Genomic DNA, 144,179 nt, shown 5'->3' on the forward strand with positions numbered 1-144,179 from the left:
CGAGGAAAAATAAAGAGAACTTACGTGGCATAGAGCACACATGTTATTACGACACTAAGAGGCAGCTCGGCAATACACGCACAAGGCGACCTTATGATTTTTGTTGTGATAGTGGACAGCTAAACCTGGTCATTGGTATACTTTTCAGCAGAAAAATCACGGGACATCGGTGCACAATGCGTCATGGTGCCATGACAGCCCACCGACGACGACAAGGCAGAGGCTGACCTGCAGCCAGCGCGTTCTTGGCTACGGCCTGCAGCCGTGCAGGCCGTGGGCGGGAACTGTGATTCCGTGCAGGCCGTGCAGGCCGTGGGCGGGAAAACCTCTTCGTAAGTAGATGTCTTCACTGTGAATCATGAATTGTCTCATGTGTTCTACCGCCACGTACCATCTTCGGTGAAGGTGCACATTCATCCCCTCATGTCCGCAACATTGCACCCTGTCGCCCTAGGTGCAATCTTTGGTGGTACGTGGGCCAATGTCGGGCATTTTCAACCCCGCCGCGACCAGCACTGGAACACTTCCCTGGCCCTGTGTCCGAATCCCGGGAGCAGACGACCAATATCAGCCTAGTCCGACGAAATGTGACCAGCCCATGATGACGTGTCCCTCGCCTTCTCGTCCGAAGTGCTTCCCTGTCTTCGCCGTTTCCGCGTTTCCTTGTGGTAATTGCTCCTACGAGGCCAGTGTTCAACAAGGCTATCACCGTCATTCGTTGGGGGGGGAGGGGGGGTGGAGAACTTCTCCACTTTTTGTTCTCATCAGATCTTCCATTTTTACTTCACTCTTCATGTTACGATGGCCTCGACAAGGATGGTCATTCTCTACCGGCGGCGATGTCGGGGGAGGTCGCCGCCGGTCGAGAGTGACGATGGTCTTTCTTGGGCTACCTAAACCCAGAAATTTTGGTGTGTCTGTATGTCTGTCTGTCTGTCTGTGGGCCAATTCAGCCACCTGGCCAAAGTGAAACGAAGTCTACGCAATAGTATATTAAACTAACAGCCAAATCTAAACGTCCAAGTTCGGTTTATGTGTTCATACTTGTCAACATTTTTGAACAAGAACAAGACATTACGCAAATATAAGAAAGAAAATTAATACACAATGGATATTTGAAACTGTTCTATTATAAAAAAATTCTCAGATCCTTGATTTTCGCGAAATGAAATACTACATCCACTGCTGAAAAAAATTCACACTGTCGCCTGCTGTCGCCCGCGCCACTATATCTTCTGGCGGCATTTTAAAAAATGAAGCGACAACAGTTAGGAAAGGTTCCACTAGATAGGTTCCACGTTCGGCTTGGAAAGCACGTGGACTAGGGCTCCGCAGTTCTATAAACGTTGAAGTGGGGCGCCTCGATTTATGCGCGTCTCCTCCGTACTGCACCGCTGGCATCGAAGAACCCCGCCTTTAGCCGTGGAACGCGGTAAATGTAAATAGACCTGAGTAAACCTTTACTGTGTTTACGTTGGGAGGAGCGCGACGGAAGAGGAACAGCACGAGAGGTGAGCGTGAAAGCAAAGGGAGGCATTTACTAGGGAAATGTCGGCAAGGAATATCGTCTTTTGTCGACATTTGCAAACGAAAGTCGCAGGTACGCGGAGAATTTTTTTTCCACAGCCACTGCGCGAGTCGCGGTAATCGGCGGTCGCCGCGATGGACGCGCTGACGAGTTCTAGGCATTTTCTTGTTATTCTTAACGTGTTACCCGTTACGCGCCAGCTATTACGGCTAGTTAGAACAGCTCCGCTGTTAGAAGATGCTCGCTTCCTTGCTACGATAAATTGACAGTTGCTGGTGTGTTAAAAATGGGGTTTGTCGTTAAAGAAAGGGAATTATCTGAAAGATTTAACAAATTGAAACAGCTTCTAGAGACATTCAGATGCACAGTGTCTTTATATTGTTGACGGTAAGTGCGGAAAATGAATTTAGCAACCGGAAAGTCTGTAGTTTCAGCGCGCCCGGAAAAGACAAACTCTGAGAAATTTGTTCCACTGCTCATGTTCAGACGCTCATCCCGCTGTGTGCCGGTTCAGGTAAGTATACAGTGTAAGGCTCATTTGAAAGCGAAACGTTATCGTATAAGTTCCTCCAGTTTTTTTCTGTCTGTCTGCTGTAGGAAGGATTTTTTAATACAGAGGGCGACCCACATCTTGGGGGATTCTTAGTGTGAAGTGGAGGGTCACCTCTTCATTCAACGAAACGCACACTTAAAAGTGAAAGGAAATTAATTTCATACGATATTTTTAGGTGGGCTTTTTTTACATGAATAATATTACTTGCATAGCAGTTCGTTCTCTGATCCAGGTATCTCATTTCCTGAGCTTGAGTGTTACTCCTAACAGTATTCATTGCATGGCTCCTTCAGGTAACCAAAGTTTGCTTTCTAGTCATTTAGTAAGGCGGCATGATTCAGCTTCGTATATCGTAACCGACAGTATGCACTGGTTGTAGACTTTTATTTTGAGGGACAGAGGTGGTTTACTTTTTCTTATTTAGGAGGGCTTGCCGTTTGCTCCCCAACCCATACCCCTTTTGTGGCGCATTTCTCTCCGGCAGTTCGGGTCAGTACTAACCATCTGTGGAAGGTAAGTATATTTTTTTACTTCTTCAAGCGTTTAGTTTCCTAAGCTTAAGAGGACGTTTTTGCACTTCCTATTCCTGATTAGTTTAGATATATCCATATTTATTTTTAGCCCCATGGCCGTGCTCTTTGATTGTAGTTCCTCAAGCATTGTTTGCAGGTGTTCTGGAGTGTCACTCGGCAATAATACGTCATCCGAAAACCTCAATTGGATCATGTATTCCCCGTTTATCATTATTCCTATGTTTCTCACTTCAAGGTTCTAAATACTCCCTCAATACATACTGTGAATAGTTTTGGCGAGATTGTATCTCCCTGTCTTACTTCCTTTCGGGTCGGGAATTTAGCGCTTTACTAGTGGAGGGTTATTCTGTCCGTGATTTTCATATATATGTCTTCTAGAAGTCATGTAGATCTCCTCTATTCCCTGGTCTTTTGTTGCTTCTAGCGCGGATGCGGTGAGTGCGGAATCAAAAACTTTCGCCTAGTATATAAATGTCATGTAAAGGGGCTTAGTGTCTTCTGCGGAATATGCTATCACTTGATTGACAACATGAATGTGATCCACGGTTGACTACACCTTGCTAAACCCAGCCGGTTCTCTGGGTTGTTGGAAATCCAGGACGTCTCCTATGCGGGTAACTATAACATTGTTAAAACGCTTGTATACACCAGAGAGCAGGCTGATGGGTCTGGAACTCGTAAGGTCTATGGATGTTTATTCTTATGAATCAGAATATAACGGCGTTTTTCCGGCTCTGGGCACTTTTTGAGTCTTCAAGCGTTCCGAAAATATAACAGCAAGCTTTCCAGTACAATATCTGCTCCTTCCATCAAGCGATCCACGGTCATGCCGTCGTCACCTGCAGCATATCCTATTTTCATGCCCTTGAGAGCCTTTTCTATCTCCACATTAGTTACTAGTGGGACATCGCCAGTTGAGCTAGCACTCTCAGTAACTTGCCCAAGTCTAATTTAGCTGACATACAGCCTGATGTACAATCTTTCTGCTATTTTTATTTTCTCGATCAAGCTCTACTTAATGCAACCTGGTCGTCTCTGAGTGCGTAAATCCTGTATTTGCTAATGGCTAGTTTTCTGTGAGTTGCTTTCAAGCTTCTACCTATTTGCAGCGTTTCCTCAATCATTGCAGTGTTAAGTCACGAATGCCGCTTGTTTCACTTCTGTTAATCAGTTTTGACATCTCGGGTTGTTCTATCTGGTCTGCCGTAATTAACACTTTCAAGTTCTTACGTTTGAAAATTACGTGCTTCATTTTCTTAGTTTTTCAGTTTGTTCCCTATATGTTGCTTCCCCCAGCCATTGCTGATTCATTGATTGCCGATCTAATGTTGTCATTTAGCGTGTCTGCACTGACCTCGGTATGCTGGTTCAGAAGCGCGAATTTATTTTGTAAAGTAATTTTAAACTCCTGCGATCTGGCCTTGACTGACTCCATGTGGGGTTTTTAGTTTTCATCGGATTTCTTCTTTCACTTTTGAGATTCAGCTTTAGTTTGCATGTAATCATCTTTTGATTGCCGCTCTGAATCTAGCTCAACACCCCTACGTCTTGCACAATACCTGGGTTGTCCCTTAAAATGAAGTCAATTACCTATTTGGTTGTACCACGGGGACTTGTCCATGTCCACTTCCTGGTCTTTCGTTTGTAGAAGAATGTGTTCATCAGTCTCAGTTTTTTTTCCTGAAATACAGCCAGGGTATCTCCTCGACAGTTGCGATTGTCTAAACCGAAGTGTCCCACGGACATTTCTGGTATTTGCTTCTTACTTACCTTTGCGTTAAAGACGGCCATGCAATCGTGAGCTGTGTTGTTGCCTTCTTCATTGCTCACTCGACGTCCTATTAGAAGCTGTATATGGGTTCATTTTCATAGCTGGTTGTTGAAGCATAGTCCTGTACTATTTTACCTCTATCGCTTCTTCAGCTTGATCACGATAGCTGCGACTCTCTCCCTAATGTGAAAAACACATCAACCTTTCCTGCTATTTCTCAGTGGTTTCCCCGTGTTCTCTGTTCTATTGGGTCCCACTGTGCCACGAAATATTCCCGCGAGGGAGCTCAATCAAGCCTTCTGTTGTCCTTCTAATGTCGTCGAACCCTGTAACATGCCAGTGAATGTCGGAGAACGCCTTTAGTCATACAGCTGAGCTTCCCTCACTAGACAAGGTGCGTGTTTGGAACGTTGCCAGGGTCAATTTCCAAAGACGGCCTGTGCAGATCCAGTGATTCTTAGCACCCTCTCCTGTATCGGTGTTCTCATCGCCACCGTTGACATGTGCTCTACATCTGCTGGGGACTCAGGGCCCAGAGTTGATTTGGTTAGTCAAGGGAGGTGGCACTCAGCTACTACACAAGTGTGGCCAGACCTATCTCTGGTGAGGGAGTGCTGTTTATGTCCCTGAGAGCCTTCCTAGCACGGTTGAACCTTTCTAGTGTAGTCGCTAGGGTATCCGGGATGACGGTTACTTTTGGAACAGGCAGCACCCAATACCTGGATGACAAAGTTGGGCTCAGAGAGCTAGACAAAAAAGAGAGAGATAGATACATCTTCTGCGGACGATGTTACCGTGCACGCCTGCATTGATACTGAGCCAGTCTTGGGTGCTCTTGCCTTTATAAGCACGGTTCTGTAGGAATTAGCTTAGACGCTGGCGTAGAGATAAGAAGTTCTCTGACGTCTGCACGTCAGAGAAGTAAGCCACGGCTATTCTCAAATGTCTGACTACAAAAACATGGCTTTTTTTAAGCACAGCCAGAAAAAAGGCCGCGGAAAGTGTATTAGAATCCTTCCTCACCCCTTCATCATAAGTCTATGCCGAAAAAGTGCTCGTATTCCGTTCCGCGAAAGGTTACCTTTTCGCAGGGCTCCGCAAAGTTACGCAAGCATGGCCTCCAAAGTTTGGAAAAATTGGGACCACAACAGGTGTAAAATTCTATTTCCGTATCTTCTATATAAACATCGTTTACATTCTAGAACTTCCTTGCTCCTGGGGTCACAGCAAGGGAATGTACTTTTTTTTTTCTGCCCCCAAGCGTTCTCGAGATATTCATATTTTATGGATGCTACTTTCCGCGCCCTGGGTCGGCATCGTATTCCTAGCCTTCTACGGACACGGTGTTTGTGACATAGCGTTGAACTTCTTTAGAGTTTCTCACTTTTGTAATGTAGGCTCCGATGCTGCGGAAGGTCTTTTTAGCTTTTCCTTAATCTTTACGCCTTACTAGCGAATAAGGGCCTTTTTTTATTTCAAAATGAACATCGTCGGCTAGGCTAGTTAGGCAAGTGGTTGCAGCGGATTATTTAAATTTCGTTTTTGTAAGCGCTCATACTATTCGCCCTTTCCTATTTTTTAAGTTTCGGTCCGACGCAGCGGAAGCTTTTTTAACCTGTTTCCACTCTTTAAAGTCTCCACCGAGTGGGATTACCTGTTTATAGAGTGATTTGCACTGGCAGTATTGCCGATTAGGCTTACAGCAAATTTGGTTGCTTACGTTTGGCGCTTTGACTGTACCTTTACGAGAAATGCGCTTAGAGAGCTGATTTAACTTTCTATACTATCAGAACATCCCGGTGATAACGCGAGTTTGTTCCTAAAAAACAACCTTCTCGCAAAAGTTAGGTAGTATTGTTGCACTTGCGTTTACACATGACTCTCCGCTGCCACAACCTCCCCCCCCCCCCCCCCTCCCCGCCCCGCACTGGCTAAAAAAGAACGTTTCTATCCGTAAAAATGGTGCTAGGGGGTTCAAATTCGGTATAAAGTTGCTGTAGAACGTTGCGGAAGGATGTAGATGCACATGGCAGATCTCCTGACAAGAAATTTGAAATTGCGCGCAGCTCTGTGTAAAAACGGCTGCCCTGACTAGGACTTTCTAGAAGCACCCTGCAAATTCAACCCCCTCGAAGCCCCCTCATTCCCCCCCTGTGAAGCCCCCTGAAAATTCTTGAAAAATCTAAGCGTATCCTCTTTAATGCATTCGAGTTTTTCACCCTCACGCTTCACACGACCTTCTCGATTAACGAAATTGGTAGGGTCACACCCAAAAATTGGTCATTCGTTGGAGCAACAGAGCAGCAGCATGCCAGCGATGTTTTTTTTTTTTAAAAAGCTCGTTAGCTTTAACTTGTGCCCTTTTGACGGCGTTTCAGGTGTGTATGGATTCTGTCTTGGTAAGTGTCAAAGTTCTCGCAGGGTTGGTCCTTTTAGATTGGTTGCATACTCGCTGGAAGGGGAACTATGGTGGCCTGCCATGAATTTCTTTGGGTGTTGATTGCTTGATTGATCAGAAGTGTAAGGCACTGAAGTTGCACAGGCGATGATGCGCCGTGGTGGTGGGCATAGAATTAATTTGGACCATTTGTGGATCTTTACCGCACCCAGAAATATCACACACACGGGCGTTTTTTATTTTCCCCTCAATCAGAGGAGGCCGCCGTTGCCGGGAATCGAGCCCTCGACCGTGGGCTCAGCAGCACAACGCCTTTAGTCACTGAGCTACCATGGCAGGGATTCTTTGGTAGCTGGTGGAGCAGTTTAAAAACTAACCGTATCTCCAAGACGCTTTTTTTTTCAGAAATCGGTACAATGGAACCAGCTAATATCTCCCCAGAACTTACAATGACCCGGTCCTTACGACGGATCACCATGGTCCCAGGAAACTCCCCATAGAAACAATGCAGTAATATGATACTGATGATATGATACTAGATACAGTATTATATCATCAGTATCATATGATACAGTATCATATGATATTACTGTATCATATGATATGATACAGTAATATGATACTAGAAACGCCGATGATATAACGCTCAAGAGCGCAATCCGCTTCATACGACAGACCCTGGCGTGGACAATCCGGCGCTTTTTTCATATTTTACACCCTTCGTTCCCGTGTCTTCGCTTTCATTATTCTTAACCCACATTTGACGCTGCTTGATGTGCAAAGATCCGCAGGCACGTCAGGCCACTTACTGAACAGACGCAAGCAAGCAGGCGGGTGCTCGTCAGCAGGAGTTAGCCTGGGACGGCCCCACGCGGCACCACTACGCCAACGCGCCGACCGCGAGAAGTCGAAGGTGGTAGGTGGACCATGAATTTCAAGCTACCGTTGAGCCGCTGGCGAACACAAAATAACATACGACGGACGCAACCCCACGGCGATGACCGAACAGCCGCTTTCCCTGCCCACTCGATCAAAGTTTCCTCCTTTCATGACGCTCGAAACCACTACCTATGCTGTCTGCTTATCAGTGTCTTTCAAAGCCGCGTTTTTCCTCGCTTTGTTTCTTTTCTAGAGTGCCTCAATTCACGCGCGTCCCCCGCAAGGGTGTAGAAAAATACAGGAGGTGATGGGCAAAGACATGTACCCGTTGGCACCGCCATTTTGGGTCTCTCACTGGCCGTCACAGCAAGTCACTGTAGCGAGACCGGGCTAATATGTTCGCTGCAACACGGTTTACTCGCGAATGTTGAATTTTTTTATATATTTCGTGTTGATGGGTCTTGTGTAGAACGAAAACAGCTGTGTTGAGCACTATGACCCAATAGCGACGGCACGGGACTGTTCAAAGGGTGTCTCCACCATGTACGGCAATGCCGTTTTTTGTTCACCTCCGCCTTGTACTATCGTTCGTTTCGCTTGGCATTGGACGTTTCACACTCGCTTTTTCCCTTCCCAGTTTACTCGACCACGCCGGCCTTATATCGCTTCGCGCTTGGCGCTTGGCTGGCGGGCTAGCTGGGCGCCGTAAAGGGGAGGGGGGCACACTATGGGCGTTGCATTTTTTAACTTGGGATTTCAGCTAACGGTACACTAATCACGTCAGAACATGCGAAACATAGTAGTTGAAATAAGTTCTTAGCCCACCTGTTGCGTGAGGCTGTCTACTAAACCGGCATTGACCCGCCCCCCGGTCGTACGACACCCCGGTCATACGACACTTTCGCACGGTCCCTTGAAAGTCGTAATATTGGGGTTCACTGTTATATAGGAATAAGGTGAAGCTACGCCTGTGCTATAAGGCAGGTCAGTCGCGGGTCTGCCGGTTGCACTAGGCAGCCTGTTCCCCCTTAACGTGTGCCGGAAACCACTGACACCTCAGGGCTCAAGTGGGCTCCCACTAAAAAGAACTACAAAAAATCCTGGCTGAATTGCCAATAATAGTTCAATTCTATACTGCAACCGCGAAAATAACGCAGGTCTAGCCTCCTCCATACCCGCGTACCCATTTGGGTACCACTGTTTCAAAAGCTGCAGCTCGCCATCGTTTAAAGTTCGCGCGTTAAAATTCCTCGCTCCGCAAGGGGCATACCTCCTTTCACTAAATCACGACTGCGCCGTACGTTCAGTCATCTTTGAAGAGATACTGAACAAAAACCTAACATCTCAAATGAAGTGCCGCTTCCAGTTATGTGGCGGGAAGTCAAGATTCAGATGCCTGAAGTGCGCAGTTTTTCTATGCTTGCACAACCGCAACTGTCTCGTTGCGTTTAATACAAATTGAGAGCCAGGGTACCCGAATGGGCACCATAAAATTTTTATACTCTTGTATTTTTGTAACTTTTGTGTTTGCTTCTATAGGGGCAGACCCAGAGTACCCAAATAGGTACCTTCAAATTTTGATACTTTTATTTATTTCTCGCGTTTGCAATTTTTCGGGGTTGGTTTTTATAGGCAAGAAGGGGAAATAAAACAGTGTCCGAAAATATTTTTTGATTTGGGCATTCTCGGGACTGAAGAGGCTAGACAAACCCCCTTACGCATAAATGGTCACTTTGAAAGGTTTGGCAATAAGCTGGCGCACTTTTAGTGTACCTATGTAGGACAGACGTTAATAGATGTTGTTGAAAGCAACAGCAAACATGAAATGTTAGCCTGCGGTAATAATTGTCTTTTATTGTGCGCTTGCTGTTATGCACTCACGATGTGGTAGGGATGCTTAGCGCGAATTGCGAAATAAACCGCTGAACAGTGCTGGAAGAGGCGAAGCGGCTAAAACCGCTACATTGACTGTCTGCTCCGCTCTTCTTTGCAGCGAAGATGGCTATCGCAAGGATCCTCCAGATCATCTCTCGCAACAGAGCGATGTATACAAGGATCAATCCAGAGCATTGGAGAACCCCTGATGCCCACTGAAACTCCCTGAAACTGAAACCCGGTCCCGCTACCAGCCGACCATAGTGTACCGTAGGCTAGCCGCTGCGCTAAAACTCTCTAATATTGGTGAAGTTCATCTTTGTAGCAGAAAAACGCAGAGAAGTGAGAAAACACATGACGGGACGACCCCTTTATTTCACATACAATTTTTATTGGAATAAAATAAGATATGTACTCAACTTCTAGACAAAAAATGCCCGATACAACCCAAAGAACTAATATACGCATGAGCACAGTCCTATAAGGCACATTCATCAAATTTTGCCACTTCGGCTTCAAAAAAAAGATTGCTATGGTGAGCTAACACACGATTCACCACGTTTTTGTATGTGGCTGGCACCTGCTGCCACCTGCCTCGATCTTTGATCGCCGTGTCGAAACATGATTACAATATCGGTGAAGGCCGCAGCACAGCCACATTTTACACAGTGCATCTGTAAATAACTTCGACGCACTCCTTTTACCGAACCGTAGTTTTCTCATGACCGAACATTCGCTCAACGACCCCTTCGGCCAACATAATTACGACTGCATGCGAAGGGAATGTGTAATTCCGTCTGCTGCCAACACATGCTCTTCGTTGGCCACCTGTATGGCGCACTAGGGCCTGCACCCTGACTGCCATAGCCACGCTATAATAAAACATCATCTCTCTCCACCAACGCTGTGTGTACTTTGTAACGTGAAGATCGCCTCGAGCACCGACGCGAGGAATGGCGTAAAATAAATCGGAGCTGAAGAGCGAATGCCACCGGGGATTACCGAGCAATGGAAGCCAAACAAAAGCGTGCCTAATATCACCTAGCCACCAAATCGTGAGAAAGCTTCCCGGTGCAACCTCGAATTCCGGAGAGATTTAACCCTTGGGCGCCGTGCGTGGCATGGGTGGCCGTCTCTGGTTCTGCCGGAGGCGTTTCAACTATCGGTGCCATGTGGGATGTCCAACAGCGTGAAGCGGCCGCGAGTGCGTTGCGGCAGTCCGTCTCTTACGATGTGGACGAACAGCCCGTGTGCAGAACTTATTCGTGCCGCCAATTCCTCCGTAGAGGTACGTGCCTCCGATCATACCGGGGGCACCTCCGAAAACCTTATGTTATGGAGGTGGGAGTGGTGGCGCCTAGTCTTCCGTTTATGTTCATTCAGTGATTGACGTCCTTGAATAAGACCAGGGTACAGTACGGCGTTAAGGGGAAGGAGAAAAACGTTAAAGAGACGTTACAGAGCCATACGCACAACGTCAATGAAAATATGGCCAAAAAAAGTGCACCTCACACTTAGGCTCCTCTCCAACCTCCGTAACAACGCGGTTTAACGCAGCCAATGCCCACTTTAGCCAAACCGCAACATAGCGGATCCGACAAAGGCGCCAGCTTTGCTAGACTTACCTCTTCCCAAGGTTGAAGGAATGTGGTTTTTAAGTTATCTCTTCTGCGTTACTATGATATTCTTTTGCTATACCTCTATAGAACTACCCAGTATGTTGAACTCTTTTCTCGGACCATGAAGCGATAGATTTTCTTACCAAGGAAATGTTGCATGGTGGACCGGAACTGACGCCGCATGTTTCCGCCTTCACAGCCATTGGCACAAAAGAGCCCAGGAGCAAAAGACACAATTGTGCAATCATTTCGCTCATGATGCTTGTATTCCTAACCTGGAATTTAGAGCAAGCTTCCACAATGATCTGCTGGCTTATGCATTAGCTTATATCGCCCTAGCTGCATCATCATTCCGAAAATTTCCCCAATCACAATCGTTTGCAAGTGGAGGGAAGACATTGTTTTGATGAAAGCAAAGCATTAGCTGTCCTTCAACGAGCCAATTGGAGCGTTTTGTGTTGCTTTTACGACGCAAACTGCGCAGTTGGGTTTCCCACAGGTGTGTTCACTTTTGTGAATGTGCCCCTCACTTTGCTTGCCCTTGTTTCTTCCACGAGCCCGTGGCTCCCTATACTTGCTTTTGAGCCACGTGAACACATCGCATGCACAAGGGCGAACTGCTCTAAAAAGGTTCGCGGTTTTGATGCATCTCGTACACTGCGGATATAATTTTATTCAGTGCGTTTGTATGTTTTTCTGCCAGAGTTCCTAAAAAACGTCGTTGTTCTCCACAGGTTGACCTTGAGAAAATAGACTAGAGAAACCTGGGGTAGTGGATTGCTTCTATACTTTTCAGTTTAGTAGTATTAGAAGTATTTGTTGTTTGGCGTGGCAGATTTAAATTTGAATAACATTGCCTGCAAGGTCTCCGCTTAACCTTCCCCTTCCTGGTATCGGAGACACGGAGAGTCAATACTCACCACCTGGTCCAGTAGAATGCAAAAATGCCACCATGAAATTTTACTCACGTGTTATGATTACACTTATCAACTATCACACTGAATGTTATAATTGTGTACTACATGGTAGGAACACAACAGGCACGCAAGTTCGAAAAAAAACAGAAAAACACCAATTTCAGCAGCAAAAATAAAAAAAACGCACCTCCACTTTTGTCAAATTCTCCCAAAGTGTAGGCCTTTGTATGTACTCGCATTATCACCAAAACATTATGCATCATTTCGTTCGTACAGCGCGAGAGGGGAGCCCTATTCGTCCGGCTCTCCATGACGGTCTGTCGTGATACCGACTTCCCTCAGATTTCTATACCATATATGTTTTGTATGAGACGAATGAACCCTTCACGGTTACAATAACTGAGACTGTAACAGAGAAAAAATTGCATTTTCAATGTCCACGTTTGTACAATAACGAACAATCTGCTGCCATTTTAAAGTTCACAAATGTGGGAAAAAAAACGGCAAAACTCTTAGTTCCGGCACATATTAAAAAAAACGCTGTTTTAATTTTTGCGAAACTATCCCAACATTTTGACCGCTAAATTTGCTTTGGTGAGAAGTAGAAACACCTTGCATCATATCGATACTGAGGTGTGTAGAACGCCCCACACCACTTGAATGTACTCTGGGAATGCGTGCAGTTGTTAAGAAAAAGGAACGATTTTCTTCAGATTCAATTTTTAAAGCTTCCTCTAGACTTTTAAAGCGGTGACACTGTTCCTTTAGAAAAGGCATTTTGCCTTATGGAGCAAAATCATATCGCGAACACATTGGATCCGTACACACTGCAATCCAAAATCCGCACTATTCGCTCTGAAAAATCAAATATTTCCTATAACAGAAGTTGCAAAAATTTTTGCTTTTTATTTTGCGGGAATAGCGTGTGCCTGACTCTACTTAGCGATCCCTATTTTTGTAACTCGCACGCCCGCACACTCGTGAGGCGCTCAGAGTGATTGGGTACTACCAATCGGGCCGGGCGGGACTACTTCACAAATGATAAACTGAAGTTCTCAACGCAACGTCAGACAAAACATAATCTGGCTTGTACGCGATGGCGAGGAAACTTGTAAAAAACACTTCGAGACCAAGTAAATTCTGGAAGAATTCCGCATGTGCAGTCAAAGTGTATGGGCAGCGACTGCTACAATTCATTGGGGCCAAAATATGGAACGATATACCCCAAGAAATAAAAGAATCAAAAAGGTTTAGTTACACCATGAAAAAACACTTGCATAAAGAAACCTAGCAAAAATGAGTTGTAATACGAGTGTGGAGCCTTTGCTACTTAACTGCTCATTCCGTCTTATTCCCACACACTATGTATCATATACAAGCCTCCTTAACCCACATTCATTTTATTTTGAGGCCCGTGCGAGGTTTCAGTTGGCTGTAAATATAGTGCGAATATATTTTGTATATGTACCAACATCTTTTGTTTTGTATATGTAAAATGTATATTCTTTAAAAGCTCATGTTCTTCTTGTATAGTCCGTGTATAAGCCTTCCTCGCCTGTATATATGTGTGCGTTAATATTTATGTTTGTGCAGACGTATGTATATATGTATATATATGTATATATATGCACATATATATATATATATATATATATATATATATATATTGTGAGGCCGTAGGTAGGAGGCGACCAGACCGTGGCTTCGTACCTCCTTTATTCGAAGGCGAGTCGAAGAGAACCCAAGATGGCGATCAAGCCCAAGAGCTGATGATGATCTCCGAAGAAGCAGGATCGTCGATGATGATGAGTATGTACAACGAATGAAGAAGTGATCACCTCAAGCCGGTGGTGATGATAGTGAGCAATTGCTGCCTACGGTGGCAGACAAGCTGTAGCCTCAAACAAAGCTCACACTAATGCCTCCTCTGGGAAAAGCGGCCGCCTGGCCGCGGGTTATGCAGGATCACGACGATTGAAGGCCTTAAGTCGGGACACGTGTAGAATCTCTGTACCACGACGACGGCGGTCCGAAGTTCCACAGACAGGGGTGACGCGATAATTTACGGGTGAGGTCGCCTCAAGAATCTTGTAAGGACCAAGGAAGCGGTGTAAAAATTTCTCGCAGAGGCCGGGAACGCGAACCGGTGTCCAGATCAAGACTTCGTCACCAGGGGAGAAGTAAACAGATCGATGAGCAGTGTCATAGCGCTGTTCGCGGTCCTGTTGACTAGCTTGAGTGCGCGTGCGAGCAAGCTGGCGGCAATGTGCGATGCGAGAAACGAATTGTTCGGGGGACGATGCAGAAGGGGAAACCGGAGCGGTAAAGAAGCAGGTATCCAAAGTGTGTGGAGGGTGCCGACCGTACACAAGGTAGAATGTGGTGTATCCTGTGGTGCGTTGAACTGCGGTGTTGAAGGCAAACGTAACAAAAGGTAGGATAGTGTCCCAATTCCTGTGATCAGGCTGTATGTACATTGAGAGCATGTCGGAAAGAGTGCGGTGAAAGCGTTCCGTAAGGCCGTTAGTTTGAGGATGATAACTCGATGTCATTCTGTGAGAGGTGTTAGCAGCTTGAAGTACATCGGAGAGGACCTGCGACAGGAAACTCTTGCCCCGGTCACTTAGGAGGACGCGAGGTGCGCCGTGGCGAAGTAAAATATTGTGCAAGAAAAAGTGAGCGACGTCAGCAGCGCTGGCCGAACGAAGTGGAGCCGTCTCCGCGTAGCGAGTTAGGTGGTCAACGGCCGTGACGATCTAGCGGTGACCAGTGGCCGTCATAGGCAATGGACCGTAAAGGTCAATACCGACCACTTCAAACGGTGTAGCTGGGCATGAAACCGGCTGCAATAGACCGGCGGGTCGAGACGTAGATCTCTTTCGATGTTGACAGGGCGCGCAGGAGGCGCCGTATTTGGCGACACTAGTAGACAGTCCCGGCCAAAAGAAGCGACCTCGAATGTGTTCGTAGGTTTTGTGAAATCCAAGGTGGCCAGCGGTTGCGTCATCATGGAAAGCTTGCAAGATGCTTGAACGAAGGGAACGAGGCACAACTGGAACCCATCCGGCACCATCGGTGTGGTGATTGATACGGTGCAGCGCGCCATCAACCAACCGGAAATTTCGTAGTTGCCGACGTAGGCGGCTATTAGGTGGTTGCGTTGAACCGGTGAGCCGATCGATTATGTTTCGGCAGTAGGTGTCGGCGCGTTGACAGGCGACCAAGTCGCGAAAGTCGGCAGACGTAACATCTATGGGTGCAACGGGCAGGTGGGGCGCATGGGTGGGTGACACCAAGTCGTCCGACAACTGCGTGAGAGGGCACCGTGAAAGCGCGTCTGCGTCGAGGTGCTTGACTCCGGACTTGTACGTAACCGTAAAGTCGTATTCTTGCAAGCGCAGCACCCACCGTCCAAGTCGTCCAGACAGGTTCTTTAAGGAAGACAGCCAACACAATGCGTGATGGTCTGTAACGACCGTGAAATGTCGGCCGTAGAGATATGGCCGGAATTTTTGTACAGCCCATACAACCGCCAGACACTCTTGCTCAGTGATTGTATAGTTCTGTTCCGTGTGTTCCGTGTTCCGTAGCAAAACGGCGCCGAGTCCTTGCCTACAAGCATCGGTATGGAGTATGGCTGGTTTCGTGTCATCGAAATGACATAGTACTGGTCCGGAAGTAAGTGCCTGCTTGAGATTTTGAAAAACTTTTTCGCAGTCATCAGTCCAGACGAATGAGGTTCCGGAATGCAGTAGCTGGTTGAGGGGAGAAGCCAGGGTGGAAAAATTCCGGACGAAACGACGAAAATATGATGCTAGTCCGAGGAAACTGCGAAGGGCTTTTTGGTGTTGGGGGCGAGGAAAATTGGCGACTGCGGAAATTTTGTCTGGGTCGGGCCGGATACCGTCCTTGCTGACTACGTGACCGAGAACCTTAATAGATTTTCGGGCGAAGTGACATTTCTTGGTGTTCAAAGTCAGGTTGGCGTTAGCCAGACTAGTCAATACTTCATCAAGTCGTCGGAGATGTTCAGAAAAACTCGACGAAAAAATTACGATATCGTCAAGGTAACATAGGCATGTCTTCCATTTAAGGCCGCGAAGGACTGTGTCTATCATGCGCTCAAATGTAGCAGGGGCATTGCACAAGCCAAAAGGCATTACGTTGAATTCGTATAAGCCATCTGGAGTTGCAAACGCCGTCTTCTGTTCGTCAGACTCGTTCATGGGGATCTGCCAATAGCCAGATCGCAAGTCCAAGCTCGAGAAATATTCAGCGCCTTGCAAACAGTCGAGCGCATCATCTATGCGCGGCATTGGGTCGACATCCTTTTTTGTGATCTTATTCAAAGCCCGATAATCTACACAAAAACGTACTGAACCATCCTTCTTCTTCACCAGGACGACGGGGGAAGACCACGGGCTGGAGGACGGACGAATAATGTTGCGTTGAAGCATGTCCCCAACGTTTTCTTCAATCACTTTTCGTTCCGATGAAGACACGCGGTACGGGCGACGACGAACGATTTGTGTCCCTTCCGTCTCAATACGATGCGCTGCCACGGATGTTTGTCCGAGTTTGCTGGAAAAGCAGTCAAAGGAGTCCTTGTGTTTTTCCAGGAGCTGAAGAAGGAGTTGTGTTTCCCTTTCTGTGAGGTCTGTGCTGATAGTGGCCGCCAGTGTGGAAAGTGATCGTCCAGAATCTGAAGGCCGTGAAACAGGGAATACCGAGCAGAGGGGAAGAAGGGACACGGCTTCGCCATTCACAACAGAAGCAACGTTGGTGCCTTCGGGTAGCCTAATCGGCTCGGAAGTGGCATTGGTAGCTAACAGCGTCGCCGAGCCTTCTGTGAATCGGACGAGACACGTTGCGATGACGACTCCTTTGGACATAAAACGCGGTGATGGAACTATCATCACGTCACCGTCCCTGATGTGCGCAGAACGAACAGAAAGTAATGTCTCTTGGTCTGGATATAAAATGCAGTCGGCACTGGCTGTTAGTTGCATAGTACGTTGCCCCTCCGAAATGCTGGGATGCTCAGTATCTGTCATTGCAATTTCGGGTTGGTGACAGGAAATGACGGCGGAGGCGGAAGACAGGAAATCCCAACCCAAAATCAAATGATAAGCACAGGGCGACAACACTGCACACTGAATATGATGGCGAAGGCTACCGATGAAAACTCGCACTGTGCATTGTCCGGAGGGCCTAATCACAGTGCTGTTGGCTCCTTGTAAAGAAGGTCCGTTGTAGGGTGTTCGTACCTTGCGTAAGCGTGCACACAATTCCGCACTTATGACTGAAACACTAGCACCAGTTTCAATTAAAGCATCGATGTGAACACCTTCCACTAAAACAGACAGCAAGTTCGACGGACGCTCTGGAGGACTTGTAAGCTTTGCAGGAGATGCAGTTTTCCCTCCCAAAACTGCATTAACTAGTTTTCCGGGCGGTGGTCGGTGATGTAAGACGCAGGGCGAAGAGGCGATACCGAGCGGCGACCTGGTGAAGGCGAGCGGGGTCGTAGTCCACGGGAGCTGCGGGGAACGTCGTTAGACTGCGGAGGAGACGGGGAGCGGCGGGGAGGTGACTGGTACGCACGCCGCCGGTAGCCGTAGTAATTCGGGGCCACGTTCTCGCGTTCATAGGCGGCGTAGCCACGTCGTTCATCCCGTTGGCGACGTCGACAAAACCGGGAGACGTGACCTCGAATGCCACAATAGTAGCATACGGGGCGGTTGATGGTGGTATCCTGGCGGGCTGGAAAGTAGGGCGGCGAGCTCGGCACACGAGGCATGGCCGCCACATAGCCAGACGACGGGTGAGCCGTGAGTGGGGACAGCGGCAGGGGTGTCCGTCCAACGACCTCCGAGTAAGACGGTGTTGAAGGAGCCACAGGATGAACGGGAGGCCGTAGTACCGGCATGGCGGCAAGCTCCTCTTTAACCATCTCGCGAAGGCCAGTTGCAGGAGATGTTGAGGGGACACCATGTGTGCAGTGAGAGACGTCGCCATACATTTCCTCGCGAATTATAGCGCGAATCACCGCACGAAGGTGTTCATCTCCAAGATGAGTAGAAGCCATGTCCCGTGGAAGGCGGGTCGACTGACGTTCGTCGAGACGCTGACAAATAGAGATTACGTCTGATACGGTGTCCAGGTTCTGAAGGACAAGTGCGTTGAACGCGAACTCGCTGATGCCTTTCAGAATGTGACGGACACGGTCGGACTCCTGCATATCTTTGTCGACGCGGCGGCATAGCGCTAGAACATCCTCGATGTACGAGGTATAGGTCTCGTTAGCTTGCTGCACACGGAGATCCAGTAACCTCTTTGCGTTGTCGCTCTGAGCTTTAGTGGAGCCAAAAATCTTTCGCAGCTCCGTAGTGAAGCCAGCCCAGTCAGTAAAGTCGTGCCGGTGGTTTAAATACCACGTCTCAGCGACCTGTTTGAGAGAGAAGCCGACGTTCAACAATTTGTGGAGATCATCCCACCTATTGAACTGGCTGACGCGGGTGTAACTGTCCAGCCACTCCTCGACGTCTTCTCCCCGAAGACCATAGAAGTGGGGCGGGTCGCGCTGGGGACTGGTCACGATGCATTGCAGGGGCGCGGAGACAGCGCCACTCGGAGTATCTTGCGACATGGGCATTGGTCCCGAAGGCAAGCGGCGACCGGAACGGAGCTCAAGGGGTGTCGAAGGAGAGGTAAAGCTCAAGATCGAGTTGCAGCTCCACCACTTGTAAGGCCGTAGGTAGGAGGCGACCAGACCGTGGCTTCGTAGCTCCTTTATTCGAAGGCGAGTCGAAGAGAACCCAAGATGGCGATCAAGCCCAAGCGCTGATGATGATCTCCGAAGAAGCAGGATCGTCGATGATGATGAATATGTACAAGGAATGAAGAAGTGATCACCTCAAGCCGGTGGTGATGATAGTGGGCAATTGCTGCCTACGGTGGCAAACAAGCTGTAGCCTCAAACAAAGCTCACACTAAATATATATATATATATATATATATATATATATATATATATATATATATATATATATATATATATATATATATTTATATATATATATATATATATATATATATATATATATATATATATATATATATATATATATATATATATATATATATATACTTGAAGTTTGTTGAACACTTTAATTAGGAAGGTACGATTTGATGCGACCGAAGTGCCATTGTATTCTGTTTGTGGACCCTAAAACTAGCCTCTGGCTATTGGGTCCAACACTGTTTTTGCGTATGCTGTTCTGTACAAAAATGAATAAAGCTTCAATCAATAAAAAAAAGCTGTCTTTAATAGAGGAGAGGACTAACCAAGTTTATTGTCTTACATCTTGCAACCTGGATGAGTCAAATGTATTCAACAGCCAGAAATATGCTTCTGCGCGTACTCTGCCAACTAGCACGTTTATGCTGCTTACACGGTAAGTACCACGAAGCTAACTATACATGCCACTGAACTGAACTCGCATTCATTGTCAGAGCCCATCATATCAATGTGATTGGGGGGGGGGGGGTTCAGAAGTACACAAAAGGCGACTCTTTCATGCTCGAAAGACTGAATATTCCTGTAGAAGATAGGGTCGGGGTGGGGACGGCGGGAGGGGGGAATTCACGTTGTCACGGGGGAGCCAGGCCACATTGGTAAGGAGGCACTTGACCCTAAGAGGAATCTGGATTGTATTTGCAAGGAATTCATGCGACGTAGTTGTAGGTACATTTGAACACCAGGCTACATTTCACAAGATAAGGAAGGTCTCAAGTATTGGAATTCCTACTTTCGGAAACACAGCAACTGCTGTCTAAGAAATTGAACTGCGGCTACATCACGCGAAAGGAAGTTTTTAGCTACAATTGAAGAAAAATGTAATAGTTATGACGAGTGGGTAGCCTCCCGCGGCATTCAGCACTGACGCATGCGGCCCAAAATTTAAGAGATAAGCAGCAAGTACATGGGATTTGCAAGCAGAATATCTTGTGTGTACCCTTTATGGAAACTCTAAATACCTATATGGCTAGAAACTTTAGTTAGACAGGTGTTACGCTGTAGTATGCAATTTCAATGGGGTGACGATTGTTTATGGGGTCAAACGCGGACTTAGAAACAACCATCTACTGTAGCCTGTCTAATTTCATGTCAGCTGTAAACATGTGCCTTTTGTACAAGACCACGTGATACATATCAAGGACGTAGGTACAATACTACGTACTTTCTCAGCACACCACCAGGAGCATGGCGGACAGGGCTCCCTTCTCGCGCTGTACACACTCCTGTATCAATATGACACAATGTTTTTCTACTTCGAACCAAAGTATATTTAGCGAAAAACATGGGCGAGTTTCAGAATTGAAAGCGCGCTTTTTTTAAATATGGGGCTAAACCGAAGAGCACTGTCGTTTTTCCTCCAGTTCATATACTTTAAATATAGCGGAGATCGGTTGCTATGGTGTCATCGGGGTCAATAAAAATTACATTTTTTTCTGTTTCCTTCTCACTTTCGTATCCTGGAATGGTTCATTTACTTCTATACAATATATATATATATATATATATATATTTCGGTATTTAGGTATTTTAGGTATTTAGGTATTTCCTAGATAAATGTTTTCGAAGCTAGATGTCGCTAAAGTCGGGCGACGCGCACGGGCATGTAGCAGTGGGGGTCCACGTAGTCGGGCTCCATACTTTTTACAGTTGAACAAAATTTTATACCGGGAAAAAAGTCTTGGATCTCAATATTGGAATATCCAGAAAATGAAAAAAAAATCAGGTGACGTGATCAGGTCGACTCGCCACACTTCGTTTGGTCTTATCTGCAATCACCCTCTAGAGCCACGTCGAGTATTCGTACGTGGTGGCTCTCTAGGGGTCGGGATAGCTTCTTAGGGGTATTTTATACCTTCTTAGGGGTATTTTAAACACAGCTAAGTGCGCTATTCCTCGTTTACCAAACGCAGCTTGCGGTGGAATCAGAACCACGCAATACAGAAAAGTCTTTCAAAAATTTATCTAAGTAGGCGCTATATATAATGTTTAATTTCGATTCGTTTATGCTCAAAATACAAGCCTTCTTTGATTTTTGAAAGACCAGCGGTAATCATTTTCCACTGTTGTAATTTTGCGAACTTATGCAGGTGCCAGATTCAGTTCCGATGGAAAACACGTCGGGGTGGTTCATTGGCTAGGTCGTTGTCCTGCTGAGCCCAAGAACGTAGCCGATTCCCGGCCGCGACGGAATTGTTCTGATATAAATAGAAAATTTGCTGTTGGTTTGCTTTCGTTAACCCTAGTTGATAGGGATGGCTTCCATGCCCTGGCTAGGCCCATTGTCGACGTGTGGTTTCGCAATAATATACAGACGTGTTTGCAATTAATAAACTGTTTATTCACCATCTTTTTTTGGCTCAAGCCGTTGTTTAAGCCTCACCGCTGTACCAGGGACCACAGCTGGGTGTTCACCTTCCCCCATAGTACACTGCTCTGCACCGCACGTGACCTTATGGCCTTGGTTCGTGGCGCGCGCTTATCGCTGCGGCGGTGGCCTCCTAGCCTTCCTGGTGGGGGTAGACACGAAGGTCCCGCACAGGTCTCCGTTCTCTCGACGACTATCTCTCCCCTCCGGTCTATATCTCTCCTCCATCGGCCACTGCTCCGTGCCGGGCGCTTACGGTAGGGGGTGTTCTTTGACGTCTAGCTTTCATGGGAAAAACTGCTCGGGACCACGAACTGGTCCCGAGATACCGTAGTGTAGCTTTCGCTACAAAAAAGCAACGCCTGTGTGTCGAGATTTGCGCGCTCATAAAATATCACCACGTTTCTCAATCCATTCTGGTCCTACCGTGCTCTGCGCAGAATAGCGCTCGTGCAGCGTCGGCACAGGAGTTACCGAAAATTTAAATTATTTGCCTGCAGGTGGAGAGGTGCGTTGATGAGGTGGCGTCAGTTGCGGGCATGGATGGCTACCGTATCTGCCGCCCGTACCATTAGTGAAAGGGCGTACGACGAACTTGTTTAGGCAGGCGTGGCACACGTTGAAAATGCTTGCCGTTTCTTTTACATCCGCTGAAGTGTCGTTGTCCTCCTTTCCAGAGTTCCGTTGCCACTGTGCCGTATTCCATCTGATTTTAGCAAGAAGGAAGGGGCGAGCCCTCGCAACGCGCTGTGTCAGTTCTGTCTTCCCAGTGCCAGCGATGACGTAATCGGCGGACGCTTGATGCGAACAGCTGATAGCGGATGGCTAGTAGCCAAGGGGAAATCGAAAAATGAGCCTAGTAACGGTGGTGGCGTTAGCAAGATGACCAACACCTCTGTCTCCCATTTGGTACGGGTTGGGCTTTTATTTTACTTTATAGCCCTTTATTTTGTCTGTCTCCGGCGAGGGAAGAGCAGCCAACAGCTCCACTCTTTCCCCACTATTGCACGCTGCGCGAATATTTAAAGCGAAACTTTAGCGTTCTCACTGGTGTTGTTGTACGCCAATACTCTCTGCTGGAAAGCCAACTTTCTCTGGTGATGATGATGAACCACCATGATTGAAGTGAAATAAAAAAGCACTTCCTTCGGCTGATATTGAACGTGGTTTCCTCGCATTATAAAGCCAACGACTATCTGGTGGCTCCATTTCGAGATGGTCGTAGGAAATCCCAGGCAGCACGTAACGATTCGCGCCGTACACGCCAAACCTAAACGTCAGGCCTACGAAGTGCACACTCGATACTTTTGGTGGGTATTATAAAAAAGTGGTGCGTACCTTCAGAGTAGCCCATACTCGCAGTGGTGAATCGGACAAACATAAAAAATCATCACTACAAAGCTTCGCGTTCAACCTTTGTCGTCATTAGACGGAGGGGTGCATGATTTTTTAATGCATAGACTTGCTGAAATAAAGACTTTTCCGGGTTTATCTGGTAGATAAAGCAGTATTTATTGATAAAGCCTTGTAGAAGAAAAACTACCACGCGCCATCTGCTAAAAGGAGTGAAGCTTATTCGAGGTGCAATATGATTGGACGATGTTCAAGATTCGAACTTAAACTAGTTTAGGGCTCGGCTGCACCCAATTCCCCTTACCGTCACCAGCGAGGAGCGCTGGGAGGCCGCCCTGCCTGACCCAAACCCCCAAGTCCAAGAAGACCTGGCCCGCTTGACCGACGGCACCGGACCCCTGCCCAGAAGGCGCCCCGCTGCCCGACGGCCGACGGAGAAGACGTCGCCGGCCTAATTTAGCTGTGGCTAAATAACATTGTTTTCTCTGTTTGTCTGTGCAGAAACGTGCCTGGGAATCGAAGATATTGTTGATTGGACATATATGATTTATCAGAAATTGGCATAACGCGCTCCTGCCAAGTTGCTGCCTGTAGAATACGTCAGATAAGCCTGCCAGCACCGCTTAGAATAGCGACGTTCACTATCCGAGGCATACGCAGGGGCTGAACGCCCGTCGCGTCATCGTAGCTGCAGAACTGCGCGGTATTTCGCCCACACCTTTTCAGCTTTTCTGTCTCCTCGCTGTGTCGTAAAAGAGATGTTCGGCTCACACAGACAGTCGGCGGATCCGGTACTGTGCCCACAATCAGTGTGTGGTTATGTCAACGGCATGCCAAGAACAACTCAGCAGTGCGTGAGTGTTGGTCTGCACGCAGTCTACTAACGCTCTCGTACAGCAATGAAGGTTGCAGCGCAAACTGGTGAGTTCAGTATAGCATCTTCAGTGGCGGTGTGTACAATTTTACACATCGATTTTGGCGCCACAAGGCGCGTGCCTCTTTTCTTCGAATAGAATGGTACTTTGCGTGCGCGCGGCCGCATGATTTGTAAGTGGACGATTAGATCCATTTATTGTTTTCGTACCGAAGGTGCAGCCAAAGCAAACATTCAAGGTGGACGCCTCCAGGTTTTATTGGACTGCACTCCAGTTATTTACGACTCTTGTTTTCGGAATGGTGTTTCGGAATGGTGGCTTTTCAAAATTGGTGTTTATATCAGGCTAATAAATATCTAATGTTTTGGCTTGTCGCAAATGAGAATTCTTTGTGTTTTCTGTGGAATATGGCAGAAGGCCGCACAGAAAAAACGTGTATACAATTGCACACAGGGTGCCTCAACACCGCATGGTCGGATCACCTTCCCTTTCCATTTTATTGTTTTCTAACTTGCATTATTGAATTTATTCGAGTACTATAACCTTGATAGATATATGAGCCTGCTGAGTCAGCAAAAGGCATTGACGACGTGGCCTCAAGCTCGTTTGGCCACAACTGTCGATGGAACATCTTGCTGTAATACGAAGCAGGCGCGAACTCTGAGCGACTCCGCCAAAAAAGGAAGTGAATGATGTCATGGTATCTAAGCCAGACATTTCACGTAGCTTGACGTGCACTCCGGGAGGCAAGTGTAATTTATGTGTGCCGGTTCAGGGTACTTGCCCCCTAGGGAGCAGAGAATATGCCGACCCGTCTAACTCTAGGAAATCCGCTAACGTTGAGCCAGCCTTTGAACCAGATTAGTTCACTGAGGGTTTTGTGAAGCCCCAGTGCCATGAAACGCTCGGTCGGAGCATGACCAGGATACCGGCGACGTATTCCCTGCGCTCGTCCACCTTAATGGAGATTCCTAGGTTACTCGGCTCAGGACAATTTATTAAACAAGCTGGATTAGGGTGTCCTTAATTTCTTTGTGCGGTTTGGCTATACTCGAAGTGAGACAGGTTGTTTGACGCACACTTTTCTCGAGTTCCCAGACGTTCTAAAGGTTGTGGCGGTTCTCCTGAATTTTCCGGCCAATGAACATAATGTATTTTACTAAAGGGATGAGACGCAGCCCACTATTGTGCAGCTGTATTCGCGGGTTTCTGCGGGTTCTCCTTTTTCCCGCCATTTCCGAGTCGCCGATAGAGCAGCACAACCGATTTTTGTGGGGAAACTTCTAAGCCTTTCGCATTGCCTGCTGCAGTGTATTATACACGTGACCGTCACTACGGCCAACCATTCATGGGGTAACGTCGTCAGCGTACAGGCTGCTATTTAGGCTGCGTGTTTTCTGTAACAATTTTTTGTATGCCGATCATAGCGATGCTGAAGGCAAAAGGTGAGTTGACTGCGGCTTGCGGCGTGGCTCATCTTCCCAGCTCCAACACGTAAGATACAACCCCGTACTCTCAGGGTGACCATGCGGTCTCAAAAAATGTCTGATGTAGCGTACGTCTTTTGGCCTTTTTCTGATTTTTGAAATTTTCCAGAATTGCATTGTACTTTACGATATCGAATTTTTGTGAGGCAAACATGCATGTTCAGGGGGTTCGCCTGAGCCTGAGGGATGGGGTTGGGCGACGGGGCTTGGCTCACGGAGAAGCGCACGCGAGTTCGCGAGGTGTACCCAGGTGAGATGTATTCAATCATGTCCTAAATGTCTGCTTCGACTACATTGTTTTCCAGGTTTGCCTGATTTTGGCGATCGAGTTTGTGCAGCCTCACCTAGGTTGCTGTTGCAGAAGGCCCGAGATTGAGCAGAACTCGTGCGACACGAGCTCTAGCGACGCCCAAGTAACGTGCTGATAAGATTTTGAGGCGGAGGTAAAGCGCTTTAAGAATGCGATTCATGCTATTTGGTATTATTAAGGGTCCGTAACCGTTCCAGGGTAGCGCGCTCTAGGCAGGCGCGACTACGGCGTGGAGCATGTTTCAGTGCGTTCTGTCGGCCGACCGCTGCACAGGTAGTTATTGGGGACAAGCAAATCTGGATTCTTCTTTGTCGCGCTTTCATTTCATAATCTGCTTTTCACTACAAAGTTCATTCATTTTTATTGCAGGCGTTCATATGAACTTTTTGTTTGAAATTTGTCGTCGTAAGAAGCAGTTTCTGCCCATTTCTGGCATTGGTGGCTGACAGTGCACTCACGGGACTAAGGCCGACTGGTAAAAAAAGAAAGCGAGCGATAGAAACGATCCACATTCAAAGCAATTGCTCCTCGGTGTTATCGTAACCCCCCGTCCGGTTTTGCATCCACTATTTCCTAGGAACACTAAAGTCTGCTTACGTGATTTGAAGGCAAAAGCTTGGCGATACTTATTACAACGAATGCATTGTACTTGCGATAATTATTAGCTACTGATACATTGCCTTTCCGTATTTCTCCTTGCACTCATTGTAATGTCTTCCGGTGTGAATTTTGGCATTACTTCGGCCGGCTTCTTTTCTGCTATACCGTGTATGCGTCAGTGTCTTCTGTATTTTGTAGTAAACTACGTCAGCAAAAAGACGACTGGCACCCCACACAGCATCCTTATAATCGCATTTATGCGCGGCTAATGTGCACCTGTCCTTCTCACGTGCCATCACATTCATGTGTCACGCGTCACCCACTATTCTACAGTGTTACTTTCCAATTCACAATTTGTGAATTTTCTGGACCGGGCCCATTAGCTTCTCAAAGCTCCCAATTGCGGGAAAAGCGCCCAATGATTTCTTATGATGAAAGGATAAGATCAACCACAGCTATTTAAATTTGTTTCCTTTATTTATCTTTGCTCTTCGCAGCTCTTGTTCAACGAAGCTCACTATGGTCGTTAATTTTATTATTGAATCCAATCCCCTCACTCCCGTCGCTTCCTTCACCATCTTTCTGCTCTCGTTCACGCCGTTCTGGCACTACGCCTTCATTTCTTGTCTAAACTGTCCTTTTCACAAGCGTTGCACGCGCTGATTCGTGCTACACGGCGAAGACGCTGGAGAAAACCTGTTGAAATGTGTATAAGGCGCCTCGGAGAATAGATACATGCCGTTCATTATATACTATTCTGCCATTAACGGTTTCGCAAGAGTGGTAAGACACGCAGCGCTTCAAGAAAATTTTCTTCCGTGCTGACGATAAATGAAACGCATAGTCATAAAACGCCACGTTCGAAAGTTTGGTAGCCGACGATAACTGAAACGTACGCTCCGGCTGCCCACCGATTTCATTTCATTTCATTTATGTTTATTTTCTTAAAAACCGCACTGAAAGGGTATTACATAAGCGGTGGGTACATGCATGAAAACGTGAAAGCCATATTTTATTACAATGCAAGGTAAGTTGTGATGGTGTTCAAAAATGTGGAAGGACAAGTGATGGCGCAGATCTCATTACAAAGGTCGTTCCGGTCCGTTGCTGCACGAAAACAGAATGAAGACGAAAAAGTGACGGTGCGCGTACGCGGACGCGCAACTTGTTGCGGGTGACCGGTGCGATGGGAGATGCGTGCCTCAGGGAGAATGTATGGTGGCCTTCCGAGTGAGCTGTAAAAAAACTTGTGAAAAAGGCAAAGACTAGAAATGCGGTGACGAGGTTGAAGCAATGATAGGCCAGATTCTGTTTTCAGTGCCGATGTGCTGACGTGGTAAAAGTACTTTGAATGAATAAACCGTACGGCTTGATTTTGAAGTGACTGCAGTTGATTGATGAGATATACTTGATGTGGGTTCCAAATGGCTGATGCGTATTCTAACTTCGTCCTTACGAGAGATTGATAAGCTAGTAATTTGACATTGTTAGGGGCGCGACGCAAGTGGCGTTTGAAGAACCTAAGTGTTTTGCTAGCAGGTGCAATGATGTGCGTAGTGTGCGTTGCCCAAGTTAAATCGCTACAAAGGGTCACCTCGAGATATTTATAAGAAGGAACTAGTTCGACGTTTGTGCTAGCAATTTGGTATGGGAATACAATCGGATTTCGACGGCAGTGGAAGGACACAGTTTTACATTTTTTAGGGTTTGGTTCCATTAGCCAAAAGTTAGACCATTTTGCAAGGTTCGTAAGTCAGTTTGAAGAGACGTGTTATCTGAAACGGTGTTTATTTTACGGTAAAGAACGAAGTCGTCTGCAAACATGCGTATGTTAGAAGATATATGCATTGGTAGGTCATTAATGTAAATCAAAAATGGAAGTGGGCCCAGGACGGGCCCTTGAAGGCAGCCTGAGGTTACCGGGGTAGAGTTAAAGATTAGATTGTTGACGGAGACTGATTGCGAACGGTTCGTTAATAATTCTTTGTTCTATGCTAATATGTCAGCATTTAAATGTAACGCGGCAAGTTTTAGTAGTAGACGCTCATGAGAAACTTTGTCAAATGCTTTTGCGAAAGCGAGGAAGATGGTGTTAGTCTCAACGTTAGAGTCGAGGTTAACATGCCGGCCGTAAAAAAATAGCTAGCTGCGTTTCACAGGAAAACCCTTTCCTGAAGCCATGCTGCACGGCATGAAATAAATGGTTGGAATCAAGGAAGTCCATGATGAGCATGTAGATGATATGCTCGAGGATTTTGCAGGGTACGCTGGTTGATGAAATGGGACGATAATGTAACGGGGAGCGTTTGTGACCTGATTTATGGGGTGGAACAACCTTTCCGTGTTTCCAATCTGGAGACAGCATTCCTGTTGAAACTGATTGTGAAAACAGTAGAAACATATACGCTGCACAGATATGTTTAGTATTTTTCAGGAGTTTGGACGTAATATTGTCTACACCAGCTGAAGAAGAAAATTTGATTTTGTCTATCAGTGATGAAATGCCGCTGGGAAAAAATGCAATTGCTTGCATGGTACATTCGAAGTTTGCATGAGGAATGGTAAATGACAACTCAGTTTCTTGGGAGAAAACTGCCGCGAAGGCGGCGTTAAAAACGTGTGCACAATCCGCGTCACTTAGGGCATCATCCGACGCATTAGATAGGGTAATAATGCGCGTGTCCTGTGGGTTTAAGACTTTGCAGAATTTCTGGGGGTTGTTCTTAAGCATGTTCGGTACGTCAGAATGGAATAATGAGTGTTTCGCCCGACGTAGTGCTTGCAGATAAGCAGATTCGGCGGTTTTGTACTTGTTCCTTCAGGGGTGTTACAGGACTTTACTGCATGGAGCAGCCTTTTTTCTGGTTTTATAATCGTTTTAGTGGTTATTGAACCATGTTTGGGCGGAAATAAAATTAATGTTAATTTTGGTAATGTATTTATCAAACATTTCGTTTAAGTTGTCTTTGAAAATCAACGAGTTTTCTGCTACATTATGGCAAGAAAGGGCAGTTTCAAAAGTGGACTAAAAATTTGTTTGTAATTTCCTTTATCATACGAACGGATAGTTTTTAAAGGTCGGGACGAAAACGGGCCTAATAACGAAGTTAACATGAATGATTTTGTGATCACTGATTTGAGGAAGGTACGCAATGGAGGACACGCACTCTGGATGGCTTGTTAATATAAAATCTAGAATGTTTTGGCAGTTACCGGTAACGCGGGTTGGTTCTGTAAGAACTTGAGATAGATTAAAGTTGAGCTATACATCAAGAACTCGTTCGATTCCCTTGACGCAGCCGCTGGTGTAGGCTGGCTTGACCAATCGATATTAGTAAAATTAAAATCACCAAACAGAATACATGCATATTAGAGTGTTTGGTCGATATTTCACTTAGGATATTAGTGATCTTAGAAGAGAAGTCTGGAATACTGTGAGGAGGCCTATAGCAAACGCCTAGTAAAACTGAGTGCGGTGCGGCATGGCATATGAGCCACAGGATTTCAAGGTCGGACACAATATTTATAGACGAACAGGATATGTTGAGACTGACAGCGACAAGTACTCCTCCCCCTCTCGCGGCCCTGCGATCATTTCCAAACGGTCGAAAATTTTCTAGCTCAGCGAGTACCTTGCCGTCAGTCACGGCACTAGTAAGCCATGTTTCCGTTAATATCAGAAGGTTGCCACCAGATGACTAAACCAGGTTTGAAATAATGTCACGGTTTGGAATAAAGCTGCGTATGTTAGTAAACATAGCAGAGAGCGATAAGTTTGATCGAGGGGTGGATCGAAAGCGGTGAGGCGCATTTTGATGATGGGGCAATTGCTACGTTTCCTTAACAGAGTTTGTGGAGTGGTCATACACGTAGCGTTTGGTACCAATGGGAAATGTTTTAAAGCGCAGATAGTAGGACGCGGATTTTGATTTAGCGTAGACGATAAGGTTTTTACGAGCAACTCTAACGGGCTGAGAGAAATCTTGACCCACACTGAAAGTGCTTGCCTTAAATTTGGCGACATTATAAACGAGAGATTCTTTAGTTTTGAGTTGACTGAATTTTACACGTGGTAGAACCTGCCGAAGAAAAGTCCGGGGAAACACCTAAAACAAGACGAAAAACACGGCTGCAGTAATCTTACTGCGCACTGTTGTGCCAGAGCGCCTGGCCCAAAGGCGTTGCACGAGGCGACGCGCCGACAGCGAGGCTGAGTCACGCCTCTCCCTTTGTCGCTGCGGCGCGGCCGACTCCTGCATCTCGAAACGATGCGGCGCGGCTGAATCCCTCAGCGGAGAACGACCCAAACAAGGGCATGTCGCTACGCCCGGAGGCGAGGTCACGGAGACGGCGGCGGCATCGCTCTCCCTTTCCCCATTGGCGGCGCAGCTGACTCACCGCTTCGCTACCATTCGTCGGAATTCAAACTTCAGGCAGCGAGAGCCCTGATTGGAGCATTTCGAACTTCTTGGGGCCACAACGAACTCCCGGGCTATAAAAGAAGCCCGGAGGCCCTCATCGTCGGCTTTCCTCGGCGGCTTCTCTCCGGCACCAGTCTCTTCGGAAGCACCGAGTGAAAGGGTGCTGTCGCCTTTGTGCGAATGATGTAACTTTTGCTTACCCTGTATATACTGTATATAAATGTTACTTCAACTCTTCGTCGGCTCGAGGACTTCGTCGCTCTGCTCTGCGCCGCGTCGATAGCGGACGGAGCAAAGCAACATCGCAACAGCGGAGACAGCGTCGGGATGGCTGATTCCCAACCTCGGTGACGAGCAGGAAGGCGAGTCACAACCTTGGCGACCGCCCTGGGATAGTCTTTCCCAACAGTGGTGCGAGCGGTGGGATAGCAACTTCCCAACAGCACGCAAACGGCCGACTCTCGATTAGTGGCGGTCGCTGGTGTGGTCGCTAATAACGCTTCCGTGGAAGGTGCCAGTCTCACAAAAAACGCAGCGCACACACCACGTGCTCCCCGGCAGTCATGGAGTGTAACTTCCTCAAAGTCGTCGCAAAGAGTGTCGGGCGCCAGATGGCTGCACAGTCAACGCATAGTATTTTCGTCGTCCACTTCGCCGGTGGGGTATACCGTCACAGCCACGAAGTCACTTACATTTAATGCTCCAGTAGCAAAGCTTAGCAGCAAACAATGAACGAAGGGCCCAGGCCACCGTCACTCAAATGCTGCTACGGCCGCGGGGGTTTTCGTACCGAACGAAGAGTTCGCTCTAGTCCGAACGATAGAAGCGGCCAAGACGACAAGATTTTTCAACGGCAGCCGTCTTCATACACAATAACAATCCCATCTACGGCAGTTGAAGTGACTTCAGCGTCTAAAACGCACTCGTCAATGTGCAAACAGGCTGATCACAGGTTAAATTGGGCCTATTTCTTGGTACGACGCCCACTTTTCCCAAGTAAACAAAGCCGAAGTTTGACAGAGTAGGGAAAATGGCCCGTTCCCTTCGCTACAGTGAACTCCTTCGTTTACTTGGTTTGGGCTTCCCTTGAACTGCACTGAAATACCCCTCAAACCCCGTAGCAAACACCATCCAGTGGCAGAACCGAACACCGAGAATATCGGGGCCGCTCCGCGCAGCTTCTCGAGACCGGAGCTTTAAAAGAACGCTGAGATCAGGCATGGGTTGTAGATGAAATAGCGGGGTCAACTACTTTACAAAACGGAGTGCATATTGCAACTCGATTCTAGACGGCGATGCACGCGTCTGTTCGCACAAGCTGTGCCTTTCAACGTGAACGGCCTCAACTGGGCACGCTGATAATGCCAAGAGTGCTCCGCGCGATTGCGCCGGTCGCGCTCGAGGTCTGTCGGATGATTCTCCCTCACTACTTTGTTAACTCGAGCAGGAGGAAACTCCGGAGCGAGCTATTTCGGGCCTTCTGGGATATCGCTCCTGATCATGTAAGATGGGGTCGAGAAGATTGGGTCCATTTATGGCCCCTGCTACGTGCCCCCGCTGCAAGGCGTTGAGCATTGTCGTGTTCTCAGAGATGGCGGCTCCTCATTGGACATCTCGGGGAATGCGAATATTGTTCATGGTACTAGTCAGCGAAGACAGAGACTAGGGACTTCAGCTCTAATGACAGTAATGGATTGTGCAAGGCAGTCAGTAGGCACAGCCAATTTTTTTCTCATTCACTTCTTACCGAAGTCCCTGCCTGCGCACCTCTGCATTTCGTAACATACTCAAAAATTAAGGAGGGTTTTCGTTCTCCGTTGTGGGACTGTCGGGAAATCCCCAACTCTCTTTCTTGACGTCCGACAAGTGCTACTCTCCTAAGAGGTGACAGCATCTACGAACCCAATTCATGCCATGGAGGCGTTATTGTCGCTGAGAAAGTTTGCTAAAGGGTCGGTCGCAGCCTAACATAAAATCTGAAATACATCGATTAGTGGTGCTCGAGGATCATAAACGGTTAAGACGTATCTTTATAGGACGGCTCTGCGTGCTTTTAGGTTGAACCCTTCTGCATATGAATAATATACTTTCGCGGCACTCGTTTAGACTTGGGCAACGTTCTACCCAAAATTCCCAGGGCACCAAGCAATAAGCTTTGTTAGCATCTAGGTGTTGCATGGCCGACCGGAACTACCGCCGCATACTTCAGCATTCACAGGTATAGGAGTGAGAATGCAAGAAATGAAGGTTGGAAAAACTGCAATCATTGCGCTCGGGATGCTGGAGTCATTAACTTATAATTCCGCCCAAGCGTGCGAAATGGCCTTCTAGTTAAAGCAGTACCTTATGTTGTAGTTGACATATCAACGTTTCTTAAAATCGGCCCAATCAGAAGAGTTATTCAGTACAGGGCCGATGCTATTATTGGTAACAACAAAAACATTCACCGTCCGCCAACCACCCTACCAACAAGTTTTGGGTTATTTTGTGTGTGTTTCCACTGTTTCCAGCTGTGTGGATATGAACCTCATGCAGCTTGGTCTTGTTTCTTGCATGAGTCGTTCGCTGCATGTTCTTTTTTTAGAGCCACGTGGTAGATCCCATGCGCAAGGGCACAGAGTTCTAAAAGAGGTTCACGGGGAAGAGCACAGTTCCTATACGCCCGCTCCTGTGGCTTAGCCTCGCCTTTGGCCTCGTGTTTGTGCAGTTTTTATTGAGTTCTTTTTGTTTTATTTGGTTGGTAGGAATGTTTTTATTCCGCCGTTCCTAGAAAACCTCGATATTTTCGTCCTGTTGGAAAATTTTGATCTCTTGGAAACAAACACATGGAGAACGTGCGGTCCTCATGGCGGTGGCATGCGGAAGTAGGAACGAAAAAAGACAGAATAGCATTGCCGCAAATGCCAGTTCGTTTAAAATAGATTGAAGTAGGCTTCTTCAAATGGTTATATTTTTCTCCACTGATTTCGTTTCGTGGAAAGATTAAAAGGGGCGCTAAGCAAACGAAGACGAAGTACGCATGCACACTATATACTTCGTGTCTGCTTCGTCTTCGTTTGCTTAGCGCCAATTTTATTCTTTCCAATAAGCATGAACCAACTAGGTCAACAAGTTTTGTTGTCATTTCGTTTCGTTTGCTTAATGCATACGCCTTGTGCGCACCTCCATCCATGTCAACCAATTCCGTCTTCATCTAAACTTGCGCAGATCAGCACGCATTGTAATTGAAAAACGAGAACGTTGGCACAGAAAGAAACGTACCTTGGAAATGTCGCTCTATGTCGTATCGTGCAAGAGGTCTATAAGTCTGCTAGTTTAGATTGACATTTTGTTTACAAATGGCATTTAAGAGCGCAGCGTTTTGTACTGATGCATAAAGTAGTAAAATTTACAACTATTGCTGTATCGAATTAGGACAACGCGTGAAGGGTTTTATTGTTAGCTGGCCTGGCCCGCGCAGTCGCTTTGTGTCAATCGCGATTATCACGGAACATTTTTCTCGTTGGTATTCCTCGTTTGGCGCATGGCCAGCAGTAGAAAACGAATTTAAAATGCTTGGCATGTGCGGTACGCTCCTGTTTCTTTCCTGGCATTGCAACGTGCAAGACTGATAAGCACCAACAACGGCAATACGATGTTGTTGGTGCCGGCAGCTCTCGAGAAGAACATTGTACTCCAGACAGTACACGAGCCTCCAGTTTATCATCTTCTGGAAAAGCTGGCACAGGAGTGGTCACGGCAATGGGTCGATAGCTAGCGGGAGAGGAAGGGTCCTTCCCCTCTTTTAGAAAAGCTACAACTATAGCCAAGCTTCAAGTTCAATATAGGATGGGAGGATTCACCAGTGTGCCCCATGTGCGCTGTGCGCGAGACTACCGAGCACTTGTTGTGTATATTCCCGCGATTTTCCGCTGCGCGAGTTTCAGCGGCGAGCTGCCAGCCTCGTGTTCGACGTGGAGCAAGCCTTCAGTTGTGTCACTTTCTTGTACCCTGGGACAACAAGAATAACTCATATTTAGGGGCAAAAATTCTTCTGAGTTTTTTGCGAGATTCAAAACTGGACAAAACTTTGTAATTCTTCCATTGTGCGCATGGCTGTGTCTGTACGCGTTTGCGTCGTCGTGTACACTTTGACTCCTTTTTCTTGTTAGGCGCTCTGCGCTTCCTGGGCTCCATTCGCTCACTTTTTTTTCTTTTACTTAACTTTATTTCGAGTTTTTTTCTTGCACTTCATTGTGTGCCGTTTTTATTTCCCTTTTGCTTTCTCTCTATTGCTGCTTTCCCGATCTCTCACATTCATTTCACTGCATTGTAATCATCCCCATCTGGCGTAGCAAGCACTACCGCTAGCAGAGCTGACCTCTCCAGCCCACAATAAAGAGTTCTCTCTCGCTCTCTCCCCCTCCAAGAGTTCATAACGTGCCCATAAAGCAATATCTTATTATATAGATGGAGGAGTGTTAGAAGAGTGTCTTAGTGTAGGTTCTCTATCATTTTATATGCGATGTTGTGGGGGCCTAGAGCTGAGGATTTACAAGTGCTCGGAGCGGCCCTTAGATCATGAAGTGAAAATTCTGAGTTAAAAGAGGAGGTTGACCTGTCGCTATCTACTTTAGACTAATTTTCGGCCGTCTGTTTGTGTCTTGTGAAATTGTTTGTGTAGTTTGCTGAACTGGACACGTGTTGGAAGTGTTGTGCGAGTGTGTTAGCCTGGTATTCCAGTGTGTCCCCTGTTGTACTACCCAGGGGCAGGCTGCGTGTCTGACGTCCTTTTAGTTTTCGTGCACGTGTCCAGACCTTGTCTGTTTCGCTTTCTCAGTTTATGAATGTCAGGAAGGAACACCAACTGTCTCGTTTTGCCTCACGGCACAGACGTTTTCCCGTCGCCCGTGCCCTTTTTAACAAAAAGGGGTGATCCGACGTGGGCTACCGACGGACACCCCACGGCTTGTTCTCGGCCTATCACGCCCGCCTACAGTCCTCATACCACGACGGCCTCCGTTGATTGCCCAGGGCTCCAGAGGCGTGGGGAATGAACTTTTCGGCGGCGTCGAGGATGTGCGCCGTAAGTAATTGGGTTGCCTATTCAACGTGTAGGTGTCCTATGGACGTGTAGTGCAATTTGGTTGTCTCAGTAAATGTTTGCTCAGTTTGCTCTTGCTTCATTGAACCTGTTCTGGGACGATGGACTGCGCGGGCCTTTACCTATATATGTAAGTGAGGCAGGGCAATGGCCACAACCGTATGGGTTCGTGCCCCCTCCCAACTCAAGACAAGAAAACAGAACTGCGGAACCAATACTTAGGAAAGATATGAGTATATGTTGTGTCTTAAATTATGGTTTGGAAGCTGTTTTTTTTTAAAAAGGCATGGTCCAGAGGATGTTGGAAAGTTCTTTATCAGGCGACCTCGGGCATCCCTGCGAGAAGAGCCCCAAAGATAATTGTGCGCATTCAGGCCACCTGTGAGGATGTGTGGTTCGGGCAGCTGGTCAACCAGTGCCTCGAAATCAGGGCTCGAAAGTGCAAAGTCTGGAGGAATGTAAATGGAGAATACCGTTATCAACCTAAAAAATATTATTGTTCCAATTGCTACAGCCCCAAAGAAAGTGTTCAAGGTGATAGGGTGACCTGCTAAGAATTTCCCGGCGATTACTGCCACACCGCCAGAAGAGTGTGTGCAGCCATCCCTGTCCTTTCTGTATGCCATATAAATATTCAGGAAATTTGTGTTTTTGAAATTAAAAAGTTTCCTGAGAACACATTACACTTGGCTGACTGGAATGTAGTATTTGGTACACATCGTCAAGATTTTTAAGAAGGCCTCTGCGGTTCTATTGAAGAATAATTTCTCTTTCCATAATTAAGAGTTCAGAGCTAATGGAGTGTGATTATCTATGTAAGGCCTTTCTGGGCTTGGACTCTTTCTGGGAAAGGTTTTTTATCTTCTCCAGAGGTTTGGATGAAGGGACCCACTCCTTCATCAGCGAAGCAGACAGGAAAGGTCCCACATCTATCTCCCCATCAGATGTCAGGGGGTTGCCGCCCGACAGGACCCCTGGACTCGGCACCCCTTATGGTGCCCTTTATTGGAGCCGCGACCACCGAGGGTGTCAGGAGATGCCCCGCCTGGAACAGGTGGTTGGGCAGTGGTGGGAACTGCTGCGGAATACTAAGTCACCACCGCCCCGTGCCCTCGCACGTGCTTTGGGCCTGTGGAGAGAAAACATTTGATGCAATGGCATCCCCAACAGACGTGGTTGCCACCACAGTTGCTGCTAGCTCAGCAAGCGGTGTGGGGACGGGGCGGGGTGGGCCACCAGGCGCAACCCGAGGGGGGCTAGGGTGGGACCAGGTCTGACTCGCTGTACTGGGTCCCCGCCAAAACCAGACGCCGCTCCGACCCCCGGCAGGCTTCGTAGGAGTTGCTTCCTAGTGGAAGAGAGGTAACCTCTTTCGCGCTTCTGGGAAAGTGATGCTTTCAGTGACCTTAACATTGATAATTTCATTTTCCTGATTGAACTTTTCGCATTTTCGAGAGTAGGCCGCGTGGGGTCCCTGGCAGTTGGCGAGGGTGAGGGTTTGCGATGGACAGTTTTGAAATGGGTAGTCATGTTGTGTGCACTTCACGGTGGCAGGAGTGGAACCCATAGTGGAATATCAAGCGATAATGCTTAGACGAATACAACTAGAGTTTTATTTACAAAAACAGAAGCTCGAATTGGAGTAGCGGGTCGCAGTGTACAAACTTAAGCTCGAAGAGCGCGAGCGTTTGCACAGATTGGAGTTGGAGCGGGAGTGCAACGCACGAAACCTATCAGGGTGGGGAACAAGCAGGCGGAGGAGCTCTATCATGGGCCCAACTAGCTCTTTGCTGACAGCCAAGATGAATGGTGGCAGCACGTGTTTTGAAGGAGAACTTCAGGTGGGCAAAGTAGGCGTCTGTGAGTCCGCACACGAAGCCTGCGATTCAGCCGTCGTCATTTGCGTGGAAATGTTGATTGTTGTTGTTGATTGTAAGGTTTAACGCGCCGACGCAACGCAGGCGATGAGGCGTGCCGTAGTGGAGGGCTCCGGATTAATTTTGACCACCTGGGGATCTTTACCAGGCGCTGAAATCTCGTACACACGGGCGTTTTTGCTTTTCGCCTACATCAGAAAATCGGCCACCGCGGCCGGGAATCGAGCCCGCGACCTCGTGCTCAGCAGCGCAACGCCTTAGCCCCTGAGCCACCGCGGCGGGTATTTGAGTGGAATAGGAAGGGGGAATCAGGGGCCTTGAATTCAGCGCGTCCGGTGGAACCGGAGAGTCAAACGGTACCCTTGTTGCTACAAGTGTAGGGCCGCAAGTTTCATATGCACCACCAACTGAGCTAATATATGCCGACCTTGCTAGCCCGGCCAGAACCCCAATTCTAATCGGTGGACCGGAGAAGACTGGCGTCGCGCAGGAAAGTCTTCAGGCCCGCCGCGTTCCCAATGCCGCTCAAAAGTTGCACGAGAAAGTGCGCTCCGTGCCGGGCGTTCAGGATCTCGCCCAAAAGAGAAAGGAGAGAGAAGAAGACGAGAAAGAATGTGACCAGACGGAGCGAACAAGATACGGAGTTCACGATCAGGCAGAGGAAAATCAGGACTTAAGGGTGGATAAGGGAGTTGAGGAGGTAGACTGTGGAGAACTTGCAGAAAAGGAAAGAGAAAGTGTAAGGGAATGCGAGAATGCGGAGGAAAAGGAGCTCAGAGCATGTGAAGAGGGTAGGAAAGGTAGGGAGAGAGAGGATGTCGGTCAGGTAATCTTGAAGGTGAGAGCGTACCCGAAGAGGCTGATGGCGAAAAACAAAACGCATGCCTGGAGACTGCTAAAAAAAAATAAGAGCTTCCGAGAAAATTGCGACGGAGAGAGAAAAACCACGTGAGGAGGCAAATACTGACGACACAAAGGAACGAGACGCAATCAGAGATCTCGAAAAACCGCTGTCTGAGATGAAGCTTCGTAGCTTTAGTGTCCGTTGTGGTGATTACCGAGATTTGGTCGGGAGCTGCACCGGAAGGGTTTACGCACTAAGTTCTGCGACCAGGCAGGGTTTCAGAGACCCTAGTCCTGACTTACGCCAGTATGGGTGCGTGTGGGGAAAGCTAGAAAACGGCCTCTGTGAGGCCGCTGCATGAAATTCCCGTAGCGTGCACGAGCGGCTTTTGCTGGTCACAGGCGCTTCTGAGGTTGTTGCTCCGGGGCACCCGGTACGTAAGGGAAAGATGACCCCGAGAAGGTCGTCGCATTCGCGGGCCGCCATTCCACTCCAACACCAACCCTTCGCTCACGCTGCTATTGCCTTATATAGGGGAATTGGGGATTCAGGGTCACTTGGCCTAAGGGACAGAAATCGAAGTCGCAATTGGCGATACCAGCCCGTCTTTTCCGAAGTCGTTTTCGCCTAATGGGGCTAAATTGTTGATACTTGCGTTGACATTGTAACGCTACACGGGCCGGGCCATCTGCAGGGGGGCTGGGAATACGCGAACGCACGGCCCGGTTTCCAGAATATCGCTACGGGCGGCTAGCATGGAATCTCCTCCCAGCCTTAACACCGCCACGGCGGATGTGAATGTTCCCGTTCACCCGTGCTTTTTCTACGGTGGTGTGTGTTGCGGTGTTTGTGCGTGACGTGATGCCTTGGTTGCTCGATCATCGCGCTGAACTAGACTTTCTGTGCATCGCAAGTGAGCAGAAGCCAGGCTAAACTTTGTCGAACGAACGATATCGTGCTACGCCATCCGGGAGAACAGTTGCGCGCGTGCGCATAGTGACAATTAAAACTTTCGTAACGTTCATTTTGTTGGCCAGAACATTGGCTGGGTTGTTATCCAGTGTGTGTTTTTTTGTTCTGGTTAAGTTCCAGAATGATTATGTGTGTTTGTTTACCGTTATAGTGTTATAGGTTGAGTTGTATTTTTGTTCTTTGCGGCGTTGAATTACCACGCAGACACGACCCAACTTCTTTTTCACTTGCCTTTACTGTTTCTAGCATTTTTGGGTTTTCTGGTTTCTAAAGTCTTCGATTTCTTTTGATTGGGATAGTGAATAGGTCATGTTTTGTAACGTAGGTGAGACAGATTCCAGATTCACCGAAGTGCAGAAATTCTAGGGGGCTGATTTGTGGTGATGCCTAGCTCCTTGCAGGTGTTCTTTTTTTTGCCGTTATTGAAGGGTAGATGAACCTAGTAGCCCGTTTAAATTGTTTTCGGATTGACTGAACCAAGAGTTCCAGTAACCTTCTTGAAGGTGGGAGTCGTAAGGTCCACTCACTAGGTCAGTGGCCAGGCGCCTCAGCTTTCCGCGTTAGAGGATAGGTGCCCGCCGCTCGGTCTGGCGGCGCAGAACGAACTGCCGCACTACGCCGTAGCGTCTTCAATTCGCTGCGGCCCGCTCGGTAGGCGGCTTGTCTGGATGCAGAGAATGCCGCGGGAGTAATCTTTTTCACCATGGCAGACGGCTCCGCCAAGTTATGAGAATTGTGCGCGTAGCTGACAGTGAAGGGGTAATTGTCTTCGCCTGACCGCCCTCCAGGGACAGCTTTTACGCGCATCCCTTTGTCGCGCACCACATTATGACCAGCTGCCATCCTGTAGCCGCCGCTTTTCGCCCCAAGCCCTCGGAGTCACGTGTACGCCCCGCCGCGTGCTTGGTAGCCCGCGTGCAGGCTCTTGACCTGAATGTGGCGGCGCCTTAGTGAATATTCGGCAAATGGCTGAGTGACAGCTATTGGCGTGAATTTGGACCCTCCCTTACACGTGTACCAAAGGTACAGGGGCGTTCGGGAGAGAGAGAAATACCGAGGTGTTATAAGGCCGAACTTGGCCGTTAGAAAGCGTTCTTGTCTGAGCTTTCAGCTAGGCAGTTCGAGGCGAGACAAGGAGTCTCGACCTCTATAGCTCGGTTGGGATTTGTGAGCCCCCAAAGTGAGAGGTAGACTGGAGGATCGCGTCGGAAGGTTAGGGTACAACTGTGTACTGGGCAAATAGATGGGTCCTGCGGCGGGAACAGAGTCCCCACCGTCGCTCGAGTGGTTTGCGCAGGCTAGGAGCATAGGAGAGTTCGACGAAGTTGGAAGGCTCGAGTGACTTGAACATAGCTGAAGCTAGCGTCTAGCTGAAGTTTGAAGTATTTCCTTTTTTATAACTAATGTGCCCAGTTATCCTAATGTACATAGTTGTATAAAACTCTTCGTTTCCTTTCATCAACTACAAACGCCTCTACTTCGTCAATTCGGTCACCATCTCCGTCAACTTCAACACCATCGAGCCTACTGCAAAATTAACCGGAGCCCGGGCAATAGGTTCCTGATCGACACCGGACTTCGCGAAAATGAACCTCAAGAATACTGATGGGTGTCATTGCTGTCTTGCGAAGAATGGAAATTGTAGCCGAATCTTGCTGTTTAAATGTGGTGCGTCAAGCTAGATGTGGAAAGCTGGTGTTGTACTACAGATTTCCGTAAAAGTTGGCGAAGCAGTTTATAGACTCACCACCACTAAACGAGCCTAATTTTTTTCAGAACTTTTGACCACAGGAGCTGAGTGATGCGACGCATGGGCTATAAGGCACGACGGTCGCAGGGCTGCTGATTAGGCTGCCCCCTAATGTATCCCGGAAACTATCTACCCTTAACTACACCATTAGGAGATGAACTTTGTCCCGGAAATTAAACTATATGTCATAGGGTTCTGCCCCTTGCTGCGCACGCCGCTATAACGGTTTCCTGGACGTTGCAGGCTGAAGAGCTATCAACAGTGCTCTTCTTTTAGTCCGCCCGAGAAAGGAACGCATGTCCTGAAAAACTGCATCATGCATCAATGACTTCTGTGAAAGGTTTTCCACTAAGTTCGCGTCTTTTTTGTGTAGCTATGAAGGACACACGTTTCAGTTGGACGTTAGAAAAGGCAATAAGTCACCAGAAAACGTAGGCCTGCACAAATAACCTGATTTTATTGTGCTCTTGATCGTGCTCACTCCGGATTCTGTAAAAATGTTTAACACGGAAGGTGAAATACATGGCTAAGCACTGATAGAAAAGCCGAACTGGCTAAATCCGGCATGTTGATAGACTGCTCTGCTTGTGTTTGAGCTCACTCTTCTTTGTTTTTATGACGTTCTTTCACTAAACCTCTCTAAACCGCCCAGTATTTTCTCTTCCTTTGACTGAGCAGGAAGTGCCAGGATTTCGTAGCAAGGAAGTGATGCATGGTGGTCGCGAACTACCGACTAATGTTTCAGTCTTCACAGCCATTGGCATTAAGATGCCAAGGAGCAAACTCGACAAAAGTGCAATCACTCCGCTCGTGGTGTGGGATCCCTAACGTAGAATTCAGCGCAAGGCTCCGCAATGATCTGCTCGCTTAAGCAGTAGCTTATATTTATATCGCTATTTACCTTGCTTTCTATTGCTTTAAAACAGCAACCGACGGAGTTTTGTTTCACAAAGGTGTTTTTAGCTTTGTTGATATGAAACGCATGTGGCTTTCTCTTGTTTCTTGCAAGAGGCATCAGCTAGCTGTGTTTGCATTGGAGCCACGTGTATGTATCACATTCGCAAGGGCGCAGTGTTCTAAAAAGGGTCGTGGTTTTTCTGTAATTGTTTAGTAGTTTGTAGAGTTTATGCGGCACGTCGAGATAAGTTTATGCCGGCGTTCCAACAAAACTTCGTTGTTTTTGTCTTGTGACATAGAGAGCAGATTCGGCACGTGTGGGTCCCTATTAGTTCTATGAAATTGAGCTTAGTAGTAGTGGTAGTCTTGTTTGATAAGGTTGATTTAGCCTGGCATAAAAGGGACCGCAATTGTTCCGCCTTATCTTCTGTAGCGTATCCAAGAAACCTAAATATCCGAGGAACCTTAAAATATCTACATCCGCCGGTATCGATAACATTATTTCGAAGATATTGAAAAACACCCTCGCTATATCAAGCCAGATCTTATGCCATATATTTCAGCAATCCCTATCATCTGGAATGTTACCTGACGAATGGTTAGTAGGAAAAATAATACCAATTCACAAAACTGGAGATATTCACTCGCCTGACAACTATCGACCCATATCATTAACCTGCATATGCTGCAAAATGCTGGAGCACAGTATCAGTTCTAACATGTACAATTACCTCGAGGCACACAATTTGTTTTTTACTAATCAACACGGATTTAGGAAGGGATTTTCCTGTGACACACAATTGTTCGAACTAACGACTGACTTGCACTCTAACATGAACCGCAACCTTCAAACTGACTGTATCATTCTTGACTTTTCCAAAGCATTTGACCGCGTGCCCCACTGTCGCCTAATCTCTAAATTATCTGCTCTACGACTTGACTCTTTAACATTATCCTGGATTCGAAACTTCCTTTCTTTTCGGCAACAGTTCACAGTTGTTAACAATTTTTCTTCCCCACTTTCTTCTGTCAGTTCCGGTGTGCCGCAAGGCAGCGTACTTGGGCCCTTACTATTCTTAATCTACATTAACGACTTACCGACCCAAATAACTTCCTGCATGCGACTTTTTGTAGGTGACTGTATTATTTACCGTCCCATATACACTACTGATGATCACTTAGCACTGCAAGCAGATCTTAACCTTCTTTGTAATTGGCGCTCCAAATGGCTCATCACATTAAACTTTACCAAGTGCGTAGTAATGTGCTTCAGCCGTAAACATGTAAATTCGGAATTTTCTTATCACTTAAACAACACTGTGCTTACCCATACCTCTTCGTACAAGTACCTTGGTGTCCTTCTTTCAGCAGATCTTTCATGGGTCCCTCATAGCACGTCTTTATGCACCAAAGCATCACGTTCGCTGGGTTATCTACGTCGCAACTTGCGAAATTCACCTACTAACATTCGTAAACTCGCCTTTCAAACATTCATCCTGCCACAATTAGAATTCGCCTCGCCAATCTGGTCGCCTCCCAGAAATACATAATAAATATGATAGAAATGGTACAGAATAGAGCAGCCCGGTTCATATCACGTAACTACACTATCTATTCCAGCGTGACACAAATAAATCTAGACCTGCAACTTCCTTCATTAGACAGTCGCTGCAATATTGCTGCTTTGTGCCTTTTCCACAAATATATTTTCACCCATAAACGAACCCGGCTACCACTTCAAATACCTCATTCTTTTTCACGCAGATTGCATAATCAGTCCAGTTTCAGGCGCATATACGGTAAAACCAATGCATTTATTTCATCCGCACTGCCTCGTGTCATCCGCCTTTGGAATGTTCTGCCTGATAACATTGCCACCATATCTAACCCCGAAACATTTCGCCGTCAGCTACTCCTGCATTACACAATTTAATGCTGTTAAAATATTTTTGTGTTACACCGATTACCAGGATTTTTGTGTATGTTGTGTATGTGTGTGTGTTTTTTCTCTCACAAATTGTAGGCCACAAGTGTTCATGTACGGTGAAAAAGTGATCGCCTTGTTCTTGCAAAAATATGTATAATGCATCTACATTTTGTTGTTACGATGTTCCTGTCTTCAATTTATGCTTTGTATTGTTATTACGTTTTCACACGCCCCCCTTACTCCATGCCCTCCAGTAGGGCCTGTAAGGTTTCTATGAATAAATAAATGAATAAATAAACGCAGATTCCGCACATATCACTTTGTCCAATCGAATGCTGAAATCCCGTTCGAAACCAAGACACTTTTCTCCGCACAATCCCGTGGCACCTAGCAACAATGATGACATCCGAATATGCAACAAGCACTCCTAGCGTTAGGAGATCAGGAAAAAAAGTTCGTGCAGTCAGTGTTCTTTTTGAAGCAGTTCTTAATTTATTGATCAATATCACCAGGCACACTGCACGAAGGACAGCAATGGCATGATACAATGGTGATTTGGTGTAGCCTGGCTGGTGTACGCGCTGAAGCTGTTCTTACTCGGTGGAGCGGAGGAGCTCCGGCTCGCCTCACGCTCTTCGTCACCGCAGGTTGGTGTACTGGTCAGCAAAGCTCACTAATGTTCTCGCGAGTGGTCTGTGTCTCTATACGGTCCAATTCGCGCCGCTCTGGCACCATCCTTGTAGATAATAAGGCGTACCTCGTAAGAGTGTAAACAGGTTTGTGTGCCTCTGCACCGACGTACGACAGGATTCACCGGAATTCTCTGGTTAAACGGTCACGCTTGCGTCGCTTCTGTAGAGAATTCAGTTTAGTTACAGATGAAGCTCCTAGTTCAGTAGTTATGGCCACTTGCCGCATACTGCGCAGTCGTTACTAATTGTACCCCTGATTCGCTCTTTTTTAACATTACGCTTTTAGTTCCGGCGTGCAGCGTTACCAGAAAATTTAGCCCAGGCGAGCGCACGTGAGATTTCGCCTCGTGAGGGGCGCCCGGCGTCGCCCAGGCTTGCGCGTGCGCTTGCGTCACGTGAGGGGCTCACCAAAAATACTCAGAAAAATCACCGGCGCGATCTTATCGAACACTCTGCCCAGCATTGGTGGCGTGATTTCTCGCATGCTATCTTCCTCACCAGTTCGCGTGCGTTTGTGTCGGAAGTGGGGAGTACAGACGCTGACTTCGCGCTACAGACGCCGTGCTCGCGAAACCGCTAGTCGGGGATTCTAGCACGCGCTAAGGCGGTCCTGTTTAGGAGAAATGCAAGAACCTGCGGACAAAACTATTCCGACCTACTAGTCATGAAGAACTTTCAGCGGCAAGTTCGGAAATCCATGTGAGATGTAATAACCAGGTTCTCGACGAAGGAAGAGGACCGCCAGATCTTCTTTTCACTAGGCTTGCCCCACTAGTGCAAGCCGAGCCAGTTTTTTTAAAGCGATAGCTTTCTCAATGGGACAGATGACGTTCTGTCAAAAAAAACAAATGTTCTTCCCCATAGATCGTTTAGTCGGTAGAATGGTTGTAATAAGATATCTAGACACACGGCGCGCGCTTGAAACCGGGCATTTATTGTGCCACAAGTTTAAATAAAAATTCCAAAAAAAGAAGAGGTTGTGCATTGAGGCAATTGAGATCATTGGTAGATGCATGTACTTAGTGCGCGAAAAACCATCGTGTGGTTTCCTTTGTTGTTTGCAATTCACAACTTTGAATGTTTGGAAATGAATTGGACGCACTTAGAGTGAAGTTCGCGCGCATTTTGGCTTCCGCGCTTAAATGTTTGCTAATAATAGAGACTTTAACTGACCGTTTTTGACAGTAGGCTCTACTCTGATAGGCATCGTTGACATTATTACGCATGCGTGATACGCTGGTCCGCGTGCTGCATTACTAGACTGGTGTTCACGTTACGGTCCGCTTCACTCGCCGGGCCCTCTGAGAGGACTGTTACGGCAGCTGACGCTGCAATGCAGAATTCTAAAATGACGGCCCCATGGAGGTGAGCACTTAACTATTCACTTTGTTTCTTCAGTTGAAACATTTGCGACAAAATTTCGAAAGCGATTCTGAATGGGACAAGATGTCACACAGCACAACAAGGTTCAGAATGGGACCGAAAAACGTCGTGAACAGCGTGCGCTATTTCTATGTCCTTCCCTCACACACAGCCTTGCCTTAGCCCTTTTGCAAGGGGAAAGCTTTCTTTAACTTTAACTATGACCATTATAACATATGGGCCACTAAATGTCATTAAAGGGACACTTAAGTGATTTGTACACATTGTGGGATTACATGCGCAAATTGTCGTCCGGAGTCCATAGGCCATGTTTCGACCATTCTGAGCACGTTTACGCGAATTTATTTAATAGAAAAATCAATTCGAATATGCTGTCCTCCCCTCTGCATCCTCGCCCATTTTCTGTGGCGATATTGTGTGACGTCAGAAGCAGATGACTTGGCTTGACTCGAGCTACTGCACGGCTCACCGACCTTCCGGCATAGTCTGCCGGCCCAGCGCTTAGTCTGCCGACCGCCGACGGGTCATCGCAATTCGTTCGCTCAGTTGAAACGAAGCCACGACACGTTTGTTAAGGAAAGAATGTGCCCTTCGTTACTTTGTCAGTTTGTACACTGTATCTAGCTCCATGTCAAGGTCGCTCCACACAAGCGCTGCACTAGCGCATATGCGACGCTTCGCTGACTGCTACGCTAGTAGGAAAATCCAAGGCCACTTGAAGGCGGGAGAAGAGTCAGCGAAGTCAATATAGGTACTGCAGAAATAAAAACAACTTACAAGTTTGCCGTACAGCATAAATCTAGGGACCACGAAGCACTTTTTTGCGCTGGGAGAGCAAGCACAGTGGTCACCAGCATGACCACACGACTGCGAACACTTTTCCGTCTCAGAAATGCAATTGCTAGACGCGATATATTGTGGAAATTTTGGGGACGCTTACTGCACGAGCGCTATACAAAAATATAGTCACCCAAGCTGCTTGAAATGTTAAAACTAAATAAAAGTGCAAACTGCTTATATATGCTAAACTGCTAAACTGCTTTAACTGCTTAGACAGCGCTCGCCCGTGGCCGACTGGCAAACACTGCATTGCTCAAGGGTTAATGCACAGAAATTGCAAAGGGTCTCTGCCGTTTTTGTGTGGTCCTCAACGTGGGAAAGATGCAGTCGTACCAAATTGTTCAGGCGGGTCCGCGAGGGTGGCTTGGGGCTTGCACACCTGTACGTAAGACAGCTAGTTAATCACTTCCTGTTTTTACGAGATAATAGAGATCCTTTTCTGCGGATGGTTATTCAAGTTCGGCTAGCGCGTGCATTAGCTGCATCTGACGTATCCTTAGGAAGCATGACGGGTGACATCCACGGTTATTTGAAAGAGGTTATGTCATTTCAGTTTCTAACTGCCCGTTTTTCCCTTGAATATTTGAGTTCGATTGCACGTAGAAAACTGTATAAGGATGTCTGCGATACTGTGTTTCCAATACCGTTGTACAGAGCTCTGTACTGTGGAGGCCCAGGACAAGAAGTTTTGAAACGTGTAAGACGAATGGAAGTTAGTCCGGGAGTCAAGTCATTTTTCTTTAAACTGCATGCGGGCACACTTTCAGTGAAAACCTGGATGAAAGAAAGAAAGACTGTTTGTGACCTGCGGAAGCAACTGCTCTATTTGCAAGCAACCGGAGAATATCGAGCACGTTTTTCTGCATTGTTGGGCAGCCGTCTTTTTGTGGGATATCCTTCAGAGGACCATCCACAAGGACTGCCACTGCATCCCCACGGCATCCGGTTTTTGAGTGTGGACAACGAAGAGGGGGTTCCCTACGATCTGGTCATGTTGTTGGGCCTCCACAGCATTTGGCGTTCGCGCATGGCGTGGCTCCACTGAGACGTGGACGCGAGGCCGACAAGACAGTATTTCATAGAGAGTGTCACGCAATTCGTGGAGGTGCAACACTCTAATGGCGAATTCCATTGGGAGAACAGGAGCAAGTGGAGCGAGCAACCAGAGCAGCACACGGGAGTAACGGGGACGTGTGCTTTCGTTCCGCGAATGAAACATTCGCGCTGCTCCGGGAGCCGTGAAAAGAGGGGGAGGACGTGATGTCAAGAGTCATGTGACCAAACTTTTAACGCTCTCGCTTCCCGGAGCATTTCGCGCGCTCGTGTTGTCCGCACGCTGTTCCTCGCCAGTTTTGCCAGATACGTGCCGGTGGTTTTGTGTCTGCCTTCCGCATGGCGACGAATGAAGAAGCCGAGCGGATGTTCATGTCCATGATAGGGTCACCATCGTATCTCCCAAAAATTAGCTGCGAACGATAACAGCATCCGCCGTCTTTTCCAGATAAGACTCTACCTTGGGTCGCTCCTCCGGCGGGGTGAACTGGTGCTCGAACATAAACTCATGCAATGTCAAATCGTCGTCGTCGTCGCTGCTGCTCCTGCTGTCCGATGATGAGTTTGCGCTTGAATCTGTGGCGAATTCATCATCTAAAAGTAGCAGCATCGTCCAGACGGCCGCGCTTAGCTGCTGCCGTACGCACTGTGCGACTATCGCGGCTGCTGGATTCCGCCGTTTTTCTTCCGCCACCCGGGAATAAAACCAGAAATGGCGTAAAAGAGGTCATGTGACTTCCTCGGCGTTCCCTGTTACTCCGCCGCTGACGACGGAGCACCGAGAACTGCTCTCGGCTGCTCTAGGCGCCAAAAAAGTGCTCCTCCTCGACCAATGAAACACAACACCACTGCTCCTTCCCGACCACTGGAAGACGCCAGAACGCGCGAGAGCACTTTGGGTGCAGTTAGAAGTGCTCCTGTTCGCCCAATGGAAAGCGTTATAAGGAGTGCCTTCCTGAGTGGCTGTCAAGGATAGAACCCCTGATGGCACTGAAGGAATTTTAAGCGAAAATTCCAGGTAGTTTACGCTGGTTCACGCTGGTAGCTGAACGTGGTACACCTTTTGTGTTCCCTTTGTTATGCAATGTCGAAGACCGGCAATAAAGAAAAAAAAAGCCCGCGGCCGACTGGTGTGGAGTGCTAGGTATGTTATTTTACAAGTCGCAAGTTCGAACCTCCGCGGGTACATTGTAAATTTTTTGTTTTTTTTGTCAGTTCACTTTTTCGTTTTCGGCCGATGTTTTCTATACTGAGTTCCCCATTTTTGGCTCGTAACGTTCACGGTTCCACGAACTAGTTCACAGAACGTGCGTACGCTGACACTGACGCGCTAGCGAGTTCTCGTTGGCGTGCTGTTGCCATAAGCACCGACTGCTTGCGGGCAGTGGGCCCCGGGCAGAATCAACAGACCCTTAGCCTGTTGCGAACACGCTTTTTACGATACAGGCATGAGTGAGGCAAGCTCCAAATATGGGGGAAAAACGCACGGCATTTGAGTGTCTGCGGTGACGCGGAGGGCGTTCATCCACTGCGTAGGTCTCGGCTAGTGATTTCTACGATTCCAAGCCCTCCTGGGAGGCTTATCTTAGGCCTTTTATACGCCTCGAGCGCGGCCTGTAGGGGCGCCACTGAAATCCCCCTAGCGGCCCGTTTCAAAAGCAGGCGCGGGAGTCCCCGGCCCGCTCCCCCCTGTCGCCGTTGCTTTTGGGGCTCGTTCAAGACTGCGATTTACCGTTTTTCCGCGGTCGAAATACCGAATAACATGGAGCAGGCACTCTGTTTGCAAGCGTGGTGTGTTCACGAGAGTTTAAACGTTTATGACGCGATCTTAGTGAGATCTATTGAGCGCCGGGCGTGTGTCACAGGCCGGCGTCCAGAAGCCAGCATTTGCATGCAGCTGATTGCAATTACGCTGCCCTGAAATTTGGTGGCAGTGTCTCCGTAAGCAGTGTTTCCTCCGATGGTCATGTTGCGGCCATACACACTATGATGTAAATCGACTTTGTGCACTTACAAAATTCAGCGGAGGACTAGTACTCATACCTGACAGCACGCAAGTTACGCCTGCCAATATCACATATCAGATATTGATCAGTACCATGAACAGGCCAATGCGGCATAAATTTCACAAACATTGTACCAAAGAAGTACGATGGATAATGCAAAATTACACTCCGGAGTCAGTACACGACGACAAATTTAATGCTGGGTCGTCTTGTCCCGAGGTGAGCGCTCGCAAAGGTTCATCTGTTCTATTTATCCTTTACGAGAAGCGCGCAGATGGCCTTATAGAGTAATCCGCGTCCGTGACCAAGCTCTTCTTCGAAACATAGCCATATGACACAGGGAGACTGCAGAATCTAGCATAAACCGAAATCAGAGACCCTTATCAGATACGACACTTTTCCAACGAGCCCGTGTGTACGAGATTTCGGCGCTCGTTAAGGATCTCCAGGTGGTCAAAATTAATCCGGAGCCCTCCACTACGGCCTGCCTCATCGTCTCCGTTGCGTCGGCGCGTTAAACCCTGCAATCAATCAACCAACTCTTCCAACGACACCTCGTATCGCTTGTGAACTGCCTACCCTGTATTCTTCAAAAAATGCGTCCGCCGAGTGATCAGCCGTTTGTTGAAGGCGAAAAACAAACGAAAGGTGAACACGCAGCTTGTGTGTGTGATTACTGAAACGTTCATTCGTTTATTTCGCTCCGCATTTGTAAACAACGATAATTGAGCGTCCTGCTCCTCCTCAGAACCCCCCCCCCTTTTTCTAGCGAAATTTCAGTGCATTTCGCATCTAGTTGGTCTGGTGAATACTACCTTTCTCAAACAAACGTATTTAGCATTTCAGAAGCTGCACTCAGTTTTTTTTTTCATTCCCGTACGACTATTCTATTTATTCCTGACTTGCAGACCATTCATTTTCCCGTGGTTTCATTAACTTATACCCTGGTTCTTACTATAAGGCATGAGTGGGCACATATCTGACAATGCACAGCCTTTGAGTGTACTTAACATTTTCGCATGGCTTATATTCCCATAAAAGGCACAAGTTTTTGTCAGCTATTGGGTTATCCATCCCCGAAACATATTTTTCTACGACGTACATATTCGAAGCAAAGCCGCATTTGTTGTCTGCGCTGCAAAACGAGCCAACCTCTTACAGTGCCTATATCAGGTCTAAACGAGGCGACAATAAATAGAATTCACTTATGCTGAAGTGTTCGAAGGTGACAGCGGTGATATGCTGCTGCCGTCGCCGACGCCCGCAAGAGCGGCCAAGAAGAGCGCAGAGCCGCCTCCCCGGGTAGCTCTTGTTGGCGTTAGAGCGCTCTACCAAGACGCAGCTGTTTTTTTTAAGAGCCCTAAACGTGCAGTTAGCTTACAGACGTCACCATAACAAGTTGTTTAGTGCGCGGAAAGGCAAAGAGAAGCGAAACAGAACCAAAACACTGCATGACCACCTATCAGCCACGCAGCGCTAATCCCGCAAACGCCGCGGAGAAGCGGCGGCAGGCGGCGCAGCGATCGCGAATCTCGAGGCGTATAGCCGACAACATGGCAGAAGCGCGGTGCGACGATTTCTGAGATATCGAGAATGCCCATCAAACAATGCCGTAGGATGTCAAGCATGTTGTTTTACAGAAAAAAAACCGAAACTTGTTTGAATGCTAACCTCCAAGGTGCATCTCCTCCCGTCGTCACAGCCCTTAGGTTGTGCGGCCGCCGCATACCGCGCAAAGTAGTTTTGTTTTCTTTCGCGCTTCATAAAATATTCACCGACTTATCAACCGGATAAACGATGAAAACTGTGGTAATTTGAGATAGTGTAAGCCGTGCAAGCAAAACCGGGAGCTTGACAAATTCACTTCAGTGTCCCTTCAAAGGGTAAAATAAGACAATGTACTTTGCTTTATAGAGGGAACCAAAGCATCAATTCGGCAGCATTTCGTCTGGCGTACCCGCAAATTTTCCTGCCATTTTTTTTTGCGGGGATACCATAGTTGCCAGACCAGGAATGCCCTCCCCGCTAAAAGAGCGGCTGCAGGTGGTCGCCAATTTATGGTCGCGGATCCGTCAGTCCACTCTGGTTACAAACCCCTGCGCACTCGCGCCGCGGGCTCTGGCTCGAGCCCGGGTTTTTTTTATTTTTTTTTTTGCTTCGTCCACAGGGGAGGTACTACAAACGTATTGGGGCCCGCAAAGGCCGCGGATCTTAAGTCCACTCTGGTGGCATACCCCTGCTCGCTCGCGCTGCGGCTCGGGCTCTGGCCCGGGCTTTCCCGCAATTTCCCCCAATTTTCCCGCAATTTCCCGCGGCCTTTACGGCCTTTTCTCACGGCCTTTACGGGCCCCATACGTTTGTAGTACCTCCCCTAGGGACGAAGCGAAAAAAAGAACGAACTCCGGCCAGAGCCCGAGCCGCGGCGCGAGCAAGCAGGGGCTCGCAGCCAGAGCGGACTGACAGATCCGCGGCCTTTACAGGCCCCAGTACGTTTGCAGTAGCATCCCTGGGAATGAAGAAAAAAAACAAACAAAAACAAAAAAAAATGGCGGGAAAATTTGCGGGTACGCCAGCCGATATGCTACACAAAATACCGTTATATGTTAGCTAAAATTGTTTGTGCTGCTGACGCTCGGGTCGTGCTGATTTTGGCGCCAGCTGTAAGCCGGACGTGTAAAAACGGTCAGCTAACACTCCCTAATATAAAGTATGCGTTCTGCACCATCAGCCAACCGCCTGGACCGAAGGCGTGTGGGCTGAAGAGCTGCCAACTACATTAGGCAAACGCTTGCCAGATATCACCGGCAATTTGATGCATCCCCGAAGCTGAACTGTCCCGAGTAAGACAACAGAGCTAAAGTCACCCTGCTCTGCCCCTTTGCGAAACCCTGAAACGTTCGTCTTGAAGTAGCCGCGGATTTGCGAACAATAAATTTCTTCTTTTTCTAAAGACGCGAAAGAAACAGTCGTTTACAAGGACTCCTCTAGGTCCGAATCGCTGCTTTGAAAATGTTCACAGTTACTTCACAGCCATTTTGTTCATGTGATAGTGTAGGCGAGACGTAAAGCTAGATTTTATAAATATATTTCCCTTCAGAAAACGTAAACTACGCAAATAATCTCCTTTGGTGTGCCCTTCCCTTACAAAAATGGATTTCGAGTTTCAATTCAGTTTCAGTTGAGTTTTTATTGAGTCAACAGAAACCTAATTCAAACTCAATTGGATATTGAGATGTGTCAGTAGAAACTCAAAAGGATTTGTATTGAGAAAACGCAATACAAAACCAATTGACACCAGTCTATTTAAACTCTTTGGAGAACCAATTGACAAAACTCATCAGGCCGAAACATACACTTTGAAGGGCTATTTTTTTCAGCGCTGCCCACTGTGTCTACATAATTAAGACTACTAGGTGACTTTTATGTATTTTTATTCTACATTGACATTTCTATTGAGTGCAGTCAATAAAAAGTCAACGAGGTTTCAATAGACAAAACTCAACAGAATATCAAATGACTTTGTTTAATTGAAACTCAATAGAGTTTCTACTGACAAAAATCAAGTAAAATTGAGAGTCGAGCTATTTGGTGAAGATACGTTGTTGAAAATTATACCAGTGTCCTTCTTTTTGTCAATGTTTTATGGTTAGAGCTTAATTTTCAAAGCTGATAATACTCCTTAGGCCAGTAGCCTTTACCAGCAGCATCTTCGCCCAAATAATAATTATACCTGCTAAGTGGAGAAATCAACTATATTGGACAATTTTTGACTGCATTTCCTCAAATACTGCCGCAACATGCTTTGCACAAAACAATGGAGGAACTAAACATTGACAAAACTCTAGTGACTCATCTCTTCTGGCACGTGACTCCCGCGGAATCGTTTCCTTGCTATAGCAGCGGATTTTCTTCTTTATACCTTAGCACGTATTGACATTTGCAATCTCCACAACTGCTAAGCTTCCGCTTTAGCGGCAGTGGACATATTCGAAGTCAGTCTTCCGGGAAAGTTGGAGCGGAATCATGAAGCATGCATATCTCGGCCGGGAAAAAACGGAAAGGAGGAGGGGGGGGGGGGGGGGGGGAAGGGAGGCTACACATCTCGGGTCCCAGTTCTGGGGACAAAAAAAAGTCGTCACTTCCCCTACCTCTTTTCACACATACAATGCTGTGATACCTTGTGTTCCGGGGAGGGGAGGTGGGGAGGAGGTACATTTAAAACGCGATTTCATCTGCTACATCTACAAAAGGCATACGTGACATCGCATCCTAGTGCGATGATTCAGTGTTTTTCTGTGGAGGCACGATACTAACAGCGCTGTTTTGCGAAAATGAATACTTAGCTCACAAAGCCAAACGCACAAGAATATTCCAGTGACGAAATTGTGCCTATAAATACTCAGAAAAAAAAAACAGCAACACTTTGGTGTAAATCCCTACATGTCGAAAAAAGAACAATTAAATTTTTGTACACAGCGAACTTTTAAAACAAGCGTTCAAATCAAGCGAACGCAGGCTTGGCCTCATCGTCGTTCACTCGTGGACTTCATTACTCCAGTTATCATTCGCGCACCCCGCCGTGGTCTGAGCCCAAGGACCCGAGTTCTATTCCCCGTCATACATAACTTTCCTTGAGGATACCGTGAACTGTCTATGATAAAAACAGTATTACAGCAATGTAGAATGTAGAGAATCCCACGAGGAGCAAACGCGCATCTACGCTCTATTAAAACAGGTGAAAACAGTTCTTTCACTGCAAAAGAACTCCGTACGCCAGTCCAAGGCGCCGCACTGAACGAACAAACGAAGAAAAAAAATGAAGAAAGACAAACTGAAGCGCTGATTAACAACTCATCTTTACTGCACAGGGTCACAAAAAGAAAGAACGAGCCTGACACTGCTTCACGCCACTACAAAAAAAAAAGAGAGAGAGAGAGAGAGAAACCGAACAAATTAGTGGGCTGGCGTGCCGCTTGTTACACTCCGAACCGCTCTCGCGCTAACGAAAGCATGTCTTTTAAAGATGTCAACACGTCGGCGGACTACGTTTCTCAAACACAAGCGCCTCGCAAATATCCTGCGCCCGCAAGCAGATCAAGAACTTTGAAGCTGTTTTCAAAGATTGGACTTTCCAGAATTCTTCCGTCCTCTCTCCTGCTGCAGTTCGCCGAAGCGGGCGCCCGGACACAAAAGACGTGCCATCCACCTCCACACCCGGCGATAACCAGTTCTTTTGGTTCCTCTGGCACCCTCCCACGCTAAGCTAAAGTGACCGCGCTGTCACGACACGGCCGGACTGGAGGAGCGGCGAGCGCGCACACTTCATTTGAAAGTGCGCGCCCGCCGCTCCTCCCGCCCGGCCGTGGGCACGAATGTCTAGTACGCGGCGTTGCCACTGCCGCCAGTGGCGCTGACAGCAAACATCGAGTCCTCGGCGGAGTTCGGTTATCTGCAATATAATATTACTGCTGCTAGAGGGGTTGGTAATAATTCTATAAAAAAATTATTGTAAATATTAACATAGGACTCACAAGCCGCCGTAGGTTTTTTTGATATCTCGTGTCAATGTTTTCACGCTCAGTTTTCACCAGAGTTACTGGCTATACACCATTTTCCCAGAGTTACTGGATATAGACAGTTGCGAAACTCTCCATAGGCCCCATGTATCGAAAGCCGGTCTTCGGGTGCCCCCCTGCGCCGGGGCAAGCACGGGGCAAGTTGACTAGCCTGTCGTCTGTCGGCAGGACGTTGAAGCAGTACTCGAGTGCTTGCGGCTGCTGCCGTAAGTCATAAAAAGAAAAGCCGCAAACACACAAGTAAATTTTACGTAATTATTGTGTTTTAATTTAAAAAGCAATCTTTATTTTACAGAAGAAATTTGAATAATAATAGTTTAGCGAAGTTCCGTTTTCATCTCCTAGGTGCCGCGCGCGTCGACTTGCCCCTCAGCTTCCACGGAGCGGGGGGGCTAGCGCCGCCCGGATTCTGAAGCGGAGTTTCGCAACTGTCTATACACCATTTTCCATACGCAGCCGGGAAAGGAGGAAAATACTCTCAAACCAGTTCTCTCGGTGGCCGACCAGTGTTGCCTTTGCGCGCTGGGCTGTTAACATCGCTCGGCGCGGTATGCTCCGCTGCGTATACAGGGGGTATTTCGCACCGCGTGCTTAGTTTTTGCGGAACTTTCAACTGTTTTAGCCAATGCTGCGATGCCGTTCAAGGCGCAAACGTCACTTGGTCAGCACTGCGCGGTGGTGGGTTACTGAACAACCAGAGAAATCGAGAAACAGTCGCTGACAGCACGCATGTGCACGACACTGCCTGGAGGAAATGCAGTGCGGTTGCGGCGTGTTTTTGCTGCATCGCTTCCCAACACACACCGAGTTGAGATATTGGTGGATGCCGCTGATAAATCGCAACGACTTTGTACCAACGACCAACTCCAGGGTTTGTTGGGTGCACTTGGACGGCAAGCAGACGGATCAAAATCAATTTATCACACGCAAAGCTGCGACAGGGAACGGAACCCCCTGAAATGTTAGAAGCAACTTTATCCTTTACCATACAGCATTGATTGATTGGTTGATTTATTAATTGATTCATTATGGTGTTTAACGCCCCGACACTTCTGGGTGATGAGGCGCGCCGTAGTGGAGGGCTCCGGGTTAATTTTGACACCTGGGGATCTTTCACGAGCGCCGATACAATACAACATTGCACTAACTTCTGGTTCCTTGTAGTCAATTTAAAATACCATATATTGTTTGGTCATTACAGCCGATTGGCATTAAACAATACCTTTTCATCTACTCTAACCTTTAAAACCACGGCGTTTTGTTTACTTTTTTTCAGGCCAATGCATTACACTGCCAAATGATATGAAAGGATAACTTTCTCCTTCGCACACTGCTGGTCGATAGCAGGATAAGCCGGCAGCCCAATGTGGAAACGAAGATCGAGATACGCGTGAACGCTGCATTTGGAAAATAGCTCAACCTGTTCCCAACGCGGTCAAAGGAAAAGCTTCTAATCCTTTTGCGTTAGTCACGGAATCTAATTACAATTACAAAACAGTTACTGCTGGTCGCGTAAAGCATTTGTGGTGCAAGCAGCGGTTTCACAAAGGTGGGCTCCGAGCGACAGGCCACATGCGCTGCGCAGAGTTAGGTCAATCATAATCACGATCATGATCAACCAGAATTAACTCGCCCGAACGTCGACCCTTCTGCTCAACCTTCGAATAGTAATTTGACTGGTTGTGCGGTGGCGTTATTTTTCCGCCCAGGTGATTTCGTTTCGTCAGTAACCGTCATAAGTCTAGTTAAGAAAGATTATATTACATTGCAATGTCAACAGCGTAGCAATCGCCTCGTCGAAAGTCCATCGCGAGCACGGATCACCGTGACTTACATATGCTGTGCGCGCTTCGCATTCGACGTCCGCGCTTCCGTAAACATGACTAATCGGTGAACATAACGAGCACGGTGGCATTGAAAGCCCGTATTTACTCCCCGATATCGATTTCTATGTAAGTCGGTGCCATACCGGTACGTTTGCATCGCGGAACTGCGGAGCACCACCGGCACCACCACCACACTGCTACTGCTGCTCGCAACAGCCGGGATCGGCATTTTCCGCTCTGGCAGCATATGAAGACCTAAAATCCGTCCGCAGATGATGAAAACAAAACAGAACACACACACACAAGCACTGCAACCGCTAACTTAACGCCAAACCACTACGGTTCACTTGGTAAAGCACGGGTACCGAGCAGACGCACGGAAAGAACGGAGCACTTAACAGCCCAGCGCGAAAGTTTCGGCGGTCGCTTCATAGACGGCGCTAGCGTCCGGTCAGAAAAAGCAAATGGCGGCGCCCATCTCTAGCAAGGAAAATGGTGTATATTGAGTAACTCTGGTTTTCACAAGAATGCGTAGCTGTGGCATAGCCAGCATAGCCATCGCAAACCGACTTGAAACCAAGCCAATGTCGCTTGTTCGCCATCCCGGATGTGCGGGCGACAACGTGGTGCGGTCTTTCTCACTGTTCTGTGGAAATTTACAGCTTTGCTCGTGTTGTTGGCGATTTATGTGCCGTGTGCGAATCTTTTCAACCAGCATCGAAGGTCAGACATTGCAGTGCAGCTGGCGATACATCGAATTTATTGAAGGAAAAGCCATCGTATGCGCTCTTCTACCGCCGGTGAACATCCTTTGTGTGTCGTGTTGTGTTTGTGCGCTATGATCGTACGGTGAAGAAGCTTGCGAAGTGAGGTGTTACCATGCCTGTTAGCCACGCTTTGGAATCCGTCAAATTCACCACGCTGGGAGCCCCGCTGGGAGCGACGTTGTTATAAGGTAAGTTCATTCTTTCCGAGCGCTCCTGTACATTTCATCATGACTAACGTTGTGCAGACCTACTTGAATGGCTATACTCACGACTTGGTTATTTGTCGCTATATAAACAGTGTTTTTACGCATGCCGTCTCGAGATCGACCTAAAGGGTACGATTTCGCTTCAGCTTTTCAAAAATACTGTACGTAAGTGTAACAAATTGAAGGGGGTATTGTACCGGCACACATTTTGACATCAATCGGTAGTTTTACTGTCTTCCGCGCTGCTGTATTGCTTTCGCGTGTAATATATTTGTATGTATCTTAAGCTAAAGGTCTAACAAAACCTTTGAAGGCAAGTGACGAATAAATAAAATTCTAGACGCAGTGCTGCTACAGAACGGAGCAGCAGCCCTGTATTGCCTGGTACGAAGTGTGCTAAAAAAAGAAAGAACACCATGATTAAGGTAAATAAAATGTTTTACGAACGAAGTTAACGAAAATGAAAAAAAAAATGGAGGTCGAATCGAACAAGTGCCTTGCGGATCAATAACAGACGCACGAATACTGCGCTATGCAAACACACCTGACAGCGCTAGGCTGAGAGGCAGATCTACCAGTAACAAACAGTATAGTGTGTTCAACCAGTTAAGAGAGATGGCGGTAAAATATACTTACAAGCTAAAGTGCTGGCTGCCGGCAATATATTTGCTTCCTAATTTGAACGATTGTTTGGAGAAAGAGCGTTCCCTGAGTGCAGAGCAGTGACTCAGGTGACAAGCGTGGCCTAAAACGTACTTCATTCCAGCTCAAGAAATAATGCCCAAGAATATAACAAATTCATTTATTACTTTTGGAAAATAGAGACTGTGTATCCGCAGAAGCTAGGTTTTGAACCCAAAGCATCTTTACACAAGTCTTATGCGTTACCTTGACACCCTAAAGGCAAGCAGACACTTTGGTTTTAAAACCAATGAAGAAAAAAATATGCTGCGTAAGGAGTAGTTGGAAACAGACTGCACACTGTTATATATTAATCTTTTACCACAAAGTGCCAATTCTCTCCACGTATCTTTCAGGGAATTTCTCATTTTCCAATTTTTGTCTCAGGTGCTAGGCAGCTTGCGCTAGAACATGTACAGGCGTCAAACTTTCAAACTGATGAATACCGGTTTTGACTAAGCACTTGCTCGACTTGCTAGCATAAATTGAAATTTGCCATTGCTTATAATCACAACCTGCTGATTGCCTTTCTGGGAGCAGTTTTGAATAAGTTGGGCTGAATGTGGTGTGAGTAATAGCAAAATCACTGAATAACATTTTAGCTGAACGTGGCATCAGACGTGCCACTGACTGATGCTACACCGGCATTGCGCGAGGGCTTAGTCGATCTGTTGTGACAAATGTTCTGCCTCTAGGAATTACCCAAATGATTGGTCGGCACGGTGTCACTGTACTGTTTTAGTGCTGCTACTGTATAGAAAATCTCGCCAAGCAAAGGAAAAAAAAAAGCTTTTACATTTTTTCTCATTTACAGCAACTCTGCTGTTTTTTCCTCTCACCAAACAAAATTGTTTCGTGTTCTCGTTGTGTGTAAACTGGCATCACGACCTTGTTATACTGGGACACTCCTCTGGCATTGTTACGATTAAGGCAAAAATGTCGATATACCAATATCTCATATGATTCCTTCAAGCTGCTGCTTAGTGCTACTTGTTTGTTATACGTATTGCAAGGCACACACCATACTTCAGCGTTACAAGAGTGTGAAAGACTGCGAAATTCAACTTACATATTTTTTTCTGTCACGTTCTTTCTGGCAAGTTTTTTTTTCTTTCACTGGTCATGTAATTTTTTTCCACTAGTCGGTAAGCACAAAGTATTATGCGCTCATTCATTCATAAAGCCATTTGCAATGATTGCCTGTTGTAGTAACTTTAGTTTACAGTACCATCTGACACTAGTTTTTTTTTAATCAAGGCTACAATTTTGTAAACCAGCTCATGCAAGTTGACAGTTATGTAATTTTGTTTTGACATTTCCAGCATTGAAATTTCACAAAACCAAATCCACAGGTTGACAGGTATGCTTTTGGACAGGTTTGGTAGTGGCTCACCCAGTCTTGATAGGCCTAAGCGGATTTCTTTCGGGCCTCAAAGATGTGGAAGACACGATAACTAACCCATGCGAGTGATTTTGTGGCTCCCTGCGGGCATAGTCGTTCCTCTAGATTTCAGGTGCTTTAATGCGGAAGGCATTCAAGTAAAGGCGTTCCACTCCCTACCCATTGTAGAATTAATTGATGTGGTTAGTTTGCAGTCGATGGTTGGACGGCATACCGTCTGGTCAGGTAGCATACTTCAAAACAAGAAACACAGGTCACTGACCAAGTCAAAAACAAATTGACGTTTCGGGAGCGCTACGGCTCCCTTGTTCACAATGAAAACGGCCACTGGAAGACGCCGAATTATATAGCCCCCAGTAATCTTTTAAGAGATTTGGCGTAGTCAGGATTCATGCAGCCGTCCGTCCTGTTGATTGTGTGCGGAGTTGTCTGAATAATCAAGGACTCCAGATTCAGGCGTGCAGATATGTTGCGTTCCGTTGTCAGTATCTTGGAATGTTCCCAGTTTATCGCATGTTGAGTATTCGCCACGTGTTCCGCAATGGCGTTGGAGACCACGTTTTTCTTTCGCACGTCGTACTGGTGCTGCTTTATGCGCTTGCAAAAATTACCGGATTCGCCTATGTATACCGCTGGGCATTCGGCGCAAGCGATCCGATAAACAACACCAGGAAATTTGCAACGCGGAAGGCTGTCTTTCACATTCAACAGCTCATTGCGCAACTTGCTCGTAGGTGCGTGCGCCAGTTGCAAATTGTGCTTTCGGAAAACACGTGCCAGGGCCTCACTGATTCCAGGTACATATGGCACCACGGCGCGTTTTGGCTTCTCTGTGTTCTGGCTTGTTACATTTTCCTCGAGTAGAGGGCGCTCCGGAACCATTCTTCTCTGCGTGTTTTTCACGAACGAAAGCGGGTAGCCGTTCTTCTTTAGGTCCTTTTCAATTGTTGCCAATTCCTTCTGGAGCAAAACTTCGTCGGAGCAGGTTCGTCTGGCCCGATTTGTTAATGCCATGACAACTGACCGCTTGTGACTGGTAGGGTGTGCAGACTTGAAGTCCAGGTACCTTCCAGAATGGGTCGGTTTCCGGTAAACACCGAAAGTAAGGCCTTCACCGCTACGAGAAACGATGGCGTCTAAAAAAGGAAGTGAGCCACTGGCCTCCTCTTCAACAGTAAATTGAATTGAAGGCTCCACGCCGTTAAGGTGCTCCAGGAAACGTTGAACGTGCCTCCGGTCCAGGACGCAGAAGCAGTCATCCACATACCTGAGAAACAGTTTTGGTCGTGGCTGGAAATTATCCAATGCCTTGGATTCTATGGCCTCCATTGCGAGGTTTGCCGTCGTCACGGATATGGAGGCCCCCATCGCTGTCCCGAACGTCTGCTGGTAGAATTCACCGTTGTAGCTAAAGTAAGTGTTTCCCAGGCAGAAACGAAGCAGCTGGCATAGTTCCGTCACGTCAAAAGGGGTCCGTTTTTCTAGCGAAGGATCCTCGCTTAGACGTTGCCTGCAAGTTTCAATGGCCAGTTCAACAGGAACGCTTGTGAAAAGTGAGCGAACGTCAAACGACACGATAATATCATTGTCCTCCAGCGTGACAGCCTTCGCTTTCGTAATAAAGTCCGATGTGTTCTTGATGTAGGTCCCCGTCTTCCCGACCAGTGGCGCTACGATTTCGTGCAGGTACTTCGACAGAGAGCAAAGAGGAGACCTCGTAAAATCGACTATTGGGCGGAGCGGCACGTCTGGTTTGTGCACTTTCGGCAACCCGTAAATGGCTGGAGCTGATCCGTTGGTACAAAGCAGCCTGAAGTACAGGCGCTTGTACGACGGCGGTAATCCCTTGAAAACTTCCGCCAGCAATTTTTGCAAGTGCGTCTGCACTCTAGACGTGGGGTCCTTCGCAAGCCGGCTATAAGTGTCTTCATCGTGCAAGAGGCTCACCATTTTCTTGTGGTACGTTGACCGGTCAAGGATGACGGTCACGTTGCCTTTGTCGGCGGGCAGGACAGCAATGTCGTCGTTGGAACGTAGGCTACGGATGGCTTTGCGCTCATCTTCTGAGAGGGGGTTGCGAAAGGTGCTCCTTTTTATGTGAGAGAGCACACCTATGGCTTTCGTCCTAACCTCATCTTGAACGTCCTGATCCAGCAAACGTACGGCCCCTTCCACAGCGCACGCGACCTTGCGTATGTCAGGTGGCTTCCCCTGGTTAAAATTCAGACCACGGCTGAGCAGTTTCTCTTCGGCTGAAGACAGGACGTAGGAAGAAAGGTTTCGGGTTTCGAACAATGGAGTTGCCCGGTCATTCTCCTTCGTGGCTAGTAGCGCCTGCAGCTTCCTTTCTTGGGTCTTCGTATGCTGATCTTCTCTCAGACGCATTTCGTGGTTCGCAACCAATTGAACGCTTGCGAAGGCGTCGGGGGCGATGAATTCCATCTGTCGCTTTGCGAAGAATAAATCCGTCTCCAGGCGCTTTTTGGTTAGCTTGCACTCTTCGATGCGTGCTTGGAGAAGGTGACGTTCCGCTTTCGCAACAACGTGATGCCCAAAACGTGTTTTGACGGGTCTTTTGAGCCGCAAGGATCGAGGAATTACTTGGTTGCTCTTGCAGGCCAAGTTGAAACGCAGGTGCGTCGAAAATGCCGCCAGTCGTCTGGAGGTGCTTATGAATCGGCGGATTCCAGTGACGGCACTTTGACCGTATTGGTGGCGTAAGCTGATGAAGTCGATGGTTGGACGGCATACCGTCTGGTCAGGTAGCATACTTCAAAACAAATTGTTTTGAAGTGTCAATTTGTTTTTGACTTGGTCAGTGACCTGTGTTTCTTGTTTTGGTTAGTTTGCCTTGATGCATTAAAACCTGAAACAAGCTTATACATTTGTTGAACTGCTGTCTCCTTGCCTTGCTTTCCAAAAATACAAACTATCTAACATATAAAATAGGAAGCTACTTAGACCAGCATGCTTAATAAGAAGGGACGCAATCATTTCGTACTATACTGGTGGAAACAAACAAGTCTGTTTCTTGTATTTTGCAGGCTACACAGTCAAGTAGCCAAGTGGACCCTGCAAGGCTCCAGTTCTCCCGTGCTGCTTTCGTGAGCAATAAAGCAAGCGTTGCCATGAAACACCTCACTATTTCACCTGCTCAATGCACACCTTGATTTTTTGCATTATTGAAGCAGACTCACTATATATTTAGTACAGTCAACTGAACTTTACGAAGCATTGTTGAAATAACTTGATAAAAGACTAAAATGAAATCAAACGGGCTGTCTTGAATATGCTCAATAGGTTTTCATTTGACATTTCTCAACAGGAACTCAACGGGAGAATCAATAGATAGTCAACACAGACTCAACTGGAACTCCACTGACTTTTCTCAATAGACTTTCAATTGATACATCACAACAGGAACTCAACAGAAAAAGTGTATTGAGAGTCAACAGAAACTCAATTGGAAATCAACAGACATGTTGAATATTGTCAATAGACTTTCAATTGAAACACAGCGTTGAGTTTGAATTGAAACACGGCAGCCAATTTTCAACGAGAACTCAATACAAAATTTCTATTCAAAGTCAATTGACTGTCAACACATTGTACTGAGTAAAGTCAATTGACTTTCAATTCAATCTCAATCACCATTTTTGTAAGGGTTATTCATGTGCACTCAGAATTCGAAAGGTAAAAACTTCACATAATGCAGGAAATACATCTGTAAGCAGGTTTGTCAGATCAGAACCGGATAAGACAGCGATTATGATATACCTGATCTGCATGTTTTAAACTTTCACCCTTTTTCACTTCCATGGATTTCTTTCACTGTACTTATATAGATTCGCCCATCATTTTACCGAATCTAACTTGGCCATCACGCGGCAGATTTCATTACCAACGAAGCATACCCTGGTGGACGAGGACTGCTACCAGATAATTCTGCTTCCACAGCCCCTGACGTGAACATGCAAAGAAGGAAGTTAGAGAAAATTGCAGTCGTTTTGCTTGTGATGCGTGAGACAGTAAAACAGAATTCAGACCAAGAATCTTAAACAAGGGGCTGGTTTCAGCAGTAGCCTATATTGCCATCGCCGACCCAGCCTTTCGGAAAGTCTGCTCAATCAGAAGCTCTATGCAGTGCAGGGCTGCGAGAGATATTGACAAAAACGAAAACATTTGCGGTCCTTCAACAACCGTATCACCGATATTTATAGGTTTCTTTCACTGTGCTTTCACCTGTGTGGAGGGAAACTTCATATGCCTCGACCTTGTTTCTTGCATGAGCCGTTCGCCTGCTGTACTTGCTTTTGAAACAAGTGGCGACATCGTATGCTCAAGGGCATACTGCTATAAAAAATTTGCTTTTCTTGAGTTTTTATTCAGTTGCTTTACCGGTTTAGCTAGTTGGTAGGAATGTTTTCGCAGGCCGTTCCTAAAAAAAGCGGGGGTGTTTTCCTCCTGTTGGAAAAAAATTGGCGTAGCTTGCGCTAGTGGTGCAAAGTTAGTAAAATAGCAGTGCCGGCAGCACCTCTCCATTCGCCGGAGAACCATCTGTTGCACCTACAATATATTCCAAAACTTGCCATTGAAAGTTCTCTAAGCCTGGCAGACCCGGGTCATTTTGTCAACAGGCTTTCACATCTCTGCCAGAGAGGACCGTAGTAGCACGCGCTAAAACACGTCGCAACCGGCTTCGCGAATTCAGTGTCTGTGTCGCGAACTCGGCGTCAGTGAACCCTACTTCAGGCGCGGGCGCACGTGAATTCATAGGGAGAACAGCATGTCAGAGATCACGCCACGAACGCAGTCGCGTAGAATACCGATTTCATAAAGCGAGGAACCCAGGTTAGATTTAGACCAGAGGAACCTTTTTTCCCCTGGTTCGTCTATGTTGGTTTTATGCGGCGTCGGTCCTTTAATTGTTTCTTGTTGGGCTTGCTTTCGGGAGGATAGGTTAGACCATTTGGTTTTTTTATCATATATTTCCATTCTTGAAAATCCATGTGTGCATGTGCCTTCCCACCCACCGCGATGGCTCAGTGGCTAAGGCATTGTGCTGCTGAGTCCAAGGCCGCCGAATTGATTCCCCACTGCGGCGACCGCTTTCCTGATGGCGGCATATAGTTTAAACTCCCCTGTGTTCGAGATTTCGGCGCACGTTAGAAATCCCCGGGGGGTGAAAAGTAACCTGGAGCCCTCCACTACTGCGTGCCTCACCCCCTGTGTAGCGTCTCCGCTTTAAACCTCATAATTATTCAATTTGCCTTCACGTCTCGTAATGAGGCGGTCCGGGAAAGCGAGTTGGAAGGCTTTTTGCACGCTATGGGCGTCTGAATTTGTTGTCAGGTTTATTTTTGCCTGCTTCGATTTGGGCCCGTTTGGCTCTAACAGTTGCGAAAACTCCTATCTCGCCTTCTTCCTCAGCCGTTTTTGTTTTTCTTTCCAATGCGCTGCAGACGTTATTCTTCCCGCCGCTGCTAATTCTGCACACAAGGGCCTTTGGCGTGGCCCGAGTCGCTAGAGTTCGGTTTCACGGCGTAAAGCAGCCGAGTTTAATTCCATGGACCTCGCTAACCACGTTTTTACGGAGCTGCGCCGCCAACACGTGCTCATGCGCTGCTTGGCTCATTGCCACCTCCCCTGACACTTCTTGGTTTGCATTTTGACCCTTTCCGCTTGGCGGTTAAATTTTACTGGTAACGCTACATGGCGGAGCTAAACGATTGAGCTGTTTCGCAGTTAAAAATGTAAATACTTGCGAACAAAGACAAGCATCACTTGGGGTCCTCACGACGGAGGAATGCGGAACCTGGAACTAAAAATGATATCATAGCATTCCAGCCGAAGCGAGTGCGTTTAAAATAAGTTTGACTAGGCCTATTGAAATGGTTATATTTTTTCCAACTATCTTCTTCTGGTTTGCTTACGTTTCAAGATATTTGCGAATTTTCATCCCTGTCAACCCATTTCCTTCGCATTTTCCCCTGCGTAGTACAGTACGTATTCCACTTTAAAGCGGGAAAGGTGAGCACTCCAATAAACTAATCGCTACAATGTTACTGGTTGATGTCGGAGCCTAAATGCGAGAAGTGAAATCTACTACTTTAGATTTATATTTTGTTTATAAACGGCCTTCAAGGGCGCAGGGATTTGTGCCCGGATATATAGTAGCAAAATTTGCCGCTGTAGCTCTGTGGCATTATTATAACATAAGAACGGTTCCGTGGTTAGTTGGCCTGGCCCAAGGATTCGCTTCCTGTACATCGAGATTAGCACTGAGCATTTTGCTTGTTGACGTTCCTCAGTAGCATCAGTACCACATAAATTTAAAAGTACTTGACATATGCGGTACAGTGCTATTTCTCTGCTAATACTCAAGCGGGCGAGGCGGTTAAGTATTAGCAACGGCAACACGACGAGGCATCGCAATAGCAGCGTAAATATCACGGCGGAATCTTGAGTTAATAAATATCTAGTTTAATGCGGCGACACAACACAGGCGATGATGCGCGCAGAAGTGGAAGGCTTCAGATAAATTTCGGGCGACTGTGGATATTGAACGTGTGCCGAAATGTCCAACGCAGTCGGGTTTGGCTTTTCGCCTCCATCAGAAAAGCGGATGCGACGGCCGGGAATCAAACCCGCGTCCTTTGGTTCAGCCGCACAACGCCTTAGCCACTGAGCCACCGCGCCGGGTTCGGGGCTAAATCTGGCGTTCAGACTATGTGAAAGGGGACACCACATAGGAAGTAACATGCAATAGGAGCAACATAAAAAGAGTTAAATTTTTGCAGGAGTGTTGAAAAAATGCTTAAGGACATGAGTTGGAATAACACCTCTTTTTTGTTCAGAGAATGACTTCAAAAACACTTCAAGGCCACGTTTTAGTCATCACTGCCCCACGAATTGTTCGACTTCATTTGAAAGCTAAGCAAAGTAAGAATTGGATACTTATCGGCCGTCCTGGGAATTAGCCGGAAACATCTACAACAATTTCTGAAATAAACTGGCGTCATAGATGTGGAGACTTGGAATCTGCTAGGTTGGTTCAACAGTGAGGTCCTTTATTTCTAAAATGGCAGCCTCAGAGGAGGCGCCAACGTATGGCCCAGTGTTCATTCCCCGTTGAGAAAAGCAACAAGTCTCCAACAGGAAATGAAAGAAAACTAAGGAAATAATGCTGAGCAAACATACTGGAGGAGCCAATGCTTCGCTTGAGTAAAAACAGCCCCAATCATTCAATCAATCAATCACTCACTCACTCACTCACTCACTCACTCACTCACTCACTCACTCACTCACTCACTCACTCACTCACTCACTCACTCACTCACTCACTCACTCACTCACTCACTCACTCACTCACTCATTAACTCTTTCAATCAATCAATCAATCAATCAATCAATCAATCAATCAATCAATCAATCAATCAATCAATCAATCAATCAATCAATCAATCAATTATTAATCAATCAAAAATGAAGTTTATTTGTTCCTTGTGCACCCAGTACATGGAGATACGGGATAATATTACAATGGGCTAGAACGTGTTTGCCCTACACCTCCTCAAACCGAAATGCGTGCCATTCTAATCAAAAGTGAAACACTGTTCCAAGGATTAAGCTCCATCCAGAATACTAATGCATGATTCTTCGTCCCAGGTGTCGTCGACAGTTCCTTGGCAGGCCTGGGCGTGGCCCTCCTTGCATGCTGTGATCTGTGTGCTCGTCGCGTTCTCGAACATCCAAAGGCGGCAACCTGAATGGCCGAAGAACGTTTTTCGAGACGATTTATAACAAGGTCTTGAGCGTGTGCTACGCAGTACGAAGCTCATGCACGCAGACAAAAGCTCTGGAGAATATTCTCCATAAAAGTCAGTGGTTTGTTTTCCCACGCATTGTGGGGTGTATGTGATTTACCTACTAAATTATAGTACAGAAACTCTGCAAATTCCTCAGAGCAGTTGTGTGTGATCACGTTCCTTGAACGATAAAGATTGGAGATAGCTATTAACAACTTTTTACATCCTATTTGCGTGTATCTTTTCGCCTTCGTTCCTTTGTGTTTGGCGCGATATCATTTCGCCAACTTCTTTTCTTCTACCCAATGTTTATGCCTATTGCATCGCTTTTGTGGTTTAGTCTGACTGCGACAATTGCATGATCTAACCGGTGGCACACTTCCCAGCTATGCTAGAACCAGGGTTCTTTGCGGCGGCTGTGTACCAGTTCTACCGAAGTGCCATCACGTGGAGGTATCACGCGGCACGCGCTGTTCTACAACTTCTGTTTTCAGTTCACAGTTTCAAAGTTTTGTGAATTCTGTGCGCCGGACCAATTGTCACCTGAAAGCTCCCTATTCTCGGACAATCCTCCAACTAGGCAGAGATGTCCGCACGCATTATGACAATAACGACGCTATAGCGCCATATCTTCCCTTGCTGAGCCTGGGAAACATTAGAGCGTCGTTATTTTCGTAGCAATGCCGCCGCCATATTGGCCTCGCGTTATTGCCGTCCATTTTGATGCGCCGAAATATCCAAATAGGCACACACACGATAACTGTCACCACATGACTAGCGCGCGTTGGCCTCGCCATGGAGCCGCTGAAACAGGGTGATTCTAAAAGGGAACGAATATGCGTGCGCACTGGAATTTTTTTGTTTTATCCAATATTTGCACGAGTTACGCGCAATCCGGGAAATTGGTTAAAATGGCAATTTGTTCTCTTGTAGCACGCGTACTTCGCGAGAAAAGTTTCCAGAGGTTGCGCAGGTGACACGCGATTTAATTCGGCTGCAGCTCCTTCCGTCTTTGGGGATTTTCGAATGGCCAGGTTTGACGTTGCTGAATAAAATTGTTCGAAAACCAAAACTACGGAAAAAATTGAAACAGTGAAAACAAGGTTTCCCTTCTGGGTGAAAAAACACACCAGAAGAAAAATTGTGAAATCCCTTCAGACGCTAGAGTGCCCCCACCTTTCATGTCCCCTATCTCCGTATCAATAGGTGGACTAACTTGTAAGTGATAGTCAATGTCGAACGAATATTTGGAAACATACCTGTAACATATCTGTTGTTAAGCAAAAAGATAAACCCAGGCAAAAAAGTGTGCTTTTCTCAAAAATGTGTAACTTTAGAAATCAAAATAAAAAACCCGGTGTCGATTTTGCTTCAAAGTTGGGAAGGGAGACACCTAAATAGGGTGACCAATACTGTTGAAACAACATGCTGCATAATTTTGTTTGTACCGAAATTGTAACAGCTGAAATCACGCGTTCGAGACGCGTCTCCGAGTCGTGTGCTCCACTACTGCCGCGGCTTTTCTAGATTCGCGTTTTGATAAAATGTGTCTGTTCGAATTCTGTGGCCACACCAGGCACTTTCTAACCTCTGAAGACCTTTTAACAAGAAATCCCCATTTTCTATCTTTTACCCTTGTGAGGTTTCACTGAATAAGCCCTAGAGTAGCTACGCCTGTGGCAAAGACGCCAAACAACGCGATTTTGTGGGCGGAACGTTTCTTTTAGCAAAATCAAAAAGCGCGGAAATATAAAAAAAGTTTTCTTGGTGTCTCGAGTGTCGTAACTGACGTTGTGCCGGCCACTTGTTAAAAAGGCAGGAATTTTTGTTTAATGGAGTGCCTATTTAAATAACAAAAAAAACTGCAATTGATTTCGATGTTGGAGAAACACCAACATTACCAGGACACGCCTACACCGTGCAAAAGCCTGCCGAGCAGTCTAGTTATAACATGATTTCGGTCAGACCACGAGAGAACTGACAGGAAAAGTTGTAGCAGTGATCATTTTGCCATGATTCAAATAAAATATTGCGAACGCATGGTAATTTGCCGCATGTCGTGGACGAAATGCAAAACCATTTCTTTTTTACAGAGTTTCTCAGCAGACATGATCATAACCGTTTAATTAAAGTAAAATGCTTATAACATTTTTGTTGCAACTTGAACGTCCGCACATTCAAACAAAGCACACTAAATTTTGTTTAAGGTGTATTTGGAAGGTGCCTCTCTTTGCTGTGCTTTGTAACCGAATTATACCCAGGGATGAATTCTAACGAGTGCAAAAGAAACTTTAGACTGCTGTACATGCTGGCTCTTTATTACAAGCGATTCTTCACGTAGCATCACGATAAGTTCACGCGCTAACGGCACCTCCGCGGATGGGCGCGTCACAGCTGTTTCTGGCACCACGGTTGTCCACGCGCAGAAGGTAGCAACCTTATTGGTTATTTCAATGCCGGTATACCTGTGCCCTCGGTAAAGACGTTTCTGAATTATTTGTTGGAGCCTGTACAACTTGCGTCGCCTGCGGAAATGCGCCCTTCGAACAGAGTCGGACAGTTTCTCACTCTAGTTACCATTGGGAGATCAATGCATACTCTCTGTTGCACGCACCCCGTGCTGGGCCAGTTACAGCAGTCGTAACACCAAGAAAACGGTTGTGTTTCCGTGCTCTTTGTTTTTTGCTAAATAAAACGTTACGGCCACAAAGGCGCGCTTTTTGGGGGGCCTACGCCAGATGCGTAGCTATGCGAGCGCTTATTCAGTAAAACATCGCAAATATAGAAGATTAAAAAAGTGTATTTCCTTTTAGCAGGACGTAAAAGGTTTAAAGGTACCTGGTGCGGCCGCAGAAGCGCGAAGCCACAAAAGCCGCGGAAGTGGCGCCGTACACGGGACGGACACGCGTCTCGAACGCCTGCATTGAGCTGCTTATTATTTCTGTACAAACGAGACGATGAAACATGTTTTCAGCGGCATTGTTGACCCTCGTGAGGAGTCTCTTTCCCCCAAATGTGAACAAAATATACACCAGGTTTTTTGTTGTTATTTTAAGTTTACGCATTTATAGAAAAGGCACAGCAGTCAATCTTTCTCTGCCTACATTTATATGTCTCCAAGACAAGGGATATTCTACAGATATGCTTGAAAATATTTGTTCGAAATGCCTGTTATTTAGAAGTTGGTCCCATTTGCAGATACGGAGATAGGGGGCGTCACAATTAGCGACAATTTAGCGTGTGACGCGATTTCAATAGTTTTCAAAAGTGTTTTTGTTCACTGCAGAACGCGAAATTTGTTTTCAGCTGCAGGTCATTTTGGTGTAGTTTTTGTTTTCAAACTAACTTAGTCGAAACGATCAAACCTCGCTGTGCGCAACCCCCCAATTTAAAAGAAACGCCGCAATCCACCCTGTGAAGGTGGTTGGAATGTGAAGCTGCAAACGACACCCACCACGATTCCCATGCGACATCACGTGAATTTACGCACGTGACTCTACAACGAGTGAAACCACAAATAAGTGAAATGTACGGAACGACACCCTTTATTACTTCAAATAGATATTCTTTCCCAGGGTTAAATCAATGCATGATTCATCAACTGGGATTGCTTGACTTGTATTTGTGAAGCCCGTGAGTGGAAACTTTCCTTATAAAAGAAAACGGAGCTCAAACCCGGTGTTATACGATTTCACTTATCTTCCGTCGCTGCCACCACCAACGAAGGCGATGAGATTGGCGGCAGAGAGGGAGAGGTGAGATGCCATGAGTTGGTGTGAGCTTCGTTTAGTTTTTGTACTCCTAGATTATGCGCAAAGACCGCAAACGGCTGCACACGTGCCGTGGGCGGCGCATACAGCGGCGTGAGAGGTAGCGTGACGCGATAACGTGGTATTCAGTGAGAACGCAGGGGGTAAACACGCATATGTGGTAGGGGAGTTCACCGTCTGTATCCCCGGTGTGCGGTTGGGTTTGTAGCTCAATCGGCAAGGCAACGGGCTCTCGCTGAGTTTCTCTATTCGCTCCGGGCTCGATTACTCGCGGTGCCAGTAACTTTTATTTGTTCGCGAGAGCTTTCTGTTGACACCAACAGTGGCGACGAAACCATTGGGGGCGAGGGGAGAAGAGGTAAAAAGCTTTCCGTTAAAAAACCGCTGTCGAACAAAATCGTGCGCCACATTTGCACATTTTTTTCTCGCGAAGTGGCACTCCAGACGAGAACAAATTACAGATTTAGGCTATTCTCTCGTTCGCACATAACGCATAAAATGTTAAAAAAATGCTCGTGTCCATGCATGTTTGTTCTCTCATGAAATCACCCAGCAGCAATGAGTGTTTTCGCGCATGCGCGCCGCAGGTCGCTTTGTTCCCTCTTTTTTTACCGAATGACTACTACTACTGCAATAATGGTGCTTTTATCTAGAAACTTGGAGCCTAATGAATTCCTTTGAGGAGGTTCCAACTGAATACTTGCAACCAACGCGAGCGGGAAAAAGTGGAATCAAATTGTGCAAACTTGAATTTGGTTTCATACTACGAAAGGGGAGAGTGGCGACTGAGATGGATGGAGGGGAAGGGATTGTGCAAGGAGGCAATTTGACCGAGGACGACACTTGCAGAAATGCAAGCAGATATGTAGCGCATTTATCTCAGCTGTGGAGAGGTAACGCTAAATCCACTTTGGATAGCTTTATTTATTATATTAGCGCTTGTGAGGTGAATAAGTCGATAATGCATAAAGTTACTCGACTTATTCATGCTCCTTATTTTCAACTATCACAAGGGGTGATTGTTTCAGAAATATCTGATTGCGTGAACATTGCAGGCAGTGAATTTGTCGGCAGGTTGGGGTCGAATTTTGAGCCCTTTTATCGCCCTTTCTACTGCCAGGATTCCTTTGCGCAGTTCGAATGGCTGCCTAGGAGAACTCCAACGCCGCACACGAAACATTGTACCACCGTGTTCGGTCATCCTGACTTGGCACCTCGTAATGGCAGAGGGAGTTTTGGTTCCGCGCATGCGCTTAAATGTGGCCTGTACACATTTCCGAACACACGGTTGCAGCGGGTATTGTTGCGGTCTAGTTAAATCACGAACCTGCTCTCACGGCATAACTCTTGACTTTTCGCTAATGCTATGGAAGTTTGAATCACCCAGGATCTGCGCTGAAGTAATCTCACGCGGCAGTACTGCATTACCATCCGGAGGTGTGCGGTCATCGGTGCCACCAACTATTCTTTTCGGCGGGTCAGTGGACAATATTTCTGCGCTAACCTGTGGTCGTTCTTATTACTCCAACTTTCATCCCGGAATTTACACTGTGAAGCCATGAATGAAATGCACTCACATCAATAGCGCGTGGCTAACCATGTCTATTAATCCGTTCTTTCTGATGGGCGTTTTTGTTGTGAAGGCGTGCTTGTCCGGTTGTCTGTCTCTGCGTGCCATTTCAAATTGTGATGGAAATAAGTGCTTTTAAGGTGACGCAATTTTAGAACACACTGCGCAACACAGCAGCAGAAAACACCGCTGTATGGCTTGCATTTATCCAAACGTCCTGTTTTTAGACGCGATCTTTACAGCGCTTTGAAACTTTACAAAAACATCATCAACATAAACCACAGGAAAGCTACGAAAATGTGCGCTTTCGAGCTATCCATTTCTTACCAACGGATTCAGTGTCGAAATTTGCTACGAAACAGGCTCCGTAGTCAGCATACAGCATCTGGTATTCGTAAGTCTTGCTGGTGTCTGCAAATGAAATGCAAAGAGAAAATGACTGCGAGAGCCGCTCCTTTTAGTGCCATCATTAGCAACCCGGAGCAAAAATCAAGCATTGAAATACGGGACCACTGATTACACATTTTCTCTGCTGGTGTTTCGGACTGCGCTCTTCATTTCGTCCCAAATTGTGGCAATCGTATATCTCAGAAACAACATTGGTTATCTGGAGTAATTGTGAGTGGTGTTCAATAATATGAAGACCACCACAAAAAAGCAGCCAATGATCCGCCTCCATCTTTTACGGCCTATGTTCACAGCAGGCCCAAGGCCTTTCTTTATTGTTTCCAACCACTGCTGTCCTCTGCAGCCTCAATCGTTCTTAGCCTGTAACTTTTTGCTCAGTTGAGCACGAGCAAGGTTTCGGGTTGAATCCCGGCCGTGGAGGCTGTTTTTCTGATGGAGGCGAACAGCGAAAACTCCTGAGTGTCTATATCAAGGCCTACGTTAACAATCCCCAGTTGTTCATAAATAATCTGGAGCCCTCCACTACGGCGCACCTTGTAGCCAACGTGTAGCTTCGGTCCGTCATACCCCACAGTCCGTCACTCAATCAATCAACAAACAAATCAATCAGTCAATCAATCAATCAATCAATCAATCAATCAATCAATCAATCAATCAATCAATCAATCAATCAATCAATCAATCAATCAATCAATCAATCAATCAATCAATCAATCCTCCAAATCTTTTTGAATCCCACAATAAGGTAACCGGTCTTCGTTACTTCAAGTAACATTTTTCGGCATCCATTTCCTAATGTGGCGGCAGAGAGGTTGTGATGTTGATGCTTTAGCTACTCAACACAACGTCACTTGTATCAGCTTTTTGGACCTGATGTCATCCAGTGTTGCTAGTGGAATTCTCCCGTCATCATTCCTTGTTTGTTAGGGTAACCTGAACTCTTATTTCCATGTGCTTCCTAGGTCCTCATATTTTCGCTTATAAATCATCACTTAAATGGCGGATTGGTGTGTATCTTGCGGGTTAGTGACAGATATAACGCGCTTTTCAACACATTTCAGTTATTCCTGATTCGCATTTCCCAGTTCGATCAGCGCTGACGATTTTTTCCATTCATCCTTTCAAGCAATGCTTTACGGATATTGCCGATGATATCTTCCGCGTGTATTTTTAATATGCCTTTGACTTATTCATGCTGTCCGCCAACTCTCTCAGTGAGCTTTCTGAGTACAGTTATTGATGTGTTCGTTGCAGGTCTCCCCCGATCACACAGGAATGCAACCTGTTCGGCAAACCTTAACTACTCCCTATACACTGATATCGCTAAAAAATGGATAGCAGAAAGAGTAAAAGCAACCTGAGGAGGATGGTGAAGCCAGTGTATCACTCGCGTACTTCCGCAGCGAAAGTGTCTCATCGATGGTTTGTTTCATTTTGAGGGATGAGTTGAAAAGGATTTGGCGGAAACGTAATAATGGCGCGAGCCATCATAATTAATTTTCTGCTACCTTTTAACTAAATGGTGCGTCACCTCAATATCGTCTGCTTAAATTCTTCTCTGGGCATCCACGTTAGCTCATTAGAATGGCGTACCGCTTTTTGTCAAAAACGCTTAGCAAGAACCGGTCAGTTACTTTATTTAGCGTTTGTTAGTAATCACTTTCATAGTAAGTGCTTTTTCCGTGTCTTATAGTATATGTTTAATATTTTGTCTTTAAAATATCAAGGTAATATCACAAAGCCCCGTCAGGAGGTGGGGCCTGTGTGGCGCCAGGCGCGGCCTATATAATAAACAATTTTGCACACGTCGCCGAAACAACTTTTAGGCGACGATTTACTCCATGGCCCTTTTCAAGAACTCGTCAAAAGGCAGCTTTACTTACTATGGTCCAAAGTGATATTAACCACATCGGGTGCATCGGTAAACCTATAGGTCTCTGTGTACTTGAAGCTGAAAGCAGCAGCACAATTTTGCAGTAAGAAGCATTGCTACCCAACTACAGGCTTTTGATCAAATGTGCCATGGTAAAAAATACAAAATGAATATCTTATTACCTATACTCGCATTTTAGGTGTTTTTTAAGAAAAAGCTTGCGGTGAAAGAGCACGATAGCTGCATATTAAAGCAGCTCAGTTTTAATGTAAACAACATTTAGTAGTATCACATTATGAAGCCTGGAACCAGCGTTCAAGATTACGAACGCGCGTATAATGAGGGTGGTAGGTTTCCGCTGGAGCCTGGGAAATTGCATCTTTTTAAATCCCGAAAATTGATCTGAAAGTTGGCTTGCAAATTCACAGCTACAAAAACGTCCTGTCGCAAGAGCAGGAGTTAAGAAATTTTTAATAAAATGTGAATGACATGCAAAGAACTCTCGGGCGACTGAATGACCAAATTTGTTTACAGACGACATTGTTGTTCTTGTAGGAAGCAGATAATGAAGGGATTCGTCGTTAGCGTTATCGGGACCGGACAGGGGTCCACATGTTCGAGTATTAAGGGCAATGCACTGAAAAACATATAAAGGACAAAATGGTCTACATGCTCACTCTGCTGTGCCGTTTTTAAGGTAGAGAGTGATGTTATCCTTGTTGTTCTCCAGGCGAACCATGACAACACAAAGCTCCTCGGTCAAATTTGGCGTAATGGCTGCAAGGTAGGCCGTTTGTAACGCAGCGTACACCTGAAAGCACGTGGAACATTAAAATATTTTATATCTTGGTCGCCATACCATCACGATGCCGAACGGCTGATGTTACCTCAGCTGACCGGAGCTTTGGTGTCTCAAACAAGATATCACACAAAATCGTGCGGCTTCACATCCGCCTTATCTAACCATTTGTACATCGCGACTAAGGCATTATGAGCAGGGTTAAACGCCTATATTATTACTAGCTTTTGAGTGGTGTTGGGGAAGTGGATAGTGTCTTCTCTTCTCACCAGCCCCTGCAAATAACCGCATTCCATTAAAATTTTAGATAAGAAAATAGCGACAATGCTATTTCAGTTCATATATCTAACTACTAGGGCGCCGCTATAATGAACAAATACGAAATAAAGGAGCCAGTTACAGACGAACGTGGTGTTACACAGCACATGTGTTGCTAACGACACTGGAATAGAGCTCTGTGACATACACACACGGCTACACACGATTTTTTTGTGTGCGAGCGGACAGCTAAACCTTGTTGATTGTCTACTTTTCATTAATAGTGTCATGGGGCGTAGGGTGCAATGCCTCACAGTGCAATGACGCATCAGCGACCACGAAATGGGAGTGGCCGGCATGCAGTCTGTGCTGCTCGGTCTCGACAGCCATGTACGTACTATGCATACATCGATGGCATCTATTTGTAAGTAGATGACATCGCCATGAACCATGCATTGTATCATCTATTTTGCTGCCACGTAATGATACGCTGGTTCTAAATTGCAGAAAAATAAATATACAGGTTTTATACGCTGCGCCTAAACACACCAGTGCTGACTCGGTGTTCATTTACGGATGGGCTAAAACTAGTGAACTCGCTGCCGGGCTACCGGTGTCACGTAAGAAGGTGTTGGCCTATAGGAGTACATACATCGGAGGCTCAACAATAAGCGTTTTGGCAAGAAAATAATTACTTTTTGATTATGTTAGAAAATTACAATGAGTAACCTCATCATTAAATTACAGAAATTTTGATAGTTTTATTTCTCGCAAGAGAACACTAACACTTCTTACTTGCCACACAACAATAAAAGTGTTACAGAAAATACCACTACAAATGATAACACGATAATGCGCTACAACTCACACAGTTCTCTCCTGCTAAGAAAATTGAGAATATTGCGTCGTTGGTCGTTAAAACACAGGGCAACTATTCTCAATGGCAATAACGGTAAGCCTTAACACCCTGCGCTCCGATATGTACACAGGAACAGCAATTCTACGAAGCGCAGTTGGTACACCCTATCACCAAAACTTTATAGGACTTAAGAAATGCGACACGAGCTGGAAGGTCTATTTGCAGAGTTGTATCAACGGGTATGAAGTAATGTGAAAACAGAAAGCTCTTAAATACATTAGGGTACTGCCACGATGTAGTTTTTCTCCGTGGCTGAGTGCCGCAGTGAGCATCATTTTTATAAGAGAAGCGTACACATATTTTAGCGGATTCTAAGTATCAATGCAAGGTCACCCCCGCGTTCTTCTGATAGCTGGGTCAGAAATTAAAGGAAATTAATTTCAGGCAGGGTTTTGTGGGTTGGGCTTTTTTTCCTACTTCTTATCGTTTACAGAGCAAAGGGATACCTAAACTCCTCGCAGGTTATTTCTCTCCTCAAATTCAAAGATGCCTCCGTAGCGTTTTGGACGGTTGTCTGCACGCTATTCGGACTGTTTCGCAGATTGGATCTGTGCATTACGTCCCCATTACAATCGAGTAATCAAGGAAAGCCTCGCATATTGCTTCATCACCATAGTCGGTCGAGCTGCCAATGGCATATGGTACTATCTTGCCGTTGGCGCGCAGGCTTCTACTAATTTAAAATCTTATATCTTCGCCACAACCCAATCGTCGGTCAATCAGGGCCCACAATATAATTTACCTGTATACTGTGGGCTGTTTATCATGCAGCAGTTTAAGGACTCCGCAGAAACAGTATTTCTCATGTCTGCACGAGGTTTTATAGACTCCGAATAATCTGAACGATCTGGGTGCAGTTGCTTTCTACAGGTTGGGCGAAACTTAAAATGTACAATTTTTTTTCGCAAAGGCCCTGCCATCGCGGACTCCTTAAAATGCTACCTGCACCTTATTGATGCGTTGGAGTCGTTCGTTCGCACACTTCACCCGAGCATTCTTCCGGTTAGCTGAGTTGCCATGGTGACAAAGCGAAAACGCAGTTGGTCATTGTTTTGAGCCACAGAGTAACAGCTTACAAGCAATGTTTTTGAAAAGCTCGTTCGTTTGAACTCGCAAATTGTTTACTGCGTTTCAGCTAGGTATCGAGTCTGTCTGGGGAAGTATGAAGACTATCACGGATGCGGTCTGTTTAAAGTTGTTGCACCGACACTTGAAAAGGGAAGATGATGGGCTACCGCGCATTGATGCGTACATTGGTGGAGCAGTATAAGACTAACCACCACTCATAGCGTGTAATCTTCTTCAAGAATTTGGACCATGGGAGTCACCTGAAGTTACGCATTGGCTATAAGCTATGTCGGTCGCAGAGCTGCCGAATGCATTCGGTAACTAATTGTCGTTGATCGTGTGCCATAAATCACTGACCCGTTGTTGTACCGCCGGCAGCCAAACGGGTCCCGGTAAAGTAACTACAATTTATGCAGCTCTGGCTCTTCGTGCGCGCTCCGTTCCCACACCTAACTGGACCTTTCAGGTTGAACTGCTAACAATGATTTTCTTATTTTACTCCGTCCAGAATAGAAACACAAGTGAGAGCAAAGTTCCCTACGCATCAATGACCTCTTTGAAAGGTTTTTCAATAGGTTGGCGACCTTTTTGTGTGACTATGTAGGTGACACTTTCCAATCAGATGTGATTGAAAGCCTTATCCCAACAGGAATCGAAGGCCTACGACAATCGATTTTTTGCGCGCTTTCTGGCATGCACCCAGTATACGGTAAGAGCACTTAACACAACACCCACGACACATAGCTGAGCAGCGCTGGAAGAGCCGAACCGGTTGAAACCGGCGTATTGATGAAGTGCTCTGTTTGTTTTCAAGTTTACTCTTCTGCGTTTTAATGATGTCCTTTTACTAGACCGCCCTGAATCCTTCCAGAATTTTATTCTCTTCGTTTTCGAGCAGCAAGCGGAAGTTGTCCTTACCAACGAGGCGTTGCATGGTGGTCCGGACCTGCCGCCGCATGTTTCCGCTTTCACAGCCCGGAGCATGAAGATGCAAATGAGCAGATGTAACAAACGTGCAATCATTTCGTTCGTATTGCCGCAATCCGTAACTCAGAAATCACGATAAGGTGCCGCAACGATCTGCAAGCATACGCAGTATCTTATATTGCCGTCGCCACGCCCGTAATTCCGAAAGCCTGTTGAACCTGTACCGTTTTACAGTGCGTGTTAGATACTTTTTTTGATTCACAAGAAAACATTAGCGGTCCTTCAACCAGCTTTGTTTCGCTGCCAAGCTGCAAGGTTTACAGTTCGGTTTTCACACAGGTGTTTCGAATTGGGTCAATACGCACCTCATACCGCTTTCCCGCGTTTTTTGCATGAGCCTTGGCCACGTGGATACATCGCGTACGCACGAGCGCAGGTTTTTGTACCGTTCTTTTTGAGTGTATATGATTTGATTTAGTACGTCTGTACGTTTTTATTCCGGTTTTCCTACGAAACGTCGTTTTTTTGTCACTGTATATTCATAAACGAGACTAGTGACACGTGTCGTCCTGGATTGGTTGTATACAATTCTGTTTAGTAATAGGAGTGGTGTGCGTTGCTTGATGAGGCGGATTTAGCCTTGATCAAAATTGCCAGCAATGTATCCGTCCTATTTTACCCATTATCGTATCAGAGAAAGGGCGGGTCACTACTCGTCACTCAGTCGTGTAGACTGGGAAAATCCGAAAAGGAGACGAGACACCACTATTTGCAGAATCCAGTGGCACCTAGAAAAAATATTCTTCCGAAGCAGCATGGGCATTCCTATCATCTTGAGATCACAAGAACAGTTCGTTCACTCAGAGGTAATTTTTGGAGCAGTTCATATATTACAAATCAATGTCACCAGGTGCACTGCAAGAGTAACAGGAACGGTAGCCGAAAATGCTGTTTCTGTGAAGGCAACTGGCGTTCGGCCCGAGGCTGTTTTTACTGTGTGGGCTAGGCTGACTTCGGTTCTTTTCGGGCCTTCATCACGACAGTTTTGATTCATGGAACGCTGCACAGCAACATTGCGCAAGTACAGTGTTGGACCCAATAGCTCAAGCTTGTTTAGGTTCCAGAAACCATACACAATATCACTTCGATCGCAGTAAATCTTAGCTCCTGACTTTAAATGTAGAGTCATAAACAAATGAAACGCTAACGCGAGAATAGTAATCAGAATACGCAAAATTAAATAAAACACTGTTCATTGATGTCCACTAACGGCGCGCCATTGGGTATTTGGAGAGCCACGATTCCCAACTTTTTTTTGCAGCTAAGGTACGGGTGATTTCGACTTGCATGGAAAGAAATCGCGCCGTTTTCGCGCTCTGGTTCATACTTTCGTGTTCGCGTTTCACTTTTGCATGAGCGTATAGCAAAAATGCAGTAAAAATGTTAGTCAGGAAAGCTTTTACACTGAGTATACAAAAAACATGGACATATATAATAGACATTTGTATGTATCCAAAATACATTAGCACTGCAGTCAGAGCAAACTGAAATCTCGTATGAGCTGTAAAAAGTTAATCAATGTGTGTTACGCACGCTTGCACAAAAAAGTGTAAGATAAGAAAAAAGAAAAATAAGTGTAATATCAATGGCTGGACGCTCACGGGCTCGTTCTCTTTTTTGAAGTGTTCCTTTAGGCAGGTGTATGTTCCTGATGTAACTAAACTTTTTCCATGTGGTATATCGTTCCACGTTTTGCCCCCAGCGAATTGTAGCCGTCGCTGTCCACATACGTTATTAACTGGTTGCGGGTTAATGTTGCCTTCAGTAGAACGTCTTGTTTGGTACCATGAAAGACAAAACATCTTCATGTGGGAAGGATGACAATGATGCAATATACGGTATACCACGTGGGCTGTGTTTTCTACACGTAATTGATATATTGGGAAATCACGGACACCATTATAATGTGTGTCTACTAGGTTCGTCTCGTCTTAAGTAGTTGAATATTCTCGAATCCCTCTTTTGCGCCACAAATAAGATTCATTTAAGTATTGTACGTGTAGTCGCAAGAAAGCAAGAAACCGTAGGAGACTATTGAATAAATTACTAATCCACCTTCCCATAAATTCGCCTCTTGCAGGGTACGATGTGAAAGGTATGGTGGCGTTGCGAATGGAGAACTTGTTTTTTATTGGTGAAAAAAATTGCATTACAGCCATCATACACGCAACCCTAGGGCCAGTGTAAGTGTCTAGTTTTGCAATTCCAATGCACCATTTCCTGCGTATCAAAGCGAGTCTAAAGCGTTTTCTTAATCAAAAAAATTTTTAGAACAGGTTTATCATGCTTTGATGGTTTCCTGTACACACCGTAGATGACTTTATTGTTGTTTAAATTCTCCAGGTCACTACTAAGTTTTACTATGACCTTGGAGAATCTCTCCCTTTCAGTTGGATTCTCCGTATCTTCTGAAGCGCCTTTTAATATATTCCTGCATTTCCACAGTTAGCGTCCGTGCATAAATCAGCCTATAACAGTCGTTTTTTGCACTGAAGAGCTAGTCTTTGGTGAATTCCTCCTCAAGGACTCCTGGTATTCTTTTTTGTGGTTTATTCTCTTCTTTAATTAGTGGCTTCACGTTAATTTTCCTGTCAATAAGTAGATACAGTAGTCCGCCTACTTTATTTGTCCTACCTGTGATGTTACACGGCCTAGCTTTCACATCCTAGAGGTGCGCGTTAAATATTTTTGTTATTAACTGCGGATCTGTTGACGGTCGACACTTTTCAGAAGTATGTGTAATTTCTTGCGTAATGCATGGGAAGGTTCCCAAACATGCCTGCGACCACGCAAATGCTGTTTTCGATGACCACCGACAGATGGAGCAGTAGTCTCAAAAGGGTGGGTTCCCCTTTCTCTCGCTAGGGCAGCGAGCCTCTCACCGGCTGCGTTTAGCTGCCGATCTCTTTGCACGAATCGTAGAATTTGCGAGGGGACGGCGCTGCTCTTCTCGGGCAAGCGTTTGTTCCCGTTTTAAACTACAAAAACGAACCACAGCTCTCGTGTTACAGCTTATTTCACACTTCGTAGAAGTGGGTTTGATTTTTCGCTGTTGTTCTCTACGTTGCAGTTCTGTTTCTGATTGGACTTTATAGGTTTTCATCAAGAGCCACCTTCTGTGTGACTGCTATTCCTGCGCTGCTGTGAACTTTTCTGTGTTTGGATGAATTTGCGGTTAAACTTTTACTACCTATGAGTCCGTTGTTCTAGTTGAACAGCCTTGAGACTTCATTTTGCGTCCTTTTTGTGACCACATTATATTTCTTGCGTATATAAATAAATTCATTCACCATTTCAAATGCCAAACTGTGCCGTCTCTTGTCTATCAGCACTTCAAATACAACTTTTCAGATGCTGTAGATACTTCGTCATTTGGTAACTCATTGGAACTAACCTCATTTTTACTTGCTAATGTTGCGATTCTGTTATATAAGTTTGGCGGCAACTTCTGCACTTTTTGTGACCACACAGTTTTTTTACAACTTTTAGTATCATGGACACTTTTAGGCGCCGAAACGATATAAATAGATACCCAAAAAAGCCCATTTCGTTGACTTCTGTAGCATGTACATTGCCATATGTTAAAGAAAGCAGCATTTAGGCAATGCGCGAAAGTTAGGCGTGCCATTTCGGCAGATTCTGACCCGGCACTCTTCGCAACACTAATCGCCGTATTCTGATTTCGTCCTCCATGCGTTTCCTCCATTCGGCCGAGTGGAGGCTCCGGCCATTCTTTCACATGCAAAAATTGCTTTAGAGGATATTCGGGACTGGAGACTTGAGTGAGAACGAATTCGATCACGGTAATTAGTCCTTGTTTAGTCCTCTCCTTCCTTCACCTAGTCATCCTTGATAGTTGTAAAGTATATATTGCCCTCTTCGCATAAATATCCCAGTTCATTGTCAGCGCTCGTGTTGTTTGGTCTTCGTGTCCCCCTTGCCTCCGCTGTTTTTTTAGGAAAGGTACAAAATGGAGTTACGTCTGGGCTGTAAGGCATGAGTTTTCGAGGGTTGCCATTTATCCAAGGCAAACGTGTGAAAGAAATAACGCACCCCCGGAGCTGAACCTCCCGGCAAAAAAAGAAAGCTAAGGTGGTACTGCTATGCCTCTTTCTATACGAACCATTCTAACGCTTACCTTGACGTCACACGCTCAATCGGCAACCATGGTTCTCTTTTTCCGGCAGGCAAGAAAGGATCACAGTACTATACAGACTGGTCTTCTCTTGAATCGCCGCTTTGAAATCGTTGTGAGTTAGTTGGTGGCCATTTTTTTCACGTGAACATGTTTATCAGACGTTGAAGTTAGATTTCAATAAAACAAATAGGCCTACAAAATACAAAAGAGCGCGCGAATAATCTGGTTTTCCTGCGACCTTAGCGATGCGAAAAAAACTTATAAACCATGAAATACATCGGTGAGCACTTCTGGAAGGACTGAACCGGCTACAAGAGGCACATTGATGGGGCGCCTCTTTATGTATTTAATTTTCATCCTTCAGTTCTGTGTCTTTCTTTCACTATAATTTTTTAGGATCACCTAGCATTTTGTCAAATTTCGTCTGAGCACCGTGCGGCAGTTTTTTTACCAACGAGGCATTTCATGGGGCGACCAGAACTGCCTCTCGTACTTCAACGTTCAGAGGCGTAGGCAGGGACATGCAAAAGAGCAAGCCAGAGAACAGTGAAATGATCTCGCTGGTGATGCTTTGGGAAGGTACTCAGAATTCAGCCGAAAGATCGGAAACGACCTGTTCGCTTGAACAGTAGCTTATATTGCCGTGGCTGCATCAGCCATTCCGAACGCCCGCCCACTCCCAATGGTTATTCATTGCACGGCCGACACTATATTCGCCGAAGGATAGACGAAAACATTCGCTGCCCTTCAACCATCCTACTACCGAGCTCTTTGTTCCTATTAATATGTTTCTACATGCGTAGATATGAACTCTATGTGGCTTTGCTTTTGGTTTACGTGGGTCGTTCCCTCCCTGTACTTGCATTTGTGCCTCGTGGCTAAATCGTATGCGCACATGTGTAAAAAGGGGGCTCACGTTTTTTAACACTCTTATGTAGTTTCTTTACAGTTTTATTTCGCTCGCGGAATGTTTTCATTCCGCCGTTCTTTCAAAGCTTCCCCAAAATCGTCCTGTTGACAAAGCCGGAACACTTGCGAGTGTTCTACACTTAAAACAAAGAGAAAGGACATTTTCGGTCCTCAAGGGGGATGTATGCAGAAGTACGAATAAAAAATATAGGACTAGCGTTCTTGCGAACCACAGTTCATTTAAACTAGTTTAAAATAGGCTTGTTGAACTGGTTTTATCTTTTTTGAGATCCTTCGTTCAGTTTGTTTCAGGCTTACTCTTTTTGTGCCCGTGCCTCCGTTGGAACCGATGTTGTTCGCGTCTTACCTTGTGCAGAAGAGTAAGCAATTGCAATAAAAACAAACATTGCAGCCAGGAAGTGATATCGTTTTTGGAGGAAGAAAGAAATCGTTTCCGAATGGCGGGCGCATTGCTCTTTGACATCGAGCGCACCTATGACAAGCAGTCCTTAATACTATGCTGAATTTTCTAGACACCGCAGGTTGCGTGGGTGGTTGTAAGCGCGGATATAGAATTACATCACTGGTGGCAAAATCTTCATGTTCATGTCCTCTGGCAAGACTGGGTGCCACCGGTGTAATCGCCGAATTTTGAAACCCTACTAATGGAGGTGAAGCGCTTGCGTCAGCCGAGCCGACCCGACGGGGAAAGAGAAGGCGACACCGTCGCCGTCTATGCGAAGCCGTCTTCAAGCATGTAGCGGCATGTTGGTTGCCGGTCGTTCGCCCGATGCATGATTCGGCCGAGCCTGCACAACGGGGAACGGGGAGGCGACTCCGCTGCGATGCCCGTTTGGGCCTGTGGGCAGCGGGCGGTTTGGTCTGATTTGGCCAAAACGTGAATCACCCTGCTGTCGGTACGTCGCCCCGTGCAACACATTCAGGCCGGGCGCTGTGGCACAACTCCGTAGAACACGGCATGTCGTGCGCAACGCACATCACCACGCTGAAGACTATTGGTTGACACGCATTTTACACGTGCTTCGCTTTGTTGCGGTGAGTAGATTGCGCCGAAATGACCGGACTCTTCTCAAGTCGTACTAGACAATTTTTTGGTATATCGTCTTTAGATTGCGCAGGTCATTTAGAATTTGCGAACCTCTTCCAGATGTACTATGGGTAGTTTTCAAGCACATTTCCTCAGAATACTTATACCTGGGCTTAGGACACTGTACATCTACTGTGGCAACGACGGGAGGCACTTTCGAGTCCACAGCACAAACACCACCCATTATGGGCTCTTCCGTGTACGCGCCCAAGTAGCTTTGCGGAAGCTGTTTTGCCAATCAACGTATACTTCCACCGGGTTTCCCCCAACAGGGATTTCACAGAATCCTGTGTGCTATCAAAATCATTTATTTGCCTTTACATGCGAGAAATTATAAAGTATTATTTGCCATCAATCGCTCTCAAACAATTAACGCTAGCTTTCTTGACCGATAGATACACCTCAACTGAAGATGCAGATATTGATAGCTCTATGACTGAGTCCAGGTCAACCGCGGAAGTGGTAATTCGCAGCTTGGGCGTTGCTCGCGGCTTTACACTAGACCGCAAGAGAACCTTCGCTGCCGTAAGAGTTTTTCCATACCGAAGTCTAATCGTTTATTTCCTTTCAACGACGGGACAAATGGACTTTGCGCGGTGACCCGAAACCAGCTCTCCAGGTTATTACTTATTACCAGCTCTCCAGGTTATTACTTCCTGTGCAAGTAAAACAAGTATGGTTCTTTGGGATACAAGGACTTATCCTTACGATTGAGTGGGAACCGTACCATGGCGGGATGCCGGTTAATGATCGTTCTTTGTCCTTCTTTTTTAATTTGTTCGTTCTTCTGTATTATTCCCGATTGGGCTATGCGTGTTTCACCGACTGTTTTTGCTACCTCTAGGGCTCGATGATGACGCAGGGGATGCATGTCAGACTGAAATCTTGCATGACATCGGTTGGAATTTTTTAACCAGTGCGTTTTTTTTTTGCATGTTGTCTAATTTTGCTTTCGACTATTTCTCAAACCACATTTAGGCCACCACGATTGCGCATGCTAGATGTTTTGTAACCGGTTTTTATTCCTTTTGCATTAAAAGCCTTCGAAGGGTTTAAGACTTCGTGACTGCTGTTCATAAAAGGGAAGCGTTTTCGCCTGCGATTGGTTTCATGTAGAATGAATTTGTGAACACATTCCTGATCTTTCGTACTTCCTTGAAGTTTTCACTATTTGTAGCTACGATATAAAACGGTGCAAGTAACTTACGACGGGCTGAAAATCACTCCAGAGCCCCAGAAAACCAATAATAAGGGCTTGTGTATATTCTGCAGCGTCCACCGTCCCGTGTATAGCAGTATACTGTGCCGTTTTTACTTTTATTTTTACGTTTCATTGCGTTAAGTCAATATGTCAGCAGACAGCATATCATCATTATTAACTTCGGGAGATGCTTCTCCAACAAAGGACACATGACATTAGCTGCAGCCTTGCCGACGTTGAAAAGCCTCAAATTCTTCAGTTAATTGCATCCGGAGGCGCCAGATTTATGCTGGAGTAGCACATCCAGCTTTTAGACATTTTCTTCGGGTTCCATTGTTACATTCAGTATGATTTCACAAACAAGATTAGGTGAACAAGCCTATTAACAGTCTTCGCCTTGGGGTACACAGCAATGTCCTAATAAAAAAAGCTTGAACACCACTCCTGTCGTGCAGAAGTCAATCGCCAGCGAAGCTGTTAAGAATTCTGCCATTTAATTATCATAAGATGCGTGCAATATAGCAACGTTTAACAGGTTACAAGAGTCGTCACAACTTACGCTGGGAGAAGGGTTGAAAGTGCCTTGGACAGTTGCCAAATACGGCCTATTTCAGAAGTTGCGTCCAAGATGCTTGCAAGTTGTGAGTTGCTAACCTATCTCTAGCCGTTTCCCGTTCGTTTTTCGTGCTACATCTGTGTCTGCCTTGCCTGCCAGCTGTCCGTACGTAAGTGGAGGCTCGATTGATTGATTGTAGGGTTTAACGCGCCGACGCATTGCAGGCGATGAGGCGCGCCGTAGTGGAGGGCTCCGGATTAATTTTGACCACCTGGGGATCTTTATCGTGCGCCGAAATGTCGTACACACGGGCGTTTTTGCTTTTCGCCTCCATCAGAAAAGCGGCCGCCGCGGCCGGGAATCGAACCCGCGACCTCGTGCTCAGCAGCGCAACGCCTTAGCCACTGAGCCACCGCGGCAGGTGTAAGTGGAGGCTCGCTGTGCTCATAATTATGGCGTATGCTAAAAGCCTTCGTCTTTCTGATATTCACCCGTCATTTTCACTACGGCTCAAGGGCGAGGCGGTGTGAATTCCTTGAATTCCGTTGTCATGCCTCTCTCATTCTTTCTTAAAACCATGACGTCGAACGCTGGTAAGCTTTATTAAATCATTATAAGTGTGCTGCATTAAAGCTTGATTAACAGGTGGCTCGCCCTTTTCTCGACCAAGTTGAGAGGGAAATGTGTTGCAAATAAAACGTGAGATGGGGGCAGGCAGGGGGCGATAGCTCAGATACTGGAAGAGGAGGAACTGCGCTATTTGCCTCGCTCAGTTGTTGTAAGGCGACCTCTGAGAGCCGGATGTCTGGATCCCGCAGCCTCACTTGGTTTCGCTTCATCACATTACATACAAATTGTCCGTAGACAAACAATGGCGACAGGACCGCAACGTCACTCGGCGCACTCTGGGATTTGTAGAAACTTTCCTCCCCTGCACAACATCTACCGGTTTTATTCCGTGGCCCCGCGTTCTCCATGAGCCAAGGGATGACTTAAAGCTCGCCACTACACCTGGCGAACTCCGCGAAGGATCGAAAATGTCCCCGTTTCCACAGGAGTGCATTGGTTATGACCTTATTGGCCCCTTCTGATTTTCTGGTGTCTGTACTTGTGCCGGTTTTGGTGACACAATCTTCTTAACGCTTTCGCATTGAAGTTGAGGCCTTTCTGCAAGTTCCTGTGTGAGTTTACGCAGAGAGACCGCTATTTCAGAGAATTCCTCGAAGTATTAAAAAGTGCACATTACTTATTAGAAACTTATGTGGAACCCTCCGTCTTTCGAATGTCTGGTGCATGCAGTGGAAGACGGGATGGGCCTGAGGAGCGATCCCCAAACTTCCTGTAAGCAGCCGGAGGGAGTGCTGTCGAGCTCCGACCTCGAAGATAAGCTTTTGCCGTTGAAGAGAGCCGTCGAAGTGGGCAAGTGTGAAGTGGTCGAGGACTAAGGACCCCATCTTGTTTGTTTTATATGTAACGTTTATTTTGTCTATTATTGATGGGGGAACTGACTCAAAAATTTGCAAAAGCTATTCGCTCATTCCCCGCATTTGCTCCCCTGCGGTGACCAAACGTGACTCTCTGCAGCTATTGAAGAGATAGTGGCTTAGATGTGTGCGTTCGTTACAATTGCAGGTGGTCTGCCCTCAGCCCTTGCTTTGGGCAGTGTCCGGCTGTCTATGTCACCAGTGTGTGATTGTACAATGACCATGCAGCGACCACGCAGTGTGCGCTCTCAGAATGCACATGTTCTGAAAAGTTCACAATGTTACCCATGGTTTGTTTCTTTGTTTATTTAAGCAGGGCACAAGAACACCGCGCAAAGTTTTATAATTTCCAATTGAATGTCGAGGTAAGAGGGGCAAGAGGTGTTTGAGCCCACTTGATCCAGCCCGATTGATCGAGCCCCATCGAACAGTCTGACGGGACCCCATTCCTGAGGTAACACAACGGCAACAGTACCAGCGCCGCACATTCAACAACCCGTGAATGAATTTATAAACATGAAACAATCCAAACCGCAACATTGGCAAACGACATCAACGCAATGGCTGGCTATATAAAACAATGACAAAACACAAAAAGCAGTAGAATGATAGCACGCATATACTACGCAAAAGGTAGAGACCGTGGCATAAGTATAACAAATTTAGCAAGGAGAAGTTTTACCCGAACAATACCAAAGCAAACAGATTTTTTTTCGCACTCACGGCGGGCACGCAGCATTATTCTAACGGTACACATAAAGGAATGTTCAAGGAAACCTTCTCATGAAGGCAGAGAATATATGTACACCGGTCTCGCAGGACATTCATTGTTGTGCAATAAAAATTTTTGTATTTTTTATTAAATGTATTAAAAAAGAACCTTTTCACAATTCTCTTCCGGGGCATGGCGAAAGGCAAAACCACGCCAGACTAGACATGCCAACCTACATCTGTAGCGGCTTTCAAGGGTACATTTCTTTACCATTTTTACACACAAAAAAAGATGTAAATAAATTCGGAACCAAAATAACAAACTGTATCACATCAGGTGGATAAAAGGGTGTTTTTTGTATATGGCGTCACATAAACAATAAAATTAAAGTAGTAAATTTTTGCGTGTGTGAAATCATGTAACACAACCTCTTAAAATACAAGCGTGCTGTGGGTGAAAAAAAGCGACATAGATCATTGCAAGCTTCATGCGGTCCCGGGGCACACCTCCTCGTTCCAGGTGTCGTACACAGTTCCTGTACAGACCTGGGCGTGACCGGCTCTGCATGCTGTGATTTGGGCGCTGGTTGCGTTTTCGTATATCCATAAGCGGCAGCCTGAATGGGAAAAGAAGGAAGTGTAAAGAGATTGCAATCAAAGTGCAAACTGGACATTTTAGGTGCACGCGTAGGTGGAATTGCATAAAAGGCCAACTGCACCATACAAATGCCATTGGATTGGATTGGGAAAACTTCTTTGGGGCCTGCGAATGAAGTCCTATTGCTAGGTCTTCATGACTTGGCCAGAGTCGTCACCGCAGATGTAGCCAACCCGGCTAGGGGTCCTCCGCTCCCCGTCACCGGGTAGCCGGTGCCAAGGCAAATACATGTAGATATATATATGCATCAAGGTGTGGAACAAGAAAAATGCGGGTTCCAACCCTCGAGCTGAGTTGCATTATCTACTAAGAGAGAAAATATTTCAGTAGTTTCAAAATACAACAAAAGTACAAAAACTAAAAATGCTGCTGTTTCCGGATAGCCGTGGTGCAATATCCGATAAAACGTAACCCCATTGCCCGAAATATGAGGCAAAACGACGAAGCAGTGGCGAGTTACCAGCTGCTTTTCCTCGCAGACCATAGGTTGTCGTAGGTATATAGAAAGCCACCGCCAAAATAAATTACACTGGAATAAAATTTCTACCCCTTCCTTTTTTATTTAAATAAAAATACTCGCTATAAATTCGCCGATCACGCTAAAGGTCCAATCTTTAAGTTAGGCCTGCGCGAAGGCGCGTTTAAATACTAACGTCAAATAACAGCGTTTAATATCAGCGGTGTAGCATGTGAAAAAAACCCCAGAGCAGCCACGTAAATTGTACCAATGCGTTCCATTATTCGGTCATCTGGAAATATTTGTTAGCTGTCACCTTCTCAATGGTGTAAGCCGCACGTTTGGCCTAAGTGAGGTTTAGTTAACACGCAGTCATAGGGTTAATTCTCTGATTACTGGAATAAATTTTGAGGGAGCTGTCGCAGAAACGTGCGTCACAATTAATATATCACCTTTCTGCCTGACCTCCGGCCGTCGTTCCGTGGGTACTTTGCGGAATCTTAAACACATTATGATATTACAACCTGAAAGGGTAATTTGACACGCAAAGCCCGGGGTAGAACTTTTTTCGGGGGAGACTCTCTTTAATTCTTCGACTGCAGCACACCCCATCCCTAGAGAGTAGCAGTAAAAATAGGCTAGCGAGCCGGGCATTCAGTAAAAGTGCACCCCCGAAAACAAAACAGAGCTGTAAACTGCAGAACAAGCAGAAAGAACGAACGCTGGGCGAATGGGATCGTTTGCGACTGGCCTGCATTTCATGCGAGTGTTATCTGCTTTGGCGCTGTGCTTAGCTCCAAGACGAAATGTGTAGTGCCGGAAAGGGCGAGGGATACAGTTTCTTGAAAAAGGAAAAAGTGTGCACCGTGCGCGACCAGTCTTTTTATATCTAGTTATGTTTATATCAGTTACAAAGAGCGAACTTTTCCGCCCCACCGCACTGAGCAACTAAGGGTTATATGATGAACCATGGCACTTGTTTTCTTTGCGTTGATGGCCTCTTTGGTTGTGAAAGGCCGGAAAAACAACAAGATTTGTGTAAAACCATCTCCACCTTTCGGTGTTTCGCTTATTCGATTTCGCTTCTTTTGCAATTGTTATTCAAAACACGGTAGGTTCTTTTTTCTTTTTTGTGGTTTTTCTGGGGAAGCACACCTTTAAAACCATTGGCGTGTGTGATGCCCCGATCTTACACCTCTGCTCCAAAATGCAGCTTAAGTTGCAGGGTGGGAGTAATTGAGACCAGCTGGGGTTATTAAAGTGCGTCGAAATAATCTGCACACATGGACGTTCTGGTTTTCCGTCTACATAGAAAACCTGTAGCGTGGGATGGCGATCAAAGCCGCATCCTTGTAGTCAGCATCAAACGGCTCAGCCACTGAGCTACTCCTGGGAGTCACACTTGTCAAGTATTTATACTTCCTGACTGTGCTCTCCTTTAAAACAAACTATGAAGTGAAAAACGTTTGCCAACTTCGGGTGGGGGCCTTCGCTGTTCCGCAGTGGAGCAATTTTGCAGCCTGATTGCTCCTATAAGGGTAGTGCAACGTCGTTTACTATCGCCTCCAAACCGCCAAGAATGAAATTTTGTTTGGTTGGCCTTGCACTCTGCTTGCGATACTAGCAGCAGCGTGCCACTGCTACATCGGTGCACATTCATTTTCCTTGTTGCCAGCACAAAGCAACAATGAGTCACTGTGCACTACAAAATGCATCAATTATTTTTGTTTGAGTCCTCGCAACTGCATTTTTACGGAGGCTGGAGGCCACTACTTCACCAGTGCTTACAAGCAACCGAGTTTAGAAGACGGCAACGCAGTAATGAAGAGCGAATAGCACCACGGTTCCACAAATGAGGCGGCTGGAGCCGAGCCCCGCAACCTCGCCGTCTTGAATCGAGACGGAACGACCGGAACAAGAACTGCGATGTTGCATTCGTTGCGCTGACACGGCTGACCACTAACGAGACGAGGCTAACGCGGAGAACGACGCTAGAAAAACATGGCGGAAGAAAAAAAAACGAAAGAGTTGGAACCGTAAAACGCTGATTTTCATGCCAAAGGGTTTCAGAAGAAGTTTACTTACCGGTTCCGTTTACACAGTGACGCGGAAATTTTAGTTCCAATTACAGAGAGTTTTTTTACGTTACCTGAAGAGAAAACCAACCAACCTAAAGGCTACTGTTCCGTTTAAGCGTCAATTCCGTTGAAGCGATTTCCGTTTATCGAGATTGCACTGTATATATATATATATATTTATATATATATATGGGAAATGATGGGCTCGGTGACATAAGACAGACAATAAGGGTTGGCAGTGAAGAAAACCTTGTGGTGGGTCATAGAAACAGATGAAATTTTTGAGAAAGAAAGTGGTGAAGACATGCCCGCCGGGTGGGATCCGAACCCACGACCTCCAGAATACCGGTCTGGTGCGATAACCACTACGCTACGGGCGGGGCTGTTTCCCCACCACTTTCTCGGGTATTTATGTCAAGGTATTTTTTGATTCCTGTCCACTTTCTCGGGTATTTACGTTAAGGTATTTTTTTATTCCTGCACTTAGGGGTGGTAGCCAGCGCCACTCGGACTACTCGGGGTGAATGGGACCTTCTTTTTAACTCCCTGGCTGTGACTCGAGTGTCTACGACATGTCGAGAGTGGTCGATCAGCGTTGAACCCTCTTAAGCTACCCTTTGCACCAAGACTGCCAGAACAGAGGCCCTCGTTAAGCATGTAGCGAATCAGAAATGGGAAATGAGGGGCTCGGTGAAATAAGACAGAGAATAATGGTTGGCAGTCAAGAAAACCTCGGAAAGCAAAGGGGAGGTTGTGGTGGGGCATAGAAACAGAAGAAATTTTCGAGAAAGAAAGTGGTGAAGACATGCCCGCCGGGTGGGATCCGAACCCACGACCTCCGGAATACCGGTCTGGTGCGATAACCACTACGCTACGTGCGGGGCTGTTTCCCCACAACTTTCTCGGGTATTTATGTTAAGGTATTTTTTGATTCCTGACCACTTTCTCGGGTATTTACGTTAAGGTATTTTTTTATTCCTGCACTTGGGGGTGGTAGCCAGCGCCACTCGGACTACTCGGGGTGAATGGGACCTTCTTTTTAACTCCCGGGCTGTGACTCGAGTGTCTACGACATGTCGAGAGTGGTCGACCAGCGTTGAACCCTTTTAAGCTACCCTTGGCACCAAGACTGCCAGAACAGAGGCCCTGGCTAAGCATGTAGCGAATCAGAAATGGGAAATGAGGGGCTCGGTGAAATAAGACAGAGAATAATGGTTGGCAGTCAAGAAAACCTCGGAAAGCAAAGGGGAGGTTGTGGTGGGTCATAGAAACAGATAAAGAAATTTTTGAATCATAAACAAAGTGGTGAAAAAATGTTCACCAGTTTCTTTCTGACTAAAAAAATTGTTCATCTGTTTCTATGACCCACCACAACCTCCCCTTTGCTTTCCGAGGTTTTCTTGACTGCCAACCATTATTTTCTGTCTCCCTCTCTCTCTCTCTCTCTATATATATATATATATATATATATATATATATATATACGCCGGAAAAACGGCGGATTTTTTCTCGACTTATATTTTCGCTTATTTATCAATGAATCAAAGAAACGTGACAAGCACACGTCATTCGGCCCTATTAAATATTTCGAAAAAAGCCGAATAGCACTGGCAATGACGACTGCAACCTTGATATGTATCTTTACCGAGTCCCTCGTCCCGTATCTCTCTGTTCTGCTACATGCATTACGAGGCACTGGCTCCAGCAGTTCGGATATGCCAATTGCTAACCCCGACCTCCGACCACGTTCTACGTGGCGGCCGCTGGGAAAGAAGACGTTCTACGTCTCCCGCGGTAGTCGAGGGGCGGCGCTAGTTGACCGGCCTCAGAGCTCTTGTAAATATAAACCCCCGCTTTAAAAGTCGAGAGAGAAGCCGCTGTGGAGATAGCGTAATGGCGAACGCACCGCACCGGTTATGCGGAGATGTGGGTTCGAGTCCCGCTCCCGGAAAAACGGCGGATTTTTTCTCGACTTATATTTTCGCTTATTTATCAATGAATCAAAGAAACGTGACAAGCACACGTCATTCGGCCCTATTAAATATTTCGAAAAAAGCCGAATAGCACTGGCAATGACGACTGCAACCTTGATATGTATCTTTACCGAGTCCCTCGTCCCGTATCTCTCTGTTCTGCTACATGCATTACGAGGCACTGGCTCCAGCAGTTCGGATATGCCAATTGCTAACCCCGACCTCCGACCACGTTCTACGTGGCGGCCGCTGGGAAAGAAGACGTTCTACGTCTCCCGCGGTAGTCGAGGGGTGGCGCTAGTTGACCGGCCTCAGAGCTCTTGTAAATATAAACCCCCGCTTTAACAGTCGGGAGAGAAGCCGCTGTGGGGATAGCGTAATGGCGAACGCACCGCACCGGTTATGCGGAGATGTGGGTTCGAGTCCCGCTCCCGGAAAAACGGCGGATTTTTTCTCGACTTATATTTTCGCTTATTTATCAATGAATCAAAGAAACGTGACAAGCACACGTCATTCGGCCCTATTAAATATTTCGAAAAAAGCCGAATAGCACTGGCAATGACGACTGCAACCTTGATATGTATCTTTACCGAGTCCCTCGTCCCGTATCTCTCTGTTCTGCTACATGCATTACGAGGCACTGGCTCCAGCAGTTCGGATATGCCAATTGCTAACCCCGACCTCCGACCACGTTCTACGTGGCGGCCGCTGGGAAAGAAGACGTTCTACGTCTCCCGCGGTAGTCGAGGGGCGGCGCTAGTTGACCGGCCTCAGAGCTCTTGTAAATATAAACCCCCGCTTTAAAAGTCGGGAGAGAAGCCGCTGTGGGGATAGCGTAATGGCGAACGCACCGCACCGGTCATGCGGAGATGTGGGTTCGAGTCCCGCTCCCGGAAAAACGGCGGATTTTTTCTCGACTTATATTTTCGCTTATTTATCAATGAATCAAAGAAACTTGACAAGCACACGTCATTCGGCCCTCTTAAATATTTCGAAAAAAGCCGAATAGCACTGGCAATGACGACTGCAACCTTGATATATATATATATATATATATATATATATATATATATATATATATATATATATATTGGAACCCTGATAATAGGACTACTCACTTTGTTGCAAATGTCGAGAGACGACAGCCTTCTGCCACCTTTGCGCCAAGTGAATGGCTCGCTTCTTTTCCCCGCTAATCTCTTATGCTCTTCCACTCCCGCCTCGATCTTCCCGCGAAAAACATGGTTGAGGTTTGCTCAAGTCAATTGAAATTTCTCTGTTGCACTGCTGCACACGAGGTCCACGCGCCATCTACTGGAACTTTTCGTTATTGTGGCGGTTCTTAATGTTGGAATTCCGCCAGGAGGGCTTGTGCCGCGGACGACCGCTTTTGGCGTTTTTCAGCGCAAATTTGTTTCATCTATTAAAACAGCCACGCATTTTAATTAAAATCACTCTGCAAAATTTACTGATGTATTTAGGTTTTGCCCAAACATCCCTAAGCTTTTTTTTTGCTTAACCCTGCTCATCAGTATGAACATTGCAATCAGACTTATACGTTTAAAAAGTGTCTACATATACAAATGTCTCGTTCAAGAAATCTCTGAAGTTCGCCTGGGTGGCTGAATGGAGTGACATAAAGACATAACGACTCAATTTTTCGCGCTTACGTCAGCCAAGAATGAGTATCGTCTTTAAAACAGCCGCCTATATACGCACACACCCAGTCGCGGAGAGATGCTTATGACGAGAGGGAGCCACCAGAATCTTAAGATGAAATTATTGGCACGTGAAGGAGGCTCCACAATCAATTTAGGCAAGCAATCAGAGCAACGTGAGTTGTGAACAGGATAAGATTGGACGTCGTCTCATTTAGTCTGTCTAGTGTCACTAGACAAGGCATAAGAGTACCGCCACTCAGGCGTGCAAGTCAGCAAGGGCGGCTATTTTAGTGCTTATCAGTGTTGCGAGATTGCCGCTTGTACGGCCTCGCCGCAAGCTTCAACCGGGTGGCTTGTTAACTACACTGCCGAAGATGCAGCAAAACGGCATCGCCAGACACACTTCTGCTGTTGAAATGCTGCTACTCGTGTTATGTTTGATTCGCGTTCGGAACATGAGTCTCTCGCATCCGCAGAGTATGGAGGACTAGCTAAGTCTACCGGTGTGGACCGACTAAGACGCATAAACAGCGAGATGGCGGAGCCCGTAAAGCATCGCAGTACAAGCAAATGTCACGTAATGCGAACTGACCAATGATCATTGCGGCGGCACGGAACAATACGAAAAAAGAGTGCCGATACTCTGTAACCTTTTCTACTGATTATAACTCTATGTCTATTGCCTTATATAAGGTTCTTAAAGATCTTGGGAGCAAACGTTATCGTCATCGCACTGCGTGTTCTGTGGTCCAGACCAAAGAATAATTTTTAGCTTTATTTTATGTTCCAAACCATAGGGTTATGTTCTGTTTTGGGCTGCTGCTAAAACGGCTCCGCTGGCCGGCTTCCGTGGTGCAGCAGCAGAGTATTGGGTTTTGGCGTTTGTGCTCGGGGGTCGAGTTCCTGCAGTTATGTATATTTTTCCAAAGTTAATTTTTTACTCGAACATGTTCGCTTAACTCAATTCTACGCATTATTTATGTATATAGGCGCAAATTTGTATCTTCTAGCGTGCTTTAAACGAATAAGGATCACCTACAGGATGGTACGGTTCACAGAATGAACCCAAAAATTGCCCTATGCCATGGTCCACAGAAGAATGCTCCGCATTTCCTTGCATGCGTGATCGTCACCATCAAACTGGTCCACAGAATAGGCAAAGCGGGTCTTCGCATAAAAACTTTGCAAAGGAAAGGCAAACTAAACGTCTTTTTTCTCTCAATGAAGTAAGTGGTAGTGCTGTAGCCATTTTATTCACATTTATACCTAACGAACATGTTTGTTGTAAACGATGGCATTTTCAAACAAACCAGTCGACAGAAAGCTACGGCCATAACTGGAGGTATTACGAAAAGCTAGTTGTTTATAAATAAGTCTGATTCTACCAGGCACAGGTTATGCTGCGAGCAAGATGAGTTAGGGACAGGTTCGAAAGCAGCCTTGCGTTATCTTATGGCGTGCGGCAGGTTTTCGTAGTTTTGCTTACGAACCACGCTGGGAATTTTTAGGCGCTAAAGGTATAAAAAATAATCGCTGTATTACTCCATTTATCAGCAGTGTTGGAGAAGTGCAGATCATTACGCTGATTTTTGAAGAAAGTAAACACACGGGTCATGTCGCTTCGCTGACTGGAGAATGACAGGCTGCACCGGCACACACATTCAAATGCTACAGCGAAACCCTGGACCAGTAACGAAAAGATATGACGGCGATATAATGGATTTGGAGACACAAATTCATCAACAAACCCTTTCTACAGACCTCTCCAGCACCCCTTTATTTTTGGGCCATAAATCCTACTTACCAAAGAACGCACTGTCGTACTTTGCAACGAAGCAGATTTCGTAGTCAGCATATGGAACTTGGACTTCGTAGGTACTGTTGGGATCTGTAAATAAGCACGTAGACGAGATAACTAGTTTAGGCGCAATTGTTTGTAGAGACCAGCGGATACGCGGAGTAGATATCAGACATTGCTAAACGCGGCTCCTTATCAACAATAGCGTGCTCCGCTATAGAACCCTTTTCCGCTGCTGTTGCAGGCAGCGTTCTTTATAGTGCCCCAAAGAAAATCAATCCAAATGTCTCTGAAATAACAATTGCTTTACTTAATTTGGGGCACTATAGAGAACGCTGCTACCATAGCAGCGAAAAAACTTCTATAGCGGAGTAGATATCATACATGGTGAAAAGAGGCTCGTTATCCACAATATCTTGTTCCGCTATAGAACTTGTTTCCGCTGCTGTTGCAGGCAGCGTTCTTCATAGCGACCAAAAAAAAAAATTAAACGAATTTTCTTAGAAATAACTATTGGTTTTCTGTAGTCATTTCTAGTTCGTAACAACAATACGGTAACCACTACGAACAAAAAGCAACACAATATTCACCAAAAATGTTACGTGGCGGCCGGACAGAGGGCATTAACCTTGAAATAGGCGAACCTACAGTACATTTACACGGTGGCCATGACAAAGCCATCGAAAGCTGCACGCATACACAGAGCGTCTTCTGCTCTGTGCAGGCAGAAAATAATTACACGGATATAGTGCCTCCTCCTCAGGCGGCCTTCATCATATCTAGCTCCCAGTTTTTTGCATGCAGAAATATTGTGGCTGTGGCAGCGCATCTATCGTACCCGTCATTCAGGAGCTCTGTTACTCTCTTGTATACATCAGAATGCCTCAATCACAGGTTTAATTACAGCTTTAATTACTCAGAATGCCTCTATTACAGCTTTAAATGCCATTTAATTCTTTTCAAATACTCTATAGATTTCTCTCTTACTTGTTGAGAGCATGAACGTGACGCATTGTTGCATAGCATTTACAAAAATAAGGCTGCTACTTCAGTTGGTTGAAATGTTTGATATCGCTTATGTGGTTCACTATCGCTTTGGTGAAAACCTTGTATAGAACATAGAGAAGTCTGAAAGGTCAGTAATTCTAAAGCGCTTAGAAATGGTCGTATTTGAGAGTTAGAATTCGGTGAGTGTTATTACTGGCTTGTGGTACATTTAGGTCCTGGGGCAATGCAGCTTTATTAGAGCAGTATTCGTTTTATTTATTTATGCATTTACCGTTTTTCTTAGCCTGTAGCAGTTCTCCCTCTCTTCATTCCCTTAAGCAACATTTCGGCATCTCCATTGATTACTGCTGGAACGTCGCGGTCCAAGCTACTCCGTTCAGCCGTTTTTTCTGGCTTACATAGAGAAACGTGACATCCCTCTAAAACTTTTCGCCCAATATATCATCTCTGCCATGGTGTTCATTACTTCACCGTTTTGTTTCTGGGCGCATGCAATCTAACTTTGCCAAGTGCAAGCTTAATGGTTGTAACTTTGAGCCCTCCAACCCCACAATTTTTAACATTTGTTCAACCTTTGCCGTGTGGTTGGTCGAGATGAAACCAACCATGGTCGCGTCGGTTAATCAATCGCAAGGCTCTATCAATTTGGTCTGCCTCTTTGTTTTCCAGAACAAAATGCTTCAAAATTCTGAATAACTCCCATCGTTGGCTATGTATTTTGCTAGTTTGTCTTGAATTTAATCCTCTTACAGGTATTGCTGATCCTGTTATCATTGGGCTCAAGGGGTCATAGTATATCTAATTTATCGTTATCCTTTCTGAATTTTGATAAGACGAGAAATTTTGATTTGAGCTCTTATAGATGTCTCTGCCCTATTTCTGAGAGACTCCAAGATGGGCTTCTCTTTTTACAAGTTTCGACCTTTCGTCCCTTTTGAGACCTACTCTCATGTTGCTCCTCACCATCCTGTGGTCGCTGTGTTAGCGACGTCCAGCCGCTTAGCATTCATGGTAATACCTGCATTGCCACTTGGAGGGAAGTCAGTGTCGTTTTAGTTGTGACGTTCGCGCTTTCCGAGCCTATGATGTTCTGTCGCTCGCGCAAAACTGTAATCGTTATCCTCAGTTTCTTTCTCTTCCCAGATATATCCAGTTAGCTACGTTAGAAGTTCGGACTACACGTTCTAACGTTTTTTTGCGTTGAAGACTCTTACAAGTGTTATGTGCTGATTTGTAGTGCATTCATCACCTAACAAACATCCTGGCAGAAACTTCAACAGCATGGTACTCAGAACCAGACGCTGTGGCATAGGCGTATACGCGTTTAAGTTGTATTTTTGTATTTTCTGTTTAGCCTTATCGGAGGAACAATGGCACCCTCGGTGCTGTTTTACAATTGTTGCATATTATCGGCTGTTTCTTTGACCACGAGCGTTTCTAAGGCCAGCTGATTTATTTTCCGACAAGCTCTGTAGTGCAGAATATGCGAAAAACGGCAACATGAAATTAAACCCACACAATATATGTCGGTCTTGAATATGAGCCCACCACATGCAATGGCTCGGAAACGCAAGCCGCATACTCTAAGAAAATGCTTCCCTGCTGCTTGTATCACCCGGAGAATGTAATGGAGGCACGCTCGTAGGTTGGTAGTTCTGGGCTGTGGAATAATAAGCCATCGTATTGGAGGCTTGCACCACAAAAGTTTCGGTTCGTCTGCACGTCAAACTAAACACCGGTTTAAACTAAAATACCGCAATATTCTTCTTCCGGAATTTTTTAATTCCGGGCGGAAGCATTCAGGCATGTAACAGTTGTCACTGAACCACTTCAGTATTTAAAATCAGGTTGGAGTTCTTGTTGTGTGCTCATATACATGAGAGTGTGCCACGCAAATCCGCCAAGAAAGTAGGACGGAGCTTCTTGCACTGATCGTTTTTTTACGCCGCGACAATATATTGACGGTCTTTTGCCTTTAAATGACGTGAAGATACTCCCACTGCCATTTTTTGGCTGCTCTTGCATGTATCTCTACAGGAGGAGCTCTCTATAAAACACACGGTTGTGGAAACAGCGCGAAATGAGAAGGTTATGAATGGTTTGCGGAAGATGTACAAGCTCTCCGTGATAAAGGCTTTACTTACCATTCCCAACAATAATATTGACCACATCTTGCTCACTTGTAGTAGAAAACCTTTGCGTGCTTTTGAACCTGAAAGCAGCAGCAAAAGTTTTGTTGTCACGGGCGCGCCTAGGCAACTCAAAAGTGTCGATTCCATGAGCCGCCGCGGATGGGAGCAAATACATGAGTTCTAATTATATTATTAAAATAATTCGAAATAGCAAGCCGAAGATTCCTCAAGTCAAAGTTCTGTCCTTTAAAGGGGTCCTGAAATGCCTTCCGCCGATGCATGGATGTACATGTAACCAAATAAAGCAATGTATTAGCAATCTCCTCCTGCAAGAATTTTGTTAAAGCGATGAGTATTAGCTGAGAAATCGTAAATCAAAAACCGCGAATTATCGTCGCGCCGTATTTCCTCCTCCTTGCAACTGTTTCTTCGCTGTTGGCCTCCCCTCCCATGATGCTCCGCTCCTCAGCGGTGACGTACTTCCGCTATTGCGCTCCCACAGACTGCCGTCTGCTACGGGCCAGCTCTTTCGGCTTTTTCATCTCTGTAGACACCATGGACACAGACTGGAAAAGCGAACGAATGACCTGGCCGCATGTGTGCGGCCTGGCCTTGCCCTTTCGTGGTGTACGTAGCTGCAGGGCTGCAGTTGGTATCGGCGGCGAACTCGCAGCCGCGTGGGGAGAATCGTGCGCTCGTTCCCTTTGGTGCACCGCGCACTGTTTATCCAAAAAGCGCGGTCTCAGATGTGGCCCCGCTGGTGCCGGGTGTTATTTTGCGGTGGTTGTAATTCCTACTACCGGCGGCATGTGAAAAAAGACATTTTCAACCGACACAGAACCCGTGCACAAAACGCGCCGGATCGGATCGCTTTATCAGCGGCGATGAACGTGAAGGCGAAGAGCAAACCAACGCTGCACTCGATCAGCGAGAACCCGTGTTCTGACAAGCTGCACCCATGTGTTGCATTCAACACTGACGGGAAAGCGTTTGTTTGCACTTGTTTGGATAGTCGTAAAATGTCCAAACACTCCGGCACTCCGCTAGCAGATCAGCCGGCGAGACATTTCGGAAAACATTTGACAGATGGCGCCGTATGCATTAGTGTGTCGCTACGCAAAACTGATGAGACGCTCTACTAAAACTCCCATCGCGGTGTCACGTAGCGGGACGCAAAAATTTAGCGTTTAGCGTATGCAAAGGCCACAAACGCTGTACTAAAACTCTATTAGCAGCAAAATAGCGTGCGTATGTGAAACCGCTTGCGTTTACAAAGCTGCACGCCGAGCGAGTACGTTTCAAACCTAGTGACATCGTTTAAATACACTGGCAAGCACAGTGTAACGTAGTCAGATATCAACCGTATGCTCAGGCGACAAGCAAGAGCTTGTTTTATGTGGGGCGGAGATTGCGCATAAAGGCCCGTTCGCACTTGCGACGAAAGCGAGTGAGAGCGGCAGGAATTCCGTCGCTTTGTCGCGCGACGATCGTTTTTGTCGAATGGTCGGGACAAATTTTGGTTGCGCGACAGAATTCCCGTCGCTTTCGCTCGCTTTCGTCGCAAGCGGGAATGGAAAGTTCTGCCGCGCTGCCGTCTGCTACGCAGCTCGGAGGTAACCGCGCGATCTGCTCGGGCCGGATGAACGCGCACACTCCCGCACGGCAGCGCCCCAAGCGGCAGACGGCCGCGTACATCGCTCCCGGCGCCCGCCTGGAGCCCGCCCTCGGCACACTAGCCAGTATATTTCAGGCACTATAATGGAGGAAAGATTTTTTGCTTCCGATGAACCTAGTTCTTTGCCCCTGTGTTTTTAAATACTTGAAGTGGTTAGCACGTCGTCCTCACGCAGCTCTGTATCGTCGTAGCATCGCTGATTGTCCGAACGAAGCTTGCAGCTAAGCCAATGCAGCGACCGAAGCTGTGTGCGTGTGTGTGTGTGCATCGCCTCCTGTGTGTTGTGGACGCGTTCGTTCCGCGATGAAATGCGACATTGTACTTCTGCGGGTGGATAGTGCTTCCCATGGTCTGGATTATCTTTCTCGAACGACGTACCACTCAACCTCGCATGGGGTATGTGCAGTGTGCCTGGCTAAAAGCCTTCTCGCTTGCGCGCCATGGATGTCGTCCTGTGGCTGAGCGTCCTACTTGCCGCTCTGCGGGCTGCTTTCGCCTACATCATCGAGCAACCAGCACGTCAGTGGGCAATCTTCACGGATTCTCGGGCGGCCCTTCAGTGCTTAAAATCGTACCCGAAAGAACAGCTTGTTTTAGACATCCATGCACTGCACTTACAAGCTCTAAATGCACACCATCATGTAGAGCTTCAGTGGATTCCTGCCCACTGCGGTATAACTGGAAACGTCAAGGCGGACACTGCGGCATCGATAGCGCATTATCTGCACGGGCCAGTGATACCGATACCGTTCTCCAGAAAAGACGCTTCTGCCCTTGCGTCCAAGGCTGCCTGAAGATTTCAGCGATCCATGTGGGCTGTTGCGCCGCTTCACTCCATAGACCCGCACGGGACCTTTAGGATGCCTGAAGGACTTTCAAAGCATGACGAAGCGGTTCTTCACCGTGTGCGGCTAAATGTCGCTTACACCAATTACTTTCGATTCAAGATGAAACAGGCTGCTTCCCCCTTGTGCACTCTTTGTGACGTGCGCGAGGACCTGAACCACGTGCTATGTGAGTGTACGCGGTATAGAGCCGCCAGAACGTCCCTTTTAGTGTCCTTGGGTCTTCCGCTGTCTAGAGGCCTAACTCTCAGTGACGTGCTAGGCCCTTGGACGAACTCTAAACGAGCATCTCGAGCGACAAAAGCTCTACTGTTTTTCCTGCGAAGCACAGGACTTGATCAGACTTTTTAAACAGGACTCTCTTAATGAGCGCGTCATCTTCATCACAGTCATTATCATCACCTCTTCATCGATTTCATTTTTTTTTTATACATCTGGTGTAGCAAGCTAGGCGCCTTGGCCAGGCTAACCTCACCAGTATCATTAAAGACTATTCTCTCTCTCTCGCTTGCGCGCCAGAGTTGTGACTTGCTGCTCGTCCCCGCAAACCGGGTGTGAGGTGAGTGCCGTATTTACGACGGGCAGGAGGAGGCAACTCATCGTCTGTCAATCGCGGTTCAGACTTGCAACGCATGTTGTGACGTTGCGTTAGTTCGAAACGCGTCTCTGGATTGTTTTGAAGTTGAATGAAATGTACGCGTCAAACCCGGGCATTCGGCTCAGGGCGTTCTCTGCGATTGCACCAAAGAAGTGCCACGGGACTTTCTTTATGGTACGTACTCACGTAAGATAAAATCCACGTCGTGTTATGGCCGTGTTGCATTCAATACAAACGGTTAAGCGTTTGTTTACACTTGTTTCGTTTGTCGTAAAATGTCAAAGCACTCCGGCACTCCGCTGGCAGATCAGCCGGCGAGCCGACGCTGAGCAGACGACTCATCTCTTTGCCGGAAGTGCGTGAAAAAGCCGCCCAATAGCAGGATGTCTAGCTCATGACGAACATCTGGGAATCGATGATGTAGACATGTGAAGATGGCGGCGTCCAAAAACACGAAGGAAAGGGTGAGAAAAAAGCGACAAACTTTGCAACAAAAGTGTGAGCTTTCCGCTGCGCGTAAAAGAGTAATACTTGGCACAGGTGACGTTGGCGACCCAATCTAGCGATTGCGCTAGTTCATTTAGTGTGCTCAAAATGCCTTTCAGGGCCCCTTTAATAAACTCCTCTGTCTTCCTGTCTTACGATGTAAAAAATAAAACAATAAACATGTAAATGAAATTTTAAAATTTATTGTTAGATCCTTAAAAGACATGACCATCTATCTAGTCCCTATCCTTTGTAAACCTAAGGCTCCACCTAATGCGTACGCCGTGTTACGGCTTGAAAAATCAAAGCGGCGTTTCTCACACGTGCCTTACAAACCATACCAATTGTGCTTAGTTCTATAAGATTATGAGTAGTCACGTTTCCTCGCTTTAGCAGCGGTATTTTCCGTCTATCGCTCGTGTTGTTGTCCACGAGTGTGGGCATCGTCAGCATTGTCGGCATGTCGTCGCCGTCATTCCTATTGCTTCGTCGAGTGCCTCTGGTTGACACGAATCAGACGGCTTCCCTGCCGATTTCCACTGCAGCTCGTCGGATTATCACATCAATTACCACAATATGCTGCAGGATACAACCGAAATGAAATGGCCAAAAATCCTCACCCTAAGGTTCCGTTCTCATACTTGTAAATGAGGATGTCCGTTTCATTGTCCTGGTGTTCCTGGCGAACGCACAATCCGAATGTCCTATTTGTCGTCGAGGCTGCCAGAAAGATGCTTTCGAATGTCGTGTAAACCTAAACGGAGGAGAACATCAAATGTAATTAAAATCGTGATTCTCATCAGGTCACAATTTTATTTACTGATAGAACACTAACAAAGCCAGCGTTAACGCACCATTTTGAAAAGTTCCCTTGAGAAATGGGATTGATATATTTATGAGTACCTTGATTCGTGCCAGAAAGCAAGAAAGTAAGAAAATTTGCTTTTATTCGGCAGTGGCAATTGCAAACTACATGCGTATTCTTAATAACTTATTGAGGCTTTGTGTACATGGGGACCATATATGCTACCTCTGATCTGTGTAAGGGAAAAAGGTGTTGCATTATCGTGAGTTTAGCCGCTACAGATTTTTACAAAGCAATTAAAATCGCGATGAAGACAATTAGTGTTTAAGTACGCCCAGTCTTTAGGGCGCCGCAATAACGTATGACAACAACACAAAGTAGCAGAAGAGAATTGTTTTCTCTGACTCCGAAACTCCCTTCTGGCCCCTTGTTTCGTCTACCTTTAGAACGTTGCAGACAAAAATGCAACAAACAAAAAATAAACACCTAGCTCGAAGATTTCTCGTTTGAGAAAAGAGACTGTACGTGCTTAATGTGGTGAAACGCCCACAAAGACCCTAAACAGCAAGGAAGGGACTGTTCCCAGTTAGAAAGTTCAACCCAGGCTCTGGAATATCACAGACATCACACAGTTGCTAAAAAGAGATTGGTTCCGGAGCATGACTAATGCTTTATCAGAAATCCACAATGTCGATATGCAGTAATGAGGATACTACCATATCGAATGAAGTCAATACTATACATGACAAGCTGACCACGATTGCTTCAGAGTAAGTAGGAGCTGTGGCATCAAGAAAATATGTAGATACGAAAAAAAATCCCAAGAAACCTCGTATAAAAAGAACAAGTAAGTACGAAACTGCTCTCGAAGACAAGGCCAAAGGCAATTTAGGGTTAGGAGACGGCTACCATTCTTGTTAGCTCATCTGTGCACGCTGACAGACCGAGAAATTTGTTGGTAAATCTTTTGATAAAGAAAATTGCAAGAATTATTCTCCAACTGCGATGTTTTAACGTGAAAAGGATAATTGACGCATTACGTAAAATTCAGCGTCGGTGTGATGTAGCTATAGTGTGTAAAAATGTCGCTGACGCAGATAGACTAAAAGTAACACAAGGAACATTTGGGGTGTCTTGGTCTGGATAGGAAAATTTTGGACTAGAAAATGCCAGTGGAGAATGCTTCCCTACAGAACGGTGGATCATTGGCTCCAGGTAAAAAAGGTGGAATGTGTAAATCCGTTGTGGGCTTTGACTTGGAAACCTTTTTTAGACGTTTAATATGACTTGCAGGGGTAAGTAGGGTACAGTTACAAAAGTATCAATGCACGTCCTGGCTTTCAGCAGTGTGTGGGGCTAAGAAGGGTAATGAGAAAAGCATCTGGTTTGTAAGAAACGAGAAATAAAACCAGCGCAAGGAATAAACAGGCCTCACGATGGTAATAACATACCGGCGTTGCATCACCATAGCCCTATACGAAATATTTGATTAAATAAATAGAAAGATATTATTACGTGGCGGCCCACAGAAGGACAGGAACTATGGTTAAGGAATGATGCGCCATCTTTATAAAATATTTACAAAGTGGTCAGGAGAGAGCTCGTGCAAGGTAAGCACCAGCCACTTCATCGTCCTCGTCCCTCTTGAGTCATGGAGCCGTGGAGCATTGTTCAACAACAAGTCCCTTGATATCACCCTATGGTCGATGGCGATAGTCGTGGTCGCAGCCCAGGCAGGTTGAAGATGGTGATGTGGATGAGCAATATGACGCGAATAGGAAATGAGGAATCGCCTCCCGCACCGCATGACAATAATGTCCTTGGAGATACCATTCTGTAAATTGATGCCTTCAACCGCGAAGAAGCGTCGAATGTTGCAGGAGCAACATCGGACGAAAGGACTAGGGATATACCATTTTCGGTTTGACTCATCACGGATGGTCTCTGCTGGTCTTGATCCGCGTGCAATAGGCTGGGGGCACGGGTGGTGGCTGGAATGTTCGACACGGCCGACATGCCCTTGAAGGTAGCATTATACCGAGGCGGTGTGTAGGTTGGGCCAGGACGGGGACGAGCCCGCACACTCCAACAAAGATGTTACGTGGTGTCAGGACGGAAGCGACAGAAACCCTGGTTAGGAATGAGAAGTGATTTATCAACAACATTAGGAGGCACTCATGAGAACGCCTGCGCAAGCTTCGCGCCAACTATATTTTTGTTGTTGTGTCTTGAGTCATGGAGATGCCGGGCATTGTGCACCTATGCGTCCATTGATAATATCAAACACGTTTACACCAATAAGGCAAATGTATGTGCAACGAGAGAAATTTGCCAAGCTTCGCTGTCGTATTAAAAGAAGGATAAAAGCGCTGGAAAAAGAAAACTACCGTGACGACGGTATTAGGAAAACGCAAAGACACCACTTTAGGACTACAGAAGTAATTAGAGCATGCCGATTGCTTAAAGTAGAAAAGGACGTTTATGTCACTAGAATATATATTGGGAGAACAATTGCGATCGGCCGACCATAGCCTTCAATGTAGCAAAAAAAAAATAGAAAACATCAGAGTGGAAAGGATTATGACCGTGGGGTGAAATGAACATAATCCCGCCACTGAATACGTTTGTGCTTGTGGTGCTGTCTGTATACTGCAATGAACTCTCGATCGCCTACCTCAGGCGCTGTATCGCAGGGGCCTAAGTGAGCGCCAATAACTAAACTATAAGCGATCCTTTCCTGCTCCTTGCTGTGGGAACTGCTCTTACTCTTACAGGAATGTTGTGGGCCTTATTCCAAGCACGGTTACTTCTTTATAGCAGCCGAGCAAAAAACACAGGTGTAGGAAATTTCCAAAGTGCAGAAACGGTGTGAAAGATTTGCTATTTCAAGGCCGTTCAATGCGCGTAAAATATTATGCCAGGCACTAAAGTTGGATTATCTCCAAAACAATAGGCCTACAGAAAGTCCTGTCTTTGCAAATATTCGGATTTTATTGCGATGATTCGGGTGTGCGCTGACGGTTGTGTTAGAAATAACTTAACCCATACACAACACGTCAGCTAAATTCGTTAACAGCGGAGAAATATTTGAACCATCGAAGCGGACAAATTGACATGCCCGCTGTAACTGTTTCAAAATTACACCCTGAGTCTGTTCTTTGACGCTGTTTACAACAATCATTTAGATGCTAATGACATATTCATCGACTCCTCTTTGAGCAGCAAGCAACAGGTTTTCTTACCGACAAGGCGTTGCATGGTTCACCAGAGCTGCCACCGCATACCTCCGCCTTTACAGCCATTTGCATGAACAGGCAGAGGAGGTACGCAGAGAAAAGAACGACCATCTTATTTGTCAGGCTTGACGTTCCGCCAGTCAGTAACTTGCAGTCAGCTTCAGGTTCCGATCTGACACGCTCTTTTTGAGCGTTAGCTTATATTGCCGTCACTTTATGAGCCAATACGCAGATTTTCTGATTCAGAACGCTTATTGGCTGTAGGAAAAAATACCGGCTTTTTAAAAATAGGGCGTCAACATACGCCACTTGAACCGCCCGTACCACAGAGCTTAGGATTATGCAGTATGTTTTCGCCGTTTCGAGTATGTAGGCCTTGTGGCGTGTCCTTGCCACATGCGCGCATGGCTACCTCTACATGCCTTTGCGCCTTGTGGATACATCGTAAGCCCACGCGCACTGTTCAAACCAACTGTTCGCTCTTTTGCTGTAATTCTTATTCAGCATTTTGATCATTTTATTTGTCGCGTCGACTTTCCTACTCCCTGTGCCTACAGAACTTGGGCGTTTTAATCATCTGTACAGATAAGAATACTTGCAGATGCTGTGCACCTGAAATAAGAAAACAGGGACACGTCTAATTGTCACGGCGAGCATACTTTTGAAGAAGGAACAAAAACGTGTTTAATGACCGCGATCAGTGTTTAGAAAACGCCGTGAACTGGTCTTGCCTACTTAATTTTGTTAATTTACGCTCGCTGCATTTCACTTCATTGAGGTTGTCTCCGTGCATGCACGTGCCTTCGTCGCAGCCAGCTGGGTTGAATTACCTTGCCGAGCAAAATGCTGAAGTTAATGTAAACAGGAAGTTTCAACGTTAGGCGAAATAGTTGCTAGAACAATGGCCGCTTATATTGCTACTAAAATGGCTAGGATGAGCTGTTCTGTTGCGTCGGCTATATTTGGTATAACTGGCACCCCATTCTTCGTCTCATAACAGCTGCAAACACTGGCAGAAAACGCATTATATCACCCTTTCATTAATATACTTGTTCAGCATACATACACCGTACTTCTCGCTGCTCTAAAATGTGAGATACCAATTGCGATGCGCCAGAGCAATAGAGCAGTAACTTTATCTTGCAGGTGCAGAGTGGAGGCGCTCATACAAGTCTGACTCGAAGCCTTTAAAGCGATGTCAAGACGTGCCTCAGCCAAGCATAAACACGCAAAAAACTACGAGCAGTGTCACTCTGCGAGGGTAGATGACGAACGAAGCTTTTTACTGCTAACCACATAATTATGAAGCGTAATTACAATTGGACGCACTGGTAGAGCCGCGGTATCGGTTATTTGTAGTAAAATACCCGTTCCTAAAAACATAAAAAAAAAGCGTTTATCTGAAACCATAATGCTCCTGCAGGAGCCCATGTAATAAAAACAGGCGGAATTTGTTGCATTTGCGACTTCACTGTCGGCTAATTATGACAAATAAATAAAGGTAGGTGGATTGCCAGAGTCACCTCCGTGGCGCATATATTTATTTAGTTCTGTTAGGGAGAGCTTTGATTTGATTGATTGATTGTAGGGTTTAACGCGCTGACGCAACGCAGGCGATGAGGCGCGCCGTAGTGGAGGGCTCCGGATTAATTTTGACCACCTGGGGATCTTTAACGTGCGCCGAAATCTCGTACACAGGGGCTTTTTTGCTTTTCGCCTCCATCAGAAAACCGGCCGCCGCGGCCGGGAATCGAACCCGGGACCTCGTGCTCAGCAGCGCAACGCCTTAGCCACTGAGCCACCGCGGCGGGTCGGAGAGCTTTTCTAAAACAATGGTTACATCTGTGTTCCGGAGGACATTCGTGGTAAATTCAGCGTTGCCGTAATTCGTTTTTCCTGGTGCGATGCCTTTGGCGAGGATCGCACCTTTGGACGCGCGAGGAGAAGCAATTTGTGCACACCTGACACGTCCGCGTGATTACGCGCACGAACCTACGGACAGGACTGTGCCTATTAAAGAAGTCTTTCTAGATGGTTTACAACAACTATTCTACTTAGGGTGTGGTGCTGAAAGGTAGACATATAGGTTACCTATGTCGAACTTCGGAACACCAGTCTTTCTTGATCTCTTTTAACGATTGCATTAGAGGTGCGTCGTTTTATTGACCAGCTCTTATTAATAATGTCGTGTGTGCGTCAACTTACTGTGCATTATTTGGTTTATGCTTCTAGAGGCAGTAAAATTAAAGATACGGAGTTTCCCAGGGATCAGTTCTCGGCTTGATGCTTTGTTTTGCCTATATTAATGATATCACAGATATTCCCTTAACCGCGGATGTTGTTCGTTAGGAGGATAATACAAATGTTTTCTTCTCAGAACCACACCTTTCCCTGCAAGAATTTGAAGCTAATGATCGGCTTAAATTTCTAAAATATTGCTGAATAATAATGACATGGCCCTCAATGTGAAAAAAAACAACAGAACGTAATTTACGATATTTGTACAGAACAATGAATCCTTCATAATGTAAAATTGCAGAATGACCATTCCCAAACTATGTTCACAAATACTTGTAGGTTAATTCGAGTTTGTTTAAAATCGGACCTAAACTGTGGTGAACATGTCAATCATGCCTCTTTGAAGATAGCTAGGTCAGCCGGTTTCATGTACCGACCACAACAGCCTGCCCCAATGCCGTTGAAAAAACAATGGCGTTTATTACTTCTTTTACACCTTGTGTATTGCCATTTATATTAGCATTATACAATAAAACTGGCTTGAATTGGCTCCAGTACCTTCAAAGGGAAGCTTTGCGACTCTTATGCCTTATATCTAAAACAGAAAGGTCCATTCTTCCAATTCTAATATGTTTACTCTTTGCTGAACTTTACACTTTCTTCTTGGAAATTTTTCTTCATCACCAAATTCGATATTACTTTGCTCTCTCATTTGACAAGTATTTAAAACAAGAGTAGCATATCATATACGTACAAACTACCTAGTTAGGCCAAGACCCTGGACAAACAATGGTAGCCAAACAATATATAAACAAATTCTATGGCACTGTAACAGCGATCCTTCCTTGTTTGGTGGAGCTCATAACTCTAAAACTATATGGCACTACATAAAAAAAAAATAAAACTCCCTCTACTCGATAATCCCCGTTTCAACTGACTTTCCAGCGTGTTGAAAATTGTACTTAACAATATTCTTTCATAGTATCCATCACCTTTTTGTAACTGTTTAGCTTGTATCATCATACAATTGTAACAATCTATATGTTGTAACATAACAATTGTAACAATCTGATTAAGATATGTCATTAGCTTTTGTTGCGCTGGTATTCAACATCTTTTTTCTGATTTGTACTTCCGGGGCAGTCTCCTTTTGTCACGCCTTGTGCGCACAACTAGATGAACTTATTTATGCCCGAAAAAAATTAACCACTCAGCGATTGCTCAGACGTAGAGCTGTCGCCTCGTATGCGGCAGGTACAGGGTTCGAATACGCGTACCGCCGGATACCTACTGGTTTCTTTAATAGGTACAGGCGTCCCTTGTCAAGTGCGGACCCTTGAAAGGGGAATTAACGTCTGGAAAGCTGCCTTCACCCTTGCGGGGGACCCCTGATCCTTGTCCATCTGGCGGCACCCCTGTTACCATGCCGCGTTGCGCCTTTGTTAGGGGTGAAAGAGTCTGGCGGCATGTCCTGCCACAGGCGGTTGCAAGTTGAGCGTCCCCTGTGGCTGTGGAAGGCACAATGTGCATTCGTGTGCCTTGGTGGCGCCGGGAGCCTACCGGTAAAATAGGCACTAGTGACTCCCCGGCCTGGCGCTCACCCCATGTGTGGAACTACAAAGAAGTTCATCCGGCTTGCACGGCAAAGCGCCCCTAAAGAAAGGGGCGGTGGCAAAAACGCAGGAACTTTTCTTTTCAAACCACATTAAATGTCCGCCATTTCTGAAATTTTTATCTCCTAAATACCATAACAACAACTTCGCTATTTTGTTTTCCACTTGTGGCGAGACCCGTTACAGAACTATTTGCGACGCTGAAAGTCTTGGAACAGTTTGAACGAGGATTCATCCGCCTGTTACACCGGTTTCGTCTTCTGGGTACAGCAGATTATCGGAATCGAATGATGTTAAAAATAGGAGTGAAAAAAACGTTGAATTAGGAATCCCCGAAACGGTGATTCGATAAAAATACAGCTTATCAGGCGGCGATCTGTTCCCAATGAGCAGTGAGCGTTTGGCTGATAAATAAAGCGAAATATATTGTGCAGTCTTGTGAAACATAAATATTCTTACAAGGAGGGCAGCGGAATTATCGTTTCCTTCGTCTCTGTCTGCCTGACAGTCCGAGCAATTTTTTTTCGCCGCTGCTACAGAAGGTTGGTTTTCCGAAGTGCTAGTTGCTTTAAGGGGCTCAGCATGAATGATGCCTGAGAATTTAGCTCGTGCACGTCAATGGCTGTTTCACTAGATAACAGAGGATATGTATGACAACGAGAGCCGGGAATGAGCAATTTTTGTGCAGTCAGGAATTCTTGTTTTTATTGTGCCAAGCAGCGAACACAAGGCGCTGTTTCATTGCCGCTAGATAACATGTCTGTTGGTTGCATTGCCCTCATGAAAGCAACTTTTTTCATATCTATTTAAAATGGTTCGTGCGTGGCAAAGCTGGATAATGGGCTATCCGGAATATAAAGTTTGTTTCTTTATTTCTGTTTCTCTATTTCTCGTTTCTCTGTTGCTCGTTTCTCTTTCTCGTTTCTCTGTTTCGTTTCTCTATTTCTGTTCTGTTCTCTATTTCTGTTCTGTTCTATTTCTGTTTTTCTAATTCTGTCGTCTCATAGGCTCTATTCTCTGGTTGCAGAAGCTTTCAAGTAGAAGCGTGCAGACTCACCATGAAAGTTATTTCTGTGTTACTAAAATCACGTAGGCTCCCAAATATTTGCGCTAGCTCGTGCAAAGATATTCGTTTTTGCGCTGTACTGACGCCCCCGTCTTTCACGATGTACTGAACATACGGTTTGGGAGGCCCAACCTCAAAGACAAAAATTATTGTTACTTCATTTCAAAATAAAGAAAGTACAGTCTCCAATCGAACACGTAATTGAGCTAAACCAAAACCTGGCTGCGGTAAGCAACTTCTGAGCCCGAACGAGTGTTAAATGTGGAAAAGATCCCCACCCCAATGAAGTTTATTGACACGAAAAGCAAAACGAACTAAACACAAGTAATCCCATCTAAGACGCCTGCAGAATAAAAAACTTGCCGCGACAACAAAGAACTCCTCATTGTCCTCCACCCATTCGCAACACACCGGTAGTCAGAACAAATACTCTTGCACTGTACCATCACTGCTACATTTTGCATTCAATTCTTATGCAAAGCGGTGACGATAGGGTGTTTACTCAGTTGGTTAATGCTGGTAAAGCTGCGGTAATTTCTGGGGAAAGTACTGGGAAAGTGCTTTGTTCCTGTACAAGTCGGACCTTAATTCAAACAAATTACGAGCCGTTCCAATCCTTCGCATTGTGTTTGTTTCTCAGAAACGTACTCTATTTTGGAGATTTTACCCTAAATCTGGCCGATTTAGTCAAGCCATTGCCGCAACGTAAATGCAGTTGGTGTTGCGGGAATGGGGGAGGTGTGGTTGGATATTGTTTCAGGGTTGGATGGGGTGGGTGGTTGGAAATGTTTTCCAAATATTTTCCTTACATTCCTAAACAATAGGTTACACAATTTTTCCTGATCTACGGTCGCATATACAACTTCGTGCGTTTTATTTTGTTCTGCACGACGTGCCCCACTAAAGGAACCAATATCGCTCAAAGTTCTGGGCCCCAGTATTCGCTGATACTATTGCTAAAACAAAACGGTTGTAGAGGAAATTCGCTCCGCAACGCTGGGAGATAAAATCTAGGAATGAGAAACGTGACAAACAAATTTACCATCCCTTTTATAAGAATGTTCAAAACAGCAGGAAAGCTTTCTAACATTACAACTGCGGCAATGTTCGTTAAAACCTTGGCTAAAATTGAGTCCAACCTGCACCGAAAGTACGCTCCATCGATCATCGAGCCTTCGGCAGACGAAAAAGACAAGCGAACAAGGAACGCTTGCAACTAGTTTTCGCGTGCTAAGTTCACGCACCCACGAATTATCAAAATGTATTCCGATACGTGGCTTGTGAGATAAAGGTATACAATTCTACTCACTCTTCATGTTTATTGCACGTAATGTCTTATCTACAACCGTTCGCTTTTCGCGATTTTCAAGAAACTGTTTTGACAAATTGAAAGCCCGGTTTCGCGCAAGCGTCGTGTGTCCAGAGATGTTATCCTAGCTTTTCAGTCGCACAACGGGTGTATGGTGAAACGCAGTCTTATTTTGACAGAACGTCATTCATCCCACTAAGAATGCTTCCGCTTTATTATATACTCTGAGCTTGTCCGCATATCCTTTCCCATAGCGCATCCCGCATCCTGTGCAGTTACAATGCCTCTACTCGCACGTACAAGCGTAGCTGTGGCCAGCTTATCTGTCTTTCTTAAGTATTATGCTTCGCGATGCGAGTTTGATTGATTGATTGTAGGGTTTAACGCGCCGACGTGATGCAGGCGATGAGGCGCGCCTTAGTGGAGGGCTCAGATTAATTCTGACCACCTGGGGATCTTTAACGTGCGCCAAAATCTCGTACACACGGGCGTTTTTGCTTTTCGTCTCCACCAGAAAAGCGGCCGCCGCAGCCGGGAATCGAACCCGCCACCTCGTGCTCAGCAGCACAACGCCTTAGCCACTGAGCCACCGCGGTGGTTGCGATGCGAGTTTGCGCATGGGGTCAGTGAATGAAACTTTATTTCAGAAAAAAATGGGGGTGGAGGGTGGAGCGGGGGCGGCGGGCGGCGGCGGATATTATAGTGCATAGAGGAGAGGTGAGTCACAGGCTGACTTGTAGGTTCATTAATTCAGTTCTGATGACTGCTGCCAAGATTCTCTCAAGCATCTTCCAGCAGGTCCCCTAGTAAGGCGCCACGGAGGGGCTCTTCCCATGCGGTCACTAAGGTAGTAGCGCCAGCAAACAGCGTCCACTGAATCCCCCGATCATGCGGCACTGCCCTATATATGGCGCGCGAGCGAAGGGAGGAAGAGGTATGTGGAAGCTGATGTCAACCGATAGCAACAGTAGTCGCTTCTTTATACACATGGAAGTCATGGCGCGATATAACCAGATTTTTAGAGTACTCAGCTCAAAAGCTTAATTGTAACAAGCTCACATAAAATATGGCTTGATCAGGGGCAGCCATTGTGAACCAAACTTCCAATTTCAGGTCGACAGATCCAGCAATGAGCACACCGAAATGGTAAGCTGGCGCGTCGAACAAGCAGTGAATTGTTTCAATTGTTGTGGATAACCTAAGATTATCCGTTACACGCCATAAATAATTCATGCAGGAAGATTACAGGAATATAAGCATTTTATTGCTGATAACTTGAATACAATTTGAAGCATACTTTTAAGTGAATATATTACTACTACGTGAGCTAACAAAAATGAAGCTACGCAGCCCTATCACGGCCGCAATGCTACATCAGGAATATAAATGAAAACAATTAGGTGACAAGTCATCCAGCCAGAAACAGTAACTGAGGAGAGATGGCTGTGAAGCTAGCAATTACAATTGATTGATTGATTGTAGGGTTTAACGCGCCGACGCAATGCAGGCGATGAGGCGCGCCGTAGTGGAGGGCTCCGGATTAATTTTGACCACCTGGGGATCTTTAACGTGCGGCGAAATATAGTACACACGGGCGTTTTTGCTTTTCGCCTCCATCAGAAATGCGGCCACCGCGGCCGGGAAGCAATTACAATTGCTAGCTTCACAAATATTTGGAACAGCATTCAATTGCAAAGTGTATTGAGATAAGCTAATATGAAATACAGCGCTGTAGTTGTGTGAAATTGTGGGAACACTGGGCAGTGGTCCGTTCTAACTTTAGCTAGACTGCCTTGGCTTCTCCCAAGTCTCGAATGGCGCTCAACAATTTGCACATTGATTTTTCTCATGCGACCGATCACCAGTAGTTGTCAAGTGTTATGCGCTGAATGTTGATGTACGGTACTCGGTTATTTACGTGCCCGTATTTTCTGCTTGAGAACGGGAGGGATACAAGATGGGGTTATGACAACGAATCATGTCTGCAGCAAAACCATCACGGCGTACCCCGGTGCTAGGAGAATGAAAACAACGACAGTGCAGATGCAGTTTTATGCGACAGACGTTAAAAGAATACATATTAGGTTCTCAACGAAATTGCCATAATATCGAAACAAGGCTTCCTGAACATTAATATTGTTTTCGGGCTGGTGTTTCATTGTGTACGACGGGAAGTATAAAATACGGTGGTAATTCGACGTATCATATCTACGTCATAATCATCACGGTGGAAGCCGGTAATCGGAGAATATAAAAATCCACAAAGCAGATGTAGTATTGCGCGACAGAAGCTGCAACAATACAGAATAAGTTTCTCAAGGGCGTTGCAAAAAATTTAGGAACAAGGCTTACAACCTGACGCGTCGGTTTTGATGCAACCCTAAAGCCGTCCTGAAAGGCGTTTTTAGCGCACTGAATGAACAACTGCAGTCGTTAGGTTGGGTGGTCAACGGCATCTGTGCCAAGTGCCGCTTAATTACCTACAGCAGAAAGCTCACACTTTCGTTTCAAAATTTTTCGCCCCTTGTCCGCCTTCGCCTGCGTGTTTTGGGAACCAACATTTAAACGCATCTACGTCATCGACTCTTCCATGAGCGTCACGAACCAGAGATCCTGCTCCTGGACGGCTTTTCCTGGCACTTCCGACGTAGAGAACCGTCGTCTGCTCAGCGTCGGCGGGTTGAGGCGGCACTTTTGGTTCATAGCGATTCCTGCATCTCGCTTACACTTTATCGTGTTCGTCTATATTTCCCTTGCAAGTGCGGGGTACCTTAGGACCACACAATGCCCGTCCGCATCCGTGCGCATAACATTTATAATCTAAAAAAATCACACAGGCACCGGAAGGATTAGAGCCTGTATCTGGTATACCAGACATACTGTAACTCGTCTTGCCCACTGGGCTACGACCGTGAGTTAGTAGACGAGAGTCAAACGACTTACCCTTTCGCCTATAACGGTGCGGAGTACATTTAGGACCTCCCAATGTCAGTCCCCGTCCATCCGTGCGCAGAGCACCATCAAGCGATTTAGGGAATAATCAAGGTGGAACTCACGGCTCATATCGAATGACGTTTGGCGCGCAAATCGGATGGCACTCGGAGCGCAACTTGGATGCCATTTCTAGACCAAGTACACCGCACCCTCGCCACCATCCACGGAGTGGAGATGCTACATTTTTTTACTGTACTACCGCGCATGGGCGCAGGTTGTCAAAAAAGCGGCACCCTGCTTGAGTGCCCATTTTTTGCTCCGTGCTTTCCATGGAAGGCCGATTGTCGCGACTCTTCAGGCTGTTTGAACCTGCGTGTTTCGTGCACGGTTCTCTTTTCTTCAAAATACCTTCTTGAAAGGTTGGCGGCCGGAATTGCCACAACACAGCGAAACAAGGCGCGCACCGGCGTGCGGCCGAAAAATGAGACGGTGCGTTTCGGATAAGCAGCGTGCGTGTTCCTTGAAAGAGAAGAAGGCACGTATTATCATCCCTGCGCAGCTGATAAAGCATTCCTAACCCGAGCAATCGCGATCGTGAGTTCCCCACAGCGTTAAATTGTCTTTTTGTCGTGCCGCTGATAGGAACCATCGCAACCTGCAGATTGCAAAGTGCAAAATGGGAAGTGGATTAGGACGTCACCTCTGAGCGGCGAGGCACCATGGGAGACAACGCTCACGCGCCGTCAACAGTGATCACAATGATGAAAAAAGAAAGCAATGCGCCGCGGAGGCAATGCGCGGTTTCTAGTTTACAGTTTCTCAGCAAGTACTCATCGGCTTAACAATTTTGAAATATCGACGCAGGCGATTACTAATACATTGCTTTATTTAATTATGCGTACATCCTCGATTTTGCAGAGGGTCCTTCAGGATTCAGTGCTAATTCAAGAAGAAAGTTACGCTTATCGCCGTCACAGCCATTTTTTGAGCCCCTTGGTAAGCTAAGCGGAGTACTTTTAGAACACCGTGTGGCTACCTCACTACAGACTGCATGCATTGCCCCACATTTTTCGTTCGATATATTAGTATGGAATTCTGTCTTTCTGAAATATTAGTGTAAATCGACTAGCGTTATGAGCATGTCCAGATTCGAAAGCTGCCAGTTCCCTAATTTTGGTCATGCATCTTCCGGCGAAAGACGGCAAGTGTGCAAAGGGCACCTGTAGATTACATCGCATGTGTTACTTGATTAAAAACCCACTCTTTGCATGCAAAAAGATAGGTAAGCAAAATATATTGTGCAATTCAGGTAGCAAAAGTGAAGATTGCGCTGCAATAAACAAAAGTTTTGCGCTAGGACTTTTGAAGCGACAGCGTCGTGGATGCGATATAAAAGCGACCCTTATTACAAGAAGTCTCCCGTGGACTCCGTGTTTAGGCACACAACTCTTCGTTCCAAGTGTCGTAAATAGGTCCTGGGCAGACCTGGGCGTGGCCTTCCTTGCATTCTGCGATCTGATCCATCGTTGAGTTATCGGATATCCACAGGCGGCAACCTGAACGGACAAATAATATGTTTCAAAGCGGCTGTATTTTCATGGTGCATTCGGGAAGTTATTTTCGTGTGCATTGTATTGGAATGTCATCGCGTGCCTCTCAATCTGGATATAACCTCTCGACGACATATTTCCGTGTAACGAACCAAATAAACACTCATGACAGAAAGGTTATATTTGCCACAATATACAGCAAAAAATTAAAATCGGGAGGTGGGACAATGGCCCATACCGCTGGAAAATTGAAACAAAAACAACGAACAGAAACAGGATAGGCAAAAGAATCCCGAGATAAAAATAGAGATACGTTGAAACCTTAGTTTTACAGATCTTAGCCTGTGTTACAGAAGTAAGGGCGAAAATAATGCCTACATCTTCCAGATCATGCAAGGTATCAGTACGAAGTGACAAAAGAGCAGGGCGAGGAGGGGGAAGCTTTAGAACAAGAACAAAAATTTACGAATATAAAGGTCGAAAAGCGAAAAATTGAACAAGCGAGTTTAAAAGCGCTCAGAGGGTTCAGAAGGATGCGATGTGCCAAATTGTGCCTATTGTTAAAAGCAGAATGAAAACCAGCTGTTGTTATTACGCTTAATAAAGTTGTTAGGTACTAAGAAAGGGGCTGCATGGCCCTTAGTGGGCTTAGGAAAAGCTCACGAAGAAACCAAAGAGATAGAAAAATCAGCGCAACAGAAGAAGGCCGGAGACTGGATGGGGACGCGTAATGTCCACCAAGGGGCACGGCCCAAAGGAGTTGTGCTGTAAACAATCGACTTATTTCTGGTGCCGCGCCTCGGGGAGAGCGACGGGACAGAAGGATACACCACACAAACGCCGCCACTCCCGCGCAGAACGCCCCGCATCACCCGTTTTACTTACCACTGCCCTCTCACCCTATCAAAACCCGCCACCACTCGGTCCCACAGCGATAATCATTTCGATCACCGTAGGCACCATCGACACCGAACTTGATCACTTATACCACCACGGTCAGCCTTCTTGTACCGTGATCACACCGGGATCGTCCAACGGAGGATGTGATTAAAAGGTGTATACACCCCTCAGCAAACGCAGACGGTAATACCCTATCGTGGACCCAATAGAACCCAAACCTGTTCTGACGGCATGACGCCGGAACGCTTTGACTCAGAACACCCTCAGCATGGACTCAGAACATGGACTCAGCCATGACCTTCGTCTGGATGGTCCTGTCTACCGCGCCTGACTGAAGGATACCGTTTGCACTAACCTCGTTTGGCAGATGCGTCTTTACCATCCTTGCCGTGTATTAATCCTCACCACTATGACTAACTGTACTCAAAACGATAAAATTCGGCTCACCCCATGTATATGTACATTTCTTTCCAGGGTTACTCACAAGACATTTTTAGTTGTGCGGACCCCATTAAGCTGTCGCTAATGCTATCGTATTACGCCCCCGGCTTTTAGCGTAACCATCATTATACCACATCATATAGAACATTACATTCCAAGTACATACACCAATATACATCACCGAAATACCACCGTATATGCCTTATTATAGAAAAAAATGTACTATGTGCAACTTCGAAGTGGCTAAGGTTCCTGTGTGTACTAAAAAGTCTGATAGAGTATCTATAAATACCCAAGGTCAATGGCGATAATAGCAAGCGTTAGACCTCGTTTCAAGCTTAACTGTCTTACCAAAGGCCGTAGCGTTGAAAATCGTTACGAAGCAGGTGTCATATACGCCATAAGGAAATCGGGCTTCGTAAGTCATGCTGGGGTCTGTAAAACAGACGTGCATGAAAAAATGCAATGTGCACAAATAGATTTATTGCTATCACCATCAACGGAGCTCGCAAATCTCAGAACAAAGTGCGGTCACTCCTTGTTAGCTGCTCCTTAGGCATCTTATGTGCTGGTTACCCTGGCTGCGTTCTTTACTGTGGACGAATAAATGAGCAACCTTGTTCCTTTGCAAACAATTTGATTTCTGGAGAAAATATATGTACGCTATGATTTTATGCTGAGCCCCACGAAAGAACTTCAAGCAACGCTGCGTCTAATGAGTACGATGGCCTAAAGCTTGGATTCTTGTGAGGAATGCGCTCACTGTCGTTGGGGTTGCACCATTGTGGACTTTGATTGACGTGCCGATGGGATCGCATTCTTCACAGAGTTTCCGTGACGGGGTGGTCACCATACGTGTGGTGAAGAAAGCTTCGTTTTAAATCCGAACTGCATCGACAGGTCGGAATGGTTCAGCCGGATAGCAGTCGGCTTAATATTGCGAGTGACCCAGGTTCGATTCCGAACACTGGAAACATTTTTTTCCGGCGGCACTTGATGTGCCTTCATCTATTATCATCATGATTATATGTTAGAACCAATGTGCAAAGTTGGCTTTCCTGCCGTGCGTTTTGATCACTGGACGGTCGCCATCACTGAGACATAGAAAACTTCACTTTAGAAAGCAGCACAGTACTTATCTTCTTGGGCTACAGACGTGCAGTGAAGGAAGAACAACGTTTCCATCATCTCGAACGACTCCGACCATCTAAGCGCTCAATCAAGTGCTTTCCCAGAATTTTATTTTATAACACCATGAAACAGTATTTGGTCATCGCTCCATTCTAGTACGTCTCTTCGCAGCTCTTTCCTAACACTTGGGGTCCACCGGTTGTCCGTTCAACGCGCTAAACAATTTACCGAACATTCGTTCGAATTTTAGCGAGTTTAAATCTAAATTTAAAAGGTGAAATTCTGGCTGGATCTTCGTTGAGTTGTCTTTTAAAAGGAGCGCAAGATGTACCTGATATTCTGTGTTGGATATAAAAAGTCAAAAAATATAAATGCGAAAATATCTGAAGCCGACCGTGAATTTCGTTGATTTTCATATCGTTATGCGAAAAATCAGCGTGGCGCACGAGATAAAACGAGAAAAAAAGTTGACAGGTTAGAAACAATGCAGGAGTCACAAAGCACCTAGACAAATCTTTACTACGACGTATTAGCAATATTTGTTGAAATATTCTCACAACGCTCGTCATCGTTCAGCTTCAGTGTTTTCAATTTCTATTAAAAAATGTGAAAGGTTTTGAAAAACAAGTTAGCAAACAAACGTTGACATAGTTTTTCAACTCCGCTTTTTTGTCTTAAGCGTAACGACAACGGCTGAATTAGTTGATATAGCGTCAGTACAGTATTACTCCGGCAGTAAGCATATTCTACAGCCCTAGAAAATGGCTTAGAAATGTTCTGGCTTCAAAAAGTAGTAAGATGTTATAAAAAAGCTGTATGAGCTATTATGGCAAGTGTACCACCAGAAGCAGGACAATATTTAGAAAGGTTATTACGAACACGGCGAAAAAAGAAGTGATAGGAGTGATGAGCTGCTTGGCTGCTCTGAAGTGGTGTACAGCTCTACTTACCACTCGCAAAAACGGCGTATATTACATCTGGCACATCTGTATATATATGACTGTTTGTCTCTTCGTATCTGAAAAGCGTAACACACTTATTGTAGAGACGAGCACGCCGAGAAACCGAAAGGTGTTTATCGAGTACGTCACTGAAAAAGGCAGAAAAAAATGTTCAAATATTTCTGGAAAAAAAAAAAACCTGATACATACGGTATCAAAAATGGGAACCTACACTGTCTGACTTCGTTCGATTTTAAGTAATGCCGTACCTAATCATGCTGTTTAGTAGTGCCTCAATAACGAGTGCGGTGTCTTGTTCTTTCCTCGTCTGTTGCGTCATTTCATTACTAGGTGGGTTACCTATGCACCTTTTCATTTTAGTTTTTAAATGCCACGTGCAGGTGATAAGTGCATTTGTATGGTCAGGTCAAATGCCCCAAGGGAGCCTATTATTGCACATTTTTGCTATTTAGGAGAGACGCAGTAATCCGAGTCCGGCAGTGTGAGCAGTCATTGTCGCTAATAAATTTAGATTGCGGCCAAATTGCTATACAGTCTTTGGTTTTTGGGTCCAGTTGTCCCCATTGTTAATTATGTCGAGGTATATTTTTTTCTGTGCTTGTACCAAAGACGAGTCGTGCCAATCCCCCTCCTTAAGCTGGGGTCAGTGGTCCTGTGCAGGGTATCGTTTTGTACATTTTTCTGCGACAATTTGAAATCCTCAATCCTGAAATTTATTTCCGGAGTATTATGGTTCTTTCATTCCTTCTTGAGGAAGTTTGACATATGTTTTACCAAGACAAGATGGTGAGTTAGTAAGGCTGCAGGACGAATCAATGGACAACAGTTTCATTATGGATCGATAGGACGCAACGCGGGAGGGTACTACCGACTGACGTTTATAGTGAAAAACAGAAATTCCTGCTTGCAGTAAAAATTAGTGCCCTTCCAATCTGCGAAAACGGATGACCAGCAAAAAATGCCCTTGACGGAGTGCACGGAACAGAGCACGCTTGTTTGTAGTTTACGACTGAGCATACGTCCTAGCCAATTACATCAATAAAATTTGGAAAGACCCGATCTTCACCCTAGCGGACAAACTTAGAGCTGCCTCTTGCCCTCCCACGTTGTAGGCATCGTACTGTTTGTGTAACACGCCAACCCAATAAACAGTACCACTGTGGACGCCGGACCGGTGTCATTGGGCTGTTTGACGGCCATGTTTAAACCTTACGCCAGCACAACGAACATGTCATCAGTGAGGGCATGAAACCTTTAACGGCGCTTGCCCGCAATCCTCCCTCCACTCCCAACCCGTGCAGTCATTACCCGCCACCGGTCATGAGCAGGTATTTAGTTAAATACACTGTCGAACATGTCCCTCTCAACGCCCTTTAAGCTGAACATGTGATATTGGCCTACGTCGGCATTCGTAGCAGGCCAGTTGATGATCATCTGGGAGGGATACGCAGTTACTCGACCAGCTAATCCCTGAGGCGGCAGCGATGCCGGCAGCGGCTTTACGTTGATTTTTCTCCCATTCACGCTTCTGTTCGGGCTAACTCTTCTTCACTTTCCGCTCTTCTTGCCCCAAGCGAACGACATGCGTACGTCCCTAAGCGAAGGCCCCGACCTTTTTTCTATTGGACACACACGTGGGTGTCCCTACCCGCTACCCAGTCGTAGGCATTTCATTGCGTTTGCAACATACCAACCAACCCACCGCGGTGGCTCAGTGGCTAAGGCGTTGCGCTGCTGAGCACGAGGTCGCGGGTTCGATTCCCGGCCGCGGCGGCCGCTTTTCTGATGGAGGCGAAAAGCAAAAAGGCCCGTGTGTACGAGATTTTGGCGCACGATAAAGATCCCCAGGTGGTCAAAATTAATCCGGAGCCTTCCACTACGGTGCGCCTCATCGCCTGCGTTGCGTCGGCGCGTTAAACCCCACAATCAACCAATCAACATATCAACCCAGACCCAAGCCGCTCGATTGCGGAGGACAGCTGACCGGGCGCATGTGGACATGAGACTCCCACGTTTATACCTCCCACCACCACTTCGGGCAAGTCATCGGTAGCGCCTTTAAGCCGTTCTGTGCGTGCATGCCCCCTCCTTCACGCCCAACCCGTGCACGCCTAAACCGGCAACCGGGGATGGGCCTATAATTAGGCGGGAAATACACCGGCGCAGGGAGAAATAAAGAATTTATATGCATCCAGACTAAGATCTGTTATTCTGTTCCGCCAGAACAACTATCACCAGCTGGTCGAAGAGGGCCGCCGACGCGACAATGTCACTCGGAATGGCTTTCAAGCTACAGAAGAATTATGTGCTCACGCCGGTGATCCATCGGGGCAAGGTGCTTTCAACAGGCAGTGGCGCGCAGCTAGTGGGCGAAGGGGAAGTTGAGGCGGCAACCATTGAGTTTCTTGGTAAGTATACCAGAGAGGAAACGGCACCTGGAATCCATGTTGTCATGGGGGTTATAAGAAGACCAGAGCTTCTGGTTTGGGCTTGGCATGGCAATTGAATTCTTCAGCGTTTTTTTATTTAATTTCTTCTCAATGCATCAAAACGCCTACGAGCTGCGAGGTAGTCGAAATGCTCCTTGTTCTGTGGTAACCGTGAGCCGTGGCAACTGTGTGCTTGGTGGAAGAGCAGGCAGGTCGTAATCGAACCTGACGTTGGTATATCACTGAGTGGGGAATATGCCGCCGCCGCGAAAGTTGGAGTTGACGAAAAAAACAGTAAAAAAAGGTACTTCGACGAAGACCTGATACACAAGATAATGGCGGCTGCGGCCTTTCATATCATTTCTTAGCCTATGGTTGTTTTGTGTCACGTTTTTATTTCCGTTCAAGTGTGAACCAACTCGCTCAGTAACAAGTTTTGTTAAACTATAGCTGAGGGTAGGCGCACCGGTCGGCCACGAAGGCGACGTTTTTATAGACAGACTCAAAAACATTTCCAAGCTCTTCAAACAACCGAATACATGAAATAATAATAATAAAATAAGAGTCTCTAATAAGTTTCCCACAAGATATTAACATTTTTGTTAGATACCAGCTTGGTTTGTAGAATAGTAGACACAAACGTTCCGTCGAAAACACGTTTTACTTCTTTTTTATTAGTTTTAAAACAGCGAGTTTTATTATAAACCTATATAATAGCATAGCACCCTGAGTTTTTGTGGCACTGTGTTCGCATATACGGTTACTGAAACGTTTTAATCAAGTACGATTATGAAAATCAGGCGCGTGATTGTAGTATTATCACGGCCAATGATGACACAGACGGCCTTGGCCGTGGCTACATTCTCGGCGGCAGCGGTCGTGGCGGCTTCGGGCGTTTTTACACCCGTTCGCTAAGCTGCTGATTCTCCGCAACCATCCGATAACGGCGCTACGACCGCTTTTGGACGGCTGCCGACCTTGTGAAAAAGGTATCGGTGGTTGCGAGGGGAACAACCTTTGTGATAACCGTAGTGAGAAAGGGGTTGGCGGTGGCAGGAGGAGCCCCAGTGATGAATATGTCGGGTACACAGGAATGAACACTTGGGGGGGAGAGGGGGGGGAGATACATTCTACTTTGCAGTAAAAAAGAACTTAGACAAATATAGGGACGTTGATGGGTGCATTATATCTATCCTTATGATGGAATTTACTGGATTTTTTTCGATGCGTGTAATTTGTATAAAGGTTAGCTCCGAAATTTCCGGCTCATGATCAGTGATTGCATATACCTTATCGTTTCAAGGTATTAGCGTTATTAGGCTGATTTTTCGTTTCCCCTTTGATGCTAGCCGTCTGCTATCAGATGAGCTCATGAAGCGTCCGCGCATATAAGTTATCGCTGCCACCCAGAAGCTACGACTGAGACAGCGAGTTGCGGAGTCTCGCCCCTGGCATCTCGCTGGAATCAGATGGAGCACGGCGCAGTGGTAACTGAAGTCTGGAAGGAAGGACAATGACACTCCAGTGGAGGTGAAGGAAACGACACACATTTTCAGTGGTTACCACCGCTGCGCATTGAAGTTCGTTCTACGTACGCCCTTTAGCTGGTAGCATGCAAGGTGGATATGGTCACCAGCCGTGCCCGCAACTTACACCATCTCACCGCGTGCCTCTTGCTGGAAGATAAAAAAATAAACTTTTTGGTAATTCACGTGCCCAAGCTGCACCAGCGCTATGATGCGCGCAGCAATGTAGTACCAATTTGGTTTCAACGACACGGGGATAGTTTACGCATGCAGAAATCTTGACACACAACAGGCGCGCAGCAGTGTCGCGTTCATTTGATTTCAACAACATGGGGATATTTTACGTGCGCAGAAATCTCGGCACATAGCCGTTGCTTTTTCTGCTTCCATCAGAAAACTGCCTTGGCGGCCGGGAATCAACTGTGTTCTTGGGCTCAGCAGGGCCGCGAGATACCCACTGATCTTCCGCGGCGTTTTACACTACAACTGATGCCAGCACCTGAAATACAAGCCGGTCACAAAACTGGTAACTTAACTACAACTAACTAAATTTACAGTCTACAGTCAAGACCCATGCAGATATGCAATCTTTTTGGGATGAAGACACACGCTTGCTTAGCTGACCCACATGTATACTTTTTCTCTACGTGAACGCTTCCATAATTTCGCGGGGTGTTTGTTCACGGTGTCTAGGAAAACTAGAATTACATCGGCGGCACTTAGTCTAATGGGAAGAAAGAAGGGATTTAGGGGCCCATTAATCATAATTCATGTCAATCTAGTTGCCTTATCACCGTGGCTTTGGTAAACATGTTTTGCTCATGCGCACTAGTGTTTTTATTGTTGTGTGTTTAGTGTTTATATTCCCCCTTCGTGACATTAAGCTTAGTTTTTAGACCAGGGCTGTCCTTGCGTTCCACTTCCTTTGTATTTGAGAGTATGAATGGGTAGGTTGCAATTGTACCGCTGGATCGAGAAAAGGCAGAGCAGTGGGTATGCTTATACGACGGGGTGCAAATTCGAAAAATAGGGAAAGAAGACTTTATAGAACATATGCGGCTTAAAGGGATGGCACGCGGAAGGGACACGTCTTTGGGATGGTCGTACATGTGGACGGGTATGGAAAGTAAGGAAAAAAATTAAAAATTGGTGACGTACCTAAAAATAGACATCGGGGATTTAAAACGATACGGGTAGGTACTGTTGGTATGAGACAAACGCAGGCTTTAAGGCTTGGGGGTACACAGACTGCAACGAAAATCTGATGGTAGATATTTATGAGAAGCAGAACCTGGTCATACTGAGTGGGAATCAAAAATGCAAAGGTCAAATAGCATGGTAATGTGCCAAGAAACAGTCTCTAATCGACTACTGCCTCCTCTCGGGGTGTCTTTATGACTGGTTTAAGGCAATAAGTTGAAATTAAAATGGGGGTCACTGTCTGCGCAGTGACCACAAGCGTATGCAACTGAACTTTGGGAAACCGGGGGGGGGGGCGCGAAACCGAACCTACTGTCAGAGTACACAAAGTTAAGCTGCAAACAAATTGCGGCTATAGCCAAAAGTATAGAAGCTGACATAGAAAGACGTCCACGACAAACCTAAGAATATGGCGGCTCATCAAAACTATGCAGGAAGATATGAAGGATGGAGAAAATGCAAAACAATGGAAAGGAAAGAAAATGCCAAGAAGCTGGTAGAACGCAGTACTCAAGGAGGCTATAGAGAGGCGTTGACAAGGCTTCTAGAGAACAGCTGCAGGCCAAGAGGGAAGACGCAGCAAGAAGAGGTGGACCTAAAATGGGAGCAATATAAGCAGAGAACGATGGAAGTACAACTGTTGGTGCAGGCGAAGGTATAGGGTTGCAGCGATCTATGGGTGGTGCAAATACGACGGAAGGGTAGAGAAGCGCAGAAAACGTTTTGGAATCATGTGTGGGCATTAGGAAAATGCAGAGGGCCCAGAGAAGGTGGTAGTGTAAAAACTAAAAAGGGTAGATGCTTAAGGGAGAGCAGGCATTGGCATACCTGAATGAAATTATCCCGGAGAAATTCTGGAAGGTGGATGAAGCGGCCCGGCGGCATCACGAAGATGTAATGGCGGACAGGCCGCAGCCTCTGGAGATATATGGGGATAACCGCAAGGAAAAAAAACCAGAGGAAAAGGTCCCCAAAATACCGCAGTAGGCACGGATGGATACCGATGGAGTTGGTCAGCCAGTAAGGGTCGAAGAGCAAGGGAAAGCTTCTGCGAGCCATCAGAACAGTGATAGAGAAGAAGGCAATACCAGCCAAGTGGGAAACCAGCAGGATGAACGTAATGCACAAGGGAAAAAGAGGCAAGACTAAACCATGCTTGTGCAGACCAGTCACCGTCACCTCAATGCTTTACTGGTTAGGAATGCAGGCAATGAAATTCAAGCTAGCGGCAAACCAGCAGGATGAACGTAATGCACAAGGGCAAAAGAGGCAAGACTAAACCATGCTTGTACAGGCCAGTCACCGTCACGTCAATGCTTTACAGGTTAGGAATGCAGGCAGTGAAATTCAAGCTAGTGGCCAACCAGCAGAATGAACGTAATGCACAAGGGCAAAAGAGGCAAGACTAAACCATGCTTGTACAGACCAGTCACCGTCACCTCAATGCTTTATAGGTTAGGAATGCAGGCAGTGAAATTCAAGCTAATGGAAAACCAGCAGGATGAAAGTAATGCACAAGGGCAAAACAGGCAAGACTAAACAATGCTTGTACAGACCAGTCACCGTCACTTCAACGCTATACAGGTTAGGAATACAGGCAGTGAAATTCAAGCTAGAGCAGTGGGTAGAAGAAAATTGGATCCTAGGGGAATTTAAAAAGGGGTTTCCAAAGGACAGAAGACAAGATGACAACCTATTTGTGGTAAGCCAATGCATAGAGGAGGCGAAGATGCAAAACCGACCTTTGTGGTAGCCTTTCAGGACATTAAAGCGGCGTATGATAACGTAGACAAGGAGCGGCTATGGAATATCCCGGAGGATGAGGGGGTGCGGGCAGAATTTATTGACTTACTCAGGAAACTCTGCCGAGACAACCAATTGCAAATATCATGGGAGGGGGTAGCATACAATAGGCCTGTATACACCTTCAAAGTTCTGAAACCAGGATGTCCTCTTTATTAACTGCGGTTCGTGATATACACGGGGGGTTGAAAGGAAGCTAGAGGGCATTACGCTGGGATTTCACTTATGATACAAGAAAATGGAGGGGGGGGGGAACAACAGGTTCCAGGAATAACTTGTGCAGACGACATACTGTTGATGGTGGACAGCTGGATAGGTACGCAAGGCTTGATGGATATATGCTGTTAAGAAGCTACGCACCTAGGTCTAACCTTCAGTAGACAAATATCAGGCGTAATGGTCTTCAACGACGACACGGAGCACAAAGCAGTACAAGTGCAACAAGTAGAAATACAAGTAAAATAGTGTAAACATTTAGGAGTATGGCTTAAACACGGCAGAGACTCCACGCATGCGCATGAGGCTCAGTGCATGAGACGAAAGGAAGGTGGAACGCGGTAATAGTGCAGCATAGAGCAATGTGGAGCTACAACCAATGTGAGGTAGTAAGGGGAATCTGGAAAGGGGTCATGGTACCGGGATTGACTTTCGGAAATTCGGTTCTCGCTATGAAACCAGAGACCCAAGCGAACCTGGAAGTACATCAGAGGACGGTAGGCAAAGTTGCCTCAGGGGCTTACAGGAAAACTACGAACAAAGTAGTGCAGGAAGGTATTCTGCTGGTTGTCCTTGGAGACTAGGGAAGCGCAAAGCTAGTTAGAGTTTGAGAAGCGGTTTCGTGACATAGAGGACGAAAAATGGGCCATGAGTACGTTTAAGTACCTGTAGGTGAGGAGCATGGACACTCGGGCAGACGGAGGACCAGAAAGCTGACCAAGTGGTACGGAAAGTCGGTAAGGGGAAGGGTGGTATGCACAACAGTTGTAATCGGGTAAAGGCAGCAAAGACTACGAAGTGGGCACAGAGAAGGGAAGGGAAAAGAACGCTGGAAACATTTAGGAAAGAGTAACTAGAAATCAGGAAGAAAAATTTCCTTGCAATACGAGAGGCATCGCATTGCCCTTTGAATTACGGGCGTGGTGCCTGAGAATCCGGGCATACACGGGCATGTACAAGCAGCAGGATGAAACGTGTATGCTTCGGCATAGATCGGGAAACCGTAGATCATGTTATCAGACAGAGCACGTAGATAGCACCTCCGCGGGGGACGGCGAAATGACATTGACGGAGGCTTTGGGATTTGGGTTGAGGGAGAGCCGCAACTACAGGGCCATATAGGTGACGAAGAGGCGGCTGGAAAGATGGTGGAAGAAAAACAGGAAAGCACTCGTTACGCAGGTTGAAGTAATCATAGAGATGAGAATTTAGAACAGCGGAGTGAGGAAAAAGCGGGGAGGAGCGATGAGAGTTTAAACAGGGGTAGGAGGAGCTGAGGTGGAGAATAATTTATTAGATTAGCTAAGAGTATGTCAAGTACGTGGAATAAAACAGGCAAGTCGGTTGCACGCCACCGACTTCCTGATTTAAAAGGAGAGCCACTAATAATTATCATCACGGTAACATTGCTAGGGAGACTTCAAGTTGAAGCACGGCGTTCCACCTGCGTCGTGCGGAGCGCCTGTAGCACGCCGTCTTGACGGGTGCCATGACTTCTGTATCCCCTTGTGCACCTTGTAAAGTAAAATCCGAAGCCAATGCAGGGTGGCAAAATGCAAAGTAGTGTTACTGACCGCGACAAAATACCTATACTATATACCTATACGTAGCCCGTGCCACTGGTGCGGCAAGCGAACTTGTCCCCCTAGGCAGGTGTAGCCTGAGTGGCGTGCATGGTGCACGAGTGATGTCCGATAAACGTCGTTGTGCGAGATTTTGCACTGGCGCATCCCCCCAGAACAGGACTTCGCAGCCATTGAATGAGATTGGCCGTAACAGGGACACTCATCGCGCGTCTTCGACATTTAAGAACTGTAGCGACACCATCGCCATCGTCCCCATCATCACCACGATCATCATCAGCGGTCCTGGGGCTGGCTCGTGGGAAGTTCCACGGGACACAGATGGAACGTCGAATCAGCAGCTGGGCGGTCGCTCGTTCTGGGTGGGCCTACGCAACCAAAATAAATGTAGGAAGCCTGATCAGCATCACAAACCGAGTCTGTTCCCTACAGAACTGTTAACTCAAGATAATTCGGTCATTTGGGCGTTATGAGATGAACTCTTACTTTATAGCGCCGTGCATCTACCGGGACAGCAGTGGTTTCTCGAAAGACACAAGTGTTTGCGTAGTAATTTCCAGTGGTAACGGAGTAACTGTATCATGGCAATAATATGACCACACGCATCACATTCTTTGTGAATAAAGTGGTCGTGAAGACAATAAACAAGTTTGTTTTATTTTAATAATACTGCCCCTGCGCCTGCCACCCAACAAGCGATGGTTTATTCACCGAGAAATGAAAATATTTAGGTCAATATATCAAGTTTACCGCTAAATCGTGCGTTCTGAGACATCAGCGACGACGTATATTGGCAAGATAGTTTTAAAACGTGACCAGTTTGACTAGGCCTTCAGCGGCCTTCTATGGCTTCATTTGCCATCCGTTCCCTAGACGGCGCCACAATACCGCTCTGGCCCGCTGTGTTCAGATGCTTGTGTTTTGATCGGATTTCCACTGGCTGAGTTTTGTTGCGGTTAATATTATTCACGTAGACATAGGTGATGGTCAGCAAACGTGGTTAAGTAAGGCAATGTTGCTTATTTTAATTGGCCATTGGCGTGTCAGCAAACCCCGAAGCTCCGGACTGGTGCGCAGCTAGCGGACACATTGTTCGCGCCGTACGCACTGGTGCTTCCATGTTTACGTGCTCGTTCGTAACTTCAACTCTTTTTTCTACCATTATTATTACTATATAAAGAATGCGCACTAAATTTAAGTGCCATAACCTCGTTTTGTAAGCTTTTAACCGCTGTTTACATTTGCGTTGGATTTTGGCGCACTCATACTATCGTAACGAGGTGCCTGTAATAATGCGTAGGTTCAGTGCGGAAAAGTGGATGGGATCGGGAGTCACAGGGTTATTCTGTTTTTCTCATTACACAGCCTATTGAAGCAACGTTTGCTTTAGAAGAGGTGTCCCTGTTATTCTAATGAGGCAATCCTTCGAATGAACGAAACGAGCGTTTTGCCTCATGGCCCCTTTAAGGTCTTGCAGACGGATTCGTATATGCAAATGGGTAATTTTGTCTGAATGAGTGCTTCTAAGTTGATGGAATGCTGGGGATTGTATTTAAAATGTTTATTTTAAATGAATAATAGACATGCAACTAAAGGCGCCTTATGGTAGCTACCAAATTACCCGAAAAATTCAGTGGTTAGCTTATCTTGGGAAATTATGAGCTCTGACTCCAGTCATGACAAGGAATAGAAGCCGTGTAGGTAGTTAGTCGTCTACATTCGGTAAGGCTTGTCACTAGACGTGGCGGACATTCCCCGTGGTGCCTAGACCCACCTAAACGACTTGAAGAAATAGTTGTACCCGTTATTCGATGTGATCGTCCACAATACCCCGCACGTTTAACATTGTCAGGATGACAGGATGACAATAACATTGCCAATGACAAGATGACAGGAACCATGGTTGATAATGAAGCGATGTATTTACTATGTGAGGCGATCTACATAAAAGCGGCCATAATAGAGCCCGTGCTTGCTGCGGCCCACACCAGCGCCCTCTTCGTCGTCACCATCGTTGATGGTGGGTCTTGGTACCATGGGGATTGTCCGCCCCATACCACAACAGTAGACAGATTTTCTGAAGAGTGAGCTACACGGCTCTCTAAAACATCTGGTATTCAAAGAATATGTAGTTCTTGTGATGACACACGGAGCGTGACCTTGTGGTTTGACGGAGTACCTTGAAAAGAAGCTTAGGCCAGCTTACGAGCCATAAAACTTAACTGCCATGGGTGACAGTTATAAAGTCGGAAATCGCCCCCTGGTTTTCATGCCCAACTTAGGTCGAACATAGTCCAAATCACATCAAGGGCGACAATCTGGGTTAATTCGATTACGTAAGGAGAATGACGTACACCCGACCATAGAGTTTCATACTAATATATACTAGAGGGAAATCTGGCGCTGCATTCGCGTGCCGCCGTGGGCGGCGCCATTGCAGCTAGCGACGTTCCTCGCCTCCTTGGCTTGGTTAGCCACATGGCTTCTTTTTCGTCTTGAAGCCAAAAGGGGTAACATTGTTTTTCTGTTCATCTTCCATGAAGCTTCTAAATAATCCCTGGCAAATAAATCTTTATGGAGCTTTTATTTTTTAATAACAGAACAAATTCGATTAATTTTCTGCAGTAATATTGTTGCATTTTTGCAGCCAAAGCCAACTTTTCAGCCTGTTCGTGAGTCATGCCAAGGACAAGTGGAACGTGCCTGCCCGGTACATGACGGCACGCTCACCGAAGCGCGGCTCCCCTAGATGGTGGCGCCACATTTCCCTCTAGTGTATATTAGTATGAAACTCTAGGCACCCGACAAACCATGTGTGTACGAAAGGGGTACCAACCTATAGCACACAAAAACTGAAAGACAGATGATCCGATAGAACAATAAAACACCAACATTCAAAAACGCGCGATAGGAATCATTGGAAATCTCCGGAAGGAGGCTTCCTCCAGCAGTGGACGCAACTTGGTTGAAATTGATAATGGCCTCTCGCTACTCTAACACTCACAGAACACATCTTGTACTATCAATTACCATCACCCTTTGAATAAAAACGCATACTATCGCATCAAGATTGTACACGCTGGAAGTAATGTTTCGCCCGTCCCACTAGCTTATTGAAACCTAAAAGACATTACGCTTCTCCTAGGCGTTATTGCACTAGCACAAAGTTACTGCAGTTAGTCGTCAGGCAGAGTTTCAATCTATGAATTCCAAATACGCTTTAGCTTGTCATCCAGACGCCTTTTATAAACAATTATTGCGCCCTTGTTTCTTATATATAATTTTTCAAAGTCAAGCTAAGGTGTGCTCACAAATTCCACAGCTTAAGAGCTGCCCCTTTGAGTGCAACACGCTGTGAAAGGTAATGTGTATTGAGTTGTTAGCAAATAATTCTTGGCCGATCACCACGCCGTTTGTCCGCTGCACGCCGTTGTGACGGGAACTGAAAATGGCGCTTGAAATGGTATCAAATGCACTCTAAGCGTACTTACGAGCTGTTCAACTGCACCCATCATTAGTAGCTGCAGGTGGTGGTAGTTGCTAGCCTACACTGCTATAAGAAGTCTCGCTGTAAAGCATGCCGGATGAGTCTCTCAATCAACAACTACAGAAAGCCTAGTATTTGCCTGAAGGTATAACATGTGTTTTCCGCGAAGATGTTATACACACCCGATATAGGCATGCTGGCAAACGGCTGCTACTAGGCCACTGGCATAGGACTTAGATGCGACTAAGCCATTTGATGCGTTTGAACGTGGGCTGAAAACGAGAGCCATTTTGTTTTCACTGGCTTTGAATTGCATGTTACTGCAAAAGAAAAACATCCAGCCATCTTCGTCTTCCCCTTAGTGTTCTACCCCTTCTCCAGTATAACTAGACGTCTGAGGCTAACTTCTCGACACCAATTCTAGTTGCTTGTATAATTCAATTGAAGAACCCCGGTCTGCCTAGAATTTATGTACGTTAAGCCCTTTGAAAAAGTGGTTACGAAGCTCCAAGTCTTTGTGTGGGCGTAAATACTTGCGTATCCCTTAAGGTTGAACTTTTTTCGAAATAGGGCTACAGAAAGGATAGGCTTACTCACATAATCTACTTTTATCCTGTATTGACTGCTATGCACTCAGGACTCCATAAAAAAAAACTTAATCCACTAAAAATATTTAACACCTGGCGGTAGAGTGCTAAAACATTGAAAATTGCGAAGGACCCTTTCTAAAACTGCTCTTTGTAATTCTAAGCTTCACGCTCGCTAGTTTCAGTGGTGCTATTTACGGCTGGCTCGATTTTTTTCACACTTTTCTCTGAGTATCAGGCGGTAGCTTTTATTACTAACGAGAAGTTGCAAGGCTGACCGGAGGTTCCACCACATTCTTCGGCATTTGCAGTTGTTAGCACTGACATGCAAAAAGGTAGGGAGAAAAAAGTAGAACTATCTTGCTGGGTTCTTGGAAAACAGTCAGTAACTGAGCACGCCGCTAAAAATTCTTATGGGAACCGCTGGATTCAGCAGCACCTTACATAGTCACCAATGTGCCAGCCAATTCTTAGCTCTGTCCAATCAGAATTGTTGTTTACAGCTCGATATCTTTGAGCTTAGGGCTACTGTTATGTTTCGACTCGTGTATAAACTGCACGTGTGCTGTTGTTTTTTTCTCGAAAGGCCTTCGCTGCCTCCGATTGCTTTTACCCATGTGGATCCATCCCACGCACGTGCGCTTTGCGAAAGTACCTTGATTACTTTCTTTTTAGTGTAGTAGTTATTTCTGGCTGTTTTAATGTTATTTATAACGTGGGCTTCACCTAGCGTGCGTAGATAGCTTGCCTATTTTATCGTGTTGACAATATCGGAACAGTTGCAATTTGGGATATTGTCGTTATTTTTTTCCGGCGTGCCTGAAAGTCGTGGCGCTGTTTCTCGTGTTGACAAAATTAAAGTTCGGCACTGCAAAAACAACATAAATTATTATGTTGTTTAAACGACGAAACTAGCGGAAGGAACAGGAAGAAAATATAGAAAAACAAAAACTCTGCAGGGAATCTCGGTGTTTCTTAAACGAAATATTCTAATAGCGTATGTAACAATTTGAGCGTCTTTAGATAATTTTAAGTTAGTGTGAGTTTGAATAGGTTTTTGAAGTGATTTTTTCGCACCGAAATTATTATATCTATGCAAAGCTCATAGCAAGGGCGTCACGTGAAGTTCATATCCGAAAACAAAAACTCCGGAAGCTACATGTGCAATGCGCCCGGCATCGAAAAACGAGCGTCCATGTGTGTGCGCTATTAGCACGTTGTAACCACCAATGTCGCACGCAATCGATATATGCGTTGTACCTCAGGTTTATTCGTTTTATTAGTTATAAATGCGGCTTGGGTAGGTTAGTAGTCATCGGTATTTCTTGCAAATCAAAACAGGGATTAGGCGTTAAGCTTATGCACCGAATCACTGCAGACATACATTCATGGTGTAATAATTATAAATAAGCGCAATTTCGAGGCTAAGTAGACACAAAAAAAATCCGGCGGAACTTGTGATTGCTCATGTTTTTGATGACGGAAGTCGATAGCGATTATCACAAATTTTCTGACTAGTACGTCGTGTCTCTGTTTTTTTTTTATTCGTTTTCCTTTTTTGTGTTTTCCCACGAACTGCTGAAAGGTCGTAGTTCACACGGCAACTTCCCCCCCCCCACTGTTCTGCGCGTGCACTTGTTCTACTCACGTGCGGTCACGTTTACTTGTGATGCACCGCTCACCGCAATACTTCCTGCTCCCCTACGCTAGTCTGCAAGTATACGTACTAGGGTGCACTTGGCTACTACTGAGTACCGAAGAACTTGAGTAAGCTCTATTTTTTGTTTCATTTTTGCAGAGGCGACCATGTCTCTGCCATTTGTGTTGACGTTTCCGGCGGTCCCACTTCGCGTTTGATGAGACATTCATCTTTTTCGCCCTACTAAAAGTGTGTGTGTATGTACGTAAGGGCTGATCGCTCTTGAACAGTCAATAGAAATATTGTTTGCTAATACCGTTCACGCATAGTTTATGTCATACATATCGTGCCCTAAGAAGCTTTGTAGGTAATACACGTTCAGAAATTGGAATTACTCAAAATGTTTCTTACTCGCAAAAATTGCCTTGGTGATTGTTCCTTTTCGTGCACACGCTTTAGTTGCAGACTATTTTGTGTTTGTCTTACGTTGCGCACATTTCGCTCCAACGTTATAAACCGCAAGCGCTTTAAGTGAGCTAATGGGTGCAATGATGAGTTTTTATTTTGGTAATACAAATCGCTGTGACGAACAGAGGCTGGATATTGTTAAGTGATATAGTAGATTGTCACATCATGTTTTATTGGCTCAACATTTTGTGATGTTAACGTGAAATGTGGGCAACGATCAATATGACGCAACATACTGTGGCGTCGCATCAAGCACCACTTTTTCAAGCAGAGAAACGTGCCTACATCTGTCGCCGTAGTTGCAAGCAAAACAATCAGCGCCGTTTGGCTGGAATCCAAACTGCGCTAAAGACCCGTTTTATTTATGCGTTGCCAGGTGCGGAGATTTAAACAAGGTTAATAAAAAATCTGAATTTTTCGTTCCCGCAGTTAAAAATACCAAGAAATTGCCGAGCGTGCTCACGGCAACGCGGGCCTCGCGGTACCAGCAGGTAAAACCAAGAAAGTTTTGTGCCAGCAGTTAAAAAACCAAGAAAATGCCTAGCGGTCATGTGCGCGTACTTCGCGACGACCGCCCAGCGTCTCGTGCACACGTTCTGTCAAGCCACACATACCCACTTACGGAGATTGGCAAAGACTGCGGCGACCATCCGATACGTAAACAAAAGCACGAGAATTGGAGCGCTGGTGTGTGCGGGCCTCACGGCGACCGGTCAGCGTCCCCGATGCACGTTTGTCAGGCCAGGCGTAACCACTTAGGAAGATTGGCCAAGATTGGCCAAGAAAACGCCGACGTTCGCAGTAGTCGTGGAAACAATTGCTTGTAACTACAAAGATACGCCATAGAGTACGCCCCCCAGCTCCCCAAAGTGATGTCCAATGATTATCCCTTCCAAAAAATGATGTACGCTCACACTTATAGCAACAATGACGGAGTAAACGTTGTGGTGGCAGCAGCAAAGGAGCAAAACGGCGGCAATCGTGGACTTGAACCGTCGTGATGGTCGTGAAGGTTGCGTACAGCTTTGCTGCCAGCAAGTCTTAAGCAATAGTGTGAGCTCCCTTAATTTTTTGAATGATTTAGTTAATTGATTTAGAATGATTAGTTAAGGCCTCCCTGGTTCAAGATGTAAACTGCAAACAAACAATTGTCTGTTGGGTGCAAAGCCTAAATGCTACTTTTAGCAAGGAGTACCACCTTCCTCCTCCCCAATAAAGCCTAAAAAGGTACACCACACATGGCCCATACACTCCTATGAAAAGGTCTAGAAGATAAGTTAGTAACGAGTTGTGTTTACTGACCCTTTACGACGTTTACTACCCCGCAGAGCAGTACGAGGGTCGTGCAATACTTATGGGCCCTAAAAGCTATAGTTACCAGTCTAGACCGTGCACTTAGTAGATGGTGCTTGGTTAATACTAACATTCATTGACAGGAACAAAAGTGCATGAATTAGTGAACGTAATAACTACAACATTTTTTCCAATACACCTCACGATAAAAAGGTTTTGCAAATCCACATGCTGATTGGTATACGCTCACATTAAAAGGCATATTTCTAAAATTTTTGCTAAAATATTTGTTGCGACAACCCCCGGAGTCTACCAGATGACTTTCCACTGTTTCGTATAAAACAAGCAGACAAGATGTGCAGAAAGCCTTAACCGACTTTTTTGCGAAGTTCAACGATGGGCTGAATTCACTGGAAACTTCTTTCTCTCGCCTTGCAGGTTTTGGTGAAAACATTCAGTCACTCCAAAAAACTATCACGATGGTTCAGGATGACGTTACCTTCGTCTTAGACAAAATTGACGATCTCGAAAACCCCATCCGGCGAAATAACATCATTTTTCAATGCTTCAAACAATATGAAAACAAATCTTTGATCTTTGCGCGAGGGTATGGTTTCCACATGTTTTAAAAGAAAAGCTTAAAAATTAGTGCGTCAGGAGCAGAAACGTGCCACCGGTTAGGAGATTATTCTTCGTTAAAAGCTCGTAATATATATAAACTCGTCTAAATTAAACTATGCAGACATGTATATAAACCAATACTTCTCCAAGAATCTTCCTGAAGTCACAAAGAAACTTTGGGAAAGCACAAGCTAAAACCGCAGGCGGAAGGAGGACGTAAAGCCGGTTTTTGATAACGTGTCTGTGAATGGAACTATGTATGTCTCAGACAAAAAAAAATGATAAGGGGCCTCTTCGAAACTGGTCAGCCATATAACAAACTACCGCATGCTCTTCTATAAAGCTACTAAATGTTGACTGTCGCAGTATTATCAACAATACACGTGACCTAGAACATCTGATATCGATACATACCCGCCGCGGTGGCTGAGTGGCTAAGGCGTTGGGCTGCTGAAACCGAGGTTGCGGGTTCGATTCCCGGCCGCGGCTGCGGCTTTTCTGATGGAGGTGAAAAGCAAAAATGCCCGTGTGTACGACATTTCGGCGCACGTTAAATATCCCCAGGTGGTCGAAATTAATGCGGAGCCCTCCACTACGGCGCGCCCCGTCGCCTGTGTTGCGTAGGCGCGTTAAACCCTACAATCAATCAATCTATATCGATAGATGTTCCCGACCTTGTTGCACCGACAGTGACATGTATTCACCAGGGAACCCACAATAGCGAATTTTTTGCCCCCGAGTATTGTGTTTATCGCAATGATCGTGATTCCAGGGGAGGCGGTGTGGCGTTACTGTTTCAAAATAACATGAAAATTGCTAGAGTGGCCGGCCCCATTGGTGTTAAGGCCTTAGTTTATAAGGTGTGTTGCAACGGAAAGTTCTTAGTCAGCGGTGTTCTTTACAGACCCCCTGGTGCAAGAAGTGATGCCTTGTAGAATTTGAAGGAACACATTGGTCTTCAGATAGCGAAAGACACAAAACTTGTGCTCTGCCGCTACTTCAAGATATTGGCAATGAATGGCCTACCTTCTCTTATGGTACTCATGATACTTTCAACAACAAGGACTTGATTGATATTGCATTTCGTTTTGATTTGTTTGGACTAGTTTTCGAATATACACGTATTTACGGAGAGAGGAAAACAATATTGGACCTTTGTTTTTTGTTTGACCAAGAATTTGAAGTACTGGATGGCCTTTTAGATCATGAGGGCTTCTTAGTTCAATTTTGTTTCTCTCCTACAAAGACAACGGTGAAAATGGCTCGTGTATTAGTTGTTTCTGCTGCTAATGAGTTTTGTATACTAGACAGATTAGAGTCAGTTTATGATGCTTTTTAGCAGCTTTATGGACGCTATGTGCGACTTTAACTCTCCCTGGATGAAATTTATGGAAAGAACACACGCATGCATTGTACTCTACGGTCCCTTCCAATATGGCCCAGCAAATCCGTCAAAGCCATGGATCACCTGAGATATAATTCAATTACAGGGGAAAATCAATCGCCTCAACAAACAGTTACAAAATCGTAATACGAAGCTAAACTATGCACGTTCTCAGCTCTCTCTCGTAAACTAAAACAATTTGCAATCATAGCGTCATAATTTCTACTCTGTGTGCCTCAGCAACATGACTAGACAATCGCCCTCTAAGTTTCGGGTATAACCCCTAAGCAATCGGAAACTAGCCCTGTCATTATAGATAGCATTTTTTCCTCAAATTCTTCAAAAAATTCGACTTCATGTAATAAAAATTTCAAGTCTGTATTTAGAGTCAACGGTGGAAATACGCTATCTCTCTATAAATATAGAAGTCTGCCGCCTCTTGGGGATGTTACATACCCGCCACGGTGGTATGTACCACAAATTCTTCTCGCAAAGACTTGCGCAAGGTCAATTAAATTGTTTGAATTAATGTTTCGTCCTACCTTGTTCAATCCGTAAACTTCAAACAAAATTGTCGGTGCAATATTTAAGAATGAACAGCCCCTCACGCTCCCTTTAAAAAAAAAAAGACCTAAAAAAAGGAGCGACTTAAGCCCTAGCACGCGCCCACTCCTCTTCCGGCTACCTAGCACCGGGATGGCGCTTGTCTTCCAGGGGGTTATTTTCTCAGGAAGATGAACTACAACCACATGCTTCCCGCATAAACGACCATGGAGCTATGCGCCTGGGCCATGCCGACTATGCGCTTAGCGCAAATGGGAAACAAGGAAGAAGATGAGGATTCGCTCTCGCTTGTACCGCGGCCACCTTGCCTGACTTGAGACGTCTTCTACTTGAATGCGTTACTGTAAATACTTGACAATACACCCTTATTTGTTGGGCCTTCTTCGCAACAGTATGTACACAAAACGTGGCTGATACGTTCTGGCCAATGAATGCACACTGACCTTTCCAAGATTTTGCAATAACTACATGAGTTGGGATTGACAAAAAACGCCTGTGAATTGTCTTTACTCATCTTTGGGGAAAGCAAACGATAGCCCTAGGGCCTGCGTAAGTGAAAGTCGGAAAGTTTGCGCTGAAAGCCATCGATCCTTGTTTTGCACTGTGTAAAAGAAAAGGTATTGATCATGAAAATAGTGTGAGAGCGTAACTGGCAGTAAAGCAGTCTCCCGCGCTCACGTAGGAAGTGTAAAAATGTAATTGTACGGGAACTCGCGTTAGGATGTCTAGTAACACTGCTTAAAAGGCAGCCACGAAAATGTGAAGCCGAGACACAAGGTACTGGGGATTTTTCTTTCGGTGGAACTTCAAGCTTGGCCCCGTGGTGTGTGCATAAACTGCCTTGTTTCGGAGAATAAACAATGAGTGCTCTTGCTTCATTCAAATTATCATTCCTGTTCACCGCATGACCTTTTATACAAGAATCTCTTGAACGTAGGGGCGACAAGCTCTACGCATTCGCTGTTTTTTAAGAGCAGTGCATTTGTAAAAAATCATGTACACCAATAAATAACTAGGTTTTACTAGAACAAGCATATACCTCGACACACGGGACAAGAAGGTCATTGTTTGCGACACAATGTTTGAGGTACAAATAAAACGAAGCGCGTTGTTGTCGAAACAGTGTTTGCTTTCGGTCTTCTGATTTTGGATTTCCCTGTCAGCAGCTGAATTCCGTTTTAACAGCAAATCTGTTGAGCAACTCCTTAGTGCATGGTGCCCGCAGATAAAAATGCCAATAAAACGCTGAGCGCACGTGAGCGCGTTCCTAGCGGCGACCACACGGCAGGTAAAAAAGAAAGAAAATGCCGAGCGCTCGTGTGTGCGTGGCTTGCGGCACCCGCCCACCGTCTACGGCGCACGTTTACACGCATACACACTACGCATACACACTAGGAGCGATTGGCCAAGATTGCCTCGCAAACAAATCCAGCATTTGCCGTAATTGTGGCAACACTTGCTCGGAGCGAGAAAGACACGTCATAGCGTAAACCCCTCCGGGTAATGTTCAATGATAATCGCTTCCAAAAACATCAAAGAAGCTCACACGTGTAGCAACAGTGATGGGGTATAGGTCGTTTCTGCAGCGAAGAAGAAGCAAATCGACTTTATTCGTGGGCTTAAACCGTAGTTATAGTAATGAAGGTTGTGTACTTCTTCGCTACTGTGAAGTTTGAGGTGCCTTATGTTTGTTTTTAGAATTCTTGTTAAAGTAAGTTACAGACCAAGTTACACAGAATTCAGACTGAGGAGAAATATGACTCCACCACCAAGAAGTGAATTTGATTTTTTCAAGTCGGCTACATGTGAGAATATGTGGTGACTAAACACAACAAGTCTGTGTGAAGCGGGAGCTGGGCGGGTGGCACTACCTTGCGGTACTCCTCTGGTTACTGGAATGGGCCGCAGAAT

At 46.0% G+C, this 144,179-nt stretch overlaps 3 protein-coding genes across 4 annotated transcripts in view; all 3 read right to left on the minus strand.

The window, feature by feature from the left end:
• Positions 1–11,541, minus strand: part of LOC144145118 (uncharacterized) — a 23,461-nt gene extending 11,920 nt beyond the window's left edge. Inside the window, exon 1 of the mRNA XM_077676619.1 lies at positions 11,300–11,541. Coding sequence (XP_077532745.1) covers positions 11,300–11,413 — 114 coding nt within the window. The 5' untranslated portion in view covers positions 11,414–11,541. The remainder of the gene's footprint in view (positions 1–11,299) is intronic.
• Positions 11,542–67,851: 56,310 nt separating this feature from the next.
• On the minus strand, positions 67,852–80,479 carry LOC144145119 (uncharacterized). 2 transcript variants are annotated; one of them, XM_077676622.1, is made up of 5 exons: positions 79,739–80,479; positions 76,454–76,553; positions 75,787–75,854; positions 73,823–73,906; positions 67,852–68,112 (listed from the first exon to the last, which is right to left on the minus strand). In XM_077676622.1, exons 1-5 carry the CDS (start codon positions 79,776–79,778, stop codon positions 67,973–67,975), a joined length of 432 nt encoding a protein of 143 aa, XP_077532748.1. In that variant the 5' UTR covers positions 79,779–80,479; the 3' UTR covers positions 67,852–67,972. The 2 variants fall into 2 exon arrangements, with proteins under 2 accessions (XP_077532748.1, XP_077532747.1); XM_077676621.1 differs by having other exon boundaries at positions 76,454–76,587; positions 79,739–80,476.
• An 8,995-nt stretch (positions 80,480–89,474) lies between these two features.
• Positions 89,475–109,709, minus strand: LOC144146971 (uncharacterized). Its single transcript, XM_077678960.1, has 5 exons — positions 109,331–109,709; positions 105,904–106,037; positions 101,692–101,759; positions 98,546–98,629; positions 89,475–90,531 (listed from the first exon to the last, which is right to left on the minus strand). Exons 1-5 carry the CDS (start codon positions 109,433–109,435, stop codon positions 90,401–90,403), a joined length of 522 nt encoding a protein of 173 aa, XP_077535086.1. The 5' UTR covers positions 109,436–109,709; the 3' UTR covers positions 89,475–90,400.
• Positions 109,710–144,179: the final 34,470 nt, after the last annotated feature.

The sequence above is a fragment of the Haemaphysalis longicornis genome, unplaced genomic scaffold (genome assembly GCF_048455015.1).
Source record: "Haemaphysalis longicornis isolate Haplotype H1 unplaced genomic scaffold, Haemaphysalis longicornis Haplotype H1 scaffold_7, whole genome shotgun sequence".
Classification (NCBI taxonomy): domain Eukaryota; kingdom Metazoa; phylum Arthropoda; class Arachnida; order Ixodida; family Ixodidae; genus Haemaphysalis; species Haemaphysalis longicornis.

Excerpts from the sequence above, each read along its gene's own strand:
- LOC144146971 (XM_077678960.1), bottom strand. The coding sequence starts at position 109,435 with ATGGTCGTTCTTTTCTCTGCGTACCTCCTCTGCCTGTTCATGCAAATG. Across the intron at positions 98,630-101,691 it reads CAATATTATTGTTGGGAATG|ATCCCAACAGTACCTACGAA; the intron begins GTAAGTAAAGCC and ends GCTTATTTACAG. Across the intron at positions 90,532-98,545 it reads GTACGACAGTGCGTTCTTTG|GCTGCCGCTTATGGATATAC; the intron begins GTAAGTAGGATT and ends TTTCCCATTCAG.
- LOC144145119 (XM_077676621.1), bottom strand. The coding sequence starts at position 79,843 with ATGATTGCACGTTTGTTACATCTGCTCATTTGCATCTTCATGCTCCGG. Across the intron at positions 76,588-79,738 it reads CACCATGCAACGCCTCGTTG|GTGTACGCTGCGTTACAAAC; the intron begins GTAAGGACAACT and ends ACGTGCTTTCAG. Across the intron at positions 73,907-75,786 it reads TAATATCACTTTGGACCATA|ACACCAGCAAGACTTACGAA; the intron begins GTAAGTAAAGCT and ends TTTCATTTGCAG.